Here is a 144,179-nt window from a genome sequence, read left to right on the forward strand (position 1 = left end):
GAGATTGCAGGGATACACACCTGAAGAAGCATGGTCAGAAAAGAAGCCTAGTGTGAGTCATTTCAGAATATTTGGTTCACTATGTTTTAAGCATGTGCCTGAGCATATCAGAAAGAAACTTGATAACAAGGCTGAACCAATGATACTCATTGGATATCATCCAACCGCTGCCTACAAGTTGTATGATCCTAGAATGAGGAAGGTTGTGATTAGCAGAGATGTCTTGATAGATGAAACCAAGGGCTGGAAATGGGAAATAAATGTTGCTGACAATGGTGAAAGAAAGGTGATTGTGAACCTTGAAGACAAGCAAAGTGAAGATGATATACCATCAGGTGGAGAGCAACTCAGAAGGTCACAAAGAGGGAGACAAGTACCACAAACACTCAGAGAGTATGAATTGTATCCTGATACAACAATCACTGTAGAAGGGGATTTTGTGCACTTTGCTCTACTTGTTGAATCAGAACCAATGAGTCATGATGAAGCCTCACAAAGTTCACATTGGAGAACAACTATGGAAGAAGAATTAAGATCAATTGAGAAGAACCAGACTTGGGAGTTAGTCCACTTACCTCAAGGAAAAAGACCAATTGATGTGAAGTAGGTCTATAAGACTAAAGTAAAGCCTAATGGAGATGTATCCAAGTATAAGGCAAGATTAGTAGCAAGGGGATTTCTGCATAAACATGGCTTGGATTACAATGAGGTTTTCACTCCAGTTGCAAGACTTGAAACTGTTAGGCTCATTATGGCAGCTGCTAGCAATAGAAACTGGTCTCTATATCAACTTGATGTGAAGCCAACATTTTTGAATGGGCCACTTGAAGAAGAAGTCTACATAACTCAACCACCTGTTATGTAGTGGTAGGTCAAGAGGATAAAGTTTACAAGTTGAATAAGGCACTATATGGCCTTAAGCAGGCTCCTAGAGCCTGGAATATGAGAATTGATAGCTTCCTAGTCCAGCAGAATTTCACCAAGTGCACTACTGAACATGGAGTTTATGTCAGAAACACAAATTCTGGTGAGTTTTTGATAATATGTCTTTATGTAAATGATTTGCTAGTGACGGACAGTAGTAAAGAAGATATGAGAGTGTTCAAAGGAAGAATAATGGAAGAATTTGAGATGTCTGATCTTGGTGAACTATCATACTTCTTGGGTATTGAATTTGTTTCTACTAGTAAAGGAATTTTCATGCATCAAAAGAAGTATGCAAAAGACATTCTGAACAGGTTCAATATGATGGAGTGCAATTCTATGATCACACCAACTGAAACTGGAATCAAGCTGCAAATAGATGGGGATGAGAAAGAAGTTGATCCTACCTTGTACAAGCAAATTGTAGTCTCATTGAGGTATCTATGTAACACCAGACCTGACATTGCCTATTGTGTTGGGTTGATAAGCAAGTTTATGGAGAAACCAAAGACACCTCACTTCCTGGCAGCAAAGAGGATTCTGAGGTATGTGAAAGGAACATTGGATCTTGGCATTTTATATCCTTACAGTTAGAATAATATAGAAGGAGAAGTGTTTGGTTATAGTGATTCAGATTGGTGTGGTGATAACAATGATAGGAAAAACATTGTTGGGTATGTTTTCAAATTTGGAATAGCACCAATCTCTTGGTGCTCAAAGAAGCAGAGTGTAGTTGCTTTGTCAACATGTGAAGCAGAATATATTGCTGTTGTTGCTATGGCAGTCAAGCTCTATGCATGGAAGCTTTAATGGAAGAATTGAACATGAGAGATTGCAGTCCTCTGAGGTTGTTGATTGATAACAAATCAGCAATTGATTTAGCCAAGCATCCTGTGGCACATGGCAGGAGTAAACATATTGAAACCAAGTTTCATTTCTTGCATGATCAAGTGAGTAAGGAGAAACTTGAATTGAAGTTTTGTAGGTCTGAAGATCAAGTTGCAGACATACTAACTAAGCCATTGAAGTCTATCAAGTTCAAGGAATTGAGAGACAAGTTAGGAGTGACATCCTTGACAAATTTGAATTAAGGAGGGATGTTGATATATGTTGCAATTTAGTTAGTTAGTTAGGAATTAGTTACTGATTCATTTTGAAGTTAGTTTAACAGCTATGAAGTTTGTTATAGCTACATGTGCAGTGTGTATAAAAATAATAGTGATCATCAATGAGAAGAAGAGTGTGCAATAGTGTGCATGAGAGTGCGGAAGTTTTTTTTTTTTTTCAAAATTCTAAGTCCCCTCTATTTTCTCTCAATTAATTTCTTCTTCATCTTCATTTATTCTTTAACTTTATTACATGTGATAACTTTATTGTTCCAACACTTACTTGTTCCTCAATCGTACAGTCATCTACCAATTCATGCTATGTCAATGACAGTAACTTCTTCGGTCGAGTAAATAAATAAAATTCAAAAAAAAAAAAAGCGTGAGAACACTGACGAGGTACACGGAACCTCGCCGGAAGCCAGAGACTCACCGATTAGTGCGAGGTCCAGCGGATCGAATTAGGGTTCCGGCGATGAAAAAGAAAGATCGAAAAAGGCAGAGAGTGGTGAGAAAAAAAGTGGAAACGACACCAACACGAGAAGTGTGTGACACTTTCCTTGCAAATTTTTTATTTTTTTTCTTTTTCTTATTTTTTTGTTTATATTCTTCCCTCAGCATCAAATTGTAATGCTATAGAGGAAGTATGTAATAGTCAATTTGACATTCTCAATTTGGCATTCCCTGAGCAACAAATAGAAATTATGTATTAAATAAAAATTACTTAACAAGGAGTAGGAAATTAATGCTAATAGATATGTTAAAGTCGAAGTAGACACTAGGCACAACCTTTATATTTATTGATATATCCCATTTTAATTCCTAATACATCATTTTCAATATAAAATATATTATTATTTCCTATCCATCGCCCAAATCAAGCACATAAAAGAATACTCAAAACAGGTTGCGCAATTGGAAAGGTGGGCAGCAGTAAATATTTTTCTTAATTCTTATAGATTATATTTATTTTACTTTTCGTTGTTTTTGTTATAAAACTAATATCGTGATTTATGATAAATTAATCAATGACATCATTATATCACATTTTCATTTAATTTTTAGTGATAACATTAACCATAATGATTATGATAAGTGACGGATCCAAGGTTCAAGTGTGTGGGAGTCATTGTGCCCATAATAATTTTTTTTACTAGAATATATTTCATATATTTTATTGTTGTCCCCATAAAAATATTGATATTGTTCCCATGTAATATTTTCTTTAAATGAATGTAAAAAATTACAAAAGATAAAAGAGATGATAAATTGGTATTAATTTTATCATTTTATCTTTTGACAATACTAATGATAAAAAAATCAAACAATTAAAATGATAAAATATGTTTTAAGTCTTTGGAGTACAAGTCAAACTTAATATAAAAAATTAAAAGAGATAAAAGACATGATAAATTGATATTAATTTTATCATTTTATCTTTTTTAAATTTTAACAATACTGGCAATGAAAAAAAATTAAACAATTAAAATGATAAAATATGTTTTAAGTCTTTCTAGTACAGGTCAAACTTGGTTTTAATATTTGTAATTTCATATCTATTAATTAAATTAGTCTCTATACTTAAAAAAAGGTGAATTTGATCCTTGTTACTACTTTTTAAAGTACAAGGACGAAATTATAATTTACAAAAACATAAGTATTTTATATTTTTTACCATGACATTATGGATATTTTAAAAATTTGTAATATTTTTCTAAGATCACCCCTAGTCATTTTTTATAAGATCATTTCAACTAATTAACAATCTTTAAAAAAATTAGTTAATTTAATTAGTGAAACTAAATTTGTCAATAATTTCTAATATTCTTTCAAAATTACTCGTAATATTTTTAAAAAATTAATCATCTTTCTCTTTTCATTTTTTTTCAACCAATTGCTACTTTTTTTTCCGGTCCTAAATAAGAGAGATATAATTTATCTCCTTAATTTCTAGCAATTATTATTTTGACTAAAAAATTATTAATTGATTAAGGATATTTTAGGAAAAAATAATTAATGTAATAAACAATTAGAAAAGAGTGTTGTATTATTTTTTTGAAAATGGTCTTATAAACAAAGATAGTGGGAGTATAAATGATTTTTTTGTCCCTACTAAAAAAAATTCCTGAATCGCCAATGATTATGGTGATAACAATAATAATAATAGTAGTGAATGACGCTTATGGTGGTAGTAACAATAATAGTAACAATTGTGACGTTTACAATGATAGTAATGATAGTGTAGTATTGACAATGGCGAGAGTAACAACAATAATAGGTCATTTTTTATAAGAATTTAAAAAGTTGGATGAAACTAAGTGTGTTGCATTATTAAATGCATATATTTTAATATTTAATTTTAGAGTTTATTTTAATTTTTAAGCCTTTATTTTAATATTTATTTTTATATATAAATTTTATTTGTCTCTACAAATGTCATTTTTTAATCGTAAATTATGTTTGTTTTTATCCTAATCCCCGTAAATTAATGATGTTGTGACATTAAGGTGTTATAATAATGTCATTAAATAATGGTGTAGCAAGATGACATAATCATTTTGTTTGACATGTCTTTATTTTTGTAACAAGTGACTATAGAGAGAAAAAAAGTTGTATAAATAAAAAATATATTTAATCCCAAAAATTATATTTTTGCCAATATTTTTTAAATCAAACTCGCTATGGAACTGGCCAGTCAAAGTATTAATTTAAGATTTAATAATTTAAATGTCGTTAAATAGATATTAATATAATAATTAAATAATACATAAATAATATTAAAAATATATTATCAAAATTTTATAATAAAAAATAAAGCATAATTTTATATGTTTTAACATTTAAAATACGTACAAAAGTTCAAATTAAATATACCATAATAGTTAAGCCAAAGTTTCAATAATGCATATCAATATTTATTAATAATAACAAGTTTATATTTAAAATAAAAAAGAAAACGACAAATGTATTAGATTGATTTTCATTTTCTTAAGAAAAAAAATCAAAATTATTGTATTTAGCAGTTTTTGTTGACCCATTGTAAATAGGGAAGCTTTCAGAATTTCCTTTCTAGAGAGGATTCCTAAAGATTTAGACATGACCTGTACATAAGAGGATTCTTACCTTATCAATAATGGCGATACAACATATTCAATGTAAAAGGCTTCTTTTTTTAAGAGAAATAATTATTATGATTACTGCTTAAAAATTAAAAGTTGTACTTGTTAGAAAGTAAGCGACTAATTTTATCAGAATCTACCATGGTCTTAGGAAGAATGTGTTATCTAAGGCAAGCAAAGAAAATTTCAAGCACCTACAATAATCTTTACCTAGCAGTTAGATGTCATCATAGTCATACCCACCAAGGTTTGTGTATGACATCCTTGGAGAACACGTACCGGAACCTTGAACTATAAGGTAACCATTCTATGATCTGAGATGGCTTTTTGCTGGATTTAGGATTAAGGCACTTCTGCATTGAATCATGCAGCTTCTTGTCAACACTCTCCTTGACCCATCCAAAGATATCGTCTATGCTTATCGATGCTTCTCTAGAAAATCTTTCCACCAATTTTGGAAGAAAAACTTTTCTTGACTTCTTCACAATTACATTTGCTTGGAGAAACTCTCTCTTGGAAATATTTAGTTCTTCACTAATATTTGAGGCTGAATAAACCTTTAGCTGCAGCGTTGTAATTTGCGACAACAAAATTCTTAATTAACTCTCTTTAAAATCCGGGTAACAGAGAAAAAGGGATATTATAGATGAAAAATCAAAATTGCTATCAGAATTCTACAGCATTAGTTTGGAAGATGCTATGTTACATTCTTCTTTAGCAAAAGACCTAGAAGTTCAATTAGTTTAGCAGAGAAAAAGTTTATGAGGGTGTCAGTCTTTATTATTACCACAGGATCTAACAAGGCTGCAGAGAAATTTTTTCCAATTTATATTCAAATGCATTTTCATAGCAAAATGTTTGAGAGAAAAATTACCACAGGATCTGACAAGGCTCCAGTACAAAGGGCAAAGCAGACAAGGGGTTGGGAATTAGTAAGACCCAGTTTGGAACTGAGAAGTTGTCTTTCTTCGCCACTTTTCTTCCACAAGGCAGCAGACACAATGCTTTCAAACCACTGCATTAGATAAAACAGCAAACAAAAAGAATAATTGTATGAAACATTTGATTCTGTCCTAATTAACATCAAAATAGGTGTTAGAAATTTTTACTACGAAAACTGCTTTCGAAAAGAAATTGCAGAACAATACCAGAAAATTTATGATATCTTTCTAAATTTATAATTGGAAGTTGTGCCACAAATTCAAATAAATACATCGATATCCTCCTACTAAAATAACTTAGGATTCGAAGCAGAAGATGCAAATCATACGGATAATCAATGATTTGTAACCCTCTACTGGCCAAAACAGAAGGAACAGGATAGGAAATTTAATAGTCGGACACTTCAGCTCATTAATGAAATCCACGTTTAACAGAATTAACCATTAAACATACAAAGACAATGTGTATTAAGAGTTACTGAAATTCATAGATGTGGTTAAAGGGAGTACCCGTCCAATCCGAGGTGTTCGGAAGCAAAATATCATTTGTTCTATGGCATTTGCACTTAAGATATGACCGCCAATGTTGTAAGCAGCCTGCACTAGACAATTGTACAGATCAATTGATAATAAGTATGATGTCTAGTAAAAAAAAATATGAGTTGTCAAGAAAGAAAGTTTATACATCAATGCTAATTTTGAATACGATTAGAGATGCTTGTTTCCTTCTTATTTTGTTTACCCTTGTTGGTAATGAGAAATAAATAAATTATTTGGTTGTGTTTGTTGTCTGAACTTCGCAACAAGAAGAATTTGAAGAAAATATAAATCTTCCAAGGGTTCAATTTAAGGTGTCAATTTCCCAAACAATTACAAGTGTATTATAGAAGGAAGAATAAAAAGGGAAATTAGTTTTAAAAAGGGGCATTTAGAAGAGTTGATTCATGCTATGGAGGAGCTCATGACATTGAGGAGGCGCCAATGGTTCTCAATATGGACCAAGAGGATGGGTATGAGGAAAACAACATAGAAGAACTGGAACCAGAGGTGTCATGCCAATGGATGGTGATGTGCAATCGAGGGGGCTAATTCAGGAGATTTATACCAATGAGTCATCGGCAATCACACAAGTGAATTTCACAATACACTTTAACCCAAAATCTTAAGACTCAAGTTCATAGGTTTTGTCTTCACTACTTATATGATGTTCAACCTTCTCATTTTTATATTAGGTGGGACTTCACCTCACATTTATATTTTATCATAAGAATCTTTCATGTGCTCAGCTGGAAGACTGACCCAACCTGAAACTATGCAACTGCAAGGAATGGTTCAGGACAGAAAAGTGATGATCCTCATCGATAGTGAAGCCAGCCACAACTTCATCTCCAGCCAGTTGATCCAAATTTTGGGGCTCTGTTAGTGGAACCCACTCAACCTTATCAAGTGAGATTGGGAGATGGTAATAGAAAGCTAACTAGAGGGTGCACATGGGACACTACACAATGACGGGATAATTTTCTGTTTGATTTAGGAGGAGTTGATGACGTGATATTGGGAGTGGCTTGGCTGGCTACCTTTGGGGAAGTGAAAGTAAATTGGAGGACTTTGAGCATGACTTTTGTGCATCAAGGTCTGAAAAATATTATCTGAGAACTCTTAAATACGGACAATTTTCGGCAAATTTCTCAAACTAGGTTACTTTTAGAAACTAATTCCCAAAATGGGGCTGTTTTGAAACTTTTTCCAGGGGGGGTCTGTTTTTGAAGGGGACTCGCCAGTGGGGTTGGCGAGTTGGACACGTGGCAGCGCCTGGTGGACTCGCCAGTGGAGTTGGCGAGTTGCTGTCCACGTGGCGGCCACGTGGCGGGTCCCGCCACTCGTACTGACGAAATGCTTTTTACGGAAAAAAAAATTTTTAACTTCAAACGCGTATAACTTTTGATAGGAATGTCCGTTTGAGGCCCATAATATGTCAAAATGCTCGAAATTGAATGAAGAATCCCTTGGCAAAATTCCCGAAGGGGATTTGGTCAACTCATTTTCCCAAAAAATGCCTCTAAGTAGCTCAAAAATAGGATTTAAGATTAAAAAAATGGGTGGTTGAATCTTAAATCCATTTTTTGGGAAAATGAGTTGACCAAATCCCCTTCGGGAATTTTGCCAAGGGATTCTTCATTCAATTTCGAGCATTTTGACATATTATGGGCCTCAAACGGACATTCCTATCAAAAGTTATACGCGTTTGAAGTTAAAAATTTTTTTTTTCCGTAAAAAGCATTTCGTCAGTACGAGTGGCGGGACCCGCCAAGTGGCCGCCACGTGGACAGCAACTCGCCAACTCCACTGGCGAGTCCACCAGGCGCTGCCACGTGTCCAACTCGCCAACCCCACTGGCGAGTCCCCTTCAAAAACAGACCCCCCCTGAAAAAAGTTTCAAAACAGCCCCATTTTGGGAATTAGTTTCTAAAAGTAATCTAGTTTGAGAAATTTGCCACAATTTTCTTCTAACTAAAGAATAAACAGAATTAAATAAAATAGCGAACTACCTTGTGAAACAAGGCTAGCCTCCTGAGAGAACCCTGGGGAATTCCGTATGCTAAATATGCCTGTCAACAGGAGATCAAAGTTAGGTATGCTTTAAAATTGGTAAAACAAAATTATTGTTGGTCATATGAATATTACATGCATCACAAGAGCATTGTGCACATTGATCCAGAACGCAATTTGTGCATCGCTATCCATTTGACTGACATTCACCCTTTCTAGTTGTTCAACTAAAACTCTGAATGTAAACGGGGAGGGGGGAAAAACATGTCAGATCAAGAATTCAATAAGAAATTTAGTGCATGAACAAAGTACTATTATAGTATAAATAAACAGATATCGAAAAAAAAAGTATAAATAAACAACTAAATTAAAGTACTTAAAAAAATCATATTTAAAAAATTGCACACACCCCAGATTCTCAATAAAGATATAGCAGAATGTAATTGTTAATAACTCGTGCTATAATTATCAAAGAACTCCTGCTCCCTGAATTTCCAAGCAAGGCAATATGTTGAAGGTTCATCACTGCCTTTAGATTCTTTGCTGATATTTTTAAGATTTCAGTTAAAACTGTCATACTTATAGAACCAACCTGTAATTTTTGATGGCATAAGAAGCATGGGAAGAATGACGTTTGTGAGTAGATATCCAAGAAATTTCAACTGCTGATTTGCAGGACCAGTCAAGATCGTCTCCAATACCATTTCGAGGCTGTATAGCATTAGTAGATGACCTTGACAATAATGGTGACCTACCGTTTTCAGAATTTACAGAGGTTGCACTACGAAGCCAGCAATATACAGTGGCCATGCATCTCACCATATCCTCAGAAAGCTTGCTTGGACACTGGTATAGATGGTCTTTCAAAGTACGTAAAATAGGAGTTTTCTGGATTGTAGAAATTTTTTCGTGAGCCTGACATATGATTTAGATGAGAATGATCAGTACAAATATCAAATATCACACCATTTAGATGCATGTAAGCATGCCAACATGCATGAATTCATATGGAATTTTTTTCTTTTGGTTACAATTCATACGGGATTTGATTTGATTTAGTTACAATTTTTCTCTGATTACTTGAACACTGGTTACTTCAACAGTGACCAATTCCTTCTGGTGTTCTAAATTCTGGGTCAAGAGAATAATGGGACTGGACCAGCTGGTGAACTGGCCACAGTCCACATGTGTGATTCAATTCTCACTTGAAAGCAATTTTTTTTTCATAAACCAGTATGAAATAGACTAAACGGATCAGTTCTAGCAATAAATTAGTGAACCAGAGACCAGTACATGTCTCAGTGGTGGTGTCCTGGCCCCTGGGAGCTTATGAATCTGCCACATTATCTTCAGTGCCAGTTCTGGCTTTAATTAGACTAGTTAGTAGTTATGCCAGTGGAGGTGACCTTGACAACAACAAATCATAAATACTTAATAGATATAAAAGGTCATCTAAGAATAAATTTTTCAACATAAATTAAGAAAAAAAATTCTTTTTTCAAGAAAACATAATATTCAATACGGATGACATACCGAAATAATCATATACGAGTTATATATCAATTTAAAAATTCTACACAGCGGTTGAAACAATGAAAACAACAGGAAAGAAAACTAACTGAGAAAAAACACGATTTTTTTAAAATTTTCTCTTAAAAATATTAATTTTAAAATTTCGGTTTGATGATAATTCAATGTCAATCAAACAAGTAATCACTGAACACGTAATATGCCTTTTCTGGTTCAGTAAACAATGCTTTCGGATATTATATTTGAGCCATATGCTATCCATTAACAGCAAAAGCAAAGGAATCAGTCAATGCACATATAATAGAAGATCAATAGTATCAATGTAGATCATACCTTGGTGGAATCAGAACAAGTCTTTTTAAAATAATTGTTGCCTTTACCACGTGATAAAGGACCATGATTAGACCCAAAGATTTTATTCCTCGAGTCATTATTAGAAACTAGACCTTGCAGGGTTCGTAGAGGGAATTTTTTTGATGAACAGAATGCACTTGAAATTATACTCGGATGCTTCCTGGATCCTTGCCTTGTATGAGCAGGTGAAGCAACAGCAGAACTTTGTTGAGAAGTTGACCGGCTAACACACTGTTCAAAAATACTCCTGTACAGAGAAAGTACTTGCTGCTCACGGTTTATAACCTCTTCTTCAAGCAACTCAATTTCAGCAATCAAGTCTTTTGTCTAAGAAAATGGAGGGAAAATGGAAGAAATAGTTATTTATTTTCCACTAAGCGTACATTAGTAGACGTATTAGAATGTATATTATAAATTTAAAAATTACATCAAACAGGAACCCTCATGTCCATGCCGCATATTCGAATCAAAATATACTATCTACCTATCAAGTGAGAGTGAAGAGTCCCTTTTAGTTATATATCATCGAATGAGGATCCTTTACATGAGAGTTATATATCATTTCAAAACTGTGCCTCAGATTCCCAAAGGCTATAAGCTTAAAACACACATGAGAACTACCCAGAGCTTAATTTGTATGCACTATTAGTGTAAAAAAATTGTTAATAAGAAAGCATGATTGACATAACTTTTAAGATAGTTATTATAAAATTAATAAATTTATAAGAAATTATTTACCCTGTTAGTACATACATTAATTTATCAACTGCATAACATGGTTTCCCAAAAGTTAGACCATTAGGTAGAAGCTCTAGACCAAGAAAGGTTTTATCTCTATCACACCCTATCTGACCTTTGCAGCTTAAAGTGTGTACAAAGCACAGGATCAATCACATCTTATTTTAATAGATTAGAAGAATGACAGAGCGGTGGTCAAATTTCTGACCATTTGGTCGCAGAGGTTCTAATATCTTATTAAAAGACATAAGCATCCTGAAAGCTTAGTGTGTTAGTAGATGGAGGCTTAAAAATGAGCTGCACGTTGAAAGGAGTTAAGCTGAGAAGGGAATTAAGAAGCCATTTACGAGAATGTTATCAAAATTCAGTAAGTGACCAGGTTCAAGTGTAGGATTCTTCATGTTTTATGCATCTTTTACAGAGGGCATCAAGATTCTTCATAATGCAATTTGAATGTCATCTTAGTTCTAATATGAATCAATGAAATGGTGCAAAAAGTGAAATCAGGACTGAAGTTCGTTACTTGAGATGCAATACAGATTTACTAACATGATAATAAGCCACATATAAAGTTAAACGGCTAAAACTTTTATTATTTCGTGGTAACTTGGATAAATCTTGAAAGCCATTAAGAACATAAGACACGAGAATGCCAAATTACCTGGGCAGTAAAGTGCCTGTGTCCAGGAGATAAAGTACTTGAGGCTCGACCCATCGCCCTTTCAAGCAGAATGCGCATGGATCTCTCCCGCTGTAACCGTAACTGTAGTTGCTCAACCTGCAAATCATTAGAGTGAGGGTCTCAAACTTTGCTTATCTTCGTATACGTATTATCTAGAGTTCTTTTTCCGTTGTTTTCTTGAGCTGTAGATGATTCCGAAAAGCTACTTGGTAATTCCACAATAAAGGACTTTGATGGGTTTTTGTTTTCTTATGAAGACTGAAGAGATTATGCTAAATTTATTCTAGAAACACTAAATTTTTTTATCAATAAGTTTCATGATGATATCAATCAATTTTTTTCGCCTTTCTAAAGAGAGCTACCAAGCTCATACATCCAGTGGAATTGGCTTTGACCCCTTTGTTCCTTTTCCCCCACTTTTCAATAATTTAAATTATGCAGCCAATTTTACTACGGTTGAATGCAAGCAAAACACATGAAAACCAAGAAGCAGAAACTCGGTCAGAGTCATCTCAGCATGTAGAGAGTCAAACAGAATTGTTGAAAAGAAATTTTGAAGTTAGGAACAAAATAAGAGATAAGTGCATACATCTTTTTCTAAGAATGCTCTATGATTTGAAGAGGTATTCTTGTTTACACGAGTGAGATTGTCATGCAACGGACTCCGTAACCTAGAAGCACTCACCGAAGATGTTGAAACCTGTCCAAGCCATGATAAAACCAAACCAGAGAATTATCTTCTGACTAACATTCAAAACGACGACTACACAGTGCATCTGTAATGCAATAATTGTTTTGTTAAGAAGAACTATGAGATGTGATTTTGAAAATTTAAAGACCAGATTTAAATTGCAGTCTCACAAGGGATTCATTGTGGTCTTTCTCGAGTGGATGCGAGGCTCCACCACCTCTTGCGTTTGCCAGGTTCCTTTCAGAAGCACTGAAAAGTTCATAAGAGAAAGAAGAAGAAAAAAACATGATGTGCACAAAATGAATCAGCTGAAGACAAGACAACAACTGTAATAATGTGTCTAAAGAAACTAGATCAGCATTACCAAGTTTTCCAATTCTCAGGAAACTAATCTTTCACTAATTATACATTGAACCAGAGCCAATCAGCAAAGATTTATTAGCCAAACCAGTTACTTTGAAAAAAGAAAAGCCAACCTTGAGGCAAATTGAACCCAGAAGCCAAAAATCTTTTTCTCTGGATTGGCATATGTTATTTATTAATTATTAGTTTTTTTTAGCAGAAGGAATTAAACTCACTACTTTTCCCTCCAGTTTTTCTTCTTTTACCACCAACCCAACCTTATAACTTTCAAAAGCCAATTTTTTTTTTTTTTTTTTTTTTTATCTCAGTTGCCTCCTAAAAACATATTTATATCCAAATTTCTTCCCCATATATCTATTCTAATATAATCTTGCACTTTTCCACCGACAAAATTTCACACTAACACCCACACATTAACACAGAAAGAAATACATGAATCCACTAAACGAGAAATACATTAGTATTATTTATATCCAATCCTATTATTCATCATCTCATTGTAAATAATTGAATTACTAAAAATAAAAATAAAAAAGGACCTCTTAGATCGTCTGTGTTGAGGTTTGGCATGCGGAGAATCTCCATGATCCTCACGCCCACACGCTTCTGCAAACACGCGGAACTCGCTCATTATTAAGTCTCAGCTTAATGTAGAATGCGCATGCAATGTTCTAACTTGTTCAGTTTGAGAGTGATATATTAATTTGTTGGTATTATTTTATTGAGAGGTCGTCAAGTTTTGAACCCGATATAGAATCATAAATGACAAGTAGAAATATCTATGGCGCAGGAGTGGAAGAAAGGAAGTGTGGGGTCTGCCTGGGTGGATTAATTGAATACTACGAATGAAGAGATCAAGATCGAGCGAGAAGAATAATTGAATGGAATGTGAATGCGAATACCAAGTGTAAATAGTTAGAGATAGGTTACCCAAAGAGTGCGGCAACGAGACAAGATAGGTGGTGTCCCCGCAATTGAATTCGAAGGGGTTTGGGTCGTTGAGCGCATTCAATGATCGTTCATCAACCTCGATCCACACTCTCTCTCTCTGTGTTACTTGGTGTGCACGAAGTTAAGATGAAAGAAAGAGTGAGTGAGTTTTGAGGTTGAATGCTTCATTGATTGATTGATTTCCAATTCCCGCTACTGTTAGCATTTAGGGTACGACCTGCATGGGAGATGTTTTTCTGATATAGAAAGTTTAATTACTAAACTGGGATGTAAACTTTATTATTTAATACTACTAGGGCATGCAAATGAGGCACTTAGTCTCTCTCAAAAAATTTAAAATAAAAAACAATAACAGTAGTAGATGATTTATAGATTTGATGGAATGAGCATACCAAAATCACTTGGACTGATCCCAATGATCAAGTTAATTAAAACTATAGCCAGAAAAAGGAACCGGAAAAAGATACAAATAATTTTTCATATTTAGTTGTAGATCTCAAAACTATTGCTGAAAGATTTATAAATCTAAAAATATATCAGAAGTTTCCAGCACATTTGTGGCATGGAATTCAATTTCCTTCGCCCCCACCCCACAAATCCTAGGAAATTGGTATCAGTGCATAACAAAGAAAGCTTTAAAACCATTAAAAATGCATGGAATGATTGTTTTTTTTTTTATTATTTATAAACTTATATAAATTTCTTATCGGGCAAGATGGGAGCGCGCTTAGTTATTACATATTAGACTCAATTTATAAATTAATAAAATATAATTTTGTATAATAAAAATTCAGTTATGCTATTAAATATTAGAAAATCTCATCTCATGGTTAAATGTATGTAAGGCACATATATTTCATATATTTATCAATTGAATAAAAATTTATGAACGCTAAGTATTTTTTTGGATAAAAGGAAATATGTTGGAACAATGGATTTTTTCTTATTTACCTAAATTTATGATAACTAAAATGGATAATAAAGTAAATATACTTATCGATTAAAGTCACAGTCAGTTATAATTAACTTAAATAATTAGATACATGATAAGAACAAAATTATTATAAAAAAAATTAAAATGAAAGCAAATTGAAGATTTTAAACAATTATAACAAGAAATTATCCTAAATAAATTCTTTTTTAATTTTAGAATAGTATTTAATTAATCAATTGGTGCAATGATATAAGGTCTTATTGCATTTACATGAGAACAATCTATCTAACGGAACAATTCATATTCGATTCTCATATTATGTAAAGTTCTTTTGGACTAGTGACAATCACACACAAACAAAATTAATGTATAATCCAATGGATTGAGAGAGACTTACTTATGGTCTCAAAACTAAAAAAAAATTAATTATTAAACACGGAGATGCATTCATGTCAAATGTTTAACATAACAATTGGCGCAATAATATAAGGTCTCATTGCATTTACATGCGAACAATCTATTTAACGGAACGATTTATATTCGATTCTTATCTTATATAAAATTCTTTTGGACTAGTGACAATCACACACACAAACAAAATTAATGTATAATCCAATGGATTGAGAGAGACATACTTATAGTCTCAGAACTAAAAAAAATTAATTATTAAACACGGTGATGCATTCATGTCAAATGTTTAACATAATAATAAAATAAAAGCATGGTGTTTAGTTATTACATATTAGACTCAAATCATAAGCTTTTATAAATTTCTTATCACGCCCGATGGAAATTATCCTTGTCCATTTGTATTGGGCTTACGAATTGTCAAACCGTATTAGATTTACGAATTCACAATCGGTATCTGAAAGGATAAAATTAGAATTGCCCATGTTGTCCTGAGTATACCAGCAATTTGATGGGTGCGGAAAAAAAAAAACCAGTCTTTGTCCTTTTCATGTGTAGTATATGCTTCCATTCAGAAAAGTGTTTGTCCTTCGCATGTTTCTTACTGCCTTTTCTTCTCCTTCTTGTGTTTGGGCTTGGCTTGGCCCATTTGAAACACCCCAAAACAAAATGTAACACGGATTGCTCAATTTCGTCTTGCCTCAAAATTAAACTAATGGATTAGAAATGCGCTTGTCATAATTCAGGCCATCACATTTTACGTAGGTTTAAAATTATCACTAAATGTACCTCACTTAACACCGTTCCGCTCTAATTTAAATGATAAGATGAGATTGAATCAATTTAAAAAATTAGAATACCAATAAATTAATTTAACCTAGAAATAAAGAAAAGAAAAACAAAAGCAAAACGGCATGTCGTGTAATGTAATGAAACGAATGAAATGATAGGTAGGTGGAGGATTGAGAGAGTGCGGTGTTGGTTCACCATGAGGAAGTTTGGTGCTTGAACTTGAACCCGAACATTGCGATTCAGACATAGAGAATGGCCATGGCCCGAAGAGTCCCTCGTTATGTTTTAGGATCGGTCCAAAGGAACATGTCCTTCAAATCTTTGGATCCCCCTTCCTCCCTCACCCACGGAATCCACGTCTTTCATTGCCCCGTAATCAACATACATACTCTTATGCTATGCCGTTTTGGTTTTGTTTTCTGTTATTGGAAAAGGGAATTGAATTTGATTTTGTTGATAGGATGCGGTTGGAATTGTAGCCAAGCTGTCCGACTGTATTGCCTCTAGAGGTGGAAACATTCTCGCCGCTGATGTTTTTGTTCCTGAAAATAAACAAGTCTTCTACTCCAGAAGGTACACTCATTCATTCTCTAATTTCAGTAATGTTTTTTTTTTTTGTTTGTGTATAATGGTGGCAATGAGCATCGAACCTAAGTCTTCATGCATCTACCCAAGACCAATGTGAGTTGACTGTCAATTGCATTGTTAATTCATTGGGTTACTAATAGGACAGAGCTTAAATATAATTCCATAGTCATTGTTCTCTAATCAAAATCAGCATTATATCTCAGTCATCATTGCCAATTTTAGTTATTGAGAATTTGAGATGAATGCAGTGGTTACTCAGATGAAATGCCAATTTTGGTTGTAGAACGACGCTGGCAGCATTGAAGTTTTATCCTTACCGATAGCATTTTTATCTTTAAGCTTTTAGGCAGTTTATACCATTGTATGGAGAATCGCCTTTGTTGTTGGGGTCATGACTACTACCCATGTTACAGCCCAACAGGCACTACAAAGAGAGAGAGAGAGAGCAAGAATTAGAGTGGCTGGCTAATGTTGTGTTTTGCTTGCTGTTTGGTGGCACTAAGGACATGGACACTCCCTTCATCTAATATTCCTTGTCTAGATTGTCATGTTCAATCAGAAAACACCAATTGAAATAGAATCGGGAACTCTCCACACCAATAAACAGGGCTGCAGATTTTTGTTTTTTGTTTTAATTCGGGAAAGGATAATGGATCTGATGGGCAAACAAATATAATGCAGCAAGTAGTTTTCTCAGAGGAATTTTGTGGTTTTAGTGTATTAATCTAACAAGATGTTAATCAGATTACCTGTTATATGTAGTACAACTGATTCAATTCCATCAAGTAGTTGCATTCACAGGTAATTTTGCACAGACAATAAATTATAATTTTATATTTTCTTCCTTTTTCTTTTCTTGCAATTGGATGCAATGAAATGTTCTTCACTTTGGTGAGTAAAAATTAGAATACTTTTACTTATGAAATTCTTCCTATCTGATTTCTCTATGTATATTAAGGGATTTTAAAACCTTATCTCTTAGGGTCAGTTCTTATCAAGTAACAGTCTAACACTATGTATGGATACTTTATCATGTACTGATGTCCAGTTTGTGGTGCTTTGGCTTCATAATTCAATGCATGCTAAAAAACATGAGATCTAAACACGACAGAGTTCAAGTAATTTGTCGTTTGAATGGGTATATGGAAACAATGACTGCAGCTGCATTATTTTGTGTTGATCATTGCAGTGATTTTGTTTTTGATCCTGTTAAATGGCCACGGGTGCAAATGGAGGAGGACTTCCTAAAGCTTTCACAAACATTCAATGCAATAAGATCTGTTGTAAGGGTGCCAGCTCTGGATCCTAAATATAAGATAGCGGTTCTGGCATCAAAACAGGTGTGCATTATCACTCTTGTTATCTTTTCTTGTTTTTTTTTTTCAAAAGAATTGTTTAAAGGGGTGAGCATAAATATTTATCAAAGGTTTTCTGTTTTTTTTTTTGCAACAGGACCACTGCCTGGTTGATTTATTACATGGATGGCAGGATGGAAGACTTCCAGTAGATATCACTTGTGTAATTAGGTGAAATTCAGTGATTACACACCACTAAATTGATTTATATGTCTCATATTCATTTATTTATTTCTTAATTGTTTTCTATGATGCATTCTCCAGTAACCATCATAGAGGTTCAAACACCCATGTGATACGTTTTCTTGAAAGGCATGGCATTCCTTATCATTGTTTATGCACATCTAAAGAAAATAAAAGAGAAGGGGAGATATTGCAGTTGATTCAGAATACTGATTTTTTAGTACTTGCAAGGTATATGCAGGTAAATAACTATATAGCTCCATGCTCTCAGTGTATTTATTATATTTATAATATTTTGGTAATTGAACTTATTCTTGAAATTTGGGTGCTTATGGGATGAACTGGCTCTTCTCTGCCTCTGCAAGTTATGAAAATATGAGAGTAGTTTATATCTTCTATTGTATATATATGTTAATATTTGATAGTATTGAACTATTAATACTTACAGCATTGATTTATATGCAAAGATACTATCAGGAAACTTTTTAAGGAGCTATGGGAACGATATAATTAACATTCACCATGGTCTGTTGCCATCATTCAAGGGTGGTAATCCATCTAAACAGGTAGGTGTTCCTGCACCATCACAGGTTAAACTGTTGCCACGTTTAACCATTTGTTGTGTGCTCTTTCTGATTCCTTCAGTTGTATGCATGTTTAATATGCTAGATTACTTTGGCAGGCCTTTGAAGCAGGTGTTAAATTAATCGGTGCAACAAGTCACTATGTGACTGAAGAACTTGACGCAGGACCTATAATTGAACAAATGGTGAACATAAAATCTTTCATACTTGTTTTGCTGTTGCTCTCATTACATTGCTTCCTTTGTAATAATATTTTAATGATAATGTTGATCTGAATTGATTATAGGCGGTAATAGACATTAGCATATTTAATGCCATTTATTTATGGTGTTTTCTTTACTTTTTTAATTACACATTCTGCATCTGCCTTCTGAAGTTCTGATCCATCATCCAAGAAACCCTAGTCTGGTTGCAACCACCTAGAGTTAGACGAGACACTAAGAATGAACAAAATGTAGGTGCAATTAACACGTGTGCCACTAATATAAAACTTCGTACCCCATTGCCCGGAGGCTCTTCGCTATGCGAATGTATGGGGGAGGGATGTTGTACGCAGCCTTACCCTTGCATATGCAAAGAGGCTGTTTCCGGATTCGAACCCATGACCAACAAGTCACCAAGGCACAACTTTACCGCTGCACCAGGGTGAACAAATTGCAAGGCTAACTTCAGTTTATCAAACTCTTACAAGATATATTTTTTGAGAGTGGATTTCCTTGTAGATGTGCTTACTCAACATTTTGTTGTTTTCTTGTTCTAAAATAAAAATTAAAAAACTAGAGCATCCATACTTCTGTGAGGGTTCCGATTTGCGAGTAGAGATTCCAATTCCAATGCAATGAAAGAGAAACCCAAGACAACTAATGGTGGGAAAATATTGCATCAAAGGTTGACATCTGTCCAAATAGGCAAATCCTGAATAATTTTTATATTAGTATAGTTGTTATAATAGTATTATAATACTCTAGATTACATTTTCTGCGTTAAGATTCAATAGCACCTTCCCCGTTGACAAAATAGAGATTGACACTCCTGCAGAAGAATCTCTTCAGAATGAATTTCTTTAGGTTTCTGTTTCAGTTACAAGCAGACCAAGTTTCCAAGACATTTGAGTCATATATAGTCTTATACTTTTCAGTTTTCACTGTAACTGTTTTACTGTGCCTTTTGCTAGATTGTAAATTAAGCATCCTTAAATTGCGCGTGTGCAGATGCACTGTATAACATTTACATAATGGACAGCCTCAAGTATGGGTGATATTACTTATCTGCCGGTAAAATGGTTTAATCTCATTTGCAGGTTGAGAGAGTTTCTCACAGGGATAACTTGCAGAGCTTTGTACAGAAATCAGAAAACCTAGAGAAACAATGCCTTTCCAAGGCTATCAGATCTTACTGTGAACTTCGGGTGTTACCTTATGAAGAAAAGAGGACTGTTGTATTTTGAGGGAAACAGCAAATAACCAAAATACAGTGCACCAAAATGGTGTGCATCTACATTCATATTCAAATAATGTCCCACTTCAGTTGTAAAATATGAGCATAAGGAAGATTGAGTTGATTCTTTGGGTCCTTGTAACATTGCTAATTGCCTAATTCAGTGAAATGAATTCAGCAACTTTATGAGCTTCATTACCTTGATTGTCACTTGTAAAAAGATTGATATACATTTTAATCAACCTTTATCAAAATTACAACGGTTGATGTTTTAGTTAATAACTAATTCTTCAGTTTTCAAATTCCTTAATATGTATCAGGGTAACGAAAAAATGAAGTAAATAAACATCAATCCTTCCTTGTGTATCTAGTGGTACAGCCATCATAAGAGTACATGCGTTTAACAAAATTCTGTCCTACTCTTCTAAACACATACATATACATAACACAATTACACACTTACACAATAATGTACCGTCTTAAAAGAAATTATTTTACTACTTTGATTTCTTCTATTTTTTTGAAATGTCATTCCGATCCTCTTTCTTTTTCTTTACAACTCTACGTACCTTGAAACCTTAAGTGACTTCACACACTCCTTTTTTATTTAAAAAAAAAAAAAAACAAAGTATTCCTCAACACTTCTTAAAATTTCTCTAAACAGTGATACAATGCAATTCAAACCAGTCACGTGTCGCTGTTAATACTTAAAAGATCTAGAGAGCGCTCTGTTGCTTCAATAGAGTTTACTCGACGAAGTAGACACCCTATTCCATCAACCCATTTTTGCTTGTGGAGTTTACTATCACACTTGAACTCTAGAAGACCTTGTGCAGTTTTGAGGCCAAAGTACTCTTCTGACGTTTTCCTTTCTTTTCTGTATGGCCATGCCCCATCTTTGTCACAAATTCCATAAACCACACCTAGTATAATAATATATACAATGAAAATTAGACTACCTAACTCCAAAAACATAGGCAAGTGGAGGAAATATAGAAATTTTTTTATGTCTGAATCAAGAAAAAAATAAAGGAATTTAATAATGCCAACAGATGCATGGATAAAGGAGGTGGGTACGCGGTTGTTAGAGTTTTTTAATTAGAAAAATGCTTACATTTATTCTTTTTGGAGAAGGCTCCTCCAACGTGCTTGCTCTTGATCTTGATTTTGACCTGAACAAAAAGGGAATTAATTAAAAATTCCTTCCTTATGGAAACCATCATCACATGAATATTTGTTTAAGCCTGGGTTTAATTTAGTATACCTGACACTTCTTGTTGATGTAAACAGAAACATGCTTCCATCGTAATACACCTGAAAAGGTAAAGCAAAGAAGCCTTAAAAATAGTGATAAGCAAATTCCTATTTTTATGTACTTTTGTCTCTTTAAAATTAGAACTTGACTATAATGGAGAGTGTCTTTGTTGTTATTACCTTTTCTTGTGAGCTGCCACAAATCTCCCACACATGGAGGATGATGTTCACAACTCTGACCTTCAAAAGCAGAAAACCAATGAGATTGTGGTAGTTGTACCCTATCATTGGGACTTATAGATGCATTCCTCTTTGCTTCGTTTGGCAATCTTGCTCTTAGAGCTGCTTCTCCTCTCAAAGCTGATTTTGCACAGTATGAAAAAGAAATCTTGTCATGAATGATCAACAGTTCATGTCCTATAACAAGTCTTATAAACACTTTCCAGAATTGGTAAGAATAAAGATGTACAACCCAATTTTGGGGTGAATACATAATGATTCAGACGTAAACATTTTCACACATTCATGAATTCAAAAATCAGAACTGTTAGATAAAGATTGGAGAACTCATGTTTTTATATCTTAATATATTAAAGAGAGGAGTGTGAGGAACACACTCTTTAACACATTCTTTTAAACACTTTCATTTATTACAAAATCTGAATAAAGTTATTAAATAGGATATGAGATCCACGGAAATTTGTAATTTTCAATAATTTTAACCAATAGGGGAGAGAATGTTCAAAAGAGTATGTTGCTAGCATTTTTTTACATAAGAATAGAGAGTGAAAAAAAAGGAAAACGAAATAGAAGAGAAAGTAGATGAATGAATATGATTATCCAATTTCTAATGCTTTCTTTTTGCGGGGCAAATCATTGTTTTCCTACTAGAAACTCTCATAAGGCTGGCAAAAAAGAGAGAAAAAAGAAATTTCTTTTCTTTTCAAAATAAGCTTAAAGCGAATACGAATTAAGCAAATACCTGTTGCAGCTGCAGCTGTAAGAGTCATTAGATCACCAGGGGTTTGAATATCAACCGCAGACTTTATAGTAGAAGCCACATGGTCATGATCAGCTCCAGCTAGTTCAGCCATTTCAATGCAATGCGATGCCAAGAGTTGTGTGGCTGAAGCCAGAGCAAGTTTCAACTTCGTTTGAGAGCCACAAGAGTTCTCTGCTGCAGCAACAGCAGCCAAGGCCGAAGCTAGCCCAGCAATGGACACAGCAGAATGCACACGTGCATTCTCTAAGCGTGCCCGATCTTTCTTCTTTACAGTAATGTTAGTATTCCCATGATGCCTCTGATGAAACCATTTTCCAATAGTACCCATCTTTCTACTATAAGGAGAAGGTATGATCTTACTTGTCTGCAAAAGAAAGAGTGAAAATCTTAGAGCTTATAGAGAATAGGCCAAACCACAATGCAATACATTTTCATACACTTTAAAGTGTATGAAGTAATTATTTTTTTGGCTTAGCATTACAAATATCCTTCAAAGGATGCAGAACTGCTCGAATCAAGTAGGATCAATATGAATGTCAAAATTCTCTCTCGGAGTATTTAAGCTGAACAACCTCACATCAGTTTATTCACACACTTTATAGTGTGTGGACTTGTAATTAGGGATTATCAGGTAATTTTGTAAACAATTTTTTTTTATTAATCAATTATCATTCAGAGTTTTGGCAGATGATGAGATCATGAGATTCAATTAACAATTAATGCAAATGAGCATAACATCATCATGAAGGGGTATGACTTACTACTAATTGAGGTGCCAAAATAGCTTCTGGAAAGGTGGCTTGATTCTTGTCATGGAAGGTATGCTTTTGTTTTTCCAAAAGAGCCTTCGAAATTTCTGCAGCAGAGAGACTCCAAGACCTGGATAAGAACTCCATAGGCTCATGTGGGGTAGGTGGCTGAGGTATGGCAGATAACGATGTAACCAATTTGAGTTCATCATTTTCTTGCACATCCTCTAATTCCAATCCATGCCATGAACCAATTTTGCGAGGTGGAAAATAACCACCATCCATTTTGGTTTGTACTTTCTAACACTCACTTGTGGTAGTACTGAATGTTGAACTCAAAGAATTTGGAATCCTTATATATAAGCAGACAAGTTTTTTTATTTATGGGAATCGAAGACAGTGTCGTCAGGAGGTTTACAACAACTCACGCACCATATTCAACCGAGTGACACCCTCTTGACATATAGCTAGATAAGTTGATAACTAAAGCACAATAAAGAAGGTTAGTTTGGACTTGTGATTGATACACACTATTTTGGGTGGTTCATCGGAGCCGAAAAAGGTGAAGGCAAAAAAAGTTTGGTGTGATTTCAAAGTACCGGCTGAGAAGTTGCTTATGGAAACGAGTACTATTTGCAACAGATAAGTACTAGTACTTCCAATATCCTTGGCAAACCGTGCCTTATGTTCCAACCTCGTCACTGAATTGAACAACCAACAGACCACAAAAACAAAACATCTTATTAGCTAACTTCAAACTTTGGAAGGCACATAAAAGACCACAAGCTTCAAAAGGCTGAATCCTGAACATATATAATAATCCGAATTCTCAAAGTACTACTTTTTTAATAAGAAAAACAAGAGCTACTACCTGCTCAACAGAAGCTTTTGACCAAGCTTTTGCGACCAACTTGAGAATGAAATAAAGGTGAGAGCTTAGAAGCAACGAGGCATAATAGATTGCATGAACACTAATCTAAGTCTTGTGCTTTGGACCACCATGAATTCAGGTTGAAGTTGATTAAAGAATCGGAGACAAGACAACCCGGTGTTCACGAAGCTCAAAAAACAAAGTATACTAAATTAAATTTAACGAGACATAATCCTGAAGAACCGGGCATTAGTTCATAGGACTAATGCAAAACCCCTTGTTATCGATGAGAGACACATTTTGGTTGATATTATTATTTAAAAATCATGGGAGAAGGAATATAAAGATGTGTCATCAAGTAGTTTATATGAATGAGGGTAGGTACTCAAGGTTGTTGGAATAGGAATAAAGTGCGTGAAATGCAGGAGCAGGGTCTATGAATGAATATGATCACATTCGCATAATTAACATTGCATGGACCTTAGACTAGACGGCGGTGGGTGGGGGCGGTTTGGTTATCGTATATATATTACTAATTTCCAGCTCCTCGTGACAGTAACCTTTGCAATTCAGGAGCCTAGTCCATAGGGCATAGATTACTCGGCTGATACATATATTTGTTTGCTCTTTTATCTTTGGTCTTTATCTTCTTTTTTTTTAATTTTGGTTATCTATTTTTTTTAGAAAATTCATTTTGGTCCTTTATGTTTTAAAAAAGATAAAAATAATCCTTTTGTTAATGTAAATTTAACACCACTAATGAAACTAATATAATGATGACTAAAAACTATCATAAAATATAATTTTTTCTCCTCTTCTTCTCCCTTCCTCCTTGCTCATCTTCTATCATCTTTATCTCTAACTCAACAACATATAACTAAAATCTTCAACTTCAAAATACCAATCACACCCACAATCCAAAACACAAGAATCAATGGTCTTAAAATGATGAAAAATTAACTTTAAACAAAACCTCCAATTTTCTCAATTAGGGTTCAATCTAATTCCCGACCTCCTCCTTTGTCACGGCCACCACATCGTTGACATGATCTAGTTCCTGCTGCACCACTCCATCCTTGTGCTTCCCGACATCCAAGGAGTTCCTCAAGTGCATGATTTTGCATCCAAGTTCATTGTCGCAACAACTTTCGCAACACGACAGTGATTGCAAGCACGCATGAGGTGGAGCTCTACAATTTTACTTGTACAAATCTACCTTGCCTTCTCAACCAAAGTCACTCATCTACATGGCCGCCAGTACAGTTTTGTGTCGTCGCTCTAGATCTAAACTTGTTATGATGGGTGTACTTCAACTGCGTCAATGAACCACCACCAAGCCAATCACAACTTGTGAGACTTGGTTGTGTTGTTGAAAGGCATGAATGGGAAGAGAACAATAATGAATGTGGGGAAGATAGTTTTTTTTTTCTTTCAAATTTGTAAATATTTGATAATGACATTAAAAATCATCACTATCTTGGTTTTCCAACAATATTAAATGTGTACTTATGGAAGAACCATTTTGATCCTTTTTTAAAACATAGAAGACTAAAATGAACTTTTTAAAAGACAAAAGATCAAAATGGACTAAAAAATTAAGATAAATGACCAATAGGTCATTTGACCTATTTTTAAAATGGGTTTATGACCATTTTGGTGTTTAAATGTGTAAATCAATGATAATTTAATCTTTAAAAGAATAAAAAATCTGATTTATTTGTTGAATGTGTAAAAAATACAATAATTTTGTCCAAACATGAAGTTTGTGAGACTATTTTATCTAAGTTGTAATATTTAAGGATCAATTTTGACATTAAGTTATATTTTCTTAACATCAATTTGACATTAAGTTATATTTAAGGAATACAATTATGAATATTCAACAAAGAGACAAGTTATTATGTGTGATGAAAAAAAAATATGTCAATTGGTAGGAAAAGAAAAAAAATCTCATGAAATCCATTAAAATTGATCCTAAAAAATAATCCATCAAAATTTGTATACTTTTGAATACCAGAAAAAAAAATTAAATTTAAAAAATATTAATTGAATACCAAAAATTTTTATTAAATTCCTTAAAAAAAATTCTAATAATCTTGATTGAATATCAAAAACTTATTTCTATTATTTAAAAATCTTGATTAAATACCTTAAGTTTTTTTACAATAAATATCTTTTAAAATTCTAATTAAATACATTCCTAAGTTGAAATACCAATTTATCATTATGTACTATGACATAACTGTTACACTTTTAGGAATTAAACTAGAATTATTGTTCTTTCCAGTATTATTATTTTACACATCAAACCAAAATGATTATTTGCCTTTCAATAATGATATGTTTGAAACTTCTATTTTTACATTATTCTTATACCTGAAGAGAAAAAAAAATCTTTTTTCCTTTTACCATAAAATTAAGGTAAGAAAGTAGCAAACAACTATAAAAAAATAACCTACAAAATAAATATACATATATATAAAGAAAAATATAAATTAGGTCGATGCACATTTTTTTTTGCTTAATTGTATTTTAAATTTTAATTCTATAGTTTACCAAATAGGTGATTTTAGTTTCTCTAGTTTCAACTGTTTAAATCAAGTTCTCATGCTCTAAAAATTTATAAAATTTAGTCCAACAATTAATTCATCGTCCAATTTCTAATTTCGTCAAGTGACATGAATTTTATTTAAACAGGAATTTAATTTGTTTATGTGTCTATTATAGATGATGTGACACTCAAAAATGGGATTTAAAAATTAAAAAAAAAATAGTCACCGTGGAATTTGAATCCACCGTCTCGTGCTTTAACACCAAGAAGAAGGGCACTGCAACCCAAAATGGCTTAATATATGCATAGAAAATATATTATATATAACTTAAATGTGCAGAAACTAAAAATGCAAATATTTTTACTGTTAATAAATGAATAATATAATATTTTAAAATTAAATAACATTAATTTATATTTTAAACACTATTTATCTTATTAATATATATATATATATATATATTTTTGATAATAGTACAGAGTCACATGTCTTAGTCTATTTCGTTCTAATTTATGGTTTCCATCATGATTGGTAAAATTTACTTACTGCAATAACATTAAAATAATAATATAAAATAAAGTTAATAAACACAAACTAACACGCATATAAATATATAAAAAGAGAACTATATTTTTTAATTATGATATTGATATGAAATATTTACTATCAAAATCTATTATATATTTAAGGTTTAAATTCAAACTCTAAACTACTATTAATTAGGAGAGAAAAATTTCTAAATTAAATGAAAGTATATTAAGCCTCATAATTTGAAACGAATAGTATATATTACGATGATTCCTATATTCTCTTGCTAAAAAATTAAAACCAATAATGTTTTACATGCCAATACAAAAGATGAGTACAATATCATTAATGATTTGCCTTCCAACAAAAACCATTAATTAATGATTTTTGTATTCCATGTTAAATTGCCTTTAAACCAATTTGAACAAGACGTCCTTTCCATTTGACCACGAGTGATAAGACAAAAAAAGTATTAATACAGACGATGCATCATTTCATTTCATTTCTTTTACTTTCTATTTTAACAAAAGCAAAATTTCGCAAGTTGGAAATGATAGTTGTTCGTGCACTGTTAACATGCATAACCTTTCGAAAAGCCACCTAGCAATCGGTCCAGTTAGGCTAATGTTTGCAGTATTTGTAGTGCGTGGATGTTACTATAGATGTATCGTGTAAGTTAGGCACATATATAATTGATCATGTGACTGTGTCTTTGTATTAGGAACAGTGTTGCATGTCCACGACACATATCTGATACCAAAACAAGTGAAAACTACTCGTAACCAACCATATATATATATATATATATATATATATATATATATATATATATATATATATATATATATATATATATATATATATATATATTTGTATCAGTCCAGAAACTTCAAGCTCATGTTTATGTCATTTTTTGAGCAAACATGATATCATAGTGAAATATTTATTAGTTAATGATTAATCTTTGTTAAAAATTTAATTGATTATTTTTAAGTAATAGATCTAAGATTCAAGATCAATGGGTTCAAACTATTTTAAAAAATAATCTAACACAATAAAAATGAAAAAATGATTCAAGTACGTAAAAATAAAAAATGTAAAATATAAAATTTTAAGATAAATATTAATATTTTATTAAAATAAGAAGGTGTATTTTATTTCATTCGGATGATGGGATGAGAATAAGTTAGGAATTCTAACAAATAAAATTATAGATACAAAATATATAATTTTTAAAAAATACATGTAAATTTATTGAAATAAAGAAATGCAATTATCAATCCTCAACCAACTTAAGTCGGCCAGTTTGATAGAATCTCTTATTTCAATCAAAATATTTTATCCATAAAATTTAAATTTAAAATCTTATTTAAGGAGTGAAACCAATATCATATCATTTAGATGAATGGCTCATTGGTTGTTCATGGCATATACATCACTAGACATCCCACTTTCCATTCCTGACAAAACCAAAAAGCATTTGCGGCCCCATATTTTGTGTAGCACGAATATGATGCATGTATTATTATCATTATTATTCCACCATCCTAAGGAATTGGCCATGATTTGACGCGTCTAATATTAAAAACTAAATATATTTGATAAGGTTGTGTCTCCGCCGTGGTTCCATGCAAATAAACCAATCTTTTGTACGAGTCATTCTGGTGGAGATCATGTCATATTTCTATCACTTGGCATTTGCAAATTAACATCTTAATATATAAGTCAATTATTTATCAATACATCAATTTCACCTTTTTCTTTCACGCTTATAATTAACCAGTGCAAAACAATTATTCTATAAAAATATCTTGTGGATTTTGCGAAAATGCATGTGTGGTTGAAAGTAACAATTTCTAATTAAAAGTTGCAGTGCAGAAGGATTTGAGTGTTCCTTATGTTGATGGTGAGAAATTTTATAATTCTTAATTAATTAATTGGTGTGAGTTATATATTATATTTATTATTTATATTAATTATTTATATTTATGAGCTCAAATAAAAATGATCTAATTTGGTGAGCAGACATTAATATGGGTTTGGAAATCAGTTTTGTCCATTAGAAAATAATGAGAACTCTAACAGATTAGGGTGTGATTTTCAATATACTAAAATCAAAAAATATATTTTCTTCTTCCCATCTGTTGAGCCCACAAGGAAAACGGTGATTTGGTTGAGAAAGAATACAAAATCAACAGTTACTCGTACTTATCAATTTTGCTCTTTATCATGAATCTAGATATTTTTCACAACACCTCTTGATAATTTAATGCAATAATATATTTCTGATAATTATTAATATTTTATTAAGATCCCTTACATGTTAAACATGATGTCCTTCTATGTATTCCTCCAATCCAAACTCCGGGATCCCGAACATAAATTAATCAAGAATCATCCAAATGGACAAGAAAATATTATGGATGAATATATATGACTTATATGACAATAGTTTTTATAGTATGAGAAAATTTATTATGAACTCATAATATAAAATAATTTTATACAATTATTAATTATAATTTTCTTTATATGATAAATTTATTAATTTTTATAATAATTAATTTTAAAATTATATGAATGATTATTTTTAATTAGATGATAATATAAAATTATTATATATTTTAAATTCATAATCATTAAACTCTTATAATATTATCTTTTTTTTCTTTCTATTGGATGGTATTTTTTTTTTTGAGATAATTTAATTTTAAAGACTATTAAATATTAAACGTGAGTACCACTTCGAATAAATGTTATAAAGACTATCCTTCTGTTAGAAATTCCTGTTGGTCTTTTTTTATCTCTTAGCATAATGGTCTTATATATTTGTTTTATTTTTGTTGCACAATTGTTTGTACAAACTTTGTTTATAAATGCAATTTCTCTATATAACCCAAACTCGTCAGAAAGTACATTTTGTAGTTGAAGCTTAAGTAAGCATTGAAGCTTAAAACTGAAGAAGATGATCAAATTGTGTAATAGCTGTTCATCTGCATTGGCATTCCAGATAGTAAAAAGTGATGGAGGAAAGTGAAAGGCATTGTCTGCCAGGGCATGCATCATCCACTTACTAAAGTCAAGAAGCCTATCCATATATATAGATTCCTTTTCGACTTCACTAGTTCTTTCTTTTCAGATATATTTTGGCTACTAAATATTAATCTGCTTTATTTATTCAATAAATAAACTCTATTTCTATATTCTTAATTTTATCTTCATCTTGATGCACTAATTGGAAATTTATTATTGTCGCAGTACTTTTCCAAAATTCTTATAAATAAACTCTATTTGTTTATTCTCAATTTTATCCTCTCTTTGTGAGGTGGTTCTTTGTGGCAGCAAGTGATTCCACCTCACAACGCTGGCAACACCATATGCCAAACCCAAACATAATTTTTTGTCGAAACCAAACCAAAAAAGCATTTAGTATTCCTTGGTCACAACCGGTCACCGCAAGCCCAAGTTCTTAATGGACATGAACGATCATGATGCTGCACATTTGGGTTGGGGGCATTGCTATTAACCCCGCACAAATTATTATTGGCCCCTATTAAGTTGTTTTTTTTTTCAAAAGAACCCTTTTAACGAAAAGACAATTCTGTTGACAAAGTATACAACAACATTATATTTTTATTGTACAAACTTTTTACCTCCTTTTGTATAACAGAAATACAATTTAGTTGTATTGTTTGTTTAGATACACAGTACAATTATGTTTCCGTTGTGTGAAAAAAGGGTTAGGGGCATGGGGAAGAGGGTGGGGGGTTGGTTTGAATTGTTAAGGGTAAAAAAGAAATTTCCACGGGATTTTAAAATTTGTAGGACCAATAGTAAATGTTGTAGGGGCCAATAGGAATGTAGTTAGGGGTGGGCAAGCGGGCCGGTCCGCCCCGCGTAAGGCCTGTCCGCATTAGCATCGGACCGGGCCAGTCCGCCCCGCTTCTTACACGGACTAAATAAATTGGTCCGCCCCCGTCCCACAGACCCCGCGGGTCAAACGGGCCGGTCCGCGGACCTAATTTTAAAATAATTTCAATTTTAATAAAAATATAATACAATGAAATTAAGTTCAATACAAATGTAAATAAAATCTCAATAATTAGTCAATTACATCAATAAAATAAATAATGTCTTAACAAAAGAAAATCGAAGCAATAAATCTAAAATATGAAATTTAAACATCTCCACCAACAAATGATTCTATATTTGAAGTAGCTTGAGTCTTTTCCATCTCGTGAGCTATTTTTTATAATAAAAATATATTGAAATATCTTTAAAATATTTATTTAACAATTATTTTTTGCTTAAATAATAAGAATTGATATTTTTATTATTTATGGTTTACAGATATGAAAAAAATAGATAAAAAGAGAAAAAGATCGAGAAAATATCAAAAGGAAGATTTTTAACATTTTATCACTTATCTTTTTTATCTTAATCTTTTATTTCTATTATCTTTTATTTATCTTATATTATCCTTTTTTATTTTTATCATCTTTTAATTTAAATCTTTTATTTTTATCTTTAAATCTTTATCTTATCTAATGTATATTCTTTATCTATTGTTTTAAAAGAAAAGTTTAGGGTAAAAAAGAGAAAATCAAACCTAGTTAATTAGGTCAAGGTCAAATAAATCAAACCTAATGCGGACTTCGGGCAATCCGCGGACTCGTGGGCCAAACCCGCATCATCCGCGGATTAGGTGGGACGGGCCAAAAATATGACATAATTAAGGACCGTTTAAAAAAATTGATTGTAACTCGCGCAGACCGCGGATCCCACGGGCCAGTTCATGGACCTGGACCCGTTTACCCACCCCCTAAATGTAGTACTATTATACAAGTGTATCTGAATTCGTATCCGTATCCGTATGGGCGTAAGGAGCTTTGAAGGCAAGGGTAATAATATACGGAAAATGCGCGTGTAAAAAAAATAAAAATCAATGATGATTCATTTATTCCGTTACAGAAGAAGAGAGCAGAAGCTTCTTCTTGGTTATACCTTGACAGACAAATCAGCGAGTGGGAACATTTTCATTTTGTGTTTGGTGGAGATGCCTGTAAGTAGATCGTGTAAATGTTGTTTATTAATTAGGGTTTTCAATTTCAATTTTGGATCTCTCTCTCTCTCTAATCGTAACGTTGTTGCGATGCAGATTAGGAGCTTGGTAGAGGTGGAGCCACCAAGCCCACTGAGATACTTGATCGGTGCCGCCGTTATGATGATCGGAGTAGTGTTACCCGTCGGTTACATGATGTTCCGTAACAAGCGCGTCCCCTCCTCTTCCTCCTACTCCAAACAGACGTAGGTGTGCCTGCCCTTTCTTTTTTCCAATTCCCCCTTTTTTTCATATTCTTATTTCATGAAAACCACTAAATCCCTTGTAATGTGGATAATTGAAATGAAAAAAAAAAAAAAGAGAAATTGAATTTGTTTTAAAATTAGATTTGTAGATCCAAATGTAGGAGTGTTTGGGTGGGACTAATTATGATTGCTATTTCAGGAACAAGGTTTTGATTTGATATAGAGAATTAGAGATGTGCTGAGGCCTGATGATGATGGTGGCGGCTATGATGTGAGAAGCCTATGGTTTAGTGGATTTGGATTGATTAACTTAGAGGCTTCAGCAGATATGCCATTTGTTCAATTGTAAATGCATTTTGACTTCCCAAATCTTCTTAGTGCTTTTTCACTTCATTCTGAACTCATACATGCTGCCTGTTTTTCCATCTAGATACACTTGGTCTTCATATTGTGTAGTACAAAAAAAATTCAATGCACGGGATTTGCTTTTATTTGTTTATTTGTAAGCTAGAAGAAAGATCTGACGGTTGCTGCTTCCTTTAACTATTTGATCATGGTTTTTTTCTATGAGGATACTCAAGTGTTGTGAATTTATATTGGTTTTAGGAATTAGAAACTTGAAGTTGTGCAGTAATCTTTCAAATATATGAATCCCTTAGTAACTGGTTTTCACAATTTGCCAGATTTCATATACAGGTAACTACTGTTAGAAAGATTTATGGGTGAGAAGTAATATTCTTAGTTTGATAAGGCTAGTAACTATTTTTCATTAATGTAGAGACTAAAGAGACTGTTATACAAGAATAGTTATGGTAATTTTAGTAGCATCATGTTTATATGGCTTATGCATCACCCATCTAAACTAAATTGATCCAGATTCTGCCCTGATAAACTTGTGCATTGAGGTGTTGGTGGAGAAACTGTGAAAGGCATGATATGATAGTTGAAAGCAATGTAGTTGTTGGTAATAAAATGACTTAATAGTAATTAGCTCAATATTTTTATAAACTTTTTTGCCTTTGATCTTTATTTAAGTACAGCATGTGAATATATTAGATGCTGTTATAGAGAAACCACTGCTGCTCATGCTGGACCTCTAAAGCATGACCCCCCCTCTCCCCCAACAAAAATATTGCTGTGTGCATATGGTCTCTATCAAGCATTGGTACGATTTTGGTTGTAGGTAGTTCTTGGTTAACAGCATTAACCAAGTCAAGATTCTTTTTCTTAATAAAACATTATGAAGTTCATGACAAAAATGAATCATATAGGATTTTTTTTTCTTCATAAAACATATTGGCTGTTATCATGTATCATAATAAAATAGAGAGGTGCCCCCGCCCCCCTCCCACCGCCACCCCCCTATCCCAAAAAACTGATTTTTTTTTTTTTGAAAGGATTAGTATCTGCTGGTGACAATAAATGTCAATTGACAGTCAGACTTGTATACACACCTTGTCTAAACATATTAACATTAGCCCGTCAATCTCAATTTGGTTAGAATGTGAACCGTAGGTTAAGGTGTTCCTTTTGGAAGAATGTTCCATTCAACTGGTTAATGTACCTGAACCATCAGGTGGAAAGACTTGACGGTATACCTAAGAATAACCAATGTAGAATGCAGCCTTTGAACTACGCATGCAATAATAGTGTTGACATACAAAATTAGCATGCTGTGTAGTTCAATTTACTCGAATTTTCTACTTCAAATATAAATTTAACTTCAAATTATTAATAAGAACCAAATACAAAAGAAGAGGGGCTTATCTCTGGAAAAAAATTAACTTCTACTCCACTGACAAATAACTCCCCGGTTATTTGAAAGAAAGAACCTTTTTGGAGTCACTCATGCATCCAGCTGCTCTAAAACTCATTAGAAATTAAGAAAGCGTAAATCAAATTTTGTTGTCAACATTTTATGGACTTTTGAGCTGCTAACTACTCAAGCCCTTAACGAGCAATCACAGAAGCATTTAGTAAACAAAACCAGATGGTTTGTAAAAGTTTTGTTTCTTCATGTCTTAATTTAGAACCCAAATTTAACTAGAGCTCCTTTAAATTCTTCATGGTAGTTATTTGGAAAAAGAATAAAGCTTTTTCCCTGTAAAAGTCAGTATGACACCATCTGCCCCATACACTAGTTAGTGAAATGGCTTAATTTCTATTAGTGCTGGTTTATAAGATCTCAAATGATGTTTTTGGTGCAACCTGGAATAATTTTAAACCATTCAAGGCCCACCTTAAATATTCAAATGATGGTAAATATCTATTATATCATATGCCTCGTGGATATTGAAATAAACATGGGAAAGCAAATGCATTGCCAACTCTATTGTCTATTTTAGATCCGATTACTAATTTTTTTTTAAAATAGTGCCGCATAAATTATTTTCTTTTGACTATTATTTATAATATAATCAATATTATTGTGTATGGTGGTTATTTCCTTAATATTTTTACTACATATTTTTCCAATGAAAAATGGGTGTTCTTAAAATTTTTTTTGAAATTACAAAATATTGAAAATGAAATAAAAAAACATAATAAATAAGATAATCCTGTCTAGATGCCAAATAAATATTTTTTAAACCCTTCCTTCCACCTACACTTTAGTCGTCTAAAGGTGTTGCAATTGTACGGATTCATCATACAAGGATCTAAATATTTATAGGGTAAATATTTTGATCCTGTTCCAAACATGGTTAATTTAGGCTCAAAGTTGGCATAGCCTAGGTCTGGCAAGGCTCAATAGCTCCAATAAAAGCCTAAGTATTCAATTAGTCCAAAAACGCTCAAGGTAACCTCCAATAGTGTTGTGCATGTTTGATTCTACGATGACATCACAAAAATCAAATTTTCACTGTAAAAATTTTAAAGCTACAAAGAGTTGTGGTGCCTTCAACTAGGAGATATATCAAAGGTTCCTAACATTTTACGAGTAGATAACGTTCTATACTTCAGGTACTACTAATCCCTAGTCACCTTACCTAAGGCTTATTCTTATCTGAGCACAGAAGTCCTTACAGGTGATTTTTTAGTTTATGGAAAGATATTAATTTTCATGTATTCAATCTCCCGGTATATATCACTTAATAAAAAATAAAAATATTTTAAATTTAACTACCATTCAAATAAATAAATTCCTCATACATGAACTCGTATTATGCCACACTATTCTAATTAAATTCTTTTCGAAAACAGATCAATAAATAAAATTAAAAACAAATAGAGAGAACACAATGCCAAAAAAGATGTGAAGTTTGTGAACTGACATGACTGAATTTGTCGGATAGGGAACAATCAATGGATGAAATATCTTCTATAACTCTAATTACCAGATTTTGTACTACTAACCAAAACAAACCCAAGAGTTGAAGAAGAATCAGAATTCAGAAATCAGAATCCATGGCAGGTGCTATAGTAGTAAAGTACGGAATCATAGGAGTAGGAATGATGGGTAGAGAGCATCTCGTGAATTTGTACCATCTTCGCACTCAAGGCGTGGCAGTTGTCGCTATTGCTGACCCTCATCTTCCCTCTCAACAACTCGCTCTTGACTTAGCACACTCCTTTGGTTGGCCTCTCAAGGTATTGTCTTTTTTTATTAATATAATAATAACACATTCATCTCTTGATTAAATTTCTCTGCCTATATTATATTGTTATTATTATACTCACGAAGTGATTGTTTAAGCCTCGTAGATGAAAAAAATCGTGATTGAAAGAGAAGAATTTTATTAGAAGTGATTATTCTAACAGAAATTAATCATCAGTAAAATTGATAAATATTCTGTTGCAATACTATGGTAACAAAAAAAATATATAGTTATTATTATTTTAACTTGGATATACAAATTCTATTGATGAGATTTCATTTGTAAACATGTAAGTTCTATATGCAATGTTCTGGGCAGTATTACTATAGTTTAATTAAGCAGACAGTGCTACATAGTTAGGTGAATGAATGAATGACTTTTTGAAAGTTGTGAAGGTTTTCTCAGGTCACCAGGAGCTGTTGGACATTGGACTATGTGATGTTTTGGTGGTATCCACTCCTAACATGACCCATCATAGGATTCTTATGGACATAATCAATCATTCCAAACCACATCGTGTACTGGTAGAAAAGCCCTTATGCACCACAATCTCACATTGCAAAGAGGTTTGTCATTCCTTCCATAAAATTGGTTGCTGCTTATTGGCTTAACTGTTAGAATGCAATTTTATAAGGGTTTGTAACATTTTATATCTCTTTGTTTGTGCTCTCTATCGGGATGGAGATATCAACTATACTTGTGTCATTTCCCTTACGTTATCTTGTGAAAGCGAAATTTTGAAATTTGCTGTATTACTTCATAAACAAGTATTGCATGCTAGGCATAAACTGTATTTCCTTTGGAAAATGGTGTTGTTATAGTTGGATGCCTTACCATTAGCTGGGGAAGGGCATGAATGCCCTTCAGTAACTTTGTACTCTTTCTTAAGAAGTAGAAGAAAGAATAAATAGTGATAATTTGGTTTTTGTTGTCATGGTAAATAGTAAAGAAAATAGAATTTGCTTCTTGGTCTTTATGGAAAAAAAAGGAGTAACTAACTGATTGTATTGTGTTGTGTGTTGTGTGCAGTGTGTGTGTGTGTTTCATTTAATTAAGGTAGACTGGACCAATATCTTTAAAAACTATAATTTATTGTCCTTGTGTGTTACTTTGGATTAGGTTGTCAATGCTGCTAGGAAGAGACCAGATATATTGGTACAAGTTAGACTGGAATATAGATACATGCCACCTGTTGCAAAGCTGATAGAAATTGTTAAGGGAGGAAACCTTGGACAAGTCAGAAAGGTAGCAATTCGGGAGCATCAGTTTCCTTTTCTGGTTAAGGTTAGATTTTATACAATTTGAAATTACATTGCATGGTTTTTGGTTCTCATGGTGACTAGTGAGCAAGCTGAAGAGTGTGATATTGGTCATAGGTGAACAATTGGAATCGGTTCAATATTAACTCTGGTAGAGAAGTGTTGCCACTTCTTTGATCTGATGAGACTGTTTGTTGGTGCAAATCCTGTTCGTGTGATGGCTTCTGGAGCTATTGATGTTAATCACAAGGATGAAGTATATGATGGAAAGGTAGATTAGATGCTGCACTTGAGTTACAATGACTCAATGACCTAGCTTCAAAATTAATCTTTCAGTTAATATGTATGATTCCTTGATTAATCTGATTATAATCTCTGTATAATGTTCTTCAATCCAAAATAACCTCAACCTGGAATTGGGATGGAAGATCTTCTTATTATATTGGGGAAGAGATTGCCACGCTAAAAAATTTCTGACAACAACCTCGATTAATTTAAAGAGAATTTGTGAATTTGGATTTATTTTTACGAGGGAGAAATCATTTCTTTCATGATTTGAGAAGATAATTAAATTATTAAAAAAATTATCCATTTAGAAAATAATTAAATTATTAAAAAAATGTTAAAACATACATTACGAATTTACGATTTTCAACTTATAAACCGTATTTTAGAGTACATCATTTACCCCTAAAATAAAAAATAAAAAAAAGGCTCATGATTTCCTTTAATGCTCATAATTACCAACACCAAAAATAACAAACCAAAAAATAAACGGACTCCAAAAATAATCATAGCACGAGATTTGCCACAACGAAAAAAGTCGAACAAAATAAATAAAAACAATCCCGGCACATAGTAAAAAACTTACATCATTAATCTCTGCTGTTTTAGTACTAAAGACATTATCGGGGAAAAAAGGCATGATTCAGGGATCCAAAACTGACGATTTTCCTCCAAATACTCAGAAAATGAAGCAACATACGATAACTGCAACAAAATCAACGGTAGCGACGAAGGGAGAGGGTATTGTTTCTCTTCCAGGTTGCCCTGCGTGATGGACGATTTTTGTGGTAGAGATGTCCTCTGCCACGTAAACCCCTATTGCTTTTCCCAGCAGAAGTGAGGCCACGCAGTTCCCTGTGTTTATGGACTGGATTGCAGAGCCAGTTGATTCTTGGATCATTTCTTACAGCAGTGTGGGCAACATCCACCAGAATGACCTCAAAATATTTGTAAGTGGAGTCCTGCAACAACACATAACAATAGAATCAGACCAACAAAGTCAGCAACTCATAACCAGGTTTTCAACAATGTGATGTTAACATACCTCATTCACCCAGTATGAATTGAGAACCCTGAGGCCACCCAACTTCCTTCCGGCTCTCTCCTCGGCAACAGACCTCTTGCTGCGTTGAAATTTCAGTTGAGTAACACCTTGGTTGGTGGGCTTACCATAAACAATACCCTTTGGAACTGGTCTCTTACGGCCACCCCTTCGTACGCGAACACGGTAAATCACGTAACCCTGGAATGTTATAAGAATATAATCATAATCAAGATTCAAGTGAAGCAAGGTGCAACTCAATTATTCATTACTGACAAGGTTTGTTTCATCATAATTCTGATATAGCCATGCAGCTGTCACATTTTCACAAAAATTTAAATAGTACAGGAGCTACTGATAGACAGCTCGTTCTACTGTGGCTGTTCTGAGGAAGCATCCGATCAATTTATACATAAGCAATTTCCAAAAGAGAACATACATATGCTACTGGAGACCACTTAACCACATAATTCAACTACACATTACTGACAAGGGTTTACAAATTAAACAGGATGGGAACTACATACTATGATTACTGCTTTGGTGAAAAACTGTACCAGTCTGTTACAATAACAAATTTGGTAAAAAGTAAATTTTCTTGGGCTAATGATGGACAGCTTGTTCTACTGTAGCAGGTCTTGGGTAGCTTCCAATTCTTTGTAATTATGCAATTTCCAAAAGAAAAAAGACATGATTCTGGACACCACTTAGCCAGCACCCTATTTTCTTCCACTCTCATGCCAACTTACCCAACTCAATTAATGCATTATTGACAATCAATTGTGTCACAATTTCACAAAGAATTAGAAAGAAATAAAAAGGAGTTACACACAACTCCCACTGCTTCAGATGTTGGGGATTGGGGCAAAATCATAGAGCTAAGAATGACATTTATTTATTGGTAAACACTTCCAACAAATTTTCACCACTTTGTTTTACAGAAAACCGTTAGAAAATACAACACTCGTAAAACCAAATGGAGATAGAATTATCAGGTGAATAACCCTCAAAAATCATGTCAAACAAATAAAATTTCCTCACCTGCTTAGCCTTGAAACCCAAGCGACGAGCCTTATCTGGGCGAGTAGACCTTGTCAAACGGACAATAGAAGGTTGCTGGCGATACTCCCAGCACCTCACCCGCTGCAAGAATCTCATAACATCAGACTGCTTCTTGCGCCATAGCTCCGAAACATACTTGTAGGCACCTATTGCAACATAAACCAACACAAATAATGCCTAATTTCACTAGAATAACAAAAATGCTATGATAGAAAGCTCAACCAGCATAACTAATAGAAATCAGCAATTACAAATATATATATATATATATAGGAACAGGTGACAAAACGCATCCACACAAAGCATGAACCTTACATATATCATTAACTATTCATTCCGCTTATATTGATAGAGAAAAAGTTAAGGCCAAACTTGACCACAAGCAACAGAAAATTGCATGGTAATTTAAATCTCGTAAGTGCAATCAACCAAAAGTATGAACACCAAAACCAAATGTGAAAAGGAAACTCTAAAATCCATAAAAATAAAAACAAAAACCTCATATTCCGTAGACAGATTTACAACCACTTAAAGTTCCTCACTGTCAAATTAAAAACTTCCAAAATGAATCGAAAGGAGTGAATCTTAGAATGCACAACATGACCGTGAATACTATGAACAAATGCAGATCGATGCAACGCATTGATCAGAAAACCAATCTAAAAGCAAGTAATGAAGGGAAGAGAGAAGAGATGGAGAGAGGAAATACCCATTGTGCTGAAGCGCAGTCGCAGTAGCGAAGAACTAGGGTTTCGATGAAGTGTTGCTCTAAGTTTTATAGACGCCGTCCCTTGCTTAACCCTATAGATGAATAGATCTGAGCCGTCCGTTAAATTTGCATGACCTAAGTGCGTTAGAACCGGGTCCAACATGTTGGGTCAACCCGTTTAACTGCATAAGTGTCATATGTTAGTTTACTAATTATTTTCTTATACTTTTAAATTTGAATCTTTATTGAAATGTATATCTTAATTAATCATAAATACAAATGCACTTTATAAAAAAAATCAAGATGTTAAATAAATAAAGACTAACTCATGTTAATAATGGATTATTAAGATTCAATTTGAATGGTGACTCATTTTTGTTTAAATTTAAGATGAGTCCCAATTATATTGGGTTGATTGGTGTCAATGCCATTAAGGCACAAAATTCCTAAAGTACATTTCTACAAAGTGAAATATATCTTTGTCTAAAGTAAAGTTAACAAATCATACTAGAACACAATAATAATATCTCTAAGAGGCCTTGGACTTCGTGTCTGGCAATCCAATCCATCTTAGGCTCTTGTGCCATTACGAATTCAACTAATCTTCATTCTTGGATCCACCTTCTTATGTCGAGTCGAGATTAATTTGTCTTTGATTGTTGTTGTTATGGGAGCTTTCACCAGCAATTGCATCGGATAGGTCTTGGAGGCGTGTTTCATGCTGATATTGGCCGTTGGAAGTTTGGTTTCTCAACATCTAAACCATTAGGAAACTCTCTCATAGCCAAGTTGCAAGCTTGGAAACATGGTTATCATATGTTGTATGGATGTTGTCCAAGTTCTAAATGCTTTGGAACATGGATGAGGTTAGCGTGCATGTAAATAGATGTTGGATCGGGATTGGCATGTCTCACAAAGTTGCGGATTCTCTTACAAGATGGGGAACAACTTCTTCTAATTATGATCAGACTTGGAGTCTTCCTCCTAATGGTGTTCTCTTAGCCCTTGGGAGAGATGCTTTAAGTTCCACTTAGTTTCTATTTTGTACTTTTATTTCCAAATGTACCTAAAAAAGATTCCTGTAAATACAACTAACGTCTTTATAATAAGTGGACTTTTATTACATATTGCACCCATTTGTTGTGAGAATATGGTAAATTTAATTCCAACCTTTGCAAAGTAAATACTATACATCATACTACGTGACTTAAGGCCATTTTGGATGAATATTTGTAGGAAGTAAAATTACCTCACAATATTCATGTTGGTCCTACTCCATCTTTGCTTTCACCACTAGTTAAACATACAACTTGCGAAGCCATAGTCAATAATGTAGTCTCAATGGTTGATCCTGAGGACAAACTCATACACTAGCTTTAAGGGCACATTGTTGAGTTACAACAACCTCCAAAACCACCTTAACCACTTGGGAATGAACTTGAGCAATTAAGGATATTAATACAGAGTTATAATGTTGACTTGGTGATTGAAGAGAGAAGGATGTAGGAATAGTTCAAATCCTTAAAAAAGTAAGTTAGAGCATACAATGTCCCACAAACAAATACCTCATTGATAATATCGACCACAATGTGAGGAACTTAGTATAATGTTGCGACTTCCAATTAGCACACAGTGAGGCCTTGGCTTGACATGTACTAACATTAAGGAGGTATGTCACACCACACTTGCATGGTTGGATCAACTGTTACTTTCCAACATCCTCTTGTTGGGCACATCACTTTTATTGAGATAGTAAATCGAATTGAGCTTTTTTTAGATTTCTTACACCAAAGGAAAAAGATTCCAAAAAGCATTTGGGTAATTTCTGGAACAAGATGTTGTTCATTGGGCCACCAAACATGTAGTAGTATGCAAAAATTTCCCAAGAACATCGATAAAAAGAAACTCTTATTTTGTTTAGAACTAGATGCACCACGTAGAATATTTTCTTCTTCTCCTGATTTCATAGTTGTGCCACTTTTGCCATATGTAATTGAGATTGCTTTCTCGCGAGATTTCTAATAAATTCATCACGAACAAAAAAGTATCTTGCTAGTGAATAAAATATCCACATCTCATATGATTGAAGAAAACTAAATAAATGTTTAAATGAAAAAGTACTAGTCGCACAAAGACCCTATATAGAGTTTGCGCAAGTTTAAGAGTAATCTTTAGAAATCACGAGAGCAAAGTCTAAGTGTGTGTTTGGTTAAGCGTTGAAATCCATGTTCAATGGAAAAACATGCGCTTCAAGACACAAAAGCTAAAACTATGTTAGGGAAGCTTCTTTTTTTTCAACAATGCAACTGGTTCGCAAACACACTCTTAGTTATTGCTACAAGCATTTTTAATGTTGAGACTGAACCAAAAGTGTTTGAGGTCATTTGTTTTAGTTGGGTTGTATAGCTAGGAGCAAACTTGTGTGTACAATAGTAAAATTTTGAGACCCAATGTTATTAGCTTTATCTCGAAGATTAAAAAAAAAAAACTAACTACAGAATCTACTTTTAAGGGATTCTCAAATATTGTAACTTGTTGGATGGAATACTACCGCACTCTTAATTTTACAGGGAGAACATGAGACAATGTTGAACATGCACTTACATCTTTAGCTTTCGTTTATAATGTGATATGTACTGAATAAAAGAAATCCATTACCAAGTGGACCAATTAGCACAAACAGTTAAGAGTTTATAATTTCATATCTTGAACCACTTTACATGCATTCATCCTAAGCTACAATGAGTAGCTTTGACGTTATTTTGTTATAATAATGTGTACTGAATGGAAGAGATCCTGTATAAGTGGACCTTTTAGTGACAAATGATGTAGAGTGTTTAATTTCCCTTCTTGAATCACATGATACACGTCCATCCAAAGTTACAAAGAATAGTTTCCATGTTATTTAGCCATTTGACGTGACAATCTAAGAAAAGAGTATGTAATTGATGGCAAAACAAGTACTCTAGTCGAATTTGCATTGAAACTTCATTAGACTAAAATAATCCGGTATTCTCCTATAAAAAGATTGCAAATAGTCCGGTATTTGTTTAGATGATTGTCAGCTAAATTGAGATTTTGAAGTTATGTGATTTATTATTATCAAAGAAATTATGTGATTTATGTTTGAAATTTTATTTATTAATTTCAAAGCAAATTAATAGAAAAAGTAGCTACAAATTGTTTTAATCAACACAAAATTATGTTACTTAAGACTGATTCAACTCAATAAGATTTAAACCACAAATCAATTCTTCAACATGGAATTAAATATTAAAAAAATAGAAACAAATATGGAAATATTTTTATTTAAAATCACATCAATTGATATTTTAACATGAATAATTTTTTTAAAAAAAAGTATCCAGTTAAAATCGCTTCAAGAATCAATATGTAGTTAATATTAAATGACATTATGTAGTCGAATAAATAACCATTTTGTTAGTGTAGCTAAAATCTTGAAATTTATATTTAAATTCTTATCCGTCTCAATCACTTGACAAAGAAACATAAACTTAAGAAATGATAGAAAGAGAAAAGGCAGGAGGTGGTAGCAATTAATTAGATTTGAATAAAACAGTTATAATTTTACATGGAGAAATTATTGAAAATTGACGGGATTCAGTCACAGCAGCAAAGTTACATTGAAATTCCCTTCCTTCAAAGAACAAGAAGTTTATTTCAAGGTTCGGAAGAGACAAGTTGAGTCTGGTCGTCTCTCGGTGTCCGTTTCCTTCGTCCTTGGCTGCCTATCAAAATTGCCACTCACCTATGCTTGCGCTCCCTCGTTCCTCTCGAATGCCTCCCTTCCTCCTCCCACTCCGCCGGCTGCGGCGGAGGCGACGGCTCGTACCTCGACGGCCTCCGTTTAAAGTGCCGCTCGTCGTCACTGGATTCGTAGTCCGCCACGCCGCTACTCTTCCTCCCTTCGTAGTAACCGTTCGACACTGTCTTTAGGTGTGCCGAAGAGGCACTGGGTGCGGCGGCGGTAGCGGCTGGTTCCGTTGTGGAAGAAGCGGTGACTTTTCTCTTCTTAGGAGGTTCCTCTTCAGCAGGAAAGCTTATGCGGGAGAACACGCTGGCCTTCTGCTTGCGATCCGCGGCTGCTGCCGCTGCTGCTGCTGCTGCTGCAGCAGCAGCAGCAGCGGCATTGGATGAAGGTTTGGCGACTGGTTCCGATGACCTTCTGGATGAGGATTCCGATCGGTGACGGCGGTGGTGGCGCTCGTGCTCATAGTCGCGATCCCTGTCTTCGCGTTCGCGATCGGAGTGGTGCTCTAACTTTCTCTTGGTTGGGCGTGGAGGTGGAGGTTCCACATCGCGCGGAGACCTATCAGGTGAGTGTCGCTCTGAACGGAAACGGGGCTGATGGTAATCGCTACCCGAGGACGGTGGAATTGACCTCTGCACCAAAATCAATAAGAAAAAAATAAACTGCCGTTAAATACATTTGACTCATTAAAATAAATAATAATATGTCAAAAAAAATTATCATAGCGAGCAGCAATTGGACCCAAATAAAATGCAATTCTTTCGAAAGGACAGCTTTGAAATTACTAGGTAGGCCTTTTCTTATCAAGAGCTAATGCATGCCTTTCATAAATTTTGTTGCTATCACGACAATTTTTTCAATCTTAATCTTTTTTTGGAACTTCAATTCTTGTGGGAAATCATATAAAGCAACCAAACAAAAAAAAGGTAACCATACGCCAAGTACAACCCCCACGATTCGTTCGTTACATAGGAAAAAAAAGACATTACAACCGTAATTATCTAGAGTTCATTTTATTTTTGAGCATGATGGGAAATGGCCCAACCGAAGCCCACTCGGGCCCCATAGCCAATTAAACCAGTCGAGCTAAAGAATCAACAGCATGACACTCCTCCAGCTTCCAGACACGTGTCCCTCTCAACAGTAATTAATAATTAACTTCAGTTTTTTTTTTTTCAAAAAACCGAACCAAAAAAAGTTTGTATTAATAAAAGAAAAAAAAAAAAAGATGTTCTTCTACCAAAACTACATGGACCATTCTTTGCCCAAAAAAGGTGGTTCTAAATATTCGCAGGGGCAAGCTGAATCCAAGCCAAGGGCATAAAAGGCACCCCCCACTGGAATCATTCACCCACGGTTAAAGACTATATAATAGTTCACACTCCATACAATATTAGACACATGCTACACATTTTACGGTTAAAATAAATAAATAATATATCCAAAATATAGACTTGATGATATGAACCAATTTACAACATCCTCATCAGTAAACACTGATTACCAGCAAGAAAGCCAGATGCAGAAAAATCAGCCATTAATCTTTGCATGAATGAAGAAAAACTTGACAGCCCACCCAATCACAGCCTAAAGAAAAAAAAGCTTCACATTGCAAAGATAAAATTAAGGTTTTAAATAATTAGAATCTGTTTGATGGTTTAAATTATGTCCATAAGTCTGGACAAAAATGATCACGAGAGATGCTGACACTGGGATCATGAAAATTTAATAACACCACTGCACCATCATGTAGTGCAGATGCAACTCTATTCACTTCTTGGTTTTGAAACAAACTGGCTGCTGTTTACACCACAGGATTATGGTGAGACGCGTGGGCATTGCTCCCTCAATCATTTCATGATCAACTGAACCAATCTTTTTATGAATAAATGAAGCCAAAATATTTAACTGCCAAAGATTACTATGATTTAAGGAACATAAATAACAGGTGGGATTATCTTGTTCAATCAGTGCTCTTTTGCAGGCTTGAGGTTTCTGGCCAAAGTTCCGGTAGAAAAACCCAAAAAAGTGAATGGCACATAAAGTCCAAGGAAAAAGAGAGCAAAATTAAAACAATAAAAAGCACATACAGTTTTTGATTTCATTGAAGAAACATCCCCAACACTGCTCACTTCCCTACCAAAGTCTCGATCTTTAGAGAAGTCCCTGTTCAGAGAAGAAAATGAAGTCATTATAAAAGCAATGAGAAACAAAATTTGGGGATAAGTCCAAGACTCCAGAAAACTAAATTAAAAATTTTGGCAGCTAAGTTCATGAAACAATGACAAGTATATATCCCATGTAGGGTTTTTTGCAATTGTTTTACCAAAACATAGTACCCCTCTGTTCTTTATTTTGGAGGAGGGCCAGACTGTAATAATAAATTCACCAGGAGAATAAATAATGTCCAAAAAAATCTTTATTTCCTTGGTCAAGAATCAATATAAAAAATGTTAAAGTGAAACACTGATGAAGTCTTAAATATATGCAGGAGGTTAAATTTTCTTAATAAAAAATAAACAGGATTCAAAAGCCAGATGATAATGTCTTAAATGTTGCTAATTTCAAGTGGTCGACTTATAAGTTAAATGTGAATCAAAATTCTCAACAACATATCAGAACATGACAACCAGCCATCAAAGAGAGGTTCTGTGTACCTTTCAGGACGTCTATCATTTTCACGCTTCCTCCTCATATCAGCTTTCCGGGCTTCAAACTCCTCTCTACTCATTACAGGAGGTGGAACATTCATTCCCATACTGAAGTCAGCAAGATCCCTGAACACAGTCATAATATTATCTTACAATTAGACATTCTAGAAAACAATGTATCGACATAGGGTCACACAAACATGCAACCAAATTCCCCAGAAGAGTTCAATCTGCAACTCTCAAACCCCTCCTAAAGCACCAACAAGATAAAGTGTCCAGGATATGTGTTGTGTGTGTGAGAGGGGGCAGCAGGAAAGTGCTGAATTTCAATTTTAAAAGAACATGCTAATATGTACCTATGAGGCGGGAAACCAGGCATCATGTAACCTTGCATGCCAAATGGGTCTTGTGGCATACCACCAAATGGCATGTCCAAGGGGCCCAGACCATAACCCATCATTTGCATTGGATTACCATACGGTGCCATAAATCCATCCATAGGTTGCATGCCATTCCAGTACGAATTATAGCCAGGAGGTGGAACCATTGGCATCATATTATTCATCATATAGTTCTCAGCCCCAAAGTCATGTGGGGTTTTCCACTGCAAATCTGCAACATAAATAAAAAACATATTTCAAATTATTATAAAAAGGAAAAAGCCTCAGTATGCCCCCTCAACCACTAAATGTTATCATGATACTGAATCCAAAAGAAACTGAAGATTTACCATTTGGGGGCAAACGAACTTTCTTCTTTTTCTTTTTCTTTCCTGCAAAGTTTAAAAAACAAATGAGATCACCCTCAACAGCATCAACAAGAGATATTTTTGCAGGTCAGAGCAATGCTGCACCATTATCTCCCAATTTTATGCCAAATCATATTCAAGAAAAATAGGGTGTATGAATCTATATTACCAGCCTCAGTAGGAACCAACTTTTGCTGCACTTCTTCCTCAACCTGCTGAGCACTCCCTTGTGAGGCTGGTTCCTTCACACTCATAGACTCGTGAGTAGCTTCGGATATATCAGCAGCTCTGGGGTTCCTTACTTGCTCTGATGTCTGCTGTGGAGCAGAAACAGCCTTTCTATCATCTGCTGTTTCCTGTATATTTGTTGTTTTTTCATTAACAGATGAAACCTTTAGATCTCCCTTGGACGCAGCAGATGAGGTTGGGGATGGAATCTTAGGCTGCGGACAGCGAGCAGACTCCATATCTGTAAACTCAAAATCAGAAATAAAAAAATATAAGCATTGACAAAATGATAATCAATAATAGCTACAGTAGAGACATCAATAGTTTCAATAACCTTGAGCTTGGAAAGTGCTCCCAGCATTTTCAGCACTGCTATTGCCTGACTCCAATATACGATTGATGGTATCTCGTAATGTCTTATTTGGTAAGAGATCATCTGCAAGAATATTTGTTGCACCACATACACAGATAGACTTGGAGATAATATAGTCCCTAATACCTGAAGAATTTTCGAAATAACATTACATGGCTTCAAGAAAGGATTTTTACACAATAGATCAGAGCAAGAAAAAGCAGAGAAGACATAAAACATCTAAACTGTTCTGTACTTGCATGATGAGGAAGAACTACAAACCAGAGAAACATTAGCATAAATGCATAATATTCAAATTCTGAAAACCCTAAATACAACAGATGAATGAAAAACATACATCTGTCACAAAAGCTTTTAAAGCAACACTTGCTTGTCAGTACAGCATCTTTCATAACATCATTACATAAGGGACAGCGGAGCTCGGGTGGTAGTTCCCCAACAGAACGTGTTGATGGCATCCCTTCTATTTCTTTCTCAAAAGCAGCCCTGTTTGCAAGGAAAAGATTAAATTCAACTCCATGCCTACATATGACCGAATGTACAAGCATAATCAAGGTGAACTCACTCATTTGGCTTCAAGACAGCTACTGAACCATTAGGTAAAGCATAGGAACCTTGTGGATTTACCATCAGCATGGATCTTGGAATACCAGTAGGTTGCTTGACTTTTCTCATGTCATAATTCGGGTCACCATTTGTAGGACAGTGCTGAATAAAATGTCCTAGACAAAAGTGGGGAAAAAAAGAGTAAGCAGGGAAAACTCTCATTGCTATGAAGCAATATGCAAGCAGAGAGTGATTAGAAAGTTCAGAAACATCAACATACCAGGCACCTTGCATCTGTGGCATACATAGCCTTGTGGAGGTGTTTTTCGCTCCATCCCTGCCAGACCTCAGCATCAGTTGTGATCAACATATTAGTATTAAAAACAGCAATTAACTGAAAACATGTAGATATTAGAATAGACAGAGAATCACCAAAACCACGTCCACCACCCATCCGTCCCCCTGTACCCCTTCCAAAGCCTCTACCAGTGCCAAAATCTGAACCTTGACTGCATGCCAAAATTGAAATAAAAAAATAACATAAATATCATAAAGCCAAAACAAGAACACATCTGGCTGCATAGAAAGAAATCTTCAATAGAAATGGGGATGCCTTGGACTATGTAGGAATTTATGGAGTGGTGGGAAATGGAAAGACATTAGTTGCCATTGATTTGTTTTTAAAAAAGGTGAAATGGAATGGAACCTGATGGGGTTTATTCCATCCCATTCCATTGGATACCTTTATGTTCCTCTTCCCTCACTCCCCTAATCTTACAATTCCATTCACTTCTGATTCCTTAAACAATAAAATGAAAACTTTCCCCATTCCATCTTATAATATCCAAACATTGATATGGTAATTTTATTCCATTATATCCACTCCCCACCTCATTCCATTTCACCCATCACTAGATATCCTGACATAGTATTAGTTTGGTAGGAAAAAAACTTGGAATATCTATTCCAATACAGGTTTTTCAGAGTTCAGGAATCCCCATTTCCTCTTGAAGAGATGGTAACATCCTTTCTTGTAGGTGGGAAAGAATTAGTAATTTTTGTTTCATTGATTATTATCATCATACTTATTTCCATTCTGTGATGACTACATGCACCAAACAACACAACTAAGGAAAGGAGGATACTCTACCCACCGTTGCCAATCCAAGGCTGGAGTATCAACAAAGGCTTTAATCTTACTGTCTTCATCAGCTTTGTTGGGAGGAGGAGCCTCTGGAATTAAGTTGCTTGATTGAACAGGCACTTGATCAGGAATTGAATACAAATCATTGCCAAATTCATCCCAGTCTGAATCTTCAGGCTGCCAAGTTGTATGAAGAGCTCAATTTCCAAGGGTTTGCATCTCAATTGTTCATAAAAGACAAAAAGAAATAGAAAAGGGACTCACATATTTCATGGCAGATGGATCTTCAGCTGGTAAGCTTCTGTTTTCAGGTTCAGATTCCACCACCTTATTTTCCACCTTTTGTCTGCAAAAAAACAAAAGACAGTTGCAACTCAAGAACAGAATTCATCTCAAACGAACAATGCTGTTTCTGGTTGTGGCCTTATACACAATTTGATGAGTGCCCTTTTTTAAAAAAATTACAAACACATGATTAATTGTGAAAATTCAACTGCAGTAATGAGATTAAAGGTTTGAGATAGTACTCTATTTCAGTAACAATTGGTAAACGTGGCCGTCCTGGAACCCGACGAATTAACACTGAGGTATTTTTAGGAATCAACATTTCTTCATCAAGATATTCTGAAATTCCAAACAGACAACTATAAAATGCCGTAAATATGCTATGCTATTCATCAAAAACCTACTATATTAACTACCATACTAATTTCGCAAAGTTGGGCACCTGTAATTGCAGCCAAACTTCATCTTACTTAATACCCAGGTCAACAGTCTATGCCCTTTTAATTTTAAGCATTTTCTTTTTTTTATTATTATCTTTTGTAGGGGAGTGGGAGGTAAAATTCAACTCAAACTTATGACAGATAGATTCATAGGAGTAGTAAAAAACTGTACTTGGAGAGGTACAGGATAAATACCGTGAGTTTATCCAAGGAAACCCCTCCTTAAAGCTAAAGAATAATATGCAGAAGGTTCATTGTTTAAATTTAAAATTAAGCCCCGAATTAAAAGCCTAAAACCCAGTCATTAAAAAAACAATAGTTTAATCAAAAAATCAGAACCAACCTTCATTGGTCTGGGCGTTGGTGACCACAAGGTCGAAATCAGTACCCCTCCCTAAATGCTTGGATTCAAATATTTTTTCTTTCAAAGTACCAACAGAGATGAAAGGACCGTCCATGGGAATTGAATCATAATCTCTTGCACTCTTAAATTTATAATACACCGCCATGGTATATTTCTCTTTCTATCTATAGAAAAAGATTTTTTTAATCTTAGAACCAATAATAACAAAGGACGATGATGATGATAATAACCAAAGGGCCTCTGAAATAATATCAAAAAAGGGCCCCTGTTATTAAAACTAAAAAAAAAAAAAATCACACAGTACAATATATCAAATCTCTTTTTCTTTCTCTTCTCTTTACTTTTTCTGATTTTTTTTCTCCCTCAACTTGCAGATTACGAAAGTTAAGATCGAACAAATCGAACCACCACGACGGCGAGATTTCACTTCCAGAATTCTTCACGAGCAACCTGATGCCGAATCTTCTTCACTTCCTCGCAAAAACCAGAGCGCAATCCGAATCCTGAGAAAATTGATATTCCTTCCAGAGACTTTCGAAATCAGAGCAATAGGATCGTTATCAAACGATCGAGGATGAGAATCCGACGAATTCGAATCAAGCGCAGAAAAGCCCTCTCAAACCAGAAATCCGAAGAAGTCGCGGCAACAGTTAGGGCAAAACAGTGCAATCCAATCGAATCGAAGAAGAGGAACAACAGGATTTGTTCCTTCGGTGAAAACCTCGACGACGGCGCGTTGGGAATCGGAGCGAATCTCTTCGATCGTCGGCGGCGACGGAAAAGCTTCAAGCGGGAATCGCGAGGAACTCCTCCTCCTTGTGGTGGTGGTGGAAGCAGCGGAGAATCTGAGACGATTCGAATGAACGGCGATGCGGATCGAAGATCGTTGGTGGAGAAAAGGAGATAGGGTTAGAGCGATTGGAACCGCATGGTGAAGCTAGCTAGGGTTTGGGTTTGGGATTGGGGGTGAGAGAAAAAAGAGAGGTGGGAGTGAGAAAAAGAAGAAAGAAAGATGATGGTTTGGGATTGGATGTTTTGGGGAATTCGCAGACAAACCTAGATAGAAATAATGTCTAGTTTTTATAACTTCACGAGTCTTTGTTTTTATTTTTTGCGCCATTGGATTTGGAAATTACCGCCCTCTAGAAATCAGTGATATTAATTAAAAGAGATTTTCTTGATTCGTTAAAGCAGATTCATCATTAAATAAAGGATTTTTATCCGCGTCTATTAATTTTATCAAATCTTTTACAGTACTTATTTCAAATTATTTTTATAGTATTTTATTATTTCTAATAATGTTTCAAATTTTAAAAAAAAATTAGACTCTAAATCCATGTAAGACCATTATAGATGAGAAACCCCCTCTTTTTAAACTAAAACAAGATAGTTGATTCATTAAAAGTTTGTTCCTTCGTATTAAGGTATTTGATTTATTGTATGATAGTTTCTTTTACTTTGATATTTTTCTTACTTTTTATTTTATTTTTAGTTGTTTTTACTTTTTGTTATCTTTGGTTATTCAATTTATTTTCTTTTAGAAATCATTTTTTTATTTTTGTTTCAACCTTAAATTTGTAATTGTTATTGAAGTAATCATATTTAAAATATTGTTCGCTTAGGTATTTAATGATCATTACGATTTAATTCTTGTAAAATGTTCCTCGATGGTTGAAAAGAAAAGTATTTATAAATGACTCATAATCTTAACTCAAGCATGTGAGACTTTATAATTGTAAACAATTTCTTTTATTGTTATTTACTTTTTCAACATCAATCATTTGTTTTAACATTTAACATTAAAATTTTGTTCGCACCATTATCTTTCCTTTGGCATATATAATAAAATTGAATAGGATAACTATCACATCTTTTTGTAATAAATTACTATTATGTTTAGGACATTTTTTTATATTTTATTGTTCATTTTAATCATGGCACACCAATAAATATTTGTACAGTTGATAAGAAACAAACTCAAGTGATTTTGATAAGAATGTGAGTTTGATTTTCATTTTTGATGTGAGGACGTGGTTGTTGGTAATCTCTAAATATATTTGTAAATACTCTAAGTCTTATAAGGACTACACTAACACTTATGAGCCTTTAGGACTCAACTCACATAATTTTTTTCATAAAATAAAATAGTCATCACATTATTTATATAATTCTTTTATCATAAAAAAAATAGTCATCACACTAGTTTATCATCAATAGAGATGATAGCTAAGTTCCCTTTGGATATTAGTTAGGCAAAGTTAACAGATATTTCATACCAATAACATAGTGACAAAAAAAAAATACTAATTTATCATAATATTTTTTAAAAAAAATTACCCTCTTCGATCCTTTTTATAAGAAGCAAAAAAAATTATTATTTTAGTCCTGGTTATAAGAAACATGGACTCCCTTTATTACATGCTAAATTTATTTTACATCCTTAATTTATACCTTTTTAAGATGTAATACTTGCTAAATTTATTTTATATCCTCAATTTATAATGAAAGATTATGCGAGTAAATGTATTTATTGACCTATTATCAATACAAGCACATTCTCTTGGTGGAAAAAACATCATCCCTTTGAATTATGTGTAGTGTTATTAAATATTATCACTATTTTCTATGGGTATTTTTTAAATATTATTTAAATTTAGGATCTTGTTAACCAATGTTCCTAAGACAATAGTTAAGGAATTAAAAGGAGAAAGTCTATATTAGGAAGACGAGAATGTAAAAAAAAGTAAAAAATAACACAATTTTACACATTTCAATAAACAAAAATTCTTTTAATTTTTTAACCAATATCCTAAAGACAATAGTTAATATTTATCTTAAATTTATGATATTCTTAATTAAGTTAACTAACTTACATACTTGATGGTTTTGATTGATGAATTAGTTATTTATTTCATATATAAGATAATTAAAGGAGTGATATGCAGTGATATTTAAAAATACACTACAATATTACTACAATAATCAAGAGTACAATAAAAAGTATGATATTTATTTAAGAATATAATTTTATTTCATAATTGATTAAAATATTTTAAGATGTAATTTAAGATTAATAGTTGAATACATAATAATATGAAAAATAAATTAACAATTGAAACTAAAATATGCAATTAAAATAATATATATTTAATCATTAAATACGTGAATCAATAGGTGTGAGATATTTTGACTTATAAGAGATTTCATATTTGGATCTTAGATATACAATTGTGTTAAATAGTTAGAGAAAAATTTTTGTCACTCATAATAGTTCTACCCTACTCAAATATGATTGACTCCAATGAAACTTACTTATAGTCTACATAAAAAAGAATGTATATTTAAATTAAAACATTGTAAAATTTTAAAATTAATTAAAAAATAAAATTTATAATTTCTCGATATATATTTTTATCCATTAAATTAAATTAAATTATGTATATATATATTTTTTAAAATTAAAACAAAATAATTGATTAAAAAATATAAGCATATAAAAGGTTAGAAAAAACATTAAATTGAGTGAGGGTTTTTAACCGCCACAATAATATTTATAAATTATTAAAATTAAAAGTATTCTAAAAAGTATTATAGGCCTAACGAAAATAAAATAAAATTTCAAATTTCCATTTATTAAATTTAAATTAAAAAAATAGATTAATTGAGTGAAAGCAAACAAGACTAAACAATTTATAAGAATAATCCAATAATTTTTTAAATAACCATTTCAATTCAATCGATAAATTCACTTGATTTCTCTCATACTAACCATGAATCTTAAAGTTGATTAATGGATTTTGTTATCTTATGTTTTTTAATAAATATAGTCAAAAATCAAATAATTTTGTTGATTTGAAGCTTGTATAAGAATTGAGTATTTTGACGTTGTAAATTTTGTGCATACAATTTGTTTTGATCTATGATTTGTGTCTACTTTTTTAGCAATTGATTGAGATTCAGGTTGCTCCTCCCATGCAAGCAACATATTTAAAAGTTGCTTCATTTTAATTATGAACAAAAGGGAACAAATTGATCGGGTTGAAGAAAACTATTTGCTACATCCAAAGTGTAACAACATAACCCGCTCAATTTAATTTTTTATTTGTTGCAAAATTTAAGACCTTTTAATTGGAATGTTAACAATCTACAAAAACCTTTAATCATTTTTTTTTACAGAACTCCTTAATCAATTCTAAGATTCATAGAACCATACGAAAAAAAATGGAGCACACAAATTTTAACATTCTTTGCAAGGAGAGTTTTAATTTTTAAATATTATTGTAACAATTAAAAATTATCATTTTGTTAATTACATGAATAGGAAAACGTTTAGGTCCATAATTTTTTGAAATTTTTTAACTATCATTATATTAAAATTATTATCATCATTAGTTATAAATTTACAAAAAATAAATAAATTATTCTTTTTAAAATATAAAGAACCAATTGACGAGTTGCAACACTTTAACAATACTTTTTTATAAAAGAATAATTCTAAATTTCTAATTCTTTAACTAGGATCTCTTAGTCATTTGTTACCATTCTCCATGACCATGCATGTGAAATATTTTCTTTGTATAAAGAAACAATTTATATGAATAATACATTTTTAGAAGAATTTATTTTTAAAATATATACATTGATGGTATAAAACAGATTTGATAAATTATGATTGAATAATTATATAAAAAAATTTATATTGCAGTCCATAACCTTTTTTTATCTTTTTAGAAACGATTTATCGAAGAAAAAAATATTTTTAGAAACTAATTTAATTGCCTTATTTCAAATCTTAAGAAAATAAAATAATTGTCTTAAAAAAGGAATTAGAACATTCAAAGTTCAAAAGGTCGTTCAATTACAAAATGTTAAGTATAGTATCTTTGAAAACATTTATGATCACTACCTTAAAATATTATAGTGATCATTAATTAATTTACAGTATAAAATTTGACATTACATTGATATTAAACTCTTAAAAGAATGTAGTTATTTTCTTATCGTGTTATGCAATATATTTCAATTTTATACACCCACCTGATTTTTTTAATTCTTCCAAATAATAAAATTAAAAGGCTGAAAATAATCCACAACATCATAACGACAAAGTTTTCAAATTGACTAGTCTACTAAAAGAATAAAATAAATCCTATTTTAGTGATAGACATAATGACATTACTAGGATGAATTTTTAATTGGCACAAAGGATCTGCCAACAAGAAATCTGCCCCCAACCCCCTCTCCCACATTCCTGTATTATAATATTAAGATAAGAGAATAGTAAAAAACTACAAAAGAAAAACCAAACTGAATTTCATACATCTGTTAATATTAATGAAGATACAATGACAACATACGCCAGAAAAAAGAAAACTGCAATCTGTATGAAAAACTTTGGATTTTCCCTCATGTTGGGTGATGTCACCGCCCTGAAAAACAAAAAAATTAATTACTATATATTGCAAAAATCGCTTAAATATTCACAAGGGAAAAAAAATAAAATGAAAGGTTGCAAGCATGCAAGCTTAAGTAGGAGGAAGAGAAAGTCCATGACAGTTATTCAACTGATATTGTGACTTTCGCTTTGTTACCTAGCAATTCGTTGAGAGAGTCGATGAAAAGGTAAACTTTGTATGAACACAATGCCTGGTCCTGTTAGAAGAGCTGTCACAGCATTGTCACCCTGCAAATTCGAGATAACAATCATACACACCACATTCTAGAGAAAATTATTATGGGTGTTGGAAGATGCATGTTAGGAGTAAGCTATGCATGACCATCAAGGGTGGCATGGTGGTCCCCATTAGGAAAATGCTAATACGGTGGGATGATAAAAGGTGGCTGTAGCCTGTATCATCATTGTCATTATAGCATATAATTGCCAACTACCGAGGATCTTGTTGATCCATGTGGATTAGAATTTTTATGGACGGGTTGGATTCATTGTGTGGCCAAGGAAGGGCAGAAAAAAGGGTAGCATAGTGCTAGAAAGCTCCTAGAATGCTCGGGGTCCAAGGAATGGTTGGACCCATTGTGTTTCCTATATAGATAACAAATTATGGTTATGAAAAAGTTACTCCCTTGATTTTCTCTAAAGTGAGGGGGTGTAACTACACCCCACTCTAGAAGATTTGAATTCCAGGTTGGTTTAGCAACGTAAACAGTAAACTCTCAATTTTTGCCCGCTAACATACTCAAATGATTAGGGAGGGTTGGAGGGAGAAAGAGAGGAAGAGGTCGTGGGTTTGAATCCCTCCCATTAACAAAAACTAATAATTAACATTTGTCGATAAAAAAAATACTCAAATGATTACTAAGTTTACTACTGAAGTTGTCAGCAGGTAAAGTCTTTAGCAATGAGCGTAAAAGACTTGAAAATTGGAATCAAATCCTAACATTATCAGGGGAATAGGGAGATGCCAAACATGCATAGTTCATGAGCCATCACAACCAAGAAAGGCTTTGATTGGGAACATAAAAAGGCTTGAGATACAGAAGCTACTTACCCCAAACATTGTCCTTCTTGCGGGACCATTATATTTTATTTGGACATTGACTGTACTTGTCACAGCAACAATGGACGAAACATCAACAGCTAGAACTTCACCGATCTCAAGATTTTTCTGTACAACTAACAATAAACAGAATCCAATGGAGCACCCTAGTGAGAAATTACAAAGGAGAATGGTGGAAAAGAATAGAAAATACTCCAAAGCAAGATCTTAATCAAGCTGATATAAAATGTATTCAGAAGGAGGTAAGAGTTGCAACGGGAAAAAACACTTCATTAGCATGTATCAATCTAGAAGAAAAGAATACCAGATCCACCCGCTAATATGAATGCAAGCCCTTGGCCAGATAGCTTTTGCCTCAAGAATCCCTACAAAAAGAACATGGTCTTAGAGAAATGATATTGGAGATATGCATGACAAGGAGATCTGCCAATTTGGTTTGAGAAAACATCGAAAACAAAAAATGTTTTTAAATTGATTTATTAATTGTTTTTTTCTTCCATATATCATGTATATAATAAACTAGTCAAGTGAATGCAAACGCAGCCTAAAAATAAAAAATATTGTCTTTTAGCAAGAAATTGTCCATCGATCACACCAAGATCCATCAGTAGACATGTAATGTATCCTAAGAACAGCTTTTATGTCTTGGTACAAAAAGAATTCAATGTAGACATTGCTGCCTACACAGATTGCAACATCTTGGAATGCAAAAACAATGTCCATTTTATGCAATGTATCAAAAGAAAAAAAGCAAACTAAGTTTGCCTGCCAGGCAAGCGATACCAAGTTAGTAACAAAGACAATACCAATAATGGGAAAAATCCCAATTATCTCACCTCAGCACTAGCAACAGCATTTCGTCCCCTTTGATCAACTATGTTGCTAACCTTCACATCATTGACAGAGCAAAGAAAAGCATCTGGCTACAGAAAAATTCAAATCGAGGTTATTTTGTATTTTCTTCAGATTTAAAAGAAAATTGAAGAAAACAGTAAACCTATAGAAATAAAATTTTAATATTTAAAATCAAATCAAACAAATTAGTTATACCTGACACAAAATCTCCCCATTGAACATTGCCAAATCAATCTGTATTTGTGTAACAGACACATAACCAAATATGAAGAGGAATTCAGTCAGATGAATACAAATATGTGTTTCAGATTATTAATATCGAGACTTAAAACAAGAGTAACAATGGATTATTTAACTAAGTTGGAGAGGCATGGAAGTACAAACTGGAAGAATTCTTGCAAAATAAGGTGCAGCAATTCCAACAAATCCATCGCTTGGTCCAGAATTGCAAAGTACAATGCTAGTTATAGTTTTGCCAAATAACCACTGCCATATGCCTACTTCATTTTCTGGAAGGTAGGCATTTTCCATTTCAATGGATCCAGACATAAAGCACATGGAACCTACAATTAAGTAGCATAGAGATTCCATAAAACATTGATAGGTGTGTGTGATCAACAAATTCCAACTTATACAAGTTATGTTCATAGAGACACAAATGTGGGTGAATTTATTGGTATCAATATACATTAAAAGATATCACAATGCTTATTGGCAACCTACTAGGAAAACAACAAAATAAATTATCTGCACAGCTCCACTCCAACTAAAATTTACTTCCAGTTCCAGGTGACTCATACTTGATGATTCTTCCCCATTTAAGAATTAGGGAGAGATAAAACAGTCACAAACATGCTTATCGGCAACCAACAGGTCATAAATCAATTTAAGAACTAGGGATTCATTATTCATTCTCTTTATATCAGGTACTTCTCAAATTATTTTAGAGAAATGCTAACAACACACTCTCTTCTATCGACTGGAATTTATTGGAGATAACAAAAAATATTGGGTCTCACTCCTTATTTAATGAGCCTCTCTCACAAATGGGGTGGAGTGGGGATAAATATAGGCAGCCTTATCCCCACAACCAAAGAGGTTGTTTCCAGGATTTGAACCCATGACCTCCAAGTCACGAGGCAATGTATGTTCATTATTATCTATATCTATATTCTATAAATCATTTTTGGATCAGTTTCATATTCAAGCATGACAGCACAAAATTTTCATTTGAAACTTTGTGAAGAAAGAGCATCAAGGGAAAAAAAATTCAAGATGCATGAATAAAAAAGTACCCAACAACTTACCAGGCTTTGCAATGATTTTTTCTTGTGGCTTCAACATTATCTGTGTCACAAGAACCGAATGAAGAATGATATTACAGTTATAGAGACAATATAAAAGAAAAGTTACAAAAAAATTGGCATTTTAAGCTTAAGATGGTCTCACATACCTGAACCACTTGAGCTTCACCCCCTAAAATCTGAAAAGGTATAATTGCATCTTGCGGACTCTAAACAGCATAACATGAAAAAAATCACCAAGAGATTATAAGGAAAATTGGTATAATGTTAGGCATTTCCTTTATGATAGCAATCCTACTCCATAATAAATTGAGGGGCACTGAAATTCCCTTGATAAATAATGCTTACAAGAAAATATATGAATAGACATACTGAGAAACTTTCCTTTTTCTCAAATTTGTGTATTAGGATATCTAGTCAGCTTTTTCCATTTTCTAGCATCTGTCATGCAGGCTTTTTGTGAGGTTAACTTCTCCTTACCTCTCTTATCCAGCTATCCAACCCCCCCTCCCAACCACTAAGATTCACAGCTATTACTAAGAAAGTATGCATGATAATAAAAGCATACCAATTTATCAATTTTAACATTCCTTAAAACTACACCAAACATTTAAAAAAAAAGGTTTTTTTTAGATAATATCACTTTGCACATTCCAGAGGAGATATGTAAGTTCCATGAAGGCATGGACCAAAGGAGCAAATTATCATGATCCTGAACTCAACTAAATTTTGTCAATCATACAATGAAGCCATCCTGTCTAATCAACAAAACAGTAACCTCAATTGCAAAAACTTAGCAATATTTATAAAAAAAAAACACAAATTGATCTTCTGGAGTACTTCAATTTCACAAATTACAATCCTAGCTGAGAGAAGCCATCGATGCATGATATTGCATCTAACATATTAATTCAGTATTCAAACACAACTAAGAAGTCTAAGCTGTTCTAGAATCAAGATTAACAGAAAGCAATTGATTGGAGCCAAGACAAGTTTTAAAAAGGGAAAAAAAACTTCTGTTATGGGTGAGAATTAGTGCAAGTACCTGATAAACATAAGGCTGAAAGGGCGTTGAGAAAAACGGTGCAGCCATGGCTGGGGCACAGAGATTACTTTGAAGTTACTGGAGGTAAAGACAGCCTATCTGAAACCATATACATGAAGAAATTAATAGAGTTTTTGTTGAACAATTTATTTGATTTCTATCATGTAATAAATTCTCATGTCTGAATGTTACAAGTTTACAACTGACAATTAATACAAGGGTTCAACTCATCACTCAAAAATTAAATATTATTAACACGACATTCATCTCGCCATTATTTTATATATGAGTAGACAGATTTAATCATAATGACCAAGGTTATCAAACTCAAGTTTATGTAAATCTGACTCACAGACTTGGGTAAAGTTTACCTATTAAAAAAACTATAAATAACATATATGCATGAACATAGTACTTCTAAAGCAATAACAATTAACATTAGAAAAATATATTATAATAGAGAACAAAATAATATAGTTCTAACACCATCAAAATACAATTATAATGGGTCAATGAGTCAAAATGGGTGAAAGGGAAAGATGGACCCCATGGTGAAATAGTGAACTGGGGATAAGAGACGATTTTAAATTGTGAACAGGACCATGAAATTCGGAATGGATGGTCTTGACAAACTTTTTACAAAAATGGGTGAAATCGTGAGAGAGATGAACTTCAACCCATTGCGTTGCACTTTGCCTTCTAAAGTTCTAATTCAATTTGCGACAGGGTTGTCATCTTCAACTTCATGTCTGGTTATGGATGCTCTTGATTGAAGACGTCGGTGGCTTCTAGAGAAAATCGCAAACCTAAGTTTCTGATTTGTGTGCCTTAAAACAGCTACAAGGTGTCGTTTTGGACAAAACAAATGGTGTGAAATCACCCCTAAACTCAATAGCTTTAGCAAGCCTGACCGAGCCTGCACAGAAACAATTCTGGAAGTGTCAAGAGGGTCTAGCTCAATTGGTTGAGCAGCGTGTGTGAGTTATTGTAAACCTCCTGACACTGTCTTCGATTCCTGCAGTCAAAAAAACAATTCTGGAAGTGTTTTGGCTAAATGGAAGCTGCTTGGATTCTAGAGTTTTGACAACCTTGATAATGGCAGTCATCATCTTTCTATTAACAATATTTAGAGCAATAAATAGGCAAAACTTATCCTCCTTCTGATCATTCCCTGTGCATCAGGAGCTTTTGCACACCAAACAAACATCTTACAGATTCTTATTTTTCAACACTAAACAAAACCAAAAAAGGCTCCTTTTTTTTTCTCTCTCCTAACGACTCCAAAGGTGAAATCTTCACAAACTAATTTTGAACTATTGACATTTTGAAAGATTAAGCTACCCAATGGAATCAGAAATATAAAGTAAATTATAGCTTCAATTGCAAAGCATTGCGCTGATGACCTAGGAATTTAAGAAGGACAAAAGGAAACATAACCAAGATTCATTGAAATTCAAAACTCCATGCAAGATTTTTGCAGACAACATCATGTGTCGAGATGTGGCCGCGATAATGGTGGTCACTGGTCACTGCAACCACATCAGGCTATTATTGCAGACTGCACCAGTCAAAACTCGTGATAACATAAACAAGCCAGCCTGCTAGAGAATGTGAACTATCAACTAACCCATAAACAGTTCCGTATTCGAGTGAAAACCCTAGATCCCAAAAACACTTACCCTACATTCGTAACTTTTAATATATGATGATCTAGTCCACTGATCCACCCACTTGTGCATTTTTCATCTCACTCTCTTTTTCTGATAATTCACATTCAGAACCAACAAACAAACCCCAACGAATTAAGAAGCACCCATTAACATACAGCACAAGATCCCACACTTATCCTTTGTGGTGAAAATAATCAAACCCTGATAACAAACAAAAATCATACGCTGAAAACAAAAGATGCATCTGATTCAACTAAAAGCTTAATGTTGTGCCACAGTAGTAGCTGCAGCACCTTCAAACGAAAAACCTACTCTCAATTAAATCCCTGAGACAAAAATCGTAAAACCCCATTTAAATTCGTTGTTAACGGAGGGAGGGTCACGGGCAACTAAAAAAATCAAGAAATTAATATATGCAATTGAATATTGCAGAGAGATAAATCCCAAAATTGCAAATTCGATTGCGTAGCCACTTACCGAATGAATAATAGTTGATGTCCAGTCGAAGGCAGTTGTAGATCTGGGCGATGTTGATCAATCGATTCCCATGTGCGAGCGAGTTGAATTCAGAGGATGATGATTCATTGGGTTATTTGGGATTTAGTTTTCGTTATGTTATGTTATGCTTCTATTTTCTCTTGTTTTTTTAACTAAGAAAAAGAAGAAAAAACTTTTCAAACATATGCTTGTGAGTTGTGACTGTGTTGTTGCAATTTGTGGGGTACACGTGTCTTTCATTCTGATGTGGCTTGTTTCTATTGGATAGAGGGGTATGGTCAATTCCTATTGGCTTGTTTCTAATATGTGTTAAAAATAGTGTAAAAACACACATTCATATAATGAGAGAAAGCGTAGTTTCAAATGAATTCCGGGATAATTAAATATATTATCGTCAAAAATATCAACAAATTTGGATTTAATTATCATGCATCCGAAAGAATCCATTTTTTAATTATGTTTTCCCTAATTCAAAAAATATACATTTTTACAATGTTTTTCTCTTATGTTTTTTTTACATGTTATATTTAATTAAATAAATGAGGATGAAGACTATTAAAAGTCTTACATGGAGTAAAATAGCACAAATTTCTAAACTTTTATGTTCTTACTAACATTCTAATCATGCAATTTGACCACACCAAATAAGATCTAGTCCAAACCTAAGAGGATAATAGATAAATAGGCATACTTAAAAATTCCCTCGTTGTGTGCTTATATAGGGAAAAAGCAAGGGACTAGCTCATTCTTGTTAAAGTGTGTCTTAGAAAATGAGAACTAGTTTGATTGAGGCATTGATTAACATTCCAAGCACGTAAATTCACCAAGAAGATCTAGTTGAGACCCAAGAGGAGAGTAGAAAAAAATATATTTAAAGTTGTCCCACACATTTATGAAAAGACGTATTTATTATACTTTCAAACCTTAAATGTTTCAACAAATATTTCTTCAAACAAAAGTCATTATCCAGCAAAATAAAATGGTTTACAAACAACAAACACTTGCTATAGATTGACTATAAATATGAAAAATTTTGAAGAGTTAAAATTACAAACCAACACACTAATATTTGAAATTTGTTATTCTCTCTTTTCTAAACTTTTTCTCTATAAATTCATAAGTTGTAAAACACTCAAAATACCTTTTAATTCTTAAAAGAGAAAATTTAAGTGTTAAACTTTTATATTCGTCTTTCAGACACTTAGGTTAATTTGTGTGCAAACAAATTCCAACAAATCTATTGATTTGTTTAAGAGTAAAAAATGGTTTGATAGAGAAATAATACTTGTGTTATAAAAGTTAAATTTAAGTTATGTTGCAAGAGACAAAATAATGAGAAATAATACTTGTACCTTTTGTGAAAGTTAGTAGATCATAACAAAAAACGTCTCTCTCAATAATAGAGATAAATTAGTATGAAATTCATGTGTTTATTATTTTTATTGTTTTCACTTTAATATGATAATCAACTTGAATTTACTTTTACTTTTAAAAAGAGTATTTGTAAAATATGCTTACATCGTGTGACTAGATTGTTTTGCAGTATATTTTTATAAAATTATATTAGAGGATAATTATGTTTTATGAAATTTTTTAAAATCATAATTTAACCTTTTTTTAATTATATTTATCTTTACATTAGTTTCAATTTGACAAAAAAGATCATGTTAAAGTATCTTTTAGACAAAAAAATATACTAAAAAATTTACAAAAATAAAAGAACGTACATTTATGAGAAAGAAAAACATTTTTTCAACCCAAAATTTATGTTTACCCCCACTGAAAATGATAACATGGGTCTCAGCTTTTTTTTAGTAAGAGAATTTAACTTTCATTACAAAGAAAAGTACTTACGTAATGTGTTGTTCGTAATAAAAAAAGTTGACTGCGAATTGAACAAGAACCCGTTGTTCTTGCCTTGATTTGGTAATCAGCGTCATCGTCGAAAATCGTAATAGCTTGTAAGCGAAGACTGTTCTCTTCCCCGTTTGTGACGTTCCCTTCAATCTCCTCCAAGATCGATCAGCGTCGGAGTTTACCAGATTCCGATCCATCTTCCGAATTAGGTAAACATTAATTAAATACATTCGCGTAAGTATATTCAATTTTGTAATTATGCATAATATCACTTAATTCCATGCATTATTCTCGTCGATATTCATCTGATTCCTACTTCGCACTGCGTGGCTTAAAAATGAAAGGTTCTCTCTGTTAGTAAGTATTAGTACTTAATTCTTAGGAGATATGAGGTTGGTTTGGTGGTTAAGGAAGAAATGAAGGGGAAAAGGTCGCGGTCACGCGGGTTCGATCCCCTTTGTTAATAAAAACTAACAAATTAACAATTAACATTTGATGATAAAGAGAATTAGTTCTTAATTCTAGGTTCATAATAGTAATTATTAAGAATTTATCTTGCTTATTTCTTCAAGTGAAATAGGGATTAGAAATTGGAATTGGTGGTGCGATTCGCGGATGCAGTGAGAAATGAGATGAAGAGGGCCTTCCGACGAACTGCTTTTGTTCTGATGAGGGAGTTGTCATGGCGTTGCTTTGGGCACAAAATCGATTGGCGAAGATTCTTCGTTCTGGTGGCTATTTTGACTGTATCTGCTTTCGTGTTTCAGACGCTTGTTCATGCTTATTTAGCTCTGCCAAACAGACCGTTACATTCTCCTCATCAATCTAATAGCTCCCTACAAGGGGGGAGGCTTCAAAAGGTTCACCTCACTCTTACTGACTCTGTTATTTCACCTAATGCGTCTAACAAGTTGATCCAATCATTCTCAGTTCAGCTAGAGAATGCAGAACTAGAAGCCCCAATCCAAAGGAAGAATTCCGTATCTGCGAGAAAAAAGGACAAAAATCTTGCTGGTACAACGAAAGTCGCAACATCTTTATCTCCTCCAAGACATGTTCCTAAACAGGTAGAAGTCGATGAGACTTTGAACTTACTTTTTTTTTAAGTTTGATGAGGAGAGGGGTCTCCAATAATTTGCTGGATATATGTGTATATCTTAGAGACACATACAGTTGTTGCCACCTAACAAGGCCCTTGTGCAAGCAAAGAAAGAGATTGATCGTGCACCTTCAGTTAATGAGGATCCTGATATTTATGCTCCTATTTTTAGGAACATTTCGGTTTTCAAAAGGTACTAAGTTTTTTTACTGTGCATACTTATTCACCTTCTTGTTACTGAATTGTGTCATGAGATATGAATTGCTGGTGTTGTGTTTTGATTTACCTGAAATATGTTAAAAGGATTGAATAAAAAAGGAAAAGGTCATCTAAGGTGAGCAAGTAAGGGTGTATCCACCGTTAATTTACTCTTAAATGCATTAATAATTTAGGGCAGATACATATTTACTTGTTTACTTAAGAGATAAACTTACTTTGGAGGAGACTTGTCTAAGACAAACCAGAATACCTTGTTCTGCCTAAGCTTCTATCATTTTGAGACTAGATGTTGCTGTTGCTGTTGTTATTGTTGTTAAACTTTGTTGAGAATATAATTCAATTCTTACAAGATAGTTTTCTCTTCTACATTGAGGAGGGAGGCTAAGTCTTTCTTATTCCCTTTAAAACTCCTTAATTTTACTCGGTGGATTGATGACCGTTTTTGTTGAAGCATAGATGCTATACATAGAAGAGAAAACTATGTCGTAAAATTTATGGAGTTTTAACAACAATAGTCAAATAAGCAACAAGAAGAGGAAGAAGGCTAAACCTTGTGAAATAGTTGCAAGGAAAAAAAAGACTGAAGTTCTTCTGGCTGATGCAATACGTACAATGACATCCATCTTTTAGTTTCATTTTAGTACCTGTTCATGAGATTTCAAGTACTGATTGAGACAAAATAAAAATGAAGGGTTTTACTGAAAAGATTAGGGTTTTATTGATGTATTTGAGTGGATGTTACCTATTTTTCCTTTAATTATTGGAGGGCTGTGAAAATGTGGGGAATTCAACCAGGCCATGTATTAGCAACCACGTCTTTAACTTTCATGACCATTTATTCATGAAATTTCTAGCAAATCCCTTTTAGCCTATAAAATTTAGGTCTATCAAAGCTATGGTGAAGAGATAAAAACAAACATATGGATATGATACTTGATATACCGTCAATGACATAATGGTATCTGAAGTAGAGTATATTGTACTAATGGCTGTGGTCAGAAAATAGAAGAGGAGCTGTACACATCATATGTTTTCCATCAATTAGAAGTTATAATGTTATAAAGATACAGTTATTGCTTGAATTTTCCATGTGAGAATATTTTGCATGCAAATACAACTTATCAACACAATATATTGCACCAAAGTAAAATAAAGCTTACAACTTCACATTAAAAAATTATCAATTGCCTTTTTTCCTCACTATTCATCTAGTTCATCTATAATATTCTTTGCACCATCTCATCACAATTACGTCTCTTTGGCAAACATGTACTATATTTCTCATTTTTTCTTAAGGTTATCACACTTGATTTTTTTAGCTGACTGTTGTCATATTCCTTTTCACATTTCCCATGAAATTGGGATATAATAGCTTTCCACCCTTTCTTTGAGAGGGCAGTTCCATTGTGTTCTCCTTTATAGACTTAATCCAGGCATGCTTGGATAAAATGTTCAATTGTCTTCAAATCCCATGTAATCTTTGGCTTATGAGCTTTAATATCTATTAAAGGTCTTTTCTCTTATTGTTATCCATTGCTCTATTACAAAAGGAATATTATAATTTATATTTACACTTTAAACATATTAAAAATAATTAGACTATTAAAAACTATTAAACTAGGCCAATATTTCCAAAACAATTAAAACAACTATGTTTTGTGTGGTTATAAATCACAATTTATCATTTTTCTTTTCAACCTTGCCAACCATAAACTAGGCATCAACAAAATTTATGAATAATTACTAAGCAAACCATTCTTTTAATTTTCTTCTAAAAAATGAGGATGATTTATAATTACAAAGCCATCCATTACAGTTTATAACTTGAACAATAAGTTGCTCTCAAGAATTTGATTAGGTAGGATGACCAGTCATCATTAAGATTTACTGCCATCAACAATGATTTGCTACTCAAAGTAATTCAAAAAAAAATTGGTACCCACCATAACCAAAAGAACATGTGGCTAGGATATGACAAGAACTTCTGAGAAACTTGGGATACAAAGGTTGAAGAGAAATTTGAGAGAAAAGTGAAAAACTGAAGATGTTATTGATAGATTGAGCAAACGTGTTTGCACCAAACCATTTGAATTCCTTATATATAAGGTAAGAAGGTAATCAACTAATAACTATCTACTGACCAACTAGTAACTAATTCCTATATAATTATATCTCTTGACAATCCCTTGTATGCTAGAAGTGTGAATGGCTCTTCAAGCTTTGGATGAACAATACAATACATCCAAACAAGAGGAATTCCAATGCAATTGTCTAATGTAAAAGTAACAACAACAACAACAACAACGCCTTATCTCACTAGGTGGGGTCGGCTACATGGATCAACTTCCGCCATAATGTTCTATCAAGTACCATACTTCTATCCAAATCATTAAGTTCGAGATCCTTTTTGATAACCTCTCTTATAGTCTTTTTGGGTCTTCCTCTGCCTCGAATTGTTTGCCTTCTCTCCATCTGGTCTACTCTCCTCACTACAGAGTCTACCGGTCTTCTCTCTACATGCCCAAACCACCTAAGTCTATTTTCCACCATCTTCTCTACAATAGGCGCTACTCCAACCCTCTCTCTAATAGCTTCGTTTCTAATTTTATCCTGTCGAGTCTTACCACACATCCACCGCAACATCCTCATCTCCGCTACACCTACTTTATTCTCATGTTGGCTCTTGACCGCCCAACATTCTGTTCCGTACAAAATCGCCGGTCTTACCGCAGTCCGATAAAACTTTCCCTTTAGCTTGATCGGTACCTTTGCATCACATAACACCCCCGATGCTTTTCTCCATTTCATCCATCCTGCTTGAATGCGATGATTCACATCCCCTTCAATTTCTCCATCATCTTGTATTACAGACCCAAGATATTTAAACCGTGTAACTTGAGGGATAATATGGTCTCCTATTTTCACCTCTGAGTTAGAAACCCTCCTTCTTTTGTTGAACTTACATTCCATATACTCCGATTTGCTTCTGCTTAGGCGAAAGCCATGTGTTTCTAGAGCTCGTCTCCAAGTTTCCAACCTCTCATTCAACTCCTCCCTCGACTCTCCAAGGAGGACTATGTCATCTGCAAAAAGCATGCATCTCGGCGCTATCTCTTGGATTTGTTCCGTGAGGACATCCAGAATTAAGGTAAAAAGGTAGGGGCTAAGGGTTGACCCTTGATGCAAACCAATTGTGATGGGAAAATCGTCTGACTCTCCACCCTGTGTCCTAACACTAGTCGATACCCTATCATACATATCTTGGATAGCTCGAATATATGCAACCCTAACCCCTTTCTTCTCTAGAGCTTTCCACAAAATCTCTCTAGGCACTCTATCATACGCTTTCTCTAAGTCAATAAAAATCAAGTGCAAGTCTTGTTGGTCCATGCGATATTGCTCCATCACCCGCCGTAATAAATAAATCGCTTCCATGGTCGACCTTCCCGGCATGAAACCAAATTGATTCTCAGTAACTTGAGTCTCCTTTCTTAATCTCCGTTCGATCACTCTTTCCCATAATTTCATGGTATGACTCATGAGCTTGATTCCCCTATAATTTACACAATTTTGTATATCCCCCTTGTTCTTATAGATTGGCACTAACGTGCTTCTCCTCCATTCCGTCGGCATGCGTTTTGACCTCATAATTTCATTAAAGATTTTGGTGAGCCACTCAAGACCTCTATCTCCAAGAGTTTTCCACACTTCAATAGGTATGTTGTCTGGCCCCACCGCCTTTCCGTTACTCATTCTTTTCAACGTTTCCTTTACTTCCTGTTTCTGAATCCGACGATAGTACTTATAGTTCCGGTCCTCTTCTCTTGTGTCTAGACTGCTAGAGTCATATCCATATCCATCATTAAATAAGTTGTGGAAATACGCCTTCCACCTTTCCTTGATATCTTTTTCATGCACTAAGACTTTGCCTTCTTCATCCTTAACACACTTTACTTGATCCAAATCTCTGGTCTTCCTCTCTCTATCCTTAGCAAGCCTATATATAGATCTTTCTCCGTCCCTGGTGCCTAGAGCTTGGTATAGTCCGTCAAAAGCTTGGGCTCTTGCCTCACTCACCGCCTTTTTGGTTTCATTTCTAGCTATCTTATATTTATCCCAAGTTTCAGAATTTCTACACCTAGACCACTCCTTGAAACACTCATTTTTTACTCTAACTTTGCTCTGAACACTTTCATTCCACCACCACGATTCTTTACCCCTAGGTCCAAAACCTCTAGATTCACCCAACGTCTCTTTAGCCACTTTAATAATCTCTTGGGACATCTTGTTCCACATATCATTTGCACTTCCTTGTGATTGTCCACACCATCCCTCCCATATCTTTTGTTGGAAGATTCCTTGTTTCTCACCCTTCAAGTGCCACCATTTGATCCTTGGTGCTACCATAGGACTTCTTCTCTTTGCCCTATCTCTAATTCTTACATCCATAACCAAAACTCTATGTTGGGTAGTCAAGCTCTCTCCCGGGATAACTTTACAGTTCAAGCAATACTTCCTATCAGACTTCCTGATAAGGAAGAAATCTATCTGAGAACATGTCCCTCTACTTTTGTAAGTGATAAGATGTTCCTCTCTTTTCTTAAACCATGTATTGGCTATAGAAAGATCCAAAGCCTCCGAAAACTCCAAGATGGATTTACCCTCCCCATTCATCTCCCCTAGGCCAAAACCCCCATGCACCCCCTCAAAACCTCTAGCCACGCTACCTACATGTCCATTGAGATCCCCTCCTAGGAAAACTTTCTCTCCTTGGGGTATATCCTGAAGTACCCCTTCTAGATCCTCCCAAAATTTTACCTTAAAGTGTTCTGCTAACCCAACCTGAGGTGCGTACCCACTAATGACATTAAAAGTGTTCTGTCCCACTACCAATTTTAAGGCTATGATACTATCTCCTACTATTCTTACATCCACGACATCCTTCTTCCACTCCTTGTCCACAATAATCCCTACCCCATTTCTTGATTTGATTTTTCCCGTATACCACAGCTTAAATCCCGAGTTGTCTAATTCTTTCGCTTTTTCACCTGTCCACTTAGTTTCTTGTAGGCACATAAAATTGATCTTCCTCCTCACCATAACATCCACTATTTCCATAGATTTTCCAGTAAGTGTGCCTATATTCCATGTACCAAAGCGAATCCTTTTGTCATGAACTAGCTTCTTTACCCACACCCGTTCACGAAAATGTGGGAACCCTTGCTTATTTTTCACTACATCCGGGCGGCGATGCAGCGGCCTTTGCTCTTTTGACACTGTACTCGAGCCATACAGCACGTTGCTTCCGGACAACGACCTAGCATTCACATTATTACGTAATTGATCCATGTCGTAGAGATTCGACAAAGTTTTACGTTGGCTGTCGAAAGCCTAACACAACCCTCTCCTTTTATCCGGGCTTGGGACCGGCTAAGAATAGCAAAGCTATCCTAGGCAGGATTGTCTAATGTAAAAGTAAATTGTAATTTTTTTGAAAAGAAATGCATCATTTGAATATTAATCATTTGAAATGATTCAATTTGCCAATGTCAACATCGGTCAAAAGCTGCTTCAAATCAGACTCTATAGATGCCAATGAGGTATAAAGCTTAACTACCAAGCTTAAGCTACATTCTAAGGCTTAAGGCTTAACTACTTGGCAGAAACGTAAAAACAATGACCAATGATTAACCTCCATGTAAGATAGAAGCTACCAATGCTTAACCATTAAGAAGTTAAGCTAAATATGAGGCTTAACCACTCAAGACAGTAGCAAAAACTATGAATCTTAATAACCATGGACAAAATTTTCCATCAAAGCCATCTTAAGCTGCAAACTAATCCTTTTCAACAACTGAAACTGTCTCCAAAGAAGACTAAAACCAAACTCCTTGTGAGCACAATTTTAACTTAACTAGTGACAACAAACATAAATATCAAACAAACCAAAGAACATAATCATAAAAAACAAACAAACCAAAGAACATTGAAATCACATTGTGTCCCTTCTATATTGCTGATCGTGCGGCCTTTGATCAGTAATGTTTTTTTTTTGTTGCTTCAAAGACATCTGCAGATGTGCAAAACACAAGAACAAGAACCAGCAAGGTGTGCAAAATCATAAATATAAAGCAAGATGTTTCTGCAAATGAATCGAAGATCCAAACCACCAAAGGAGAGAAAGATGACAAACTGTAAAGAGACATTGATGGCAGGTGAACCAGAATCAGATGAAGTTTCAGTAGTGAGCTTCCAAACAAACCAACAGAACCAGATTCAACTAATAGGTTCATACTAATCTGGTGCCAGATCTGTATCCGTTAAACCAGATTGGTGGCAATGGAAAATGCCATGGTCAGCCCACCAACATGAACAGAACTCCAAGATATCTGAAACTGAACAACATTCAAGATAGAAAGAAACCATAGGCAGAAAAGATGGAATATGGCTGAATTTTGAATTTGCTAGGGAAAATGAAAAAATAAAGAGTAAACTAAAGAAAAATGAAAAAAATAGAGGTTTCAGAGTTTAAGAAAATTTTATGGTGGATGCCGCCGCTTTAATACCTTGTTGAGAAACACGGTATAGAAGAAAGGTGGAAGAAAAATTTGAGAAAAAAAGTAAATTTGTTATTGATAGATAGAACGAAAGTGTTTCCATTAAACCATTTGCTTGCCTTATATAAAGTAATAGGGTAACCAACTAGTCACTAACTATTAACCAACTAGTAACTAATATTTAAAAGCCAAAAAACCACCAAATAGTTAAAAATTTCCAAAACTTCAGGGGAAAATATACTGCTAACTCTTCAGAACAGTAAATTATGAAATAAAAGAAAAAGAGAAAATCAACTCCAGAAGTAATAGATGGAGTAACTGTACCACACCTGAAGCTTGGCTCGGAGGGATCATAGAAGAAGAGCTTATGTTATACAGTAATACTCACAATCAAACCAAACCCTTTTGAGCCTCAAATAGTCATCTTAGACTATACAACAATCGCTTTGAGGGTGAGTGTTATAAACCTTATTACGCCAATGGTCACATTTGAAACAAGAAATCAAGAATTCTTGCTTCAGCTCAATGCAAGAATCGCTTTGAGGGTGAGTGTTATAAACCTAGGAAAGATTTTACTGATTGAATAGAAAATAGAAGAATACTCCTCCTCCAAGGATTTCTCCTTTCACAAAAGCTCTCAATTTACAAATGACAAATAACAGAATGAATCTATTTCCTTCAGTCCTCTATTTATGCCATTACCCCCCCTCTATTTGAGCCAATGGTAATTTTCCATGATGAAACCAAACCTACATTTGGATGCAGCAAACAATTGTTTGGTGTTGGAAAATGGTAAACCAAACACGCTGTTAGAGAGGCTCTAACACCATCTCATGAACAAATTATTCCAAAAGCTTAAGCTACTAGGTCAAAATTCGAAAATGGTTTTATATTACATCTCTAACAAGTAGTATTAATATGCCACTCTCTTTTAGGTAAAAGTTTTCTGAAAGTATTGAAGGCATAAATTCATCACAGATTCTGAAGACTGGTAACAAGGCATTAACTTTAGAGTTAGACTACTTGGTCAACTACCTTGTCAAAGAATCACTTAGCCTAAATATTATCACAATTACAATTAATAAATATAAATCCTTCGAAATGAGAAGTTTGAGAGGTGATTTCAGGTAGTCACATTGATGACTGTGGTCAACCTCTTCTTATCTAGTAAATAGTTTTGACTTTCGACCTTGTCTAAAAATTTTCTCTTTTAAAGCACCTTTAAATTGTTGGATCCAGTTACTTCATATTTCCACCAAGTTTTCTAGCTTTAAGTGAAGATTGAAGACTTGGGGAGATAGTTGTGCAACTTATTTCTTGGCTGTAATTTGTGTGTTTCATTAAGTTTCTGATGGCATCATGCATGTGCAAATAGAGTATTAGTTCCTCATTTACAGGAAAATAATCCTTGTACTCAGTAAAATAAGATTCAATTCTATGGTCTTCACAACTCTTCTATCCGTGATTACCAAAACTTGCTGTTATGAGTATGACACAGCTCAATAATTGTTTATGTGTGCTGATTATGTCTTTGGATTCTACTGCTCCTTTGGTATGTGAAAAGCATCATCTACTGTGTTAAAAACCTTCTTGAAACAATATTGTGTCTCAATTTCAGGAGCTATGAATTGATGGAAATGATACTTAAAGTATATATATATCGTGATGGATCAAGGCCCATTTTTCACAAACCACCCCTTAAGGGAATTTATGCTTCTGAAGGATGGTTTATGAAGTTAATGGAGGAAAATAAGCAATTTGTCACCAAGGATCCTGAGAAGGCTCACTTATTTTACCTTCCATACAGTGCACGCCAAATGGGATTGACACTCTATGTTCCTGGGTCACATGATTTAAAACCACTATCAATCTTTCTTAGGGACTATGTGAACAAGATTGCTGCAAAGTATCCGTTCTGGAATCGCACGCAAGGGTCAGACCATTTCCTTGTTGCTTGCCATGATTGGGTATGGGGTTTGTATCTGTTTTCAGTTGAATTGATTGATTCTGATAATTTGATTTAGCTAAGATTGATAGTTGTTTAAGAGTATTAGGATTTTTAATTCTTATATTTCATGTCTGCATGGCTTACTTTGATTAGATGGAAAAATAAAAATGAAATTCCTTAGCAAAAATAACTAAGCATGTTTGATCCAAAAAAGATACTAGATGATGATGATCATAGTGATGATCGTGATAAATAGATAAATATTTAACTATGGTATGGAAGATTTGGTTAGTATGGGTGCACAAATACATGATACTTATGTTTGTGTATGTGTTTACGTGGCTCACGAACATGTTTTTTCTAATTGTTTCCACCTATCTATTATAATTTAATCTACATTTCCTCCCTTTCTGTTCTTTTAATGAAAAGAAAACAACAGAAGGAGAAATTCCTACCTAATGCCTTAATCACATCCCTTATTTTTTTGGTTTTCACCAAGGATATCTTCCAACTAATAGTTGGAGATTAATTTCTTTCGAGGCATTAAGATCATCGAATTAGGTTTTGTCTCTTCCAACAAAGTCTTCTCCTTACACATAGTTAGGAATGAAACTCCTGGCAACATGCTGAAGAAACCCAACTATTTACCAACTGTGTTGAACCTTGTTGGTTAATCATCCCCCTATTATATGCATGCAAACAGCCACAAATGTTATTGGTGACTTCAAACAAATTATGTACTGATAAAGCAGCATGCATAGCCTGCAACTAATGTGTGGTTGAGATCATATTGACTGTGGTCAATTGTTCGTGGAGATTGAATATCATAGATCTCCCTTTTGCAATATAGTGTATTCAGTGTTATCTGTGCTGTTGGAACCTGATCAATTGCATTTGAGTTTACTGCATTGAAGTCACTGTCCTTTTTAATGCCTTCTATTCAAAACTCATATTTGCAGGGTCCTTACACTGTGACTGGACATGAGGAACTAAAAAGAAACACCATTAAAGCTCTATGTAATGCTGATTTGTCCGAAGGAGTCTTTGTTGCAGGAAGAGATGTTTCCCTACCAGAAACTACCATAAGGGCACCAAGAAGACCTCTTAGATATCTTGGTGGGAATAGAGTATCACTACGTCCAATCCTTGCTTTCTTTGCTGGAAGCATGCATGGTAGAGTGCGTCCTACTCTTCTTACGTATTGGGGTGGTGGAAAAGATGAAGACATGAAAATCTACAAGCGTTTACCTCTGAGAGTTTCCCAGAGGATGACTTATATCCAGCACATGAAGTCAAGTAAATATTGTGTGTGTCCAATGGGCTTTGAAGTTAATAGCCCCAGGATCGTTGAAGCCATATATTACGAGTGTGTTCCCGTTATCATCGCAGATAATTTTGTTCTTCCTTTTAGTGAAGTTCTGGATTGGAGTGCTTTTTCCGTGGTGGTGGCCGAGAAGGATATTCCCAGGTTGAAGGAAATTTTACTGTCCATCCCTCTAAGAAAATATCTTACAATGCAAAATAATGTGAAGATGGTACAGAAGCATTTCCTTTGGAACCCAAGACCAATAAGATATGATCTGTTTCACATGATTTTGCATTCAATATGGTTCAACAAGCTGAACCAGACTCAACCTTCGCAAATATAGAAATCATTTTGGTATTGGGTTGTTTAATTTGACAGCAGGAATCTTGTTTGGAGAGGTCATAGAAAGAGTCAAAAGTATTGTTGATGGGGACAATGCAGGGACTTAAGCAGCATTTTGTTGCTTAAGGACGGGCTTCACGCATAAGAAAATTGATTGATTTAATTTAATTTATTAATTGGGTTGGATACTTGATGCGTGGAAAGTCCTCGTATAAGGATAGATGGTTGATTATGACCCAGGTAGAACTGTAGAGAGGAGGAGATTTTTTAATTTTATGTTGTTTAGCTCAAAAATTGGAGAGCAGGGAAAGGAAAATATATTTTTGGATTGGAGTTATCTTCACGTTGTATTTTATCTCTTATCTCGTTTATATATAATGGTTTATTATTTATATTTTCCTCCTTCTCTTGCAAATCAAATAACATTCTGTTTGCTCTTCTTTTTTCTCATCTCTTTAATCAAACCAAACAAAGGAACTTATCTTTTCTTCCTCTCCCCTCCCCTTCCCTCTCTCCTTTTGAATCAAATACTGTAGTTGTTTTGGAGAATTTATGAATTGTCCTGTTATTATTGACTTAAATATATTTCTACTTTCTGAAAACATAGCTATTTATTTTTTACAAAAACTTTTTTTTAATAGGTTATTTTCACTTGATAATGACATGACATGTATTTAAATATAACATGTGACATAATATGTTTAGATGTATGTTACTTTGAGTAAGTGATAGAATTTATTTTTAAAACTTAAAATTTATGAGGATTAAAATTAAAAAAAATTAAGAACTGAATTTAAATTTAATGAAAAATTCTTCATATTTATTAACTATTATCAATCAATTAAAAATTATTATTGATACAAATATTAAGATATTATTGTAAAAATTAACAAATTTATTATATGATAGATTTTAATTAAATGATAATGTAAAATTCATTTACAAAGTTCGTTCTTGTTTTTTAAGAGATTAATTTATATGTACCGACGATGTAAAATAGTTTTACATCTTAATCTAATCATAAATTATTATTTGAATTATTTTAAGATAATTATTTTAAAAGTTAACAAATTTATCTTATATAATAAGTTGTGATTGAATTACTGTGTAAAACTTTTTACACTAATATGTAAAATCCTTTTTCTCTTTTTTGAATGTCAGAGTAAGTTTCTTTTTAAAAATTGATGGTTGATTAAACTGTCTCTACTTCAACTTCTGCTGCCAACTTGCCATAGAAAGTAGTTCTATAGATTTAACGCGCTAAGATAGCAAAGAGAACCATTTATTTATTCAGGTAATAAGTAAAATAATGCTACATAAATAATAATAAACTTTCAGAACAGTGAAAATTTTCCATTTTGTTTTTTAAACATGAGTGAAAATGGATATAATTTAAACAGAGTCAACATGGAATGTGTGATGGAGACATAAAATTGACCGAATGGTTGTAAAAAAGCCAAAAGAAAAAAAGAAAAAAGAGAAATTATGGGTTCAAATAATACTAATATTTCTAATAAAATTAACAAATTAATATTTGTCAATGGTGTGTGATTGAAAGTTGAAACTAACCATAGGCGGTCCTGCTAGTTTTTACACTGAAATTCTCTACAGAGACGTTTGAGGGAGAGAGGCATGAATGGTGAAGGATGCACGTGTATACATATGTGACAAGAAAATGTTGCATCTACTTTCCAAAATAAAATCCTCACTTTCAGCCCAATGTGGTTTCATAAGTATCTGTACTGTTATCTGTTAACTATTTTAGGTATACTTCTTAATTTGGCACTCCAAACAAACTCGTCTGAAATTATCAATTACTCCCAAATCAATTTTGCAGAACATATATATTATTTGAGTTTATTTTTATGTACTTTTAGTAGTATAAAAATATTTACACCATCAATTAATTAAAAATTATGATAAATATAATTTTTATGATAATTAGAAATTTATTATAAATAATAATTTGTAATTAAATAATATTATAGATGTAAAATACCGATTAGCTCTAATGATATTAAATGATGAGTGAGACTTAAAATAAATTTTAAGAGAAACATTTTAGTTTAAATGAGATAGTTGTATAATTAGGTTTTTTTGTCATCATAATAAACATTTTGTCAATATATGAAGTCTTTTTACTTTATAAAAGTTAACAATAATATTTTTTTATTAATGAGCCTAAAGTTTAGGTTTTAATTTTTTTATTCTTAAGTCGACCTTTTAGGCTCTATTTTTTAATTTTTCTCTCTCTTAATCTTTTGATATTTCTAATTAATTTAGAGTTCGATAAAAAAATAAATAAAATTTATTTCTGATCTTAACTCTCTAAATCCAATCCTCTAGTTTGAGTCTAAATGATAAATGAAAAAAAATGTGGTGACGAGAAAATACTCCAATAAAGGTACTCCATACCACTGTAACATGATGATAAAAAAAAAATGTAAGTAGAAAAGTCCTTTAGTTTATTTTCAAAAAGATATTTTTTACCAGATTTCTCATCGAATTTATTTAACTTATTAAAGTAAGGTTTTAAACAAAACGGGCTAGAAACAGAGACAATGCAACAAAAACTCAGGTAAATGGCCAGTTAAGACGCAGAACAAGTCTTTTCACATAGAATATTATGCAACTTTATTGCAGCCAATGATGTACAAAATGGTCTCATTCAGTGCTCTGAGGAATCTGGTCAAGTTCCAAGTACTTGTTCAGCCAATCAAACCCAAAGGATTCCTCAGAGAAGTTGAAAAATTCGTTCACGTCAAAACTACTAACATCTAAGTTACTACTTTCATTAATTTCCACCTCGTTCTCTGACATTGCACGGTTGTCCCCAGCATCATTCTGGCCAATAATTTCGTGTCTCGTGGAACTTTCTGGCTTCTCCACTTTCTGATTCACTTTTTTGCACAAATGAGAATTCCAGTAGTTCTTAATTTCATTGTCTGTTCGTCCTGGAAGTCTCCCAGCTATCAAAGACCACCTAGACAACAAAAAAAATCCATAATCTCATTATAATGTTCACCAGGATTTGGATTTAGTTTTGGACTTTTGATCATATTATGATTCAGAAATATAAAAAATAATTAGAACAAATTAGGCTGGCATTCTAAGTTTTTCTTAAATTACCCATATATAGTATTACTTTTTTTTTAGTCCTACATTAATTATTTTTTTATGTTTGAAAACATTATTACACTCACACCCTTTATAAGAAAAAATGATTATAATGGTTAAAAAAGCGAGAAGTATTTATGTAATTACATGAAATTTTAGGAATGATTAGTGTAACTTTTTCAAATAATTATTATAAAATCCAATTGTTATGTTGCATAAGTATGAATATCAACATGAATATATGCTATGACGTAATACATAAATAAGATAATTTAATTAAAAAATTAAAAAAAATACGAGTCTATGCTAAATAAAACATAATTGTATGAATCATTAATTTCATTTTCACTTATATTATTAATGAATGATTTTAAATTCTCTTAAATTATTTTTTTAATTTCATTTATATAATAAATACATAACGTAGTTAATATATTTAAGACATTAAATATATTATTTTTTCATATAATATTTTTTATAAAATAATAAGAAGATTCGTCATTTTACGTTTTACTTACAAAAAAAGGTTTAAGTTCAAAAAAATTGCAAAAAAGATATGGCATTTCTTATATAATTTTTGTGACATTATTTTTTTTCTCTTTATATACATATGATATTTTTTTTCTTTGGTTAAAAACATGCACGAGTCCAATTTCTCTTTTTGTATCTGTCTTCATAATATTACATTACTTACAAGGATGACGAGTACCTAGCTAGCTACATTTCGTTTTAGTGTGTGGAGTAGATAGAAGAGAGACATAAAGAGAAAGTAATCTGATAAAAAGAAAAAAAAAATGAAACAAAAGATTGAAAAAATAAATGCAAATATAATATAACTCTATTAACAAATATATAATAAGATTGAAACTAATAAATAAATGTTTTGAGAGCATTGATTAAAAAATTAAAAGAAAAAAATATTTATTATGAAGATTATATCAGAACATAAAAAAAAGATTATATCAGGACATAAAAAAGTTATATACACTGTAATTTTATACATTTCAATAAAAAAATTCGTTCTTTTACTTCTTTAACTAATATACTAACACCACTGGTTAACATTTGCCTACATACTAATATGAGTATTAATTACCACATTTTTCTTCCAACTAGAATTAAATGATGACAAACCTGTTTCCCAAAAGTCTGTGAAGCCTAAGAATCAAATCCTCTTCTTCATCTGATATGTTTCCCCTCTTGATATTCGGTCTCAGATAGTTCAACCATCTCAGCCTGCAACTCTTCCCACACCTATTTAAACCTACCAAAGCATCATGCAAAAACAGGTTAATTAAAAATTGCAGCTATATAGCACTTGCTTTGGTTCCAACTTTTTAAGCTATATAAATCCATTATTTTCTAAAATTTTCAAGTTAGTTAACCAGCACTTGTTTGTTGCTTAATTTGTCTCTAACTAACCTGATTTGATTGCAACAGTCTTCCACCTCTTTGCACCATGAATTTCAATGCACTGGGCTAGCTTTCTGTCTTCCTCTGGGGTCCATGCTCCTCTGTTCATTGCTCTCTTGCTTGTAATTGTTCCACCATTAACCCTTGGTGCCATGATGATAATAATAATAATAACTTAATAATAAGGCTTTTTGGTGATGTTGTTGAGTTTGAGAGCATGATGAAAATGCTGGTTGGCCTATGTGGCCTTTTTATATATATATTAGGAAGCTGTTGTTAAAAACATGAAACAATTAAGGTGAATAGGACGTGTGTTGAGGTTGAAGTGTCGGTGAGTGATTCACGTATCTACCCTTCGTATTATAGTATAACGTACAGCATGGTCAGAGAAAATTGGAAGCTGAAGCTCCAACCACCAGTTACAGACTACAGTTACTGATATTCGAGAATGGAAAGTAGAATAATCTTGATTCTCTCTTAGGAAACGTTTTGGTTTGGTTTATGAGTTGGTTTTTAAGTTGATATGTTTTGGCTTTTTACTATTAATGAAAGAAGAAGGTCACTAATTAACACTGACGACTTTGGCACGTGTTTTGATTATTTGGTGAGTTCTTGTAAGTCTCACTCAATAATGAGTATCTTACCTACTTAGTTTTTTTCATACCTATTTAGTTGGTTGTTCACTTTCACAAGATTTTATACATATGCACAGTTAAAAATGATTTGAAACCAAAAATGTGTTAATTAAGAATAATAAAGAACGAGTTTAATAAATACGTATCATTTCTTCATTGATGAATCAACAATAAACGGAAGAGACGACGCCGTTAATAAATGAATACATATCATATAAAAGGGACTGGATATATAATAGAAACATTGATTTTAAAAATATATAATTAATATTAGTAGAAAACTAAAAATTTGACTTCAATAAGTGTTCTCTTTTTTCTTCTTTCCTCAGGTTCTATCTTCACGTGTTTCTTCCTTTACTTTTCGTAGTGCTTATTTAAATTACCATTTGTGGTTCATCTCTTAGCTAATTATCACGTCTGAACATACCAAAAACAACTAATAGTGCACATCAGACATGTATGAATAAAGATTTCAAACACACAAGTTCGTAGCATGATACGGTTTGTAGTAAACCAAATTTGGCACATGACGTTAGTCCATTAATACCGAATCTGAGTCAAGCTCATGTGGATACTAGAAAATAAAAAGCAATATACTCTACAAATCAAGTAGAGTACATTGCTTTGCAAAAGGAATACTTGAGAAAGCTGTTTAGCTAAAAAAGAATGATTGGTGAATTAAAAATTACTTAAAATTGTGTGATAGTCCATGGTGATAGCCAAAGTGTTATACATTTGATAAATCATAAGGTATACCATGAAAGAACAAAACACAACACTTAATTATAAATGTGGTAGAATTTAAAGAAAAGTTCAAATTGAGAAAATTGCTACGGAAGACCATCCAACAAATATGTTCACTGGATCACTTCTTAGATCAAAGTTCATCAAGAATTGCTTGGATTTCACCTCTCTCTCTCTCTCTACCAATTTGGTTTCATGAGTTACGGTTTTAGACTTTTAGTAGTTGTGACTTTGTGAACATTTCTCTTGTGAGATTCCTTGTTCTCACACACTCCTCCGCAATTGATGAGGAACAATCGAGGTTGTCACAACATTATTATTATCGTCCATATTTGAGTTAATGAGAAATCAGTGTTTGCTCCCTTTTGGTGTTGGCAGTTTCTAGCAGATTCTCATTGCACGGCCTGTCATGTAACTCAAAACTGTTCACTGTGTTGTGCGTGATTCTCCATCTGCCACGGCTAGTAATTAACAATAGCAACTTAACAGGAATAGAATACTATCAGTTCTATAATTGTTAGAAGAAATGATAAATATGATAATCATAATATAATACACGAAAATATTAAAGTTTTTAATTATAAGTTTGAATGAATTTCATTTTATATATTGAGTTTGCAAAATTAACCTTCTGCTTCCTTTCCTTTCAAATTGAGTTTTAAGATATAATTAAAACAAAACTCAGTTTATGATTAGATCAGCTGAAAATTAAACAAGAGACTTTTTTCAATTTTATTTTTTAAATTTGGAACTACTCAATTGAGAACTAAACATGTTGGTAATCTCTAACATTTTCTTTTTGACATATTCTATTTTGTTGAGTGAATCATAAATATTTAATTAAATTATTTACTGAAATAGCTAATAAAGTACAGTAACTTTATTTTATTGATAAAAATATAATTGTATATTTATAATTTTATAATATTTTAATTAATGTTAAACTCTTGTGATTTTTTTTATAAATCAATTATTTTAATTACATTTTTTTTTGTTTCAACTTTATATTTTTTTTCATATTATATATCCTATCATTAATCTTATACTACATGTCTATATCTTAAAATATTTTTAATCAAGTTAAAATAAAATAAAAATAATATACTCTTAAGTAGATGATATAGTTATATTATGTTGATTAATGTAATGATTAAAATATATTAATGTATAATGTTAATAGACCAGAATAAATCATCTACATGGTATAATATAAAAATTATTCATAAATAAAAAAAAAGTTATCATTTAGTTTTACCGGTGGTATCTGATTGTTTGTTGGATTTATTTTTCATATAATTTTATCATATTAATGACTCTTTTGAGTTTGAACATCAATGAAATTATATAATTTGTCACATTTACGAGAATTTAATAAGAGAAGTATTATTTATCGAATCAATAAAACTTGTCCCATTTAGTCAGTTAACTTGATTTTTTCTTTCAAACGTGAAATTAAAAACTTTTCTCACTAGGATTTTAACTTCTTAAATCTAAAGTTCAAAGCTTTGATTTTAGTCAGAAAATAATGATTGAGATTATTATTCCACTGCTGAAGGTGGGATATAAGAACAGGTTTTGTCGCTTTTTTGGTTTTGGAAAAACCTTGGCATACAGTAAAGTCAAATGCCATTATAGTTAAATGTAATTATATATCATTCTTTTTTATGTTATTTGGTTTTATTTTAATTTCCTAAAATATTAGATGATAGCACATGTATGGTTCTCATTCATTAGAATTATTATACAATGTAAGGTTTGCATATATTGAGATATCAATGAAGAAATTTAATATTTATCTTGTTTATCTCTTTAAAGTTTTTCTCTAGTCTTTTTATGGTGTTATATTATGAGTAGAGGTAGAGTAACTTCTTAATGCCTAACAAAATATCAACCTTAATAGTGGTAGAATGGGAAATAGAAGGAAATAAAATTAAAATTAAAATATATTTTTTATTCTTATAAAATATGTAAATTCGAATTTAGTTTCTATAATATTTTTTTTTTCTATGTAACATTATAATATATTTCCTCCGAAATTATGTGTATGATGACTGGACACATAAGCTGACCTATTATCCAATCATAAACTGAAACGTGTAAAACACTAACACTCTCTTCATCAAATCTGTTTTTCTTGCCTTTTTATTATCGCCGTCCAACTCCTCCACCAATATCACCTCCTCCGGCACCGGCGTCTCGGCAGATTCCCACCGCTCCTTCACCGTTGGCCAGTCCTCCACCACCACCCTCTGTTGTCCATCAATAACATTGTTTTTCGTTTCTCCCTCGCGCTTCCCGAACAGCCATCATAGGAGTCTCTTGCTCCTTCGTCGTCGCCATTGCCGCCATGATCTTCCCTGCGACTGCGAGGTCTGCTTTGTCTCCGTCTTTGCAACATTTTTCTGCCAAGGTTGATGGTTATGGTGAGGAAATTGATTGGAAGGAGGAGGGTTGGAGTGATGGGTCTGTGGTTGAAACGTTGAGGTTGTTGTTGATGGGAGGGGAATCTTTGATACTTGTGTGAAAGTGTAGATATGGGAAAGTTAAAGAGGCAGTTGAATGGATGAACAAAGGGGTCAGAGCTGGTGCTAGTTGCTTTTAGGAGTGATCTCACATTGAACAACAAGGTGATTGAAATGTATGGGAACTGTAAAAGCACGATTGATGCACATAGGGTGTTCGATCATATGCCCAACAGAAATATGGATCATTGGCACTTATGATGCGCGACTATGCAAATAACACCAATGGAGATGAGGCCTTTTAGTTGTTTGAGCAGATGAATGAGTCGAGTTTGATTTTAATGTGTTTTTTTTCGTTGTTCTTGATCTAGATTGTTTCTAATTTGTTGATTTTTCTGGAAGTGGGTGGTGTGGTGCCCTCGGGGAAAGGGCCAAAGGGATTATTTCTTGCAATTTTTTAAAATTTGTTTCCTGTATTTTGTGGCAAAACAAATTGTGTTTTGATTTTTTTAATATAATTTATGAGGATTTTTAACTACCCAAAAATTAAATTTTAAAATTCAAATTTTAAAAATATCACGATTTTTAACCGTCAAAAAAATTAAAATCTAAAAAATTGTCACGTAACCTAGTTCTAGATAAAAAAAAAAAAAAGTTACACATAATTTTAGAAAAACAAATGAAAAATTTTACAATGATAAAAAAAAACTTTGACAATTTTATAAGAATAAAAAAACATATTTAACCTAAAAATAAAGATAGAAAAGAAAGAGAACCCACTTGAAACATATTTCAAATGAATCAAGTCACCATTAACCATTGCAAACTCTCATATAGTCACCACCGGACACAAATGATGGTTAACACTACAAAAGGATAACAAAATAGGAAGGAATGAACTCAATTCTTTGTACAAAACTATCAATTTAATCGTCTATTTTTAAATTTTTATTTTAAGTTTTAGTCCAGAATTTTGTTTACCCAAAATGACAAAATAGCTCAATAATCAAACAAGACTCAGATAATGACATCAATCCCATGACTACCAGAGTTATTGCATTTTTGTCTAGTGAAACAGAGCTAACAAAGAAAAATGTAGAACCAAAATCCGAGGACAAATTTGAAAAAAAGAAAGGTCTAAATTGAATGTTCAAATAAACAGTGTGGCAAAAAGTAAAATTTTGAAAGAAAAGATGTTGGAAAAAGTTAACGCATATAAAAACTTGGGTATCTTTTCCAAAAATTAAACACTTAAACGGTCAACCCTAACTCAAAATTCTTTTATAACGTCATTCCAAATGAAAATATGATACCCTTAAATTCTTTCATTGCAGCTTTCATATGAAATCATAAATTACTTACATTAGCTGAACCGAGGTTTGACCATGTGGAGCGATATAACTAGTACAGAGCGGTTGCAACACACGCACTGCCAGTGAGCAAAATAGGGGACTAGCAATTTTTTGTTGGTTACCACCACATTGTAATTACAGAAGCATGAACAAAATTCTCTTTGTAATTTCCACATCTCTATACAGTTTGCATATTAAATCTATATTCTTCCCAGCATGCCACTGAATGATCGAATGAGTTTTTTCAATATTTTAAAAACACTATATAAAACAAAAACCATCACAAACTTCTTGGAGGCCAGTAACCTTAAGTTCACCCTCAGACCATGTTTTCGCATGCAACCCAGAGAAGCAGCACCCAAGAAGAGAAACCAAGAACCAATGGTACATAAGAAGACCTTCAGGGCTTTGTAAGGTCCCCATATGTGGGCAGCAACATCAGCCGATACCTCCACATAAGAGACTGTAGAGCTTACTTGATTGCTTTCTGCCTGATTCAGTCCAAGACTCTCATTCAACCAATCAGACAACCGAATGAGAATTTTTGCAAGCCATGCAATTTCATCATTGGAAATGGGACGTCTCATCCAGTCGCCTTTGTATTTAACATCTGCAAATGCATAATTGCCAGCTCCTCTTCTAGGCTTGAATATCTCATCACGGGATTGTTGATGTGGCATTGGTTCAGTACAGGTTGATAATGACTTTATAATAGCGTGTCCATCAAATAAACACCCTAATTTTGCCTTCAATGAATCTATGCATCGAAGGCTGGGTACAAGATTATCACCAGATATAGCTTGCAACTCAGCTTCAGCACGCAATATAAATAACTGCAGTGACAAAAAAATGAAATGAGAAGATAATAATCTACACATTATATATAATATAATGATCACTACAGTTAGAAAGACAACTATGCCTATGTAGTGCTACATCACCAATCTTTACATAGTTGGCCCAAACTAAAAAGCAGAAATACCAGACAAGACATGAATATGATATCATTAATATGGTATGAAGACGTCACTATGGCTATGACTATGGCAAATAATTGATTGTGTAGTTATACCATAGTTAGAATTTAGAACACAAATTACAAACATGAAAAAATATAAGACCTGAAGTAGTTGTTGTCCACCATCCTCCCCATCAGCATAAAGTCGCAAATCTTTATTCCAATTCTCATGCAAAAAAGACCCATCAGCATCAGTCTCACATAAGCCATCCTCCCAGTCCTGAAACAACCAGTAGTTTTAATAAAAAAATATAGATATTAGGTCATGCCAAGTAGGCAAGTCCTTGTTTGGGGCGAAGCATAGAATCAATCACCTAAATCCGCTATGAAACAAAACAACAAATTAACCCATAAGTGTAAAGAATAGAGTCATGAAACATCAATACATACAACATTACGAGCAACAAAAGTGTTATGACTTGTGAGCAAAGTCACATAAATGGTTACATATAAATCTCTAACACACTCTCATTCAAGAGCCTTTTGGCTTGAAGCATGGATACTGCACAAGTCCACCTACGTTGTATTAAAATTCAACTTTTTAATTGACAGAATGATGGGCTGCAAAGATTGAACTGTAGACCACTCCATCATAGAGGCTATAATACTACATTCTAAACCAAATATCTCAAAAGCTTAAGTCAATAGGTGAAGGCACATGAATGATTTTATACTCATACTCATCTCTAACAAAAATGAGAAAGATAAAGAAAGTGAATAACTAATAGTTGTTAAAGAATCAACTTTGCGGATGCAAAGATATATTATAATGCAAAATTGCAAATAATAACAATTAAATTGAAAGAGCAATGAAATTGGGAAAACTGTAAAATCAGAAGAGAATTACCTGCAACTGTTCATGAATAATAGGAACATATCTGTACAAGTTATTCAGCATTGCTTTGCCTGACCCTACTTGTTTGGAATGGAAAAGGGAATCCACAGTCTTCAGAAGGTCAATGAGCTCTTTAGATGATGTCAAGGTGTCTAACACCTGGTAAATGCAGGTTAAAATGTGAGAAGTCTATTCAGCTAAACCTCAAAAAGTCTCTTATAGCTATAAGATCCCTCAGACAGTTACAACCACAAGAACATAATATTTATGACAGGAATGACAAATGAGCCATTACAAATAATTGAATTTTTTTTCCCAAAAAGGCATACAGTTAGGTCTATAACATCTAAGGTGAATTTGAGGTTTAAATGAGTATAAAATCTATACTAGAAAAGAACAACAATTTAAAACATGTGAAGTACAGTTCTGCAAAGATCCATTATCAAACTAATAAAATCAATTATCCTTTCAACAATAATAATTTTTACCCAATTCAGTATTGGAACACAATGGGACTACAAGGCAGCATTTGGTGTGTGCGGTGCACAGAACAGAATACAATGGACTGATTCTGTTATGAACTATTCTCTGTGGTTCCACACTCTTTAATGAAACCAATATGCACAACTTTTTAAGTTAATTGACTGATTCTGTTATGATCTATTCTCTGTGGTTCCACACTCTTTAATGAAACCATTGTAGTTTTAAAATGCACCAAGCAGAATAGAATCCACATGTTATGTTCCCTGTCATTCTAACTCGTCTACCAAATACTACATAAAATCCTTTACAGCAGTTAAGCAAAAAGTGGATATTATTGCAAACAACTATTAAACAAACCCAATAAAATGTATACATGTGAATGTGATTTGTGGTGTGCAGGATAATGCATCACAGGCAGATAACCAAATTATGCCCAACAAATTCCATGGTTACATATATGAATAATTCATGTTTCATAGATAAACTGAAAAACAGGTGATCCTCTGGAAGCATGAGTGGGTTATCCCGTGCATGTCATTGCTAGTCACTGACACCATTGAAACAATAGAGAAAGAAAATTGAAATCGAAATCAACATCATTCAATAGCCACATTTTAATTCTCAGTATTCCTACGCTTTTCACAATCTTTGTGCACACAAAATTAAGAGAATAACATTCATGTTCAGTTTCAGTTTCCACAACACATCCTAAGTAAAACCTTTTAAGTGACAAACTAAGGGTATGTTTGGAAATCCATTGGGAAGGCTGTGAATGGACGTTGGATTTGCCTTGTAGCGCACGCTGCAGCAAACCAAACAGGGAAACAAACGTGCGCTAAATGATTTGGCTCTTAAGAACATGATGGTAAAGTAACATTAGTTGTTAATGAGACAAACAACGGTTGATATTTTGTCACCAACGATTTATTAACTATTATACAGGGGCACGCAACATCAACTCTTTATTTCCTTATCAATGATTAAGATCAGTTACTTTGCCCTATAAAATGAGTTGTTCACTTTAGAAGAAGAGCCAAATCACATGCTAATATCCACCATAAAGCAGTCCCCAACATATAATTTAGTAAATAAAACAGTTAAATTACCTAAATTTGTAAACAGTGTACAAAAGAGGGAAATAAAAGTAAAACCATGGTTAAGAAACAAACCTTGAGCACCATCTGGACTACAACTTCAACATCACTATGAAGAAACCTGTGAGCAAACCCAATGAAATGCATGACCAAGGAACTGTAGTATAGATAATTAGAGAGAACATAGTCCTGCCACTGCGGTGAAAACCCATCACCGGCACTTGCAGGCACAGAATCTTCCTTCTTCTCGCCGTTAAATCCATCCATATTCGAAAACTCATCCGCATTCATCGTCCAAGGCTCCAAGTAACCAACCCAAACCGACAACACCTGGGACACATTCTTAACCGAAGCCGCCATAGGGCAAAACAAGAACGTTCTCAACAGATACCTATACAGAGGCCTCTGCAAGCAGAAGTTCCAACACCCAAGCGAACGAACAGAACTCAAAGACCCCAAATCCTTGCTCTTTGCACCCTCCAAAGCTCTCCACCAAGGAGTTCCACACTCACCACCACCCCCATTTTCGCGAAACGTCGCCACAGTACTTAAATTCAAGTACCTCACAAACAGCCTCACCACCTCCCCGAGCCCCGGCGGGGGAGGCGTCTCCCCCGCCGGAAACGAAACTCGGAGGCTCCGGCAAACACTCGCCGGCAGCGGCGAGAAATCATTGTCCACGAGCCAGAAGTGGATAAGCGCGTTGACCACGAACTCGGCCCGCGCCGAAACAGAACTGTCGTAGCCGGAGCCGTAGTGCAGAATCGAAGTCCGGTAAGGCTGGTGCGCGTGAAAATCATAGGAAGGGACAAAAGCGCGTAGATACGCGCAGAGGAGGCGCGTGTACAAGTCGCACTGAGGTTTTCCCTCGGAGGAACAGCGCTTGGAGGAGGAGGAGGCGGAGAAGCCGGGAATGGAGGAAGTCCAAGTATTAGTCCAATCTTCTAACCTAAATTTCTTAACTCTTTTGTTAACCGAAACGCATTCGTTGTTGTCGTTTTTGCCTTTCGAAACGGGGTAGTATGCGAACCAGAAGAAGAAGTATTCGAAGACGTTGAATTGGATTTGGGAAGGGGAAGGCGAGGGTTTGAAGAGGGAAGGGCAGAGATCGGAGAGGGAGCGAGAATCGGTGTCGGAGAGGAAGGAGCGTGTCCAGTGAGGGAGGCGTTCAGCGGGGAAGACGTATTTGACGAGGGAGAGGCGATCGACGGCGGCGATGGCGGCGGCGAGGTTGCCGGAGGGGGAGAGGAGGGAGAATAGGGTTTGGGAGAGGTCGCCGTCGGCGGAAGAGTGGCGGTGGAGGATCCAGGCATTGGAAGAATCGTCGAAGCCGAAGAGCTTGGAGATTAGGGTTGGGAATGCGAGGGAGAAGAAGTGGCGGGACTGATCGGGTGAGTGCGAGTGCAGGAAAGTCTCGATGGAGGCGCACGCGGATGAGATTTGGGAAGGGGTGGTGGCGGATTGGATGGCGGATGATAGGTCCTGGGATTTGGAGAGGGAATCGAAGGTGGAGGAGGAGTGAGAGGGCATGGCACGGTTTAGGGTTTTAGGGTTTGCGGAGAAAAAAAGGAAATGTTTGGGGTTGGGGTTTTGAATTAAGTGATAGTGTGGTGGAAAATGTTTTTTGAAAGGCAAATGGCGCCCTTTTTAAGAGGAGAGAAGGTATCTTCGTGGCGACGAAATAGGCGTCTTTGTGTGTATCGGTGGGGCATAAAAGAAAAAGAAAGCTACCGCGTAGACTAATGCTGCTATTGTGTCTCTTTATCTTCCTTTATAGTTTTTGTTGATTAAACTTCTTTCTTAAGAAAAAAATATTATTATTAGTTTTTCTTTTGTTTTGTAACTATAACATATTGTGTATAAAAGGAAGAAGGGATAACTATATTGATATTGTTCCTGTCTAGATCGTATGTTGGGTTATGAGACCTAATCCAAAAATATTTAGATGTGTATGTGTTATTTATCCGTTCCTAGGTTAAACGTTGGGTTATACCATTATATGCTTTCAACAGTTTAACAACGTGTTGAGTTGAGCCCTGATATTCTTGCACCCATAATCTGTATCCTGGTTCAATTGTTCGTCTGAGATTTTTGGATCCATATCCTGAAGATACAAAGAGACTCAATGACAAAGCATGGCTTGGTCGGTCATCGACCGAAGGGATACAGATATAAATGCATGATGGCATTAGTGTTGTGTAAAAAAAAAACAATAGAAAGAAAAAGAAAAGATTTTAAAGAATATGTTTTGACTCAAATTAATGGTTATTGTTTGTAGGGTGAATGGAAAGAAATAAGTTATTTTGTTTCATTCATTATTATTTCAAAATCATTAATAGTATTAGTTATCTTGCCTAATGTTATGTCAAAAAAGAATCTTGTCTAATGTTGTACATATGCTCAAACTATGTTTTGACTCAATTAAAGAACATATTGTATTAATGTTTTCACTCAAAAGAAGTGACATGATTATTTCATTCGTTATTATTTAAGAACTCTCAATAGTATGTATTATCTTGTCTAATGTTGTACCTATCAACAATACATTAATGTTGTGTCTTAATTTAGTAAAATAATGTATTATTTATCATGATATTATCTCATTCTAAATTCTTTACTATTTTATATGTATATGTGCATAAAGTCGAGGTAAATATCGTAACCTATTATTATCATTGTATTTTCATTCAAGCTAATATTTAGGATAATGATGTTTTGGAACTTTTTTTAGTGTCATACTAATAGTAAAGTCATAAAGGCTTTTGTGGAATTTCCCTCCCTACAAAGTAATATTGATGTTGTCATTGTTAAGGTGAATTAAGACCTCAAAATCTCAATAGCAAGACTCAAGTGTTTGTTGGATGTGGAAGTAAGAATATGTGAATATATTACACATCCACAAAGGCTAGCTTTCTTCAAAATAAAAATCGATTTTCTCTAAATATTGAGGAAATTGCCTCTACTAAAATGGAGCTATATGAATTGTGGAGGAGGCAAGAGGAAAAAATCTAGAGTTAGTGATTAAGACTCGAATGGTCGAAATGAAATAGTAAAAAAAATATCAAATTTTGTCATGCGATCATTCAATGAAGCGGAAGAAACAAAATCTAGTGCACAATACTCACAATTATCAGTGAATTATGGATATGAAAGAGGTCACAAGGACTTAAGGAGTTTGGTGACTTGCTTCCAATGTGTTTCTGCTAGTGGGAGCTAAAAATGTGGTGCAGAAAATCAAAGCTCCTCCCAAGTTGGTAAGGGAAGATATGAATTAAAAATTATGTGAATCACTTTTAGTAGCTAAGATAAACAAAAAAACAAAAAAAAAACTATAGGGTGTGGAGAGTCTATTAGCCAAGATGAAGCAAAGTTGTACATGATGACATTTTTTTACCACATCTTAGGAGATGATCAAGGATGATATTAGCATTGTTGTTCTTGACCTTTTCAATTATGATACTGTACTAAGTACAACCTAATCTTATTTTGATACCTAAAATCTCTACTAAAAAGTATTAATCAATTTGAGCCAATCAACTATTGTAACTTCAAGTTCTCTAAAATGATGGTGTGTAAATTTTTCATTGGTTCTTTGAAATCCTTAAAATAGAGTACTTTTATACTTGAGGGAAATTTTATGATTACTTATTTTGGTTGCTTATGAATTGTTCTCTAATGAATATTAAGAGGGAAAAAATGATAATATGGTCATTACATAGGGTTTTAGTGAGTTTTGGTAGCCTCTCGGTTTAGGATTGATGTCAACTAAATCTCGCTAATGAAAAATTAAGTAAACTTATGACAATCGTGTTTAAATTAACGGGTTATTAGTCTTGCTAGGGTTTATTGTGGAAAGTTAAAATAAAGAGATATTTTATTTATTTATCTTTAGGAGAGTATTGAGAACATATAATCTAATGTATTATTTCTGACACACTATATTATTAATTAAAATTTATTAGAAACAAAGAAATCACAAGTTAGATTAATTAAATGAGGAGTAAGTATATCACATAAGTTCACAATTTTTAATAATAATAATTATTAATAAAAAAGTGAGTTTCAAAAAGTGTGTCTCTTGCGTATGTTTTTATATTAGTGTCATACACAAATATAGTTGTATGTCTCTTTTATTCATCAAAATTTGATGAATTGTAAATTTTAAGACATAACAAAAGCAATATTAAATTATACCTACATTACAATACCATAATGCTTTTAAAAATGGTCATAAAACACAAGGTATGATTGTTTAAATCAAGAAAGTTAAAGGACATGACTTAGGAAATAAGAGGATAAGTGACTTCTAGAGTATACAAAAGTGATTTTCTTTGCATGAGATAGAATGGTGATGGTACTTATCGGCACAAATTGTGTTTACGTTTGCTTTTAATAATAACATTTACTTTCCTGATAAAAAAATAATAATAGAAGTTGAAATTGAGATGTTATAAAGCGATGCTTCAAGTAGTAGAAGTAAGCAAAAAACAAGGAATTATGTATAGCTAAAAGCATCCAACATAAACCTCAAATCTCATAGGTATGAAACACTCATTAAATTGAAGGCATGCATGTTGTAAAGCATTGCTTCAGAGGGAGAAGTAAGCACATAAAGGAATTATGTGTAGCTAAAAGCATCCAACATACACCTCAAAAAACTTATTGAATTGAAGGAATGCATGTTATAAAGCATTGCTTTAGGTGGGAGAAGCAAGCACCAAAGGAATTATGTGTAGCTAAAGGCATCCAACATACATTTTGTAACTCATAGGGACAAAACACTCATTGAATTGAAGACATGCATACAAAAGATTGGGAAAAAAAGTTGAGAAGCAAAACACATTAGTTGAATGAAAAATATTTTACAAAGTACCTTCCTTTAAAAAAAGATCTCATTGTATCTTTTAACATGTGTTTAGCGAATGAAATTACAATTATGTTTTGATGTTGAATTATAGGGTTAAAAGGAGATAAATTGGTATATAATTAAATGAAGTGATGTATAATTGAACAAAATTATAATATTATTCATATGCTTTATATGGTGTACCATCTACTACTACCATAAAAAGTAAAGATATTTAATAGAATGAAATAAAATACACTTTTTTTTTCTTTTAGTTCATTTTATTTTATATTAAACAATATAAAAATCTTAATTTTACTTTTATTTTCCATAATGACTATTATGTGATTTTGATTGTTTAGTAACATTTTCACTTAAAATTGACCACTTTAATATATATTTTTTATCGTAGCCACATTAATCTTTTAAATTGTCACAATCAAATTGCTTTGTTAGGATTTTTTTTCCACTTAAAATGTAAGTATGCAATCGATTAAGAAATAAAAGAAAACTTCTTATTTAATTAATTCAATTTATGTTTTGTATCACATAATCTTTATTGCAATATTTCATTACAAGACACACTCAATATGAAACATATAAAGATAGACCTATAACCAACAACATTTAAATAGTAAAGAGAAACTAACTTTATTATTTTCATATAAACAAGAATAATCAAATTTATTGAAAATAGAAATAGAAATTATATTCCATCTAATAGACAATGCAACATATGTCTCAACCAAAATCAAATGAAAACTAATCTTTAAAAGCAATCTAAAAGTTCCTACAACCTTAATTACATCTTTATTGTCATCACCCACATAGATGAATCTTTCATCATCACTTGGCGGATGACTCCAAAGACAACCCTTCACGCCAAGTGGCATACTTTAGATATTCATTCTTCATATGCCTTACCATCTTGCAAAAGTCGTAAGTGAATTCTTTATCTTGTTCTTATCTTTATTTTTTAATCAAGAAGAACTTTACACAACATCATCAACTCTATTCCTTTTCTTATTCTAAGAATGACCTGATTTGATTTGGAGTCACGATAAATAATGATATACTTTGATCTGACGTCATGATAAATAAACACCATTGGAATTAGAATGGTTCAAATAATTTAATTCCATATAGTTGAGAACAATCTCAACTAGCTCCTTCCAAACTTTATAGTTTGCATCATGTAACCTTGAGATTCCCAAAAAATTGAGTAGTGAAATTAGGAGCAATAACAACAACAACTAAAAAGAAAACAATAAACATACAAATCACAATTAATCTTTGTGATAAATTAAAAACCCGAGCAAGATACCTAATATACCATTAATCCCCTATTCTTTATGATAATAATATAATACACTCCCATTCTGGTTTTTTAGGAAACTCCTGAGACCCTCCTATTTTCCCCCTCCTAATTCCTTTCTTTCACGAACCCACCCCTATCTCTTGGGCCCTCCCTCTTCATCCCCATTTTCATCTCTCATCCTTCCACTCTTTATCCTCCATTGTTCCGAAATTCATCAAGTTTATTGCATCCTTGTCGCACTCTTAAGCATGGGAAGGTGATTAGAGTAAATTGGAACAACATTCATCTCCTTAAAATTCTATGTTTAATCTCTTTAAGGTAAATTTACAACCTATTGAGTTAGATGAGTATTTTATAGCACAGATTAGTTATGGGTTGTGTGAGAGAGGTTAGAAAATTAAGTATTAGGAATTATTGTGGTTTCCTCAAAATCCTATGTATGTTAAATTTGGGGATTTTGTCTATTCTCATGTTTTTTATTTATTTTAAATGCTTAGATCCCATGAAAAATATGATGGTTGATCCTCCTAACATCATTGGAAGACATTGATTATGTTCTTTTTTTTGTTGTAAGTAGTTAATCTACTTGGTGACACTTTTAAATTCTTTTAGGAGAAGCAAGTAAACTCCAAAATATACTCTTTTGTGATCTTTGATTTTTAGGAGTACTCAAGAATAAGGTAAAATATCTATTTTTGCTTGATTAGAATATATTCCTTGAGATTCTTAATATTTTTGATAAGGTATTTAAAAGTGGATCTTGAATTTTTCATTATGAGTTTATGATTGATTATCGTTCGCTACAATGAAGAGATAATGTACCCTATGAGTCGAACACTCATAATATATATGTATTTTTTGTTCGTTGCAACAAAGAGAGAATTTAGCCTACAAACTAAATATCGTAGTTCTATAGTTATTGTTCCCCACAATGAAGAAATAATGTGGTTTATGTGCACATAGTAGAATGAAAGTTTTTACAAAATTGTTATTCTTAAATATAAGTTTATATGTAGTTCTAAAAGTTTCCAGGGGAGTATACAATAGTTTCTAAAAGTGAGTTTTATTTATTTCGCTTTTATTTAATGTCATTTAAATTCTTTTTGGATGTAAAAACCCGTGTTATGTTTGTGTTCTTTTTCTTGTCCCTTTTGTATGTTATATTCTCTCTAAATCTTCGTGACTTACCTCTTTCTTTCAATTTTCCCCCCTCAGATACACAAGTGGTTTAAAAGCTGACTTCTTGGGATTTGCTAACTTACCTAAGAATTTGCTTATCTTTTTTGGTAGGCCTCCATTGTGTTTGATGGAGAGTATTTTTTTTGTGACTCCAATATAATGAAACTATATGGATAAGGGTAGTAATAGATATAAAGAAAATCCCTTTATTTTGATATGTGGATGATCCTATCTTATAGATATGTTAATGGTGTAATTATGATGTTTTGAGATACTTTGATGATTAGTATGTATGACCAACATCACTATTAATTGATATTTTGAATATTATGTCAAAGGCCTACGTTGTGATATGTGACCTTGATATTTAATTGTTGGATCTAGATATATACAGATTTGTATGGATATATGATATGTTTTCACAAGTTATTCAATATGAGATTTATCATGTCTTTTAGGAAAACTCTATTGGTTTTTGGTAACCCTTCTTAGTTGGTCTTTTAATTGTGTTTTGGAGTAAGGTACTCTTAGGCTAGCCAGATTAAATAAATTATTGTATTGCATCGGTCACTATCCAAGAGTGGGTCGTGACTGTGGCGTCCCTAAATTAATGACTGGTTTGGTGGTAATGATTTAAATAACAAAAACCATGGTAGATTTTTTTTTCTTCTTTTCCCTTTTCCTATCTTTCTCTTTTTTACAATAACTAGGTGTAGAAGGAAAATCCTCACTATAAAGTCCTGAATGGCCAGTTCACAACTCTATTCGGAGTCATTTCTTTCTTACCGCTCATAATTCTCTAAATTATTTTGCTGTTTCAAAAGGAAGAATATACCAGCCATTACTTTAGGTCGTCACGTGAAAATAAAAGGATAAAATACAGTCGATAAACTCTTTTACAAATAAAGTCGCTAATGCTTTCTGTTCAAATAACAAGATTGATCATAAATGCATTCATCATTTAAAGCTGTCCAAAATATGGGAGTTTTACAAAATATATATAGTGTCATCCAGAGCAAAGGTGTCCACAGTGGTGGCTTCAGCCACATGTATACAATCATCAAACTCCTATACATCAGGTCTACCCATACAAAACAAAAGAGTAAACCTAACAGTCAGTCCTAGATACACCCACCCTCAAAAGTATACAAAACTAATCCAAAGAGCTGTCCACTAGGATGAAGAGCCTCCGCTGATCGCCATCTCCCCCGGGCCACTATCCTCCGTAGAGTCTGCCTCAGATGCTGACATGACTTCCTCGGGAGAATCCGCCTCAAGAAGTGGATCCTCATCACCCTCTAGAAAGTCAAGGGCATCCACAGCAGACTCAGGAGGTACCTCCTCCAGATCCTCCTCAGGGTCTTCCTCGGATGACGTTACCTCGATCACTTGGACGGGCTCCACTAGACGATATGGTGTAGGCGTGGGTAGTATCCACTCCACCGTGTGCTGAAGCGTCCGTGCAGGTTCATCTGGATGCACCAAAGAAGTAGCCGTGAATCGAATGGTGCCCCGAAATCGGCACCTCGTGTTGCCTTCGAGGGTCTCCCAAGCTCCCTCTAGGCACTCCATCTCCATTCAATCATGGATTAGCTGCGCCGCCATCACGATCTACAAGGAAGAAAAGAAAGGGGTAGACTCTTTCACAAGAATCTAACTATGTTGCCGCACAATACGTTTCATAACCACTACATGCAATTAAAAGGAGTATCTTAAGGCTTTTCATCTCTGGTAATCGATTACCAGAGGCTAAACTTGAATTAAACAGTCTCAGGACATGAAATATGCAAAAAAATGCACTGTGTAATCGATTACACATACCTGGTAATCGATTACCAGTGACCCATCCCTCTGTGTAATCGATTACACGGGCTGGTAATCGATTACCAGAGGCCTCCACAATGTTCCAGTCCCCTTTCTAAGCCTGGTAATCGATTACACCCCCTTGGTAATCGATTACCAGAAGCCCTCATGGCTTCCTGACCTCGTTTTCAAGCCTGGTAATCGATTACACCCCGTGGTAATCGATTATCAGAGACCATCTTAGCCTCTTGTTTTCATTTTTAAGCCTTGTAATCGATTACCCACCCTTGGTAATCGATTACCAGAGGCCACAACCCATATATCACACAAAATTCACAGCTGGCCAGCCACCACAAGCCTCCTTGCTTTGTGGTCTTTGTTCCTTTTATCTGTTGACTGCCAGGAGCTCGCCTGTTTAGGTACATCACAGATTCTCACTGACCGATTATGCCCGGGTTGGGTCGGGATTGGTCAAGCTTGGTTTTGGGCAATAGCACCCCACCTGACGTCCCCAAGGTCTCCTGACCCCCGCGACATATCTCCAGGTACCACTCTGTGGTCAACGAATAAAAGCAGGAAGTTTCACCCTTTTACACTTCCTCATCTCAAGCTTGTAGGATTATGGGGTACCCATCACATGTGGTACTAGGTGGCGGTCGGGCGATGGTGCACAACAAGTTTTCCACATCCACAAAGCGCGCATAAACCCACCATCCCCTGTTGCCCACCTCTAACTGAGCTCACGTACTCCCACGTAGCCCATATCCTCGTTTCTCTCAACACCGGGTCCCCATCAACCCTCCCAAGCTTCCCCAACATCAAAGTAATACAACATTCAAATAGCACAAGCTATCACAGCCAAGCAAAACAGAGCAAAGGCAGACAACTCTGCCAAAACACCAACCAAAATCACAGCTTTTCTCACTTAAAGACCCCAGTAACAATTCCTTCAATCCAATTCGTTAACCGTTGGATTGACTCCAAAATTTTACTGGAAGTCTATAGTACATAAGCTTACATTTTGACCGTTGGGATCTACTAGCAAACATCCAGAACTCATTCTGCACTACTCTTTCCACAGCCAACCACACACAAGCATTTTTTTCTGCACAAAGCCAAAATCCTGCTGCACCTATTTTGACAGCAAAATTCTGCATAAGTGCAGATTTCGAAAATCACACTTCCTCTCATCCAATCTTGCCCAAATCAAATCCTACAAGTCCCAAATCATGTATTAATCACGTCTAAACCAAAGTCAAGTTTTAAAGCACAGCAACACAGAATCTAGGTGTCCAATACCCCTCAATTTAATGGATTTTCTAGGCTTGAGAAGTCAAATTGAGAATGTGACAAATTTGAGGCAAACTCTCACCGCACACAAGTCTATAACATCAATTTAAACTTGTTTAAACTAGATTTACGCTTAAAATCTCACCGAATCAAAATTTGACTCTTCAACACCCAAATTTGCCCTAGAAATGGCTCTTTGTTCACTTTGGTCATTTGTTTTTCTCTCTAGCACAGCCTAACCTTTCTCATAAGTCCTAAATGGCATTTCAAGCTAGGATTAACTCATTTTAACCTCCATTTACCACAGAATCCATATTTAGCCTTTCAACTCTCAAAGCCTCACTCTTTTTCCACTCATAACATCACATTCTCACTTTCTAACCCTAGGTTAATCCTACCCTTCACCTCTATCAGTTTTCCATAAGCAATTTCAGCATATAAACATCACAAACATCATCACAAAAACCCTAAAACAGAATGGGTATGTCCAACTCATCCAAACATGGCAAGTTCAACAAGCTTTCAACAAGAGTCTTCACAAATAACTATCATGAAGCAGAAAACTAACAAAACTACCCATCATATCTCCCAAAACCATAATTTCAAAAAGGGCTGGTGTTTTTATGGAACTTAGCTCGAATCAACAAACGAAATTCCATTAATGAAATAAAAAAAAGGGGGTGTGGATACCCACGAAAATCAAAGGAGAAAGAAGTCCACCCAAACCTGAAATTTCGAAGTCCCACTCGTAGACACGCACTTCACGACCCCGAAAATGCTCTCCTTTCACGATTTGGGGCAGAAATAATGGCTAAAGGTTGAAGCTTTGTTTGGAGCTTCAATGGAGAATGAAGAAGAAGAGAATGGCAACGTGAGGGAGAGAGAGAGCTGTCTGAAAAGTGTGGGGCTGAGTGAAGAGAGAGAGAGTTGCTTTTTGATTTTAAAAAGGCTTTTTCCTCATTTCTTATTATTTTATTTAAGCTATGCCACATGTCTCCATTTGAGTGGAGCAAAAAGGGCCCACTTTCCCTTTTTGACAGTGACCCATACTCAGCCACAAAAGTGAGGAAAATCTGACCTTTGAAACGCTAAAATCCTGCCTCGGTTTGCGTGCCGTTTCTCTGGTTCCAGTTCCTCGCGTTTCTCTGCGTCCGTCGGGGCCAGTTTTCGAAAGTAACCAATATATATATCAAAACGCTCAGAATAAAACCCCGAGCGTGGTTCAGAGGTTGGTTTCGTTAAATTCTAAGTCACACGCAAAACGATGATTTTTAACTAATTAATTAGGAATTAACCCATAACCTCCCAGTTATGGATTTCTCTTCCTTAATTAGCCTAACCCGCATATCTTGCCCCCACTATTCCTACTTCTACCAAGAACATATAGGCATATACACTGAATAATACTTATATATAATCATTCAAAATACATCGTTTCCAAAAATTTCGGGTAGAAATTTCCAGGATGTTACAGTGACAATGCTAGACAATTTAATCACAATGAGAGGTATTAAATTTACATAGGTTTCACGCATAAATCATTTGCATCATTGCTTGACAGTCCAATGACAACCCAACATTCCATAAGCGAGAAAAATATTATTGCAAACCATTGTCCAATAGTATACATCCTCATTAGATGGACTATTATAGAAAAAAGAAATGACACCGTTATTTTCACTCCACAATTTTCTCTTCCCACCCTTACATTTAAAAAAACCATGAAATTTTCATTTTTACTTTGTTATTTTACTACAACCCCCTTCCCCCTTATTTTATTTCTTTCCCTAATTACTTTTTGTTGCACCATCCTTACTTTTCCTTTTTTCTCTTGCCTCCACACCTTTTTATAACTTTTAGATTTAATAGAATCATGATTTTATTGTGTAATCATACACAAAGAAACCACAATTTCATTATTATCTGAACTTAGATTGCAATTCTATTGCATATATATGTATTATTTTTTGCTTTAATTATTTAATTAAGATATAAGTTACCTTTTCAATGATAATTGAATTCATTGTAATACAAGTTCTCTTCATGATGACACACGTTATCTTTTTTGTTTTTTTTTGTTTTTACAATTAGAGGCTTAAAGCCCCAATAAACTATTGTTAAGACCCATAAAGGGACAAAATAGTAGTGACATCAGCTAAAACAAGAATAGAAATAAAATTTGGAACAACATCAAAGATTCTACCATCTACTCCTAGAGACAAACCAAATTTGGAAAGGGCATCTGCCACCTAGTTGGCTTCGCAATAGATATTTTTCTAATATAGATATGATTTCAAGAATAAATCACTCCATTAGTATAGTCTTTAATCATCTTCACAAAGTTGAAAGCAACTATGCACTTGATCGCATCCCTTATTAACAAAGGTAATTCATATAATAATTAATTCGATTACTTTTATAAATGATATCTTCTATCATAATCAATTCAATTTCAATTAAATGTAATCTATATAATACTTACTAATATTATGAAGGATAAATTGTTTTTAATTTAAAAAAGATACTTTATAGCACTACTAATTTAATAACTTTTTAAAAAGTAACTTATATTTATAATTAATTATGAAACCTTTTCATTAAATGTTACACAATAGAAACATATTTATGTTGTGTATTCATGTCAATTGAAACATGCTTTCATTGTATTAAGATGTGCAAAAAAATACAATGAAAATATGATTTTGTTAATCAAAATATACAATGAAATTGCATTTGCATTATGTATTTATTTTGCACTCTTCTTATACAATGAAAATGCAATTCAAGTGTGTATCTAATCAACACAATCACATCTTTGTAAAAAGAGTATTTTTGGGACAAAAAAGGATGAGGTGAAAATAGCAGGAGGTGGGAATATCAATTCTAAAAATGGTAAGGACGGGCCTAGTGTAAATACCAAGAAAAAGAAATAAGGCAATTATTATTTCTACTTCCCTTGGTTACTAATACACTTCCCCTTTGATTCTCTTTTCAAAAATATCCTACAAAATACACTCCTTTTTAGGTTGAGTTTTCCTCTTCAAGATTTCAAAACCTATGTCATTTCCCTTTCTCTCATTCCAACTTCAGTCGACGGTCACTACCAATTTCTCATTGTACCCCGAGTTCTTTTTTTTTTTTTTTGTTGATAAAATCTCTATTTCTAATAACATCTCTCCATAAGTCTCTCTTAGAAGACAAAAAGGCTTATCCACAACGAATGCAACACACACGGGTGAGGCTTGGGTCATTGGTGGAGAGCTCTATGCAATCTAAGTTTGTAATTTGTTTTGGGGAATTGCTTTACGCACCAGTCAAGTTGTTGGTACACCCAACACAAGATGGGCACTTCCAATATTATTCTTCCGTAAAGCTGATATGGATTACGAATCCGTAAGCCCATTATGGATTGACAATCCGTATATGACATATGGATTGAAAAACCCTAATGAGCTTAGGATTGTCAATCCGTAAGTGGCTCATACAATTTTTTTTAAAAAAATGTTTTATGAATGAATTTAAAACACAACGCCCTAACTAATTGAGCTAATATGTCAATTATGTTATAAAATAATCAATGTCGTTAGATATAATACTAAAATTTCTAATGTATATTTAATGTACATGTAAATTGACATAATAAATTTTGTGATAATTTATTTTGATCTAATAATTAATTTGTTTACATATATAAATTGTAAATAAAAATCATAGATTTAATAAAAATTTATATATGTAAAAAAATACATTATTAACATAAATCTACTAATGTATATAGCATATGAATTGTCAATCCGTAAACCCATTATAAAAGGAGAATATTGAAATTGTCCATCTAATATATTGGGTGTATTAGCAATTTGACTGGTGCGCAAAGCAATTATCTTTGTTTTGGCACTACTGGTGCTTTTTCTTTCTAATACACTAATGATCTTTTTGGCCTATAAAAAAAATTAGGTTATGACTTATGAGATTCATAACCTCTCCAAAAGACTTGTGGTTTGATTCAAAATTGAGTCTTCTTCTTCTCCACCTTTTTCACGTCGCCTAGGGAGGACCAGAGTGGGGCACATGATTTTCAATTGCTCTCATCCATTTTAATTAGAGAAAAACCAAACCTAAAAATCATTATTCTCTTCATAGTTCACTTTCCGTTTTCTTTATTTTTTTTTTGCCACTGCATTGTTGCATCATGGCCATGAAAAACAAAGTTGGTGCAGTTGTTTAAGCTTCGAGCGCATGAAACAGGACCAATTTTTGCACTGTTGTTGTAGTTTTTTCAGAAGCAAACTTAAGTGGTTGCGTGAGTTTAATGGTTTTTCTTGATTTAGGGACAAAACTAACTTGATTTGAGGAATAAGGCTTTTATTATAATCTCTAGAGCAATTTTATTGTTTTTAAGGATGATGCAAAGGGGAGTGTATTTTCTGGATATTTTTGAAAAAAACATCAAAAGGAGAGTGTACTAGTAACAAGGGTGAGTGGAAATAGCAAGAGTAAAAAATAAAAGATTTTCATTTTTAATTCTTATTATAGAGTACATAAATCAAATTCATCACAAGAATTAAAATTATAAATTTTTTAAAAGTTGGAAACAAAATTTCTTAATTAAAAATAAGGGACTAAAAATGATTTTTTTTTTAAAAGTAGGAGATAAAATGTCTTAATTAAAAAATTAAATGATTAAAATCACAAATTTTAAAAAATAAAAGACAAAAATTACATTTTAATCTCTAATATTCATTAATTGCATTCATAATTACTGAGAAAAATAATATAATATCCACATTTTCGAAAAAATGTGAGTATAATGTGCTGTTGTTTTTAATATTTTTTTGGAGTCATAATTTTTTTTAATACTAGTATGTTAATAGCATGCACTAAAGATAATTGAATAATAAAAATAATAATAAAAGTACGTATTTGGGTGAATAATCGAACCAGGAGTGATTAAACGTACGTACAAAAGTGGACGTTGCACGTGGGGTGTGGATCAAGTAGAACTGCAGAGGTCTTACGCTGTTATAATTTTTTTGAGTAATATATATAATTTTTACAAGTATTTTTGATTATTAATTCTTCTAATATTTTATAAAAAAATTCAATAAAAATACAATTAAAATAATTTAATAAATTCTATTAAATAGATAGAAAGTAAAAATAAAAATTATTCTATTTTAATGACAATAAATATAATAATAAGATCAAGGTAGATTTTGCTAAAAAATAAGTTTTCAAAGATTTTTACTATAAGTAAAATATACAGACAGTAATATAACCGACCTAGGTCAGATTCAAACACAAATACTGACTAGTAGTACTACCCTAATCGAGAAACACATAACTGAAATACGTTCAGAAAAAAAGAAGACCAATAAGTCATATCATAGTCACTTTCGGATAGAGATGCAACAACCGAATCTTTGTGATCATTGCAGTGTGTTCTTGTCCATTGCCCAGTACTGTCTCTCACGATTGGATTATTTTCTCGCGTTGACACGGTTGAGAATAATAATGGAGGTCTAAAATTCAATATATCATATAATTAATTGTAATTTTAATAATAAATTATTGTTATTTGTTTGTCATGTTTATATTATTTGATAAAATAGTTAATTTAATAAGTTGTTTGATTATAATTAAAGATTTGTTATTATAATAAAGATTATTATAATAAAAACCAAATATCTTATAATTTTAATTTAAATTATTATTGATTGTAGTTAAGATTATTGTGAATAAGATACCAATTATTTGGATAGATCAATATATATGTAATGATATTTATTGAATAAAAATTACTAAATCTCATTTATTAGATTACATGTATAAATAATATATATGTGAATGTTATTATTAAATTGATTCAATTGAGAATCCTTGACAATTAATATTATATTTATATGTAAATAAGAAGTTGAAGAAATATAATAATTTTCTTTGGACATAGTAATTAATAAGTTATTTATTATATTTTAATTTTGAACACTTAATGTCTTAGGGTACTAGTTGAATGAGTATTAAATATAATTAAATACTTGTAGAATTAATGATTAATTAAGAAGAAATTCATCGGTAATGAGTTTGAACTGTATGATAATTAAAACTTTTGGCAGGATAATATTGAATGAAAAAAAATAGTTTGTTAAGTCCTTCATTGATTAAATGTGTTAACTTATTAGAGTTTGATAATAATATTATATTTTACAATTAACCTTAGTTGTAAATGGTGGAAGAAAAATATTGCATTATTCTTCTATTAATTCTTGAAGGTAAAAGATTTTACTTCATATTATTCGGATGTTAAACAATGTTATTAGACACCTACCTTGATTAGTAAATTAATATTAATTTACTATCGATTTAATATTGAATCTACGGGATCACACAAATGAATATTTCAATTTTTGTAAAAGAAAATATTTTTTTATATAATTAAATTAGAGAATTTAATTTAATCAAATAAATATTTTAATAGAATATTATTATATTCTTTGTTGGCACCAAAAATATAATTAATATTAACAAAGAGTAAATGTGGAAATTATCCATAAAATAAGAATAACATTCTATTATTACGTATCATAATCAGATCATGTGATTAGTTATCGTAATTAATCATGTGATTATTTATAAATTATCTTTTCTTATATCAGACATTTTTAAAAAAATAAAAAGATATTAGATAATTTTTATTTTATAAAGATAAAAAGATATGAAATTATTTTAAATAAAATATTTCCTTTTTTCCTTTAAAAAAAGGTCCAAATTCACATATATTTAACCCTATAAATAAAAATATCTATTTGAGAGCAAAGTGCATAAAAATTAGAAAAATTCAAATCTAATTTTAGACCTAAAAAATAAAAAGATAATTTTTTCTTTAGAGTTTTATTCATGAAAAAGTTGATATTAATTTTAGTGGTGTAAATATATGTAAAGTCTTTACAATATTAAAACAATTTATACTTTAATGGCTCATATTCAAGTATGTGTTCATTTGATTTCTACAATAATATATTTTAAAACATAAAATAAATTCCTTTTTTTTATTTCACTATGTGTTATGAACACTATTTATCTTACAGACACTATATTTGGAAAATAATAGAAAAAGAAAGGAACATAGTGAAAAAAAGAGAAGTAGAAAACAAAAAGACAAAATGACAAATGATAATTGACCATCACCTCATTTTAGATACATTGAGGTGGAAAGAAGATATGATAAGAAAAGTATTATATTATTTTCTTTGTTTTTCCTAGTTTCTATATATGTTCTCCTTCTACAACCAGAAAGAAAGTCTTTCTTACGTTTTAATCAAAGTGTGTTTAGATTAGAATTTTCAAACTTATTTGTGGGGTGGGGGAGGAGAAGGTCCACACTTGCCTCCCTTACATCTTTTCCTGCTAAGATACTGGCTAATATAACAAGATCTTAAAAAATTACTGGTATTAATTTATAAGCAGGCCATAAACTTTGTGAACATAAATATTGATTATAGAATAATAATATGTGCATGATTTTAAGAGATTAATCATACTTTAAATCTTGTATTGCGTAACCTACCATAGCTGGCCTAGTAAAAAGGTTAATATATACTAGATTCTAGAATCCTCCATCTCATTGTCACCATTAAAAAAAATCTTGAATTGTAAAGGAGTATATATTATTGGTTGAAAACTTGTAATTAATGCTTTCAAACTGGAAAAGCATAAATCTCATAGCTTTGAGTCAAACCCAATTAGTTTGTAGAAAAAAGAACGGGAACCAAATACACCCTTATTCATAATCTTGAATTATTTTCTTTTTTATATATTTTCTAAATGCATTATATGAAATATCTGGACCTTCCCTTATTTCGACTTCGGTTCTTACAAACGTGGGAACTTATAATGAGCATGCTTGTAAGTTTATGAAGATTGTCATACTTTGCACTCAGATCTAAAGTTCCTATCGCACCTGGGTGTCTTTTGTTGTCAACTTGTAATTAATGGATGTTGATTAATGTAAGATAACAAAACTTGCCTTGATTTCTAGTTATTTTATGGACCTTAACGTTAGAAAGAAACAAGAAAGTAGTGATAAGAAAACCTTAACAAAAATTCTACATTTATATATACATCTGCTTTATAGACAACCAAGACAGTATCATATATAGTACCTTGTCTTTAGCTGAAGCTACAAAATCTTCACTGCACGATATATACGATCTAATTTGGACGTAAACATATCAATGGACACAATTCCTTGTATTTTACCTGCAAATGTTTATTTCATTGGCATAGGCTAGTATTTTTATTCCACTCATCAACTGCATGCCATAATTAATTACCATAGTAAAAAGGATGAAGTCTATGATCACAAATTCACAATCTTTTGAGAAAAGGTAATGTGATTTCTTTTTGAGAATCGGATTGATCAACAATAATTTTTAAGAACAATCCATTCTCACAAGCTAATTATTGGAGGGCCATTAGAAGAATAGTCTATAATTCTGCCTCAATCACAGTGCAATAATATAAATTGGAAGAGAAATTAAAGCCACAATGAATAAGGAGACATTATCATCTCTAAGCACACCTCCACCTGAAGCAGGGTGAGTGTGGTGCGACAGATCCATCAAAATTGAGCAATCAGAATTGAGTGTGAAACTGCATATATAGTAGTAGCTAGCTAGGTATGTTGAGTATGGACCAGACATCGTAAATATAATAATGTCTGTATCCACTTTTTAAAGGCATGCACGTAACAACAATAAGTATTAATTATGTTTATGAATCGCCAATCAGGTACTGACAAAAGACAGTTTCTTTAATTTTTTCTTTCTCCTGTTTCTTCAATCGGTGTTGGGGGACCCATGATATGAAGCTGATCGATTTTGACAGATAACAATATTAGAATGCTAAAGAAAATAAAAGTAGAAGAAGCATGTACGTTAAACAAAAACAATATAAAAAGAAAGTTGGCAAGCAATTAAACATGTAATAATGGGAAATATTATAGAAGGAATATAAGGGCATTTAGATCAATTATTAAATTATTAAAATGGATCGGATTAATTTGTATATTTATTCGATCAAGATATTGATTTAATAAAGACTTAAATAGATTCAAGTCACTCATAAATGATAAAATTTTGTTTTGGTTCTGAATGATTTTTTCTATTTTAAATTTTTTATATATTAAAATTTGTGTTTTAAATTTTTGTTGTCATCATTTAAATAATGATACCATGTATTATTTTATAAACTGATATTTCCAATATTATTTATGGTTGTAATAGTATTACATCATGATTTAACTATCACACTAATTCAAAACAAAAGTTTCAATATACCAAACTCAAAACAATAAAATTTTTTATAAGAGATTTATAATAAAATTTAGTCATTTATCAAAGACTTTAAATATATTTAAGCTTTTTAATAAATTATTAGTCGAATTAGTAAGTTAATGGTTAAATATCATGTAGTTAAATAATTAAAAAAAATCATATGAAGCCATGTCAATTGTATCCTTTATTTCTTAAGGTAAGTACTTCTCACCTAATATAATTTATTTCATAATATCTAAGATGAAGATTTAAATTTTGAACCACTTAATTAAAAAATATAAGTGATTATCACTTGTATCAATCAATCTTGTTATTACATTCTTAAAAATAAAAGACGATAAAGCAAATTGTATCATCATTTACATCGTGCATCAATTTAATAAATTACTCTTTGCAACAATTTATCATGCCTTTTCTTTTCATATTTATTGTAAAAATAATAACGTGAAATCAAGGCGCACCATGTTGATAAGAGTAAGCTAATTGAGTGCACCATTTAACATATCTTTTCCATGTTCAACATATGTGTGCATAACATCTTGATAAGATAAAACCTCTCTCTCTCTCTCTCTCTCTCTCTCTCTCTCTATATATATATATATATATGATTTTGTTAATGTATACACTCTAATTTTTAATATGATCACATTAGCAAAGTTTTAATGTTATTGTCTTTAGTATATAATATTATTATTTTGATTTAAGATTTCTCTAGGGTTTAGAGTAGCCTAGCCAAAACATAAATGTGCAATCTTCCTAGTCTCTAGGTTAAGAGTTATTTTTATACTAGTCTCTAATGTCGATCTATATATCTCCATGATTCTTGGTATTTTGATCATATCCCTTAATGTTCAATGATAGTTATTATACTTGAATATATTATTCTTATCAATGGCTCATAGGGCTTGGTCAGGTGACCACCGAGTCATGGGCCATGGTAGGTGCTCGACCCAAAGACGATTGAAGGATACACAAATCTCAGTCTCAAACACTATGGCACGAAGATGATAAATAAATGCGAACCTCGACTAAAAGACAATCGGAGGGCACAATTGTCATTTTGCATATAACTTGCACATAAGTATATACAACAAATTGATATGGTTTGGTTGCAAGATGTAGCTTTGCCTCATTAGTTTATATATCATCTTGTGATATGAACTTTCAAAGTAACTAGCAAAATGTCAAAGTATCGTGCGCTTGAGCTTCGGTCATATGGACTTGTTGTACGTAGTGAAAATTCGTTGATTTGTCACCTGCGAGTGCAATAATTGGTCATACAAACTTTTTACCTTATTATTTATTTAAATACTTTTTTAGAATTATTTTGAATTTCAAATTCAAAGCTTTCTAGACAGATGTTGTTTTAATGTCCCTGATTTTAATTTGTTCGAATCACAAAAATTACGAGATTTTCATTCACACGTCTTAATTATTTTAGTTACCAATGTTTTAATTATTTATGATATGTTTGGTTTAGAAGATAAAAATAAAAATAATAAAATATTTTTTTTAATTAAAGTAAAATGTAGGAGGTTTGGAAATCCATACAATTCTTCTCTATTTCTTTCCTCTCCTCCTCAACCAAACACACCCTTAATACCTCAATGATAATTTGTTTACGTGTTCAATATATAGATCAGATTGATTTAGAGGCACCGCAAAAAACTTTCTTCCTTTTCTAAAAAATTATTGACTGTTCTTGGGTTTGATTTTTGTCTTGCTAGTTCTGTAGCCTCAATATATTCCAGAAATTTCTGTTATATCTTCGGAAAACTTGTGTAAGATACTGCGGATAAGTTTATTAGGATAGTAAATATACGCCTCAAGAAGTTTAAATTTGTTGTATCTTGGGGGATTTTGTGTGGAATATCGCATATAAGTTCTTTAGGACAACAAATATATGTCTGAAGAAGTTTTGTTCGTCATGTTCAACAAAATTTCCAAAAGTCTTGTTACATTTATAGTACAACCATTATGTATTGTTTTTTCAGCAAGACAAGACGTGAACACACTCCCCAAGCTTCAATGTGAATTTAATTTTCAGAACATTTAATTTATAAACAGACCCTAAACTTCCTAATTAAACTCAATTATTGATAACAGAATCCATAATGTGTGATTTTATTAGAGATCAATAATGCTCCAAATCTTTGACTGTAACTTGTAAGGGGTAATAGTATCTATATATAGGTTGTTGAAAATTAAAACTTTTAATTAATGCTTTCAGCTAGTTTGGTTACGTTCAGCGAAAAACACGAATCTCGTGGCTTTGGGACAATTAAAACAGACGTACAGAGGAAAATGGCATTGAATTAGACGGGAGTGATCAAACATGCAGGTACAATATTCAATAAGGGATGAATATTGTCTGTTTTGGTGGCCAAACGAAAACCACACATCCCTATCCTTAATCATGAATTACTAATTAACTTCAGATTTCTTTTTCTAGACCACGGCATTTCATTGCTTAAGTGTGATCATATTCTAAGGCATTATATGAAATTTATGCATCTTCCCTTATTTCAACTTATGATCTTACATAGGTGAAAATTTTATAAGAAATTATAAAGTTGATTTGGTGGTTAAAAGAAGAAAAAAGAAGGAAAAAAAAAAAGAAATAAGGAAGAGGTCATGAGTTCTAATCCATTTCTCTACTAAAATTTAATAAATTAATAATTAATATTTATCGATGAAAAAATAAGTAAAAATTTTATGAGCAAATTAAAGGAATTGCTAGTGCTGATAGATAAATCACTATGGTTGATTTGACGCTGGGCATGCTTCTAAGTTTATGAAGACTGTCGTTCTTTGCATTCAGTATCCAAAATTTTCAGTCATACATGTGATGTTCTTAACACGAGTTATATAACAACATGCTCATATTTGCCTCATTGGAAAAAATGGGTGTTGATGACAGCAAGATACAAAAACGTGCCTTAATTTCTAATTATTTTATGAACCTCATTACCTCAACGTTAGAACTTATGAGAAAACAAGAAAGTAATGCTGACAATTGACAAGATGGCTTCTGCATATTATACATCTGCATGCCTTAGAAATCCAAGACGTACATATGCACTACCATTATCAGTACCATGTCATTAGCAGAAACAACAAAATCTTCAGTGCACAATATGATCAAAGCACGTAATTAAACGTCAATGTTCAATTAATTACTTGTACTTTAACTGAAAAATGTTTAATTGTTTCATTTGCTTAAATTACTTGGGCATGTATTTTTATTCCATTGATTATCTGCATGCCATATATATGATGAAGTCATCCCCACCCATAACTATACCATGCTTTTGTAATACATTAACAAATATTTACAGAGTAGGATATATATATATATACCATGCTTTTGGGAACTTAGTTGAATTTTCGATAGCTAACATTTCGATAAGAAGGAATAATGGTATAACAAATTAATTATAAATAATCTTTGAAGATATAAAATGTTAAAATTCCTATCGAAATGTTTTATTTCAATAAACGTAGTTTTTCAATAGTATATTAGGCATGTAAAGAAAAAAAGGCACTCAGACATAAAGTTTAAATACAAATTAAAAATAAAATGGCGGCTGAGATAAAAAAGACAATTAATACTTTGCCATCCGATTTAAGTATTAGGAAACTATAGGTCAAAATTCTATAATTGTTAATATTATAAGTCTATAAGATAACTTTTAATTTTTTTTTTTAATTCAATCATTATTACTCAAATCCTCATATTCACTATTTGTGGCATTCATACAAAAATGTTTATATTTTATGCATTCATCCCATTCAAATGAAATTTACTTTTGTTTATTTTTCTAGATTTCTCTCAAATTTTTATTTTTTTTAATCTTTATTTCTTCCCAAAACTTTATTTTATCAATTTTTCATCTCTTATTATTATCAAAATTATAATATTAAAATCAATATTAAAATTATTTAGGCTTAACTACAGTTTTAGTTTTTGAATATGGGGATGTGTTTTTTTAGTGCGTGAAATTTAAAAATATCTTTTTAGTCTCTAAATTGACAAATTATTTTTAGTGTTTGATATGATAAATTGATACTTTATGCAATTTTTAGTACTTTGTGATATTTTCAAAATGCAAATTCAAAACAAATCAATATTATGATTTAATTTGAAAAATCAATCCATTTTTTTGTCAAATTTTGACAAATTTTAAAATAATTATAAAAAATGGTCTTTGGTATCAAAATTAGTTTTAAACAAAACTTAATTATTGTTTTAGTCTCTAAATTTGAAGTATGTGCTTTTTTAATTCTTAAGATTTATAACTGTTTTTTGTTCCTGAATCTTAATAAATTGTTTTTTTTTTCAATTTCTTGACATAATTTATTGATACTTTGTGGTAGTTTTTAGTTTTCATAAATTAATTTTTATTTTTTAGCTACTTAATTTTTTTTTAAAAAAAACTAACAAAAAAGGCTAAAAAAACTGTTACAAAGTAGTAAAAACTGTTATAAAGAAATAATTTACTATGTTAGGAAAAAAAATAATTTGTGAAAAGTCAATGACTTAAAAAAATATTTTAAATTTTAAGAAACTAAAAAAACACATCCCAAATACAGGAACTAACACAATAATTAAACAAATTAGTTCTATAAAAGCTCTCAAACTGAATATAACTATTGAAATTATAATCACTATTTTTTGTTAACAATTAAGCAATTCTCTTAAGCTAAAAATTATAATTATTTTTTTGATAAAAAAAACTTACTGACTAATATGAGTTATACGTCTCATAATTAAAAATTTATCTGGATCCCTCCTCATTAAAGATTACTATCATATATATAAGAAGTACTTTCAAATTTAAGATTTTTACGGTTAACAAAGGTTTATTCAACCGTATCTAGTTTTTAAGAAACAACCCATGCGCACAAGCTAATAGGAGGGGGCCATGATAATACTCCATTATTCCTGCTCAATTAATCACAGTAAAATCGTCTAAACTGGAAAAGAAAGTCGCAACGAAGGAGCCATTATCATCTCTAAAAGAAGCATTCGGTGAGTGAGATGCTGAGTCTGCTGACTGCTAGCTCCATCAGAATTTCAGAACCGCATATGTAATAGCAATAACAGGGTATGGACCGGACATCTTAAACTTTTTAAAGACAATAACATCTCTATCAATATTAATAATGAATTTATGAACCGCCAATCAGATATTGACAAAACACAATTTCTTTTTTTTTCTTTGTCCTGTTTCTTCAATCACTGATGGGGCCAATGATATATATGGAGCTGATTTTGACAGATATCTATATTATTCAATGGTAAAGAAAATATAAGTAGATAGAATTAAGAAGCACGTTAAATAAAAACTACAAAAGGAAAGTCTGCAAGCTATATATTAAACACGTAATAAATATGAGATATAAGAGAATTTAGATTAATTGTTAAAATCACCAATCATTAACTTGATCGAGATTCAGCAAAAAAAAAAAATAAAAAATGAACGTACGAGATACTGAACCAATGAATATTACTGGTGGAATTAATAAGTTATCGACTCAACTAGATGAAGCCATGAAACTGATATAAATTAGGGGCTCCCTGACTAGTGTCTTAAAATGTAAATTGAAAAAAAGGATTTTATTAAAAATCATTTAAAAATTATAAGGAAGCACATTTTGCACATTCTAATAAAAAAAATATTTTTTTACTTCCTTAAACAGTGATTAGCATTTGCTTATAGATTATTACTATCACATAAATAATCAAGGATATGTGTCCATATAGGTTTTAACTGTGTAACTTGGTATTTTAACTAGCTAGTCTGTCTTTGGAAACAAGTTCTACTTACTCATATTGAAAAGAAAAAGTAGTTTACATCATAAAAACAAAAAAGTCAAAGTAATTACTTATATGAGATTGCTTTTGCGTTGTGTCCAGTTCACGGGCCATGCCTGTGAAAGAAAAATATGTAATTTTTTTTATAAACAAATGTTAATTTTTAGTACTATTAACTTTTTTATTAGATTATTTTTTGTTAACTTTTATTTTTATATTTTCGCACTTTATTCCATCAACAACACGCATGCATGACATCCACGAGGTGCAGTGCAATGTGAAAAATTGAAGAAGCAAAAAGTAAATTCTGCTCCTACTGTGTTTGGAGTATAGTATAGTATATATAACAGCGCACGAACCGACGTCATTATAAGCCTTGGCCGGCCGGTCCAACCGCTGCAGATTTCACCGGTTCAACTCGCTTTGCAGCCGCCCATTTAATAACCTGCCTGATTTAACAATTAGATGGGATCAGATCTCTGTCCAATTTCCGATCTGATGGGCCAGTTCAACTGATTTTTAAAAGCACTAACTTTATTTAGATTTTGTTTTTACAAAAATATTTTTTCATGCGGTAAAATATATTTTTAAAAAAATTCGAAATTCAATTTTAGTTCTTTTAAACATTTTCGTTTGATTTTAGTGATTCTAATTTTAAAAAACACCACTTTTAATTCTGAAGATAATATTTAATAACGTTATAAAAGTGTTATCTAAATCACTTTAAAAATAAAATGATATTTTAAAATTAGAAAAATTAAAATTGAATAAATAAATTTAAATTTCAAATATTTTAGAGAAATTGAATTTCCTTTTTTAAGTAAAACTATTTGTGAAGTATGCAAGTACAAAAGTATATTTTTTTTATAAAGTTTAAAATATATGATATTCTTAAATTACTAAAATTTGAAAATAAATGTATTTTCATAATTGCACTTTACAAATAAAATATCTTTCCACTCAAAAAAATATCTTAAAGATTTTTTTTCCATTTTATTAATGACATGTATGCTCTTTTTCTTATTCCATGGGCATTAAGAAGTACACTTTTCTGTTGATTTTTCTTACAAAAAATAGAGTAAAATTTTTTTCCTTTAGATTTTCACCATTGAAAATAAAACATTTTATATGAAATAATAAAATTAAACGTGTATAAAAAAAATTGTGGATCCATACATAGAATCATTGATGATAAACAACTGCACCACAATTCTCCGGTTCAAATTTATACTGCAGGTCTCGTGTATATATATAGGGGTAAATGAGAAAAATAAAATCAACAGTAAAATAAAATAATTTATACTCTTACATTTTTTTTAAGTTAAATTCTTTATCTCAATTAACTTTTATTCTATTTCAGTCATGGATAGGAAGATAGGAACTGACTCCCTGTATTGTAATACCAATTGATAAATGTTGACCAGCCATCAACGCAAACGGCTACACTGTTGATTAATAAGCGTGTCAGTGTCACTACTTACTTATTGCATGCAATGACGATGCATGTGCACATAGTCACATAGGGTTAAGGTCAGCTCAGAGAGTGACAATTCCCTGCAATTTGGAGATCACATGCACGATGGATTCCAACCATGTATATAACGATCTACCCTATGTTTGCAAATTAAATATATGCGTCAAATAACATTTTCACGTCTCCTTAGAGTCGATTTAGTTGTGGAAGATTGAGACAATTATTTGAGAATATAATTTAGGTTCGATTATCATTATGATAAAAACATTTTCAGGTTAATGGGATAAAAAAGGCTCATGCTAGGTGTACCAGCTTTATTATTGGTGCACCCAACACTTAAGCGCAAAAGACCAAAATGTCCCTGATTATTTATTTAAAACATTTGCACCCAGCAATTGACTTTTCTTCTTCCCGCGACTCCTTCTTCCTCCTTCTTTTGCGACCGTGTGCGACCCAACAAGTTGATCCGCGGTGCCATTGTTCGTTTCTTCTTCCTCCTTCTTCTCCATCGTTGGCAACTCTCCGTTCTCCATCGTTGTCTTCTCCCTCCGCGGCGCCATTGTTTGTTTCTTCTTCTTCTTTAGCACGTCGCCATTGTCGAGGTAAGCACTCCTCCGTCGTTGTCGTTACGTTTCCATTGTTGCTTTGTGTAGTGCTTAGGGTAGTTGATCCGTGCATGCATTTAGGTGTTTCGTGTTTGCGTTAAAGTTGAACCGCAATAGTGGTAGGGATGTAGATGATCCGCGTAGTTTTTAGGTGATCCGCATTTGGTAGGATAGTGTGAAGCTTAAAGCAGATCAAGTTGATCCGTGAGTTTTATGCGGATCAACTTGATCCGCAGTTGGTAGGGTTCTTTGAGGCTGAATGCGGATCAAGTTGATCCGCGAGATTCATGGTTTAGCATACGGATCAAGTATAAGGTATATGATCCGCAGGAGTATTTTGATTGAAATTCCTTCATGTGGATCACGTTGATTCGCGAGATTTATGCGGATCAAGTTGATCCGCATGAAGCTTGCGGATCAACTTGATTCGTATGAAGAAACTTAATTTTTTTAAAAAAAAATTAGTTTATTATTTATGAAAATGCTATTAAATTAAGGTTTGGGGTTAATTTTGAGGCTGCCTTGTCATTTGCCTAAAAAAGATTAGAACCACAAGAATAATTAGGTCCTTGGAAAAGTTAAATTTCAGTGATCCCTATATAACACTCCTCCCATGAGTTAGAATCAGAACCACAAGATCATGGGCTTATGTTTCAGTTTTAAGATAGATAAATGAGAACCACAAGAATAATTAGGTCCTTGTTTTAGTTGTTTTGTTTGCAATTGATACACATCTTTGATATTTGATTATTATCATATGTTGTACATTGTATTGACTGTGCTACTGCATATCCCATTCATGAAAAACATGCCAATAATCTAGTTAAATATCATAATTGATTGATTAATCTCATACTTCCTTACAAGAGGTATGTAATAATACCATTTTGCCATCAACAAATTATGAATGCATGATTATATGTTTTAACAATATATTTTTAGGTAATTGAAAATTAAGAGACCAAGGAGATGATACCTTAGTCTAATGCAGAGAGTCTCTAAACACAAAACACATACAAGAATACTTACATTTACCTCACCTTATAGAGATGAGTGTTTAACTCTATAACAAAAAAATGAAAAATATCCTTGGATGTGTGCTACGAGTGTCATTTAGTTTAGGAATAATGTTATTTAAGTAAAAGTCAAGAAAATTGTTAATGATTCTAAAACTATAATTGTTAATGCTAATTAAACGGATTGAAGAACTAGATCATGCAAATTGAGTATGTTATTTAAGTAAAAGTCAAGAAAATTGTTAATGATTCAAGGTATACTTATATACTATTTTGATAAATGTCTCCCGGTGCCCGTGTTTCTAGTGTATACTATTATAATCTCGGTGCCCAACATAACAGCAATAGTCCAAACCCAAACACAAAACACCAAATTTCTCGAAACCCAATCAAATGAAATTTCGAAAACCATACACACATAAAAGGATTGATTGGAATTTGTGTGGTTTAGTGATGAAATTTGTGGTAGACATTTGCAGATCATGGTTAAGACTAGAGGATTAGATCGTGCTATAGGTAGGGTTGGTGCTAGAGGTTTGGGGAGAGGAAGGGATGGTGATGATACTGACGGTGCTCCCCAGCGCCAAAGGCCGACCGCATCGGCACGTAGGTGACGGGTACCAGTCATTCTTGACGATGATGTGCATGTGGTACCTGCAGACTCGCCTGCGATACCAGAGGCAGAGGCTGCTGTAGTTGGGGATGAGCTCATGGTAGATGTTGTCGCACAGGCCACCGGTGTAGAGATTGACGCACAGGATACTGGTGCAGAGACTGACGGGGACGAGCCTGTGGGATTTCCTGATGGACCCAGGGACCCATCAGTGCTTACAGAGTATGTTGACCATGTTGCAGACAGCGTATGGTCTGGACAGGTATTTATAAGATTAAAGTTAGTTAATTTTTATTTTTTTTGAGTTTTTGGTTACTGATTGACGTTATTTGAACAAATTGTGTGTTTCTTTGTACTTCAATTCAGGAACGTCCTGATTTGAAGTTATGCTCACATGGGAGGAAGGTGCATAACTTGAGCAGGCCTGTTCCTACAATTGAGGACATGATTGCTGGGACAGGATTAAGTTCTTTGATCGCGTGTTCGATAGACACCGGTGATCGGGGACTTATATCCTCCTTTGTGGAGAGGTGACATCGGGAGACTTCTAGTTTCCATCTTCCTATGGGGGAGGTGACGATCACGCTGGACGACGTCGCGTCTCTTCTCCATTTTCCTATCGTTGGCGCATTCCATGACTTCCAGCCTCTGCGCACCGACGAGGCGGTGGTGCTGTTGGTTGAGTTACTGATGATCTAAGCAGAGGTGGCCATGACCGAGACAGGCCAATGTGGTGGACCATATGTACGCCTGCAGTGGCTGCGAGACGTATACCAGCGCAGATGTCAGACACAACACTGGACAGCTACGGAGTGCAATGCTGATTCAGACTACGACGAGGTGTCACCACGTGCGTGTCGGTGGATTGCGACGAAGAAGACTGTGAAATACTAATTATCGAAAATTAAAATATAATGAAATAAAATAGAGAGAAACATATCATATTATACCATAACTTGGATTTGACATCATAGATCTTAAGTAGTTCATTAGTTTCTACCCATGTAATTCATTGTTGACAATTTACTTAAGCATATTGAAATAGAACAAAGTCATTTCTCGGACATAATTAATACCATATAGTAGGAAGATGATTAGGGTAAAAATTCAAAGAGGAAAGAGGAAATTTCACACATTAAAAATGGGCTAAACCTACATATAAAGCACTACTATAACATGAACCAATTTCAAAGAGAAAAATAATAGCATTTAATCAAGCATACTTGAAGAGGAAATTTATATATAGTGCAACACAAATCCTTCTTTCTTTCCTTTGTCCTCACCATCACTTGTCTTCTTTTTCAACAATTCAAATATAGTATGGGTTAGAAGTAAAATGCATTTAGTGTAAAGAACCTTAATTTATACTGAAATGATAATAAAATAAATGAGAGATTCTGGATGTTATGAAAATAGAGAATGTAGCTAGTAAGAAAAAAAGAACTATAAGAAATAAGGATGAAAGAGAAGAAGTTTACCCATGTGAGAGAATAAGATAATCTAAGAGTGAAAGAGAAGGAAAATAAAAGTGACACAATATAGATTCAAAGAAAGAGAGAGTAGAAAGGAACAAAAGAAATAAATAACAACAAATGCACAATTTGGTTATTAATTTAATTTTATGTTTACATTTTTGTTTATTATTTTATTCTTTCATTGCCACACATATGGAGGTTAAAGTTGGGGTTGCAGGAAAATTGAGGAGCTATATCTTAGGTCCGCCTTCATGCGATTATATTTTTGTGTGAGAGGTCACATATAGCATTTTTGGTTGTGGGCTTGTGTTGTGTGACAGTTTGTCAATGACAATAATATATTTTTGCAGTTGCAAGATAAGAATAATAAATGATATTTTTTAAATTAATTTAGGAATAAAAACGTTAAATAAAATATATACATCAAAAGGAAATATTTTTTTTTATATATTATTATAGATTAAATGATATTATAAAAAGTACTACATTTTATTTATATGTTATAATCATAATTATTTTGGCCACACTAACAATTTTTTCTTCAAATTCCACTACTACCTGCGAAAAAAGAAAGCATGAAGGCAAAGACATATTTTTAGTTTGTTTTGTTCTGAGGCTTGCAACATTTTTTTTTTCAACAAAAAGAACTATATTGATATAATGGCATGGTACCAAAGAAAAGATGACCTGGCACTGTCTCTTTGATGTAAGTAAAACAAACATATGCATGCAAGTAATATAATGTACCCCCACCAAAACAAATTTTAACACAAAACATTCCCCCAGACATATCCACAGGTTTACTTTCCAAGAGTACCATGATACCTTGAATGAAGGATCCTTCGAATGCAGCCAGTGTCATGATTGAATTTTTGCCAGTTCAAAGACCCTTTCCGCATCTGTTGTTTCATTTGTAAAAATGACGGAGTTTCTATGCAGCCACAAACCCCACACCACTGAGAACCACGCCAACATCCATCTTTGATTAGCTTTTGAACTAATTCCTTGGATACAATGCTCTGCTCAAAGTGCCGACACGATTGGTAATGTTGGGCTCCCAGTATATCCACCCATCTATAGCAGTGTGACCAGACTTCATGCGAGAATGAGCAATTAAAGAATAGATGGTTAGTTGTCTCCTCCTCATGAAAGCAAAATAAGCCAGAGTAATTATTATCAAGTATATTCACTCTTCTCTTCCTCAGATTAGCTTTTGTCTGAACATGTAAATCACGTTTAAGGATAGAGACGTATGCAATTGACTGAACAATGTATGTTTTATTGTTTACAAGTAAATGCATTTTCTTGGTGATGATGATGATACAAAGTTGACATTATTTTATATTCTCATATTTTAAATTTGGAGTAGGTTGGGTTACTCATACTAGAAAGTTTTATTTCCCAGAATGACAACTGTTGTTCCAAGTTAACAGCCAGATGCGACATGCATTAGATACCTTAGAGTAAAGTTGTTTTTATCATTACACTAAGACAGTAATATTGTTTACAAGAGGCATTCGATCTATGCCGGTAAATTCCACCCAATTAGGTTCTGGAGTTCCACCCCATACGCACCCCAAAATGCATTAATAATCAGAGAACAAGGAACACAAAAGATCAAATGGAGAGACTATAGGCCAAAACCCATTGAAGAAGCTAGCAAAATCTGAATTCTGGGAGAATATTTTTATTCCTAAGAAACTCATTCCTAACAAAAGAAGGAATCGAGTCCCATCATTGGAAGCTTACACCAGACGTAGTCCCATGATTAACTAGCTTGTCCGTCCAAGAATTTTTTTTCCCTGTAAATATGAGAGTAGCTTTAAGTAACCCTTCAAAAAAAAAAAAAAAAAAGAGAGCAGCTTTTGCATGTACACATATTCATATATCATAGCCAGCGATTTAGCTCGGACATGTCTGCAGTCTACCTTGAATTCATTATCCACATGAATCTTAGATAGATCAATACATGATTTATATATTTTTAATTTGACTTGAAATATGGTTTTAGTTACTTAAATTTGAGTTATTTTTGTTTTTGTTTTCCATTTTTTTTAGTCTATTAATTTTGAAAATGTTCTTTTAGTTTCTTATAACTGATTTTTGGAGGTTTATATGCATAATTTATGATGTTATATATATATATATATAAAAGAAGAAACTAAAAAGACTATTTCGAAATTGGAGACTAAAAGATACATATTAGAATGTGGGAAAACAAATAAAAAGTGAGCTAAAATTAATTTTTATTATATATGTAGTAGATAACAATAATTGAATAATTTTAAAAAAAAGTAATTGATAAATTTTAAAGTTTTTTCTATCAAAATCTTGAATTTTACATAGCCATCCGAAGAAATGGAGATGTATTTACATTCATAGTATCCCCTTGAAAATGTTTAAAGGCCAGTCAATTTCCTTATCTATATCACAAAGTTAAAGCATAATAATTAGCCAGTTTTAACTCCACCATATGTTCAGTAGAAAGAGAATAAAACTATGCTTTGGCAAATCACGCGCTAATAATGCCTTTAGGCCTACCTTGAAAATCCATATCTCCTTCAACTTGCATCTTTAGGAACCTCAAACAGAAAAGAGGAAAGAAAGAAAGAATATGTAACTGTATATTGATGAAGATACATTAGGAATGGCAAAAAGGAGAAGTTTTTATCTCATAAATACAAAAAAATTACACAAATAATACAAGTTAAAAATTATTTATCTAAGTGATACAAATCACTGTTTATGATGAGAAATTCGTTTCCCCAAAATCAATTTCTCATCTTCATTTTTTTGTTTTTTATACTTTGAGAAACTCAATGGGCCTATTTTTTCAATTTTATATTTATTTATTTTTTAATAATGTTTTTTTATTTTCTTTTAATTTTCAATTTTATGATTTATATATTTTAAAAAAGATATTAGTTATAAGAATTAGTTAATTCCTTTAAAATTTCTATGGAGGTGATTTTTTTTACTACTTTGTTCATGTTTAACATATTTTACCAATCGAATAATAGTGTAATCCCATAAATATAAATAGTGAATTAAATACAAATTTTATTAACAACAAAATAATTTTAATTTTTTTATAGAAATATTAAAATATTTATTTAAGAAAATGGAAATCCAGTTTAGAAAAAAATATTTCAAACATACAATAGCTTTTTTCATTTTAAAAAAAATTATAGATATAACGCTATTTTGCATGACTGAAGAAGAAGAAAAATAAAAATAAAAAAACTTAAATAGATATCATAATTAATCCTCATAACTCCAATGATTGAAGTAGAGAATCTTAAAAAAAAAACAACAGAATTTTAATAATGAATTATAAGTTTTAAAAAATATAAATATATACAATTAATGAAATGAAAATACAAAAGATTTTCACTCTTGAAAAAATGAATAAAAAAAATATGTAAAAAATTAACAATAACATGTGGCAAATAATATATTTTTTAATTTTTTTTATAAATATATATAATTAATAAAATAAAAAAATTAAAAACAAAAAAATATAAAAATGCATGAAAAAATAAAATAAAAAATCAGTTAAGAACACAATTCCTCGGGAACCAATTTTTTAACTGGATTTAAAAAAATGATTCTTAACTCATGCAAAAATTTTAAAAAATGTGCAAGTGAGAAATTTATTCTTAGGGAGTCGATTTCTCACTTAGCAAAATAATATATATTTATTTTTTTAAAATATATAAATCCTAAAATTGAAAATTAAAAAAAAATAATTAAATATTTTAAAGAACAAAATAAATAAATATAAAATTGGTTCAAGAACCGATTTCTCAATGTATAAAAAAAGTAATGATAAGAAACCGGTTTAGGGAGAGTCAATTTCTCACTATATATAAACCGTGATTTATAGATTTATATCACTTAGGTAATAATTTTCAACTTTTTATTATTTGTGTAATATTTTGTATTTATGGGGTAAAAAACTCCAAAAAGGAGTAGTTTCTGTGTTCTGGCTTCCTAAATTTTACTTCTCCATATATAATTGAACATGCACATTAAATAATAAAAAGACAAAAAGTAATGGCCAAACTGGGATTTTTCTTAGTCGAGGCAAAAGCTTACACCATCATCATATCATATTTATATCTTTGTTTAGAATTTAATGGCTATATATGTATTGTGTTAAATTTTTAAAATTATCAATTAACAAAAGATAATAGTTTTTGGAGTTTTTAACAAAAAAACAAACATACTTATGACAAATATGTTTAGAATGGGATAATATATATATATATATAATTTTATATTTATACATTTTAAAAATAAAACAAAATAGAATATGGGATTCAAAAGGATAACAAATAACAAAATATAATACATCAATTCTTAAAGACCTTACATATATTACAACAGAGTGAGTAACATATATTAAAAGTAATTTATTATCAAATAATTTTATTCTTAATTATATTATAAGTTATAAATTTAACTCAAATATTTTTTAAAAAAAATTTTAAATTGTAAAAATTTACTAATAATAAAAAAAATATTTCTAACCTTTTTAGATGGAAGAATAAGACAATTAAGAGTGAGTGGTGAGATTAAAGGCGTGTTTAGAAACTTGTTGGCACCCTTTCAAACAAAAGTTTCCACGTTTAAATTTCAGTCAACCCACACTGAAACAAAACAACCTCTTCCAAAGTTTGAGAAGAAGGAGCCAAACCAAACAGTAAAAGATCGCGACTTTGCCAGGTACGTGGCTAGTTTGTGATGGTTCCATTTATGGCTTGCCATACGAGCAATAATTGAAGGGCCATAAAGTTTATTGAAGCCAAAGAAGGAAGTGACCCATGCACAGCTGAAATTAAATGATGAAACTACTATTTCCTAATGAGGTTAGTCAATAGTTGCTTTTAGATTTTTAAGAGATATAATACATGTAAAACAATTTTTACAATAATTTATATAATATTATTTTATATATCATTTATTATATTTTAACATAAGATTTATTGCACAAATTGTTGTTTAAGTATATTTTCTCAATTTTCAATATCATTAATCGTCACTTTGTCCACGAATTTAGCAATAGTCATGTCTTTCTTTTTTCATTAATTTCACAATAATTTGTTCCTTTTTTTTCAGGATAACAAATTTAAAAAATCAAGAAAAAATTGTAGGGATAAAAATCATAACATTAACGTGATGTAAGATTTTATTGCATTCACATGAAAAATAATTTATTTAATAAGAAAATTAATAATTAATTCCCTTTATGTGTAAAATTCTATTAGATGAACAAGAATCACACACTATGAATGAGATTGATGTCTAATCCAATATATTTAGAGATATTTGTAATTTCTGACCCATGAAAAAAAAATCATATATGACAAAACACATATTAAAAGGTAAATTTTAAGTTTAAATACAATTTTAATAATATTATATTTTGCCCAATTAATAGTTTTTACCCTTCTATTTTATAATACAAATATTTGATCCTCCTATTATTAAAAATTTATAATTTTAGTTCGGTCTTTAATTTTGTCTAAGTTTTATTTTGATCCAATTGAACTCTAAAGCTAACATATTCATTTAAAGTATTATTAAGAATTATTTTATTAATTAAAATGTAAGACATAAGAGAAATAAATGTAAAAAAAAATAAATTAAAATTTGAACTAAAATGATAGATTTGCTAAAATAAAAAACTAAATATCTTTATTTTAAAATAAAGAACCAAAATTAAAAATTTAATAAAAAAAGGAAGACCCAAAGTTATATTTAACCCTAAATTTTTAAACAGATAGACGCAACTCCGTCCCTCATACTTCAAACAAACTATAAACCATTAAATTGCTATGTTTCTTTGTTATATACATAAAAATTAACCCATTCGTCCCAAAATAACGGTTGTTTAAGGTTTTTCATGTAGACTACCAATAAAGTAAGAGAATTAGTATTTATTAGGGAATAATTTCATTAAAATATAATTGTTCTTTCTCTTAATTTTAAAAAATGTATTATAAATTTTTTTAAAACAATATTGTTTATTATAGGAAAAAAATTGAAATATACATTTGAATATTTCATTGAAAAGTGAGAATACAAATTAATTTAAATTTTTTTAAAGACTTTAACATCAGTCATTTTGTGACAAAAATAGTATAATATATATAATTAAAATAAATTACACACACACATATATTTATAGCTATTAAATAAGTAATATAGTATTATAAAACTAAAGTAACTAAATCTTATACATTTTAATATCATACAAGTCTAGTTTTAAATATAAGAAAAAAATACTTTATGCTAATTAGAAAATATAGTTAGCAGCATTTAATTGTACTTTTCTCATTCAAAAATAAGTATTTTCTCTAAATTATCGTTCCTTAAAATTTGATATAAAAAATGAAAGAGAATCATTAGAAATAAAATTTAAATTAAATAAATAATATTTAACAGATAATATCATTAAATAAATTAAAATTGGCTGAGATTTTCTTATATTTGAAACTAAAACATAAGACTTTTTCGATTAATTATAACTTAATCTCTTTCTTAAAAAATATAATTTTTTTGTTAATATTTTTATTTTTTATGCATATTTTAATTAATGAAACAAGATATTATTATTCAAATAATATTTTTTCAATATTTCACTAAAAAATATATCTATATAATATATTATTAATTAATCTTCTTCTAATATATTTTATATCATATCCCATATATTTATATTTCTATAGAAGTATGTTAATATATGGTAATTTAATAAAGGGTAATATATGTTTTTGTCCCCCCTAAAGTTTTCAAAGTTCAAATGTTGCCTCTTTAAAAACTTTTGTCCATTTTTCATCCCATTAATTTTGTAATGTATATTTTTCATCTTAAGCATCAGGGACGGGATCAAAATGTTTTTTTTTTTCAAATAGGGACGGAATTCTAACATATGATAAACAAAATTAATTATGAGAGCCTTTATTGTTAATAATTATTTAAATTTTGGTTTAATAAAAATATTATATATCATATGAAAGTAAATATAACTACTTTTAATGCAAGTTTGTACTTAAATTTTTAAATTTTGTGGCACATAAATATGGTGAGATAAATATTTTATTTGTTAAAGAATAAAAAATAATTTTTTGAATTGTCATACTTTAATTCCATGAATTAATTTATTTTACAATTAAAATTGATTTGTCTATCAAACTTCAAATATTGTAAATTCTTAGTTAACAATAAGTAATAAATAAAAATACTCGTATAACAAATTAAAAACATTGCCTAAAGAAAAATAAGTTCAATATTTGATAACAGAACATTACTTACATAGTTTTCCACATATGCCTAAATATTTTTATTAGACGGACTAAACTCAACTTTGAAAATTTTAGAGGTCGCAAAACTATATTTTACTCTTTACTAAATTTGTATATTTCTTAATTTATCTTTTTTTTATATTTTCATTGCATATTTAAGTAAATGATATTATATTTATTAATATTAATTTATATTTATAGATATTAATTCAATGATATATTTATTAAAAAAAATTATTATTTGAACATATTAATAACTATAAACGATTATATATTAATACACTTCTACATAAATATAAATATGTTTTATATAATATAAATGCATTTAAAAAGGTTAATTGAAAATGTATTATTTAAATATAACTTTTTAGTAAAATATAGAAAAATATTATATCTATAATAATATATTATCTCAATCACTAAAATATGCATAAAAAAAAAATTAACTTGACTGGCCTTTTAAATACTCCATCATCTTTAATTATTATTTTGTCATTGTTGGGGTTAAAATTCAACCGCTAGCAATTTAACTTAAATTGTTACCAAAATCAAAATTGAACCGAATTTAAGAGATGTTAAATATCTACTCAAATATTTCATGTATAAATATCCATTTAAATCTTTAAGATCTTTGCAAAAGACGTAAAATTTAAGGATCAAGGATTAATTGCTCGTTTGAATATCTTGGTGTCTATTTGCAAAAGAGAGAATAAATTTCAAATATCAATATTAAGATCAATAAGGTTTAGAGTGTTTATTTGCAAAATGGTAAAACTAAGGGGATTTGAGTACTCTTTTCCCAAAAAAACAATATTTAAATGTTTTTGAAAAAACAGTAAAAAAAAAATTAATAGGTATATCAACGTTTGAAGCATTTGAAAAATTATGATTACTGCTTACCAAAATTTGAAAAACAAAACCTAACCTTGGGCTATATATATATGAAATTATTTTTGGTACATCTCATTTTTTTGGGTACATGATATATTATAAATTATTTCATTAAATGAGGTAAAATTAATTGAAATTTATTTATAGTTGAAGGACAAAACTTAAGACTTTTTTTTACTAATAATATTTAATACCTGAAGGAATATTGTATACCATATTTACTTTGCTTTATAAGTGTCTCTTTAAATAAGTTGTAAGACATAAATTGTGAATGTGCGAGTTTCATAACTTGCAATTACACTATAATAAAATATGAATTATTAGTAGTCTTCCACTCTTCCTTGTTTTTTTTTATATATATAAATCTATTATGTCAAAATAAAATATGCTGATAAAAACTAATTTAATATTTTGAAATTAAGAAAATAAAGGAATTCTACTTAAACAAAAAGGAAAATGAGAGCCCTCACAGTGACTTCTCTCGTTCTCTATTCCTTCTCAGACATTCAAAACTTTTGAATATCCTCGACAGTGGGTCATTATGTTTTGTCATACGTAAACATTTTGGAGGCGATAGGGGTTGTTGGTCTGGCGCGCTATTAAGTAAAAGATTAAGTGTCTAATATGCAATTAAGTATGTGACTTTTATCTTAACTTGGATTACTTGGACAATGCATCTGAATTTGTTTTGGACTTTTGGGTATCCAAGGGGATATATGATAATTCAGCTGTGAATATATTCACCACATATGTACTGTAATTTATTGCATTCAATATTCATGCACGCGCAAATTTAATAATTTAATTCAGGAATGTTAATGTTAATAAATAATACTACTAACATACATTTTCAAATTTCAAGTATCCTTTTTAACGTATTTTTTTGTTAGATATAATATTTATACAAAATTCAGAGTCGATAAATCTAAAAAATTTAATGGAAAGACTGAAAATGAATAGAATTTGTACTAGTAAACTAGTATTACTTTCGTTCTGATTAATTTAATCCTTAATATTATATAAAAAATTTAGTTTGCCCCGCCACTGAAATTGGTCCTTGTCATTATTAGAAAAAAATGAGTACTTTAATAATATAATTATAAATCAACTTCCGTAAAAAAAAATTATAAATCAATTAAATCTTTAACGTTAATGCGGATTAGTCATTTTTTTTATGTGGACGGAATAGTCAATTTGTCCCACCATGCTAGTGCGCAAGAAGAACTTAATTAACTAACAATGGACAAAAGTTGAAATTTTATTTATTTATTTTATAATTTTAGAGACCAAATTCAACAATAATACAATTTTAGGAATTAAATTAATTGCACTGGGTCAAAATTATTAGGACTAAAGTGACTTTTTTTTAACATCATGGATCCATAAAATGAATTGTGATACTAATTTAATATATCATTGTTAACTTGTTAGCAAGTGTACTAATTTATTGTAAGCAGTGTTGAATTCAGGCTTTGTTTGTACTTGATTAATGCAAATCCAATTTACAAGCAAGAGAGAAGAAATTTATATGAAATTTAAAGAAAGTAAGATACAGTAATGATAAGAAATTTAAAATAAAAGAGTAGGAGATAAGATAAAAAAAATTAAAGAGACAAGACATTAAAATAAAAGATAAGAAATATAGAAGATAAAATAGATAAGATAAAAAAAGTAAAAGATAAAAATAATGATAAAAAATATGAATGCAGAATATGACAATGTTGAGACCTAACGTGTCTTATTTGTCTAATATGTATTATTTTAGATTTTTCTCTATCAATTTGGTGAGTTTTCCCACCCACATCTATTGTATTAGAATACTTGCCCATGATGTATCACGATGACAAACCTATCTTACCTATCTATCTCCCAATTATCTTTTTAAAGACTCAATAGATAAAATACATGAAATTCTAACTATAGATGTTTGCTTTGATGCATGAGTCTCCGGGGTAGTTTAGGGATTGGTATTCGGGTGTGTCGGTTGTGTCTTTTCCTTCTGCTTCTTACTCCTTTTACAGGTCTAAGGTAACTTAATTTTCACGCAACCTTACACTTAACGCAGACTTTCGCGCTAAGCGCGTCTTTGGACTTCTTCGTGTACCTTCTTTGCGCTAAGTGTGAGTTGACCGCTAAGCAAGGAGACACGCTAAGCTTGTCTTCTGCGCTAAATGAACTGTCTCATTCTTCAACTTTTTCTTCAAGATTTTTTTCTTAAGTTTTTGCATTAGTTTTCTTTTAAAAGACTTGAAATCTTCTTCTTTTAAATTCTGCTAATAAAAAACTGCAAATATATTAATTTCTTTATTATTTCATTAAAAACAACAGTAAAGTAAAGAAATTATAACCATTTTTAATTAAGATTGACTATCAGATTAACTCAAATTTTGCAGATATCAATTACATTATTTTTTTATATAAATTTTAAAATATACAATTATATTAATAATTTACAAAAGTATTATGATTTCTACATGGAGACTTGTGTATCTTAATACCATCAAACATCACCTATAATAAGATGATGATAAAGTTGGTGATTGGGCACATAAAAAAAAAGCATGGAGAGGAATGTGAGCAAACTTGATGACATTCATCCTTCATAACTTGGTGTTATAAGTTGGTGTTTGGAATATAATTCTGAAGGTGAAGTCATACTAAATTAGATAAAAATAAAAAAATTGACCAACATATAAGTGAGAAAGACCCATAAATTTAATGTCTTAAGAATTTGAATTAAGACATGTAATCAAATCTAATAGTGTGATTTGCTTGATGCCTATTAATAAAAAAAATTCTCATATTTTATCTTTTTATTTTCCAACAATTGGTATCAAAACCAATATATGGAGGTATACATGAATTTAACAAAAAAATCTTTAAAATCTCTTAACAAAACACTTTAACTCATTTTTGTGTATTTTTTATTTCTTTTTTTAAGTTTAAAGGTTAAAACTAAAATTATTCAAATATTTAGACGGGTCAATTAAGATACTTCAATTTAAAAACTAAATTTTAATGATAAAATACTTCAGTCCCATAAGTCGAAACAAAAGTTTAAAAACCATAATTCAATCCTGTAAGTATAATTTTTTTAATAAGGTACAACATTTTAATCTAATATATCCAAACAAAATTCAATAAACTCAAATACATATATTTAAAATAATGATATTTGAGTAATTTAATTATAATGGATATTTAAGGGGTACTTGCTTGATTTCTGTCTTACCCATGTTTATTAACGGGTAGTGCAAGTTGACCTTCATGGTCCCTAACCACAAACAAAGTTGAAAATCCCTAAAAAATTGGGACTAGTAGATCTTCTTGGAGTCTTATGCACATTCTTATAAGTGTGACATTATTTTGCGTAATGAATTCTTTCAAGTTGTAGCTCATCCATGTGTAGTCCTTTTCTAGCTTAAGCTAAAGACTTTTGAGCCTTTTTTCTGTACTATACTTGAACAAGGGCAATGTTTTGCAAAGCCTTAAAAATATAGCATTCCAAAGGAAACAACTAAATAAAGATCATTAGTTGGATGTGAAAGAGATGTTGTTTGAAGCCATGCCATGAAGGCTAAGAATGAGAAACTATATTGTCGTGCATTCTTAGGCTATCTATTAGAGGATACCCTTATTTTGTTAGATAACCTCTTTTCTTGTTGGCCGATTCAAGAAGCACCTTGAAAAAGTTCTCATGTTGTCCCTTGACATGATATTTACTTAATCAAATCTAACTGTGAAATTAAATAAAATGCACCAAGATTTGCGGTCGCCGACTGCGACCTACGTCCAGTATATACCTAAGTTGTAATTGAGAGTTTTTCACTATTTGATCAAAGATATAACACATCAAGCCTTTGACACTCAAGGAACCCAATCCCGTATGCTCCTCACCTTGCAAACTGAGAGAACCCTAACTCGCAGAAAGTAGGAAAAACCTTTTTCCTAGAACCACCAAGGGAAAACTACTCTATATCACAAATAAGCAAGTCAAAGGCCTTAATCACTCTTATAGTGCTCTATGACTCACATCCTTAACTAAGCACTGACTTAAGAGAAAACACAAATGCCCATATTTTCACTTTCTTGTTAGTTTGTTAATGAAAAACTTTGCTCTTTTATAAGAGCTTTATATATAAGGTCTATCAATTTCACAAATCATAATAGATATACATTTAATCACAAGATAAGATTTTTTTAAAAATCCAAATTAAACATGTCCTAGTTTGGTTGTTGGGAATTGATTCATTTTCTTGGGAACCGATTCCTTGCGAGAAATCAATGTTCAAAAATTGATTCCAGATTTCAAGACTTGATTCTTTTGCATAAAATTGATTCATACATATATAGGAGAATCGATTCCTTGACTCTAGCTTTTTCGAGACTTGACTTAAACTCTTTTTTGTTTTTAATTATTTTTACTCTTTTAGAAAACCTTATTTAATGTGCAATACTCATTTTAACCCCATGAGCCAAACTTAGCTAAGATTAGTGTTTGGCTTTATCTTCATAAAAACAATTTGAACTTCAACAGTGAAAGGTCATGTTTAACATCTCTAACTGTGAAATATTATAGAGAGTACCATGAACTGATAGAGATATTCTACATCAGGCATAGAAAATACGATGAAGTGTAAGTCCAACAATTTGACAATTACTTAGGAGACCTTGAATAACCCTTCAATCTGACAACAATAATAATTTAGATGTAATGATTCACTTTTGCCACATTCTATATTGCTTGGGCTTAATAATGTAAGCTCAAGACCATAGTCACATAATTTGTCATTCACTCCGGTACGTGGTACAGCTACAAGTACGTGGTACGTGACCTTGTAAAGAATTGATACGCAGGAGGTATATACCTAATTAATTTGCTTCAGTCTGCTATTTAGATAAAATTATAAACTGAGTATTTTGAAATATAATAATTATTTTATAAATTAATTATGAATATAAATTATAATTTATAAATCATTTATTTTTTATTGACAAATATTAATTATTAATTAATTATTTTTTTATTAGTGATAATCAAAACCATAATTTTTTCCTTTTTCTTTTTTTAACCACTAAGTGAATCTTACAATTGTTATGTATATGACATTTGTAACTTATATTAATTTTACTATGAAATATTATAAATTATTATCAATATTATCCATCCGCAAATAAAGTGAAAAATATTTTAAAGTTTTTTGTTTAAATGATTATAAATACTCTTCTAATTCTGTGGGCAATTACGACGTCACTCTCCTTTCAAGAATAGCGCTTTAGCCTTAAATATCGTTTATGTACTCCTAATTTTAAACGGTGTTTACTTTTTTTTATAAGAACTTCTATAAGGTTATTTGCATTAATTATTTTTACGCTATAAATATTTCTAATTAAAAGAAGATAATATATATATATATATATATATATATATATATTGATAAATAATTAGAAGAGTGAAAAATATTAATGACAATAATAATTTTAAAAATTATAAATTTAAGATAAATTTATTATCATCAACTAAATTAATTATCTTTTTAAATCTTGATGAATTAGGGAGGTAAGTCTTAAAAAGTATTTAAATATAATTATAAATATTGTTTTAATTTTGGTTGCAATTATCAATGCACTTCTCTTACCAACAACAGTGCATGACAACTCCTTTATTGAAACCAAAACAACGTTTCTTAAAAACAACAAAAAAAAAATATAACTAATTTCATCTCCCTCTTCTTAATTTTTCCCTCTTCCATATTCTTTTTCATTGTTTTTCTCTTTTCTTGGATGGAAAAGTTATTCCTTTCTACCGAGCTTAATTAATTGCTAATAGTGTTTTCTTTGTTCCTTCCTTTTCACGAATTTAATACTGAATTTCAAGAAACCGATTAAAAAATGTATCACAAATTAGTAAGTACGAACCAGTTCGCGATTCTCTAATGGAGTAAGCGAATTCTGTGACTATGCTCAAGACAATATTGATAAAGAGATTTTAGATAAAACCAAGACAACAAAACACCATGGCAGCTCACAAAAATATAGTAACTTGGTTACAATCTATAAAGATTTTCATTTTCTTTTTGTCATGCCCAAAAATTATTTTTAGGAATGATTGTTTGAACCTGGGGTATAAGAGAGAAGATAGCAAAAAAGTTTTGTTTATATTCTCAAGTTAGAAAGTAATAGTTTTATTTTTAACTGTTGCGGATAAAATGAAAAAGACCAAGAGCTCAATTTTCCTAGGACATTGCCTAGGATGCTTCCAGTCGGAGTAGCCACGGTCAAGTTCATGAGACATAACGTGTTTCTACTTTTATGGGATAAATTCACCCTTATTCTTTTGGACCTGTAAAATCAATCTAGTGTTGAAATCTTCCGTATCTTTCTACATGATGCCCCAATGAATTTGTGGGGGACAATATATGTACCAAAGTGTAGACAATGAAACCAATAATTGGCACCATTTTTAAATAATATTTTGCCCTCTCCCCAATCAACATGGGCTTTTTAGTCAATAATAGGTCCACGTACATGTGTCATCACGACTTACTTTGTTTTTTCTCAGACCATCTATGAGAAATGCCGAAAGTCCCCCTGCTGCAAATTTGTCCCTGTTGTGTGCATAAATAAAATAATAATTGCCATAAATACGAAAGTGATAGGAGTATTTAGCATTGATTTGATACGTTTCTCCCTTGGTTCCTCCTTTTCTTGTGATGGGAGGTAACCTCATTGGGTCATTGTAAGCATGAGTATTGGAACTTGAAGGTTTATCCGTACGGTTTTTAAGTACCAAAGTCCAAAACCAGTGGTATTATGGAGAAGGTTAATTAGTATCCTAGGGTATTTTTAAAAAAAACTTAAATAATTTTTTTTATTGAAAAATAAAAAATTATGTTGTTGGTAATTTTTTTTATTCTTCTATAATTCTCTATATTAAATATTTCTTTTCTTTTTAATTCGTTAATTAATGTCCATTAATTAGTGAGACACTTCAATTATTTTCTATGGTTTTAGTGTTTCACATACAAATTATGACCTAATGAACCGTTTAATTTATTATGTCAAATTTATTTTCATATAGATTTTAAGTCAGGATTTATTTTTATAGAATCATATTTTAAAAAATGTCCATTTTAATAAATTAAGTCACGATTAATTCACTTATTAATATATTTAGAGCTCAGAATTAATTTTTTTAATATTCAATATATGCCTTATATCTATGCGTGTCTTATTTATATATTTCTTGCTTTTAATGATAATTATCTCACAGGTTAAAATATAAACAAATATTTTTAAATACTATAAGAATAAATCTTAGTCTCGGTAGTCTTATCTAACAAGATTGTCTTCTGCAAAAGAAGATATGGTTTATATATATAAAAAAAATCTTGATAATATTTTATTAACTAAAATACACTTTTACTCTTTTATGTTTTTATTATATTTAATTTAATCTCTTTTTTTTTTTAAAAAAAAAGTTCAACTTAATTTTTTTATATTTTTATAGTTGGTCAAAATAGTCATTTTAAAATAATGATTATTTTTAAATTTGGGACACAATTTTGATTTTTTTTACATATTTAATATGTAAAATTTGTCTCATTAAATTTACATGCATAAAAATTATAGAACCTAATATTTGAACAAAAAAGGTCACAAACACAATAAAATTCACGTGAAAAGTGAATCTTAGAGCAACCAAAAATTTTAAAAAAATAATGACATATTCTTTTTATTGTTTGTGAGACACATTTTTTTATGCATTTTTTATCATATTTATGGTCCATTTTGATTGGAACATCACTTGAGTTTAATAGTTTTCATGTAAGTAAATATAATAAATATAATAGGACAAAGTTTACATCTCAGATTTATCAAAAAAATGATTTAAAATTGAATCCCAAAATTTAAGCAACCATCATTTTAAAATGATCATTTTCACTCACTTTAAAATATAAAGAACTAAAAATATATTATTTTAGCTTATTTTATTTCATTTTGTAGCAATGTACTTTGTATGTGTGTGCGCTTGTTATATAACCCAATTCCTTTATGTATATATTAGTATAAAAATTAGAAAAATGAAGAGTTTTTACAATTGACTACAAGTGGAACAAAATGTATGTTCATGCTTTAAAATATATTTATAAGTACATATATAATGTCAATTTTGATATTACGAGTGTGAATTTACTTTGCATCAAGATTAAAAGAAAATATAACATTTTCCCCAAAATGAAACCATGAACACCTTAGGTCACTTTGTTTGTCTAAGTTTTTAATTGAACTTCACGGTCCTATATAGATATTTAATGTTTTTCTCAACTTTTGAATTTATTAATAAAGGTCGATATGTTTATTCATAGTCATTTTTTTCTATCCATAAATAAGTAATATATTCAAGTTTCGCTGTTTTTTTTTTTTTGCTAAGAAAACTTTTTTGTTAAACCAACTTATTTCAGCAATTAATACTCGAAAGAAAATATGCGTCTAATGTTACCCATTTTGCAAGAAAACGTACATATGCTTTTTGTGTACGTTATTACAGTGTTAAAACCCTAATTTGTGTCATTGGTATCTTTATTCTGATTCAAAGAAACGGTTATTCTGCCGGCCAAACCATGCTCCTTCATGTGCAACATCAGCTTTGGTCAATAAGCATATGAAGGAAAAAGAAAAAGGTTAAATTTAAGAGAGGCAAGTTGGCATGATTTTATATCATCACCTCATGATGTGCCTCTGCCACTGCCAATTTTATAAAGCAGGTGAACTTAATTAAAAATTAATAAATATTAAATCTAGAAAGGCTGCCAACAAAATTAGGACATAAAGACAAAAGGTAGTAATCAAAACAATAAAAAAAATAAATCAAATTTACCCAGCTGAACTTTATTCCACATTCACCCATACACAAATTAAACTGAATTTTGACAAAGGGGAGGATATACAGATGACAAGCGAGGAAATTTACAACAAATTGAGGAATATGATGCAAGGCAACTTAATTAATTACCTTATCTGAAAATGACAGATGATATTTTAATATTTACATAAATTCTTGAATAAAAAAAGCTATGGAGTGGGTTTAGTAAAACTTCTTTATTTGTCATGGACACTGAAGTTTGACACCCCCACGTCATGCTGCCATAGAGCATATTGGATTCTTCAAGGTTCTTGCAAGTAGCTCAAAAGTGAAAGGAACAAAGAAAAAAGAGAGGCAGCACAAACATCAAAAAAAGGGAAATTGGCCTACTTGAGGAAGGTAACTTAATATGATTCCCAAAGAAAAGGTTCCTCAAGCCGGAAACCCAGCTCTATATGTTCGGCTCCGGCTACAAGCCAAGCCGATGAATAATGAAACTCATCGGCTCCATGGCTCAAGTCAAGAGAGAGATCAGGAAGGTCCAAGAATGTGTCATCCACACCCTTCAATGATGAATTGGATGATGATGATGATGATTGTGTTTGGATTGAGGAGGAAACGGCTTGGCTCAGCTCGGATTCGGCTTCATGGCTTTGGTGACCGAAATCCAAGGCGGAGGCTTTAGCCGCCGCAGCTTGGATGTCCTTGGGGGAGGTGCTGGCGGGGCGGGGCAGCTTGGCGGCTAATTCGGGGAAATTGAGGTAAGCCGAGCTGCCTTTGATCGTGAGAGCCGCCACATCATGGGCTCGAGCCGCCATATCGGGAGTGGGAAAAGTTCCAAGCCAAATTCTTGATTTCTTCCTTGGCTCTCTAATTTCGGATACCCATTTGCCCCATTGACGCATACGTACTCCTCTATACGTAGGGTGCTTCCCTTCAATATTACTAATGGCTCTCTTCTTCTTTTTCTCCTTAGTAGTAGTGTTAGTGGCTTCTTCTATGGAGGAGGAAGAGGAGGTAGAGGGAGTAGTAATGGTGAAAGAGGATGATGAAGTGGTTGGTTGAACTTCATTGTCTAAAGGGTTAGATTCTTCCATGACCATTGTGGGAAGGAAGGAGGGAAGAAATTATTGTGATGGGAGTGAGTGAAGGAAAAATGTGGTGAATAGAGCTTTTGAAATAAGGGTGGGTTGAGCTGTGAACTACTTAGTACTTATAATTCTTGCGCATATTAAAGAAATGGGTCCAAGGGAAAAAGAGAAAAACAGTTGCATTGTTTGCACTTAGCACTATATTCTTCTATAATCTCTCACTCCTTTCCCTTTCTCTTTTCTTTCTTTTTGGCATTTTGATTCAAAGGTATAAATCCTTACAGCTTTGCCTTAATGATTAATGGCCGTATTCTTAAACTACCCAAGGAAATGTGTTAATGTTTCTTCTGAATGAATTAGTTTATTAAAATCGCGATAAGACAGGTGTTAAATTTAATTGTATATATAGTTACGTCCAATCAAGTCATTTGCACGACAATGGTAACTGTAAGTATCATACTACTATTTTTTTTTTTGGTTTTGTTTTTAACCTTTTTTAATTTTATGCTAATTATTAAAGCTACTTTTATGGACTGATTTATTTTTAATTCAATTCTTGGCGGTATGTCATTTCATACTCATTGAACGGCCTGATTAATTAGGGGCTAATTTTAATCCCTCGCTGGTGGGCTCTTGGATCATAAGTGGCATCTCTTGTGTATCATCATCATCATAACATAATTGATCATTACGTGAGAGATTAGGTGTCACTCTGTCCGCATCTATGTAGTTATCCTTAATCACAAATCAAAAGTGGAGAAAAGATAATAAAAAAATGGACCGCAATGGTCATGAGATATTCAATTTCACCTATTTGTTTTTTAGTCACAGGTGAGGGTATTTTTGGTACGTACCGAAGTTGGTGGACCCATGTAAAATTGTTTATTGCAAAATCATATCCTTAATCTTATACACCCTTTATACAGGGAAACCCTTTTCATATGAATAAAAAAGGAATTATTATATGATCTAGATGTCATCTACTCATCTATTCCCTTTCCCTGTCCAAACCGGTATTCATTTTTCACAATCCACCTGTGACTGTTATAGTCAATTTGAATACAATGGGTGAAGGGGGTGGCTCTGTGTCAATAGTGACTGCAAATGACATCATTAAATTTCATATTGTTCCACTATGTCCCTGCTATAGAACATTCATTTCCTTTTGCTTGCCTTTTTTTTTTTTTTAAGGTGTTTTATTATTCTTAATGTAAACTGTGTGTTGGTGTGTTAAATAAGTGTAGCAGGCGAGAGTAGAGTCCGATTTGGTTTTCTTTATTGAAATTTGTTGACACAATGATTTAATATTTGAGTCTTGAGTCCTTTAATTAAAGTTTTGATTTTAATTTTTAATTTGAATATGAATATGAATATGAAGTCGTAATTGAAGGTACTAGATTCTGAAAATGGGTCACTCTGGTGAAAGATGATTAGTTGATTATTAGATAAGAAATTTCAGATACACCTTGTTAATTAAATAAAAAAAATAATTAATTTTCTTTATTCTTTCACAGTTTTTTTTACTTCAATAAAATAAGAAACCTCTTTTAAAAAATTAAATAATAATAGGGTGTGATTGGATCCATGTTTAACTGACAATGAACTAAACATGATTTTTTTCATTGATAATGTGCTTGGCTGTGTTGAAAAAAAAATCTTAGTTCTAGACTCAAGTCTGATTGGAATTATTAGAAATAATTTTTGCATCAATCCTGACTTGCGACATATTATTTATTCAACGTATATTCTTGATTAGACTCAAGGCATTGTGGTAATTTGACATTCAAAATCAATTTTGGTATATTATAAGTTTCCATATAAAATTGCATGTCAAAATCAATTTTCTATTATTTATTGTCTAACAAAAATCATGTTATTACAAACTCACGTTTACTTATAATCAATTCCATAAAACTACATTAATTATGTTGAACTCACATTTGGATCAAAGGATGGGAGAGATGCAGGGTTTTAATAAAAGAGAGAATAGGAATAAAAATAGATCAAATCGCATGTTAGAGACTTATGGTCTAATTAGATAAAGTCCAATCTAACCTGACATGTTTATTAAAAAAATTAGACTTAAATTTTTTTAAAGGTTTTTTTTATTATTGAAAGACCGTGCTTTTGGTTTTGTAAGAAGTTTATTGGACTTGATAGGTCAGTGAATTTATATATATAATAGTATATATATATATATATATATATATTATATTTATTATATATAACTATGATACTTTTGTAATAAAATCATTTTATTTTGAAAGTTGAAACGTAATCTTTAGTCTTACGTAGACAAAGTCTCGTCTTCATTATTTGATGAATGCAGATGATATAAAGGGCTGTTTCAATGATATGAAGGTTGATGACTATAACACATGTGAATTGATTTTTAGTTTTTTACAGTGACGAGAAGCGTCGGGAAACGTCGATGACTATGTGCAAAAAGTTATAATCAATTCTTTATTTGTAATATTTTTTTCATTACGTTCTTTAATATAGCAATGTCAAAGTCATTTATAAATTTTTTTATGAGTGCCAAAGCAATTTATATAAGTGCAGGAGGAAGTGATATTAAAAAATATTGTAACAAAAAAATATTAATTTAAAAAATAATACAGCTTGTCCCGAATACACAACATATTAAACTAAAATAGATCATTTTAAGAGGAATGGATCTAAAGTGAGTCATCTGTTCTTTTAAGACGAATGATTGCCTCCTATTTACCAAAACCTGTGTATCCCAAGTTAGATTGGTCAAGAAGGTGCTTGAGAGATTTTGTACAGTCTCGGGTTTAAGGGTAAGTATTGGTAAATCAAGATTTTATGCATCCAAGAATGTGGTCAATACCAAGAGGAGTCAAATAGCCAGCATCATTAATTTCCCCTACATCTCTAATCTGGGCAAGTACCTAGGGTTCTCTATCTTCATTGGTCGTGTCACTAAGAGGGAATTCAACTTCATTCTGGATGCATTCAAGGAAAGTTGGTGGGCTCCAAGTTCAAGCTCCTAAGCAGGGCTATTCTTGAACTATTTCAAAGCCTAAGAAGAAATAAGATCTGGGAATTCATAGAGCAAGGGAGTAGAATATCTCCCTCCTTTGCAAGCATGTGTAGGCTCTCATGAACGAACTCTAATAAGTTATGCAAATCCTATTTTTGGACTACCTTCATAATGGTCATATCTTAAAATGAGAATTCTTACACTTAGGATCTATTCTGAAAGTTGTTGACTGTCTTTGAGAGGGTTTTAAGTTTTATGTGAGGTGTGGGGATGTATGTTTTTGGTTTTGTTCGTGGTTTCATGGGAAAAAAATTGTGTGATGAGGTTTTGTTTATGCATATTGTTGATACCTAGTTGAAACTCTTTGATATGTATGTAAATGATTATTGGAACAAATCTACACTCTATACTATGTTCCTTTGGAGGATCGAAAATTAGTTCAAAGAATAGTCTTGCATGAGGAGGTTGTAGACACATTCATTTGGGACCCATTTCCTTTGGGTTGCTACTCAGAGCGAAATCTTCTTTTAGGTGGCTTTGTCGGGCACCTACCATTCTAAGTACATGTGAAGAAAGCTTGACCTGGGTCTAAAACTTTAGACTACCAAAAAATATAAAATATTTTTTATGGTTTACCTATAGAGGTAGCCTTCCTACTATTGCTTTTCGTTGAAGGAGGCATTTGTCTTTCTTTTCTTTTTGTTGCAAGTGTAATGGAGTGGAAGGGATGTGGACTCACACATTGAGAGAGTTCCCCAGAGCTAAATCCATTTGGCATTAGCTCCATGTTCTTTCTTTTCTTAATCACTTTTGTGGAAATGATGCTCTATGGTTACACCATAATGCCATGGAAAATAATTCTTAACTCTTTGGGACTGCATGCTAGATCATTTGGAAAGCCCATAACCACCATTGTTTCTAGGGTGAGGAATGAATGCAAATTTACATTGTTAACCAGATCACAAGTCAATGTCAGTTCATTCAGACTTACTTCAAGGGATCTTCCTCCACAAGAGACCCACATAACATAATATGGTCTGCACCTATTTCTCCTTTCGTCAAGTTGAATATTGATGGAAGTTCTTTGGGTAACCCAGGGTCATTGGGTTTTGGAGGTATAGTGCGAGACTCTCGGGGATTTTGGTTCTCTGGGTTCTATGGTCACTTTGATCACACTACGAACATACATGTGGAGCTCCTTGCCATCCTCAATGGGATGCGTCATGCATGGAATAATGGGTTTAGACATATCATCATAGAGACAGACTCCTTAGTTGCTATCCACCTGATTGAGTAGCAGTCACCTTCGTTTCATCCTTTTGTGTCGATAGTTGCATCTATTAAGTCACTATTAGCCTTTCAATGGGAGATATGTATCATCCACACTTTGTGGGAAATTAATGTCTGTGTAGATATTCTCGCGAAGAAAGGAGCATCCACCAGTGTGCCATTGGTCACATTGAAACTTTGCCTTAATGATGTTTCACCTTGTGTAACTATTGATGCACTTGACATAGTTTTTGTACGCTTGTAGTTCTGCTCTTTCCTTTTCTTTTATTAATAAAAAAATAGATATTTTAAATGAAAATGAGTTGGGACAACTATTTGATAATTGTGAGATTTGTAGATCTTTTAAGCTTTGCATATAAAATAAGCCAAATAAATAGCCTTTCAGGTCTGGCCAAACCTTAAAAAATACCTACATTAGGTAAATGGGTTAGACCCAAGCTTAATAGTTATAATGTAAGTCAGACTCAGACTTATCAAAGTTGATTTGGTCTGACTTGTTTCCATTCCTAAGGGAGGGAAAGGAAAGGAGGGGAGAAATTTTGATTGAATATTATGTTTGGTTGAGAATAGAATAAGGAAACAATTTTAATGGATGGTAGGTAGTCATTATTTTGTTTGGTTTAAAAGGGGAGGGGAATGGTTTTAAAATAATTTTACTTTTGTATGCTTATAATTCTAAATTTCTAAACATAAGTAAAGATATCTTAACCATTTTAATTTAAATGTTTAAAATGTCATTTTCTTCCCCTACAAATCCCCCAATATTGGAACCTGAAGGGGAGCAAAAATTAGATGAGGAGGGATTTTTCTCCACTCCATTTCTCTTTCCTTTTACAAATTTGAACCAAAAAATAAATGATTAAAAAAATTGCGACACACTTTTCTCTTTCCAAAGTGTTACTCATTTGATTTGGAACTCATTCACTTCTTTCACAAAGCATCTCTTCCTCTACATGTTTTTCTTTTATACTTATGATATTTGCTTACTATAAAGACACTCACTTTTCCTTTTCCTTTGTTTCCCTATTTTCATTTGTGGTTGTGTTGAAGATGTTGCATACTTGCAACTACTTTATACCGTGACCTATGCATGTTTTCAAGCAATTCATCGTTCCCTAGATCGGAAAAACAAGGTCACAACTCCATCGTGGTGTGATTGTTCTTCTAGTAGCAAATAGTAAGAAATCAAAATCAATCCACTCAGATACATTCAAGAACCAAAAACCCCTCAGCCGATTTAACCAACAGGCTAAACGGTTTGATTCAGTCCTAATTTTTTCTATATTGGTTAGCATGGGTTTGGAACTTTTGAGCCTGAAATCGTCCGCAACCAACCGATGCTTAGTCCTAGTGAATACGATGTTACATAGATTTATTTAAATATGAAAAAATAATTTCAATGTATAAAAAATATGTTAAGAAATAAAAAATATCAATTGGCAGCTTATTGTAAATTATTTCTTATAAGAAATATTTTAAATATAATTTGTATATTTTTATAAAGATTGTGAAGTTATAATCAAAATTAATAACACAAAATATCAAGTAATACCATTTAAATAGTTCTCATAAGGTCACACCCCCCAAAA

At 32.2% G+C, this 144,179-nt stretch overlaps 11 protein-coding genes and 1 pseudogene across 16 annotated transcripts; 4 read left to right on the forward strand and 8 right to left on the reverse strand.

Annotated features, from left to right (window-relative positions):
- Positions 1–5,257: 5,257 nt before the first annotated feature.
- On the reverse strand, positions 5,258–13,861 carry LOC114392622. The gene is made up of 11 exons (XM_028353821.1): positions 13,538–13,861; positions 12,806–12,884; positions 12,534–12,644; positions 11,924–12,040; positions 10,504–10,851; positions 9,233–9,555; positions 8,776–8,875; positions 8,640–8,699; positions 6,601–6,687; positions 6,024–6,164; positions 5,258–5,712 (listed from the first exon to the last, which is right to left on the reverse strand). Exons 1-11 carry the CDS (start codon positions 13,627–13,629, stop codon positions 5,383–5,385), a joined length of 1,788 nt encoding a protein of 595 aa, XP_028209622.1. The 5' UTR covers positions 13,630–13,861; the 3' UTR covers positions 5,258–5,382.
- Positions 13,862–16,212: 2,351 nt separating this feature from the next.
- On the forward strand, positions 16,213–20,428 carry LOC114393873 (formyltetrahydrofolate deformylase 1, mitochondrial-like). Its single transcript, XM_028355348.1, has 8 exons — positions 16,213–16,455; positions 16,544–16,656; positions 17,861–18,011; positions 18,124–18,197; positions 18,291–18,450; positions 18,677–18,775; positions 18,892–18,978; positions 20,094–20,428. Exons 1-8 carry the CDS (start codon positions 16,336–16,338, stop codon positions 20,238–20,240), a joined length of 951 nt encoding a protein of 316 aa, XP_028211149.1. The 5' UTR covers positions 16,213–16,335; the 3' UTR covers positions 20,241–20,428.
- Positions 20,429–20,568: 140 nt separating this feature from the next.
- Positions 20,569–24,689, reverse strand: LOC114393872 (VAN3-binding protein-like). Its single transcript, XM_028355346.1, has 7 exons — positions 24,108–24,689; positions 23,249–23,937; positions 22,467–22,851; positions 21,665–21,844; positions 21,495–21,544; positions 21,345–21,402; positions 20,569–21,153 (listed from the first exon to the last, which is right to left on the reverse strand). Exons 2-7 carry the CDS (start codon positions 23,519–23,521, stop codon positions 20,918–20,920), a joined length of 1,182 nt encoding a protein of 393 aa, XP_028211147.1. The 5' UTR covers positions 23,522–23,937; positions 24,108–24,689; the 3' UTR covers positions 20,569–20,917.
- Positions 24,690–32,096: 7,407 nt separating this feature from the next.
- On the forward strand, positions 32,097–33,074 carry LOC114392624. 3 transcript variants are annotated; one of them, XM_028353824.1, is made up of 3 exons: positions 32,097–32,249; positions 32,346–32,494; positions 32,694–33,074. In XM_028353824.1, the coding sequence occupies exons 1-3, from the start codon at positions 32,133–32,135 to the stop codon at positions 32,710–32,712; spliced, it is 285 nt and encodes a 94-aa protein (XP_028209625.1). In that variant the 5' UTR covers positions 32,097–32,132; the 3' UTR covers positions 32,713–33,074. The 3 variants fall into 3 exon arrangements, with proteins under 3 accessions (XP_028209625.1, XP_028209627.1, XP_028209626.1); XM_028353826.1 differs by lacking the exon at positions 32,097–32,249 and having other exon boundaries at positions 32,340–32,498; XM_028353825.1 differs by lacking the exon at positions 32,097–32,249 and having other exon boundaries at positions 32,340–32,494.
- Positions 33,075–35,711: 2,637 nt separating this feature from the next.
- On the forward strand, positions 35,712–37,789 carry LOC114392039 (annotated as a pseudogene).
- A 316-nt stretch (positions 37,790–38,105) lies between these two features.
- Positions 38,106–40,563, reverse strand: LOC114392040 (60S ribosomal protein L15-1-like). The gene is made up of 4 exons (XM_028353077.1): positions 40,448–40,563; positions 39,718–39,884; positions 38,680–38,877; positions 38,106–38,596 (listed from the first exon to the last, which is right to left on the reverse strand). The coding sequence occupies exons 1-4, from the start codon at positions 40,449–40,451 to the stop codon at positions 38,351–38,353; spliced, it is 615 nt and encodes a 204-aa protein (XP_028208878.1). The 5' UTR covers positions 40,452–40,563; the 3' UTR covers positions 38,106–38,350.
- Positions 40,564–43,975: 3,412 nt separating this feature from the next.
- LOC114391927 (E3 ubiquitin ligase PQT3-like) lies at positions 43,976–51,215 on the reverse strand. The gene is made up of 15 exons (XM_028352941.1): positions 50,978–51,215; positions 50,437–50,533; positions 50,174–50,255; positions 49,920–50,086; positions 49,198–49,274; positions 49,046–49,102; positions 48,785–48,941; positions 48,557–48,705; positions 48,181–48,345; positions 47,788–48,087; positions 47,601–47,642; positions 47,227–47,482; positions 46,877–46,996; positions 46,310–46,385; positions 43,976–44,851 (listed from the first exon to the last, which is right to left on the reverse strand). The coding sequence occupies exons 1-15, from the start codon at positions 51,141–51,143 to the stop codon at positions 44,213–44,215; spliced, it is 2,550 nt and encodes an 849-aa protein (XP_028208742.1). The 5' UTR covers positions 51,144–51,215; the 3' UTR covers positions 43,976–44,212.
- Positions 51,216–56,093: 4,878 nt separating this feature from the next.
- On the reverse strand, positions 56,094–63,044 carry LOC114391839. 3 transcript variants are annotated; one of them, XM_028352827.1, is made up of 12 exons: positions 62,865–63,044; positions 61,351–61,732; positions 60,718–60,816; positions 59,822–59,881; positions 59,676–59,715; positions 58,753–58,931; positions 58,564–58,602; positions 58,350–58,436; positions 57,818–57,878; positions 57,505–57,629; positions 56,590–56,681; positions 56,094–56,427 (listed from the first exon to the last, which is right to left on the reverse strand). In XM_028352827.1, exons 3-12 carry the CDS (start codon positions 60,763–60,765, stop codon positions 56,313–56,315), a joined length of 846 nt encoding a protein of 281 aa, XP_028208628.1. In that variant the 5' UTR covers positions 60,766–60,816; positions 61,351–61,732; positions 62,865–63,044; the 3' UTR covers positions 56,094–56,312. The 3 variants fall into 3 exon arrangements, with proteins under 3 accessions (XP_028208628.1, XP_028208627.1, XP_028208626.1); XM_028352826.1 differs by lacking the exon at positions 61,351–61,732 and having other exon boundaries at positions 60,718–60,812; positions 62,865–63,043; XM_028352825.1 differs by lacking the exon at positions 61,351–61,732 and having other exon boundaries at positions 62,865–63,043.
- Positions 63,045–64,727: 1,683 nt separating this feature from the next.
- On the forward strand, positions 64,728–76,612 carry LOC114393938 (probable glycosyltransferase At5g03795). 2 transcript variants are annotated; one of them, XM_028355450.1, is made up of 5 exons: positions 64,728–64,951; positions 65,315–65,809; positions 65,904–66,034; positions 74,236–74,584; positions 75,525–76,612. In XM_028355450.1, exons 2-5 carry the CDS (start codon positions 65,375–65,377, stop codon positions 76,212–76,214), a joined length of 1,605 nt encoding a protein of 534 aa, XP_028211251.1. In that variant the 5' UTR covers positions 64,728–64,951; positions 65,315–65,374; the 3' UTR covers positions 76,215–76,612. The 2 variants fall into 2 exon arrangements, with proteins under 2 accessions (XP_028211251.1, XP_028211252.1); XM_028355451.1 differs by having other exon boundaries at positions 65,323–65,809.
- A 2,175-nt stretch (positions 76,613–78,787) lies between these two features.
- On the reverse strand, positions 78,788–80,977 carry LOC114393696 (transcription factor MYB114-like). Its single transcript, XM_028355099.1, has 3 exons — positions 80,753–80,977; positions 80,465–80,594; positions 78,788–79,196 (listed from the first exon to the last, which is right to left on the reverse strand). The coding sequence occupies exons 1-3, from the start codon at positions 80,895–80,897 to the stop codon at positions 78,878–78,880; spliced, it is 594 nt and encodes a 197-aa protein (XP_028210900.1). The 5' UTR covers positions 80,898–80,977; the 3' UTR covers positions 78,788–78,877.
- Positions 80,978–85,883: 4,906 nt separating this feature from the next.
- On the reverse strand, positions 85,884–91,063 carry LOC114393695. The gene is made up of 4 exons (XM_028355098.1): positions 89,442–91,063; positions 87,802–87,948; positions 87,058–87,174; positions 85,884–86,769 (listed from the first exon to the last, which is right to left on the reverse strand). The coding sequence occupies exons 1-4, from the start codon at positions 90,894–90,896 to the stop codon at positions 86,137–86,139; spliced, it is 2,352 nt and encodes a 783-aa protein (XP_028210899.1). The 5' UTR covers positions 90,897–91,063; the 3' UTR covers positions 85,884–86,136.
- Positions 91,064–137,206: 46,143 nt separating this feature from the next.
- On the reverse strand, positions 137,207–138,564 carry LOC114392617 (ethylene-responsive transcription factor ERF039-like). The gene has a single exon (XM_028353817.1). It carries the CDS (start codon positions 138,306–138,308, stop codon positions 137,610–137,612), a length of 699 nt encoding a protein of 232 aa, XP_028209618.1. The 5' UTR covers positions 138,309–138,564; the 3' UTR covers positions 137,207–137,609.
- Positions 138,565–144,179: the final 5,615 nt, after the last annotated feature.

The sequence above is a fragment of the Glycine soja genome, chromosome 17 (assembly GCF_004193775.1).
Source record: "Glycine soja cultivar W05 chromosome 17, ASM419377v2, whole genome shotgun sequence".
NCBI classification, from domain to species: domain Eukaryota; kingdom Viridiplantae; phylum Streptophyta; class Magnoliopsida; order Fabales; family Fabaceae; genus Glycine; species Glycine soja.

What these genes read in the sequence shown, in the direction of transcription:
- LOC114391927 (XM_028352941.1), bottom strand. Translation starts at nt 51,143, where the DNA reads ATGGCGGTGTATTATAAATTTAAGAGTGCAAGAGATTATGATTCAATT. An exon ending in CCACAGATGCAAGGTGCCTG is followed by an intron (nt 48,942 to 49,045) that starts GTATGTTGATGT and finishes ACTTTTGTCTAG; the next exon opens with GACATTTTATTCAGCACTGT. An exon ending in TAAAAGCTTTTGTGACAGAT is followed by an intron (nt 48,346 to 48,556) that starts GTATGTTTTTCA and finishes AAAATTCTTCAG; the next exon opens with GTATTAGGGACTATATTATC.
- LOC114393938 (XM_028355450.1), top strand. Translation starts at nt 65,375, where the DNA reads ATGAAGAGGGCCTTCCGACGAACTGCTTTTGTTCTGATGAGGGAGTTG. An exon ending in CAAGACATGTTCCTAAACAG is followed by an intron (nt 65,810 to 65,903) that starts GTAGAAGTCGAT and finishes TGTATATCTTAG; the next exon opens with AGACACATACAGTTGTTGCC. An exon ending in TTGTTGCTTGCCATGATTGG is followed by an intron (nt 74,585 to 75,524) that starts GTATGGGGTTTG and finishes TCATATTTGCAG; the next exon opens with GGTCCTTACACTGTGACTGG.
- LOC114393873 (XM_028355348.1), top strand. Translation starts at nt 16,336, where the DNA reads ATGGCCATGGCCCGAAGAGTCCCTCGTTATGTTTTAGGATCGGTCCAA. An exon ending in CAAGTCTTCTACTCCAGAAG is followed by an intron (nt 16,657 to 17,860) that starts GTACACTCATTC and finishes TGATCATTGCAG; the next exon opens with TGATTTTGTTTTTGATCCTG. An exon ending in GATATCACTTGTGTAATTAG is followed by an intron (nt 18,198 to 18,290) that starts GTGAAATTCAGT and finishes TGCATTCTCCAG; the next exon opens with TAACCATCATAGAGGTTCAA.
- LOC114392040 (XM_028353077.1), bottom strand. An exon ending in TGGGTTTCAAGGCTAAGCAG is followed by an intron (nt 38,878 to 39,717) that starts GTGAGGAAATTT and finishes ATAACATTCCAG; the next exon opens with GGTTACGTGATTTACCGTGT. An exon ending in ATTCATACTGGGTGAATGAG is followed by an intron (nt 38,597 to 38,679) that starts GTATGTTAACAT and finishes GTGTTGTTGCAG; the next exon opens with GACTCCACTTACAAATATTT.
- LOC114393696 (XM_028355099.1), bottom strand. Translation starts at nt 80,897, where the DNA reads ATGGCACCAAGGGTTAATGGTGGAACAATTACAAGCAAGAGAGCAATG. An exon ending in GACTGTTGCAATCAAATCAG is followed by an intron (nt 80,595 to 80,752) that starts GTTAGTTAGAGA and finishes ATGCTTTGGTAG; the next exon opens with GTTTAAATAGGTGTGGGAAG. An exon ending in CACAGACTTTTGGGAAACAG is followed by an intron (nt 79,197 to 80,464) that starts GTTTGTCATCAT and finishes TTTGTTGTCTAG; the next exon opens with GTGGTCTTTGATAGCTGGGA.
- LOC114391839 (XM_028352827.1), bottom strand. Translation starts at nt 60,765, where the DNA reads ATGGCTGCACCGTTTTTCTCAACGCCCTTTCAGCCTTATGTTTATCAG. An exon ending in ATTTTGCAAGAATTCTTCCA is followed by an intron (nt 58,603 to 58,752) that starts GTTTGTACTTCC and finishes ACACAAATACAG; the next exon opens with ATTGATTTGGCAATGTTCAA. An exon ending in ATGCTGTTGCTAGTGCTGAG is followed by an intron (nt 57,879 to 58,349) that starts GTGAGATAATTG and finishes TTCTTTTTGTAG; the next exon opens with GGATTCTTGAGGCAAAAGCT.
- LOC114392624 (XM_028353824.1), top strand. Translation starts at nt 32,133, where the DNA reads ATGATGATTCATTTATTCCGTTACAGAAGAAGAGAGCAGAAGCTTCTT. An exon ending in TGTGTTTGGTGGAGATGCCT is followed by an intron (nt 32,250 to 32,345) that starts GTAAGTAGATCG and finishes GTTGCGATGCAG; the next exon opens with ATTAGGAGCTTGGTAGAGGT.
- LOC114393695 (XM_028355098.1), bottom strand. Translation starts at nt 90,896, where the DNA reads ATGCCCTCTCACTCCTCCTCCACCTTCGATTCCCTCTCCAAATCCCAG. An exon ending in TTATTCATGAACAGTTGCAG is followed by an intron (nt 87,175 to 87,801) that starts GTAATTCTCTTC and finishes TGGTTGTTTCAG; the next exon opens with GACTGGGAGGATGGCTTATG. An exon ending in GTGGACAACAACTACTTCAG is followed by an intron (nt 86,770 to 87,057) that starts GTCTTATATTTT and finishes TTGTCACTGCAG; the next exon opens with TTATTTATATTGCGTGCTGA.
- LOC114393872 (XM_028355346.1), bottom strand. Translation starts at nt 23,521, where the DNA reads ATGGATGGTGGTTATTTTCCACCTCGCAAAATTGGTTCATGGCATGGA. An exon ending in ACATCAACAAGAAGTGTCAG is followed by an intron (nt 21,403 to 21,494) that starts GTATACTAAATT and finishes CTTTTTGTTCAG; the next exon opens with GTCAAAATCAAGATCAAGAG. An exon ending in CTTCTCCAAAAAGAATAAAT is followed by an intron (nt 21,154 to 21,344) that starts GTAAGCATTTTT and finishes TTATTATACTAG; the next exon opens with GTGTGGTTTATGGAATTTGT.
- LOC114392622 (XM_028353821.1), bottom strand. Translation starts at nt 13,629, where the DNA reads ATGAGCGAGTTCCGCGTGTTTGCAGAAGCGTGTGGGCGTGAGGATCAT. An exon ending in CAACACAGACGATCTAAGAG is followed by an intron (nt 12,885 to 13,537) that starts GTCCTTTTTTAT and finishes TGAACTTTTCAG; the next exon opens with TGCTTCTGAAAGGAACCTGG. An exon ending in GAACACCTCGGATTGGACGG is followed by an intron (nt 6,165 to 6,600) that starts GTACTCCCTTTA and finishes TATCTAATGCAG; the next exon opens with TGGTTTGAAAGCATTGTGTC.
- LOC114392617 (XM_028353817.1), bottom strand. Translation starts at nt 138,308, where the DNA reads ATGGTCATGGAAGAATCTAACCCTTTAGACAATGAAGTTCAACCAACC.